The 114,257-nt window shown below is 42.2% G+C and overlaps 9 protein-coding genes across 13 annotated transcripts; 7 read left to right on the top strand and 2 right to left on the bottom strand.

Moving 5' to 3' along the window:
- Positions 1 to 2,088: 2,088 nt before the first annotated feature.
- On the top strand, positions 2,089 to 8,722 carry ckmt2a (creatine kinase, mitochondrial 2a (sarcomeric)). 2 transcript variants are annotated; one of them, XM_071899041.2, is made up of 9 exons: positions 2,089 to 2,237; positions 3,263 to 3,461; positions 3,637 to 3,732; positions 4,746 to 4,967; positions 6,492 to 6,577; positions 7,049 to 7,172; positions 7,723 to 7,857; positions 8,052 to 8,177; positions 8,406 to 8,722. In XM_071899041.2, exons 1-9 carry the CDS (start codon positions 2,089 to 2,091, stop codon positions 8,520 to 8,522), a joined length of 1,254 nt encoding a protein of 417 aa, XP_071755142.1. In that variant the 3' UTR covers positions 8,523 to 8,722. The 2 variants fall into 2 exon arrangements, with proteins under 2 accessions (XP_071755142.1, XP_071755146.1); XM_071899045.2 differs by lacking the exon at positions 6,492 to 6,577 and adding an exon at positions 6,082 to 6,167.
- Positions 8,723 to 10,477: 1,755 nt separating this feature from the next.
- ube2l3a (ubiquitin-conjugating enzyme E2L 3a) lies at positions 10,478 to 16,398 on the bottom strand. Its single transcript, XM_071898839.2, has 4 exons — positions 16,331 to 16,398; positions 12,656 to 12,751; positions 12,347 to 12,533; positions 10,478 to 11,784 (listed from the first exon to the last, which is right to left on the bottom strand). Exons 1-4 carry the CDS (start codon positions 16,355 to 16,357, stop codon positions 11,630 to 11,632), a joined length of 465 nt encoding a protein of 154 aa, XP_071754940.1. The 5' UTR covers positions 16,358 to 16,398; the 3' UTR covers positions 10,478 to 11,629.
- Positions 16,399 to 18,012: 1,614 nt separating this feature from the next.
- ccdc62 (coiled-coil domain containing 62) lies at positions 18,013 to 24,985 on the top strand. The gene is made up of 13 exons (XM_071899131.2): positions 18,013 to 18,550; positions 18,766 to 18,806; positions 18,902 to 19,045; positions 19,462 to 19,654; positions 19,796 to 19,962; positions 20,784 to 20,885; positions 21,062 to 21,233; positions 21,430 to 21,531; positions 21,919 to 22,007; positions 22,474 to 22,574; positions 24,185 to 24,344; positions 24,479 to 24,703; positions 24,857 to 24,985. Exons 1-13 carry the CDS (start codon positions 18,463 to 18,465, stop codon positions 24,932 to 24,934), a joined length of 1,662 nt encoding a protein of 553 aa, XP_071755232.2. The 5' UTR covers positions 18,013 to 18,462; the 3' UTR covers positions 24,935 to 24,985.
- On the top strand, positions 24,960 to 35,259 carry hip1ra (huntingtin interacting protein 1 related a). The gene is made up of 33 exons (XM_071898359.2): positions 24,960 to 25,906; positions 26,377 to 26,440; positions 26,754 to 26,896; positions 27,559 to 27,615; positions 27,750 to 27,830; positions 27,937 to 28,013; positions 28,125 to 28,186; positions 28,340 to 28,480; positions 28,568 to 28,625; positions 28,707 to 28,782; positions 28,893 to 29,030; positions 29,136 to 29,258; positions 29,339 to 29,522; positions 29,621 to 29,709; positions 29,854 to 29,970; positions 30,117 to 30,218; positions 30,330 to 30,524; positions 30,717 to 30,827; positions 30,925 to 31,119; positions 31,206 to 31,353; positions 31,463 to 31,549; positions 31,659 to 31,766; positions 31,898 to 32,034; positions 32,147 to 32,257; positions 32,403 to 32,461; positions 32,551 to 32,581; positions 32,674 to 32,736; positions 33,124 to 33,224; positions 33,390 to 33,495; positions 33,602 to 33,725; positions 33,829 to 33,890; positions 34,024 to 34,818; positions 34,938 to 35,259. Exons 1-33 carry the CDS (start codon positions 25,826 to 25,828, stop codon positions 34,971 to 34,973), a joined length of 4,062 nt encoding a protein of 1,353 aa, XP_071754460.2. The 5' UTR covers positions 24,960 to 25,825; the 3' UTR covers positions 34,974 to 35,259.
- Positions 35,260 to 37,240: 1,981 nt separating this feature from the next.
- On the top strand, positions 37,241 to 49,047 carry rilpl1 (Rab interacting lysosomal protein-like 1). Of its 2 annotated transcripts, none has more exons than XM_071898496.2 (7): positions 37,241 to 37,783; positions 39,516 to 39,663; positions 41,378 to 41,496; positions 41,658 to 41,903; positions 43,234 to 43,388; positions 43,477 to 43,581; positions 46,417 to 49,047. In XM_071898496.2, the coding sequence occupies exons 1-7, from the start codon at positions 37,496 to 37,498 to the stop codon at positions 46,547 to 46,549; spliced, it is 1,194 nt and encodes a 397-aa protein (XP_071754597.1). In that variant the 5' UTR covers positions 37,241 to 37,495; the 3' UTR covers positions 46,550 to 49,047. The 2 variants fall into 2 exon arrangements, with proteins under 2 accessions (XP_071754597.1, XP_071754633.1); XM_071898532.2 differs by lacking the exon at positions 46,417 to 49,047 and adding an exon at positions 45,176 to 45,269 and having other exon boundaries at positions 41,658 to 41,897.
- A 1,379-nt stretch (positions 49,048 to 50,426) lies between these two features.
- kmt5aa (lysine methyltransferase 5Aa) lies at positions 50,427 to 59,575 on the bottom strand. Its single transcript, XM_071899142.2, has 7 exons — positions 59,346 to 59,575; positions 56,743 to 56,893; positions 54,609 to 54,891; positions 54,418 to 54,505; positions 54,165 to 54,224; positions 53,868 to 54,058; positions 50,427 to 53,115 (listed from the first exon to the last, which is right to left on the bottom strand). Exons 1-7 carry the CDS (start codon positions 59,352 to 59,354, stop codon positions 52,905 to 52,907), a joined length of 993 nt encoding a protein of 330 aa, XP_071755243.1. The 5' UTR covers positions 59,355 to 59,575; the 3' UTR covers positions 50,427 to 52,904.
- Positions 59,576 to 61,800: 2,225 nt separating this feature from the next.
- sbno1 (strawberry notch homolog 1 (Drosophila)) lies at positions 61,801 to 81,267 on the top strand. 2 transcript variants are annotated; one of them, XM_071898073.2, is made up of 33 exons: positions 61,801 to 61,906; positions 64,040 to 64,153; positions 64,295 to 64,393; positions 64,528 to 64,755; positions 64,865 to 65,003; positions 67,335 to 67,435; positions 67,666 to 67,762; positions 68,414 to 68,574; positions 71,499 to 71,632; positions 71,774 to 71,864; positions 71,976 to 72,137; positions 72,352 to 72,487; positions 72,642 to 72,747; positions 72,897 to 73,050; positions 73,171 to 73,353; positions 73,519 to 73,616; positions 73,725 to 73,879; positions 74,148 to 74,357; positions 74,468 to 74,641; positions 74,735 to 74,904; positions 75,041 to 75,172; positions 75,331 to 75,466; positions 75,569 to 75,681; positions 75,823 to 75,894; positions 75,986 to 76,085; positions 76,188 to 76,262; positions 76,419 to 76,565; positions 76,859 to 76,953; positions 77,108 to 77,194; positions 77,485 to 77,622; positions 77,719 to 77,795; positions 77,948 to 78,141; positions 78,258 to 81,267. In XM_071898073.2, the coding sequence occupies exons 2-33, from the start codon at positions 64,040 to 64,042 to the stop codon at positions 78,398 to 78,400; spliced, it is 4,221 nt and encodes a 1,406-aa protein (XP_071754174.2). In that variant the 5' UTR covers positions 61,801 to 61,906; the 3' UTR covers positions 78,401 to 81,267. The 2 variants fall into 2 exon arrangements, with proteins under 2 accessions (XP_071754174.2, XP_071754180.2); XM_071898079.2 differs by lacking the exon at positions 61,801 to 61,906 and adding an exon at positions 62,894 to 63,022.
- A 5,355-nt stretch (positions 81,268 to 86,622) lies between these two features.
- cdk2ap1 (cyclin dependent kinase 2 associated protein 1) lies at positions 86,623 to 89,531 on the top strand. 2 transcript variants are annotated; one of them, XM_071898808.2, is made up of 4 exons: positions 86,623 to 86,752; positions 88,089 to 88,189; positions 88,546 to 88,672; positions 88,880 to 89,531. In XM_071898808.2, exons 1-4 carry the CDS (start codon positions 86,686 to 86,688, stop codon positions 88,945 to 88,947), a joined length of 363 nt encoding a protein of 120 aa, XP_071754909.1. In that variant the 5' UTR covers positions 86,623 to 86,685; the 3' UTR covers positions 88,948 to 89,531. The 2 variants fall into 2 exon arrangements, with proteins under 2 accessions (XP_071754909.1, XP_071754901.1); XM_071898800.2 differs by having other exon boundaries at positions 88,086 to 88,189.
- Positions 89,532 to 90,568: 1,037 nt separating this feature from the next.
- On the top strand, positions 90,569 to 108,580 carry mphosph9 (M-phase phosphoprotein 9). The gene is made up of 24 exons (XM_078289464.1): positions 90,569 to 90,645; positions 91,542 to 91,816; positions 92,487 to 92,634; positions 93,858 to 93,947; positions 94,036 to 94,517; positions 94,641 to 94,806; positions 95,033 to 95,105; positions 96,065 to 96,168; positions 96,507 to 96,623; positions 96,707 to 97,185; positions 97,360 to 97,509; positions 97,628 to 97,715; positions 98,680 to 98,895; positions 99,335 to 99,382; positions 99,552 to 99,616; positions 102,298 to 102,399; positions 102,499 to 102,732; positions 102,823 to 103,004; positions 103,876 to 104,136; positions 104,423 to 104,543; positions 106,073 to 106,164; positions 106,583 to 106,797; positions 107,365 to 107,433; positions 107,552 to 108,580. Exons 2-24 carry the CDS (start codon positions 91,578 to 91,580, stop codon positions 107,651 to 107,653), a joined length of 3,843 nt encoding a protein of 1,280 aa, XP_078145590.1. The 5' UTR covers positions 90,569 to 90,645; positions 91,542 to 91,577; the 3' UTR covers positions 107,654 to 108,580.
- The last annotated feature ends 5,677 nt before the right edge of the window (positions 108,581 to 114,257 follow it).

Below are 114,257 nucleotides of genomic sequence, written 5' to 3'. Positions count from 1 at the left end.
TGTACCTTCTCCTTCTCTTCTTTCTGTGTGGCTTTCATTTAATGCATATGCAGAGCACGTGCATACAGTTGCTATATCACGTTGATTATTACCATATTCCTTTTTTTGTCCCACATTGATCAGTTTATTTGAGTTTATTTACTCTAAAAATCTAAATGTCTTGCACAGGAAAGCTGGATGCAGGATGTGATGATTTCAAACAAGCAATTCAATTTTAGATCATCTTCCTCATTAAACAGGCTTGCTTACTTTTATTCACATTCACTTTTATTTCATAGGTAATGAGTTTTAATTAATGGAGTTGGTTGGGACTGAAGCCTTACTGTGGTAGCTGTAGCTCAATGACATGATGTAGTGGAATAAATACAGCAGCAAGGCCTAAGCTACAGTTTGGAGAAACTGTTTTTTTAGTTAAAAGGTTGGTGAAAAATATTATGGCTTTTTTACGAATTTGAATGAAAAGAAAGCATTTCAGTCAAATAAGACAAGCTTGCATGTTTTATCCAACAGAACATGTTTGCTTTTTCGTCTGAAATGCTGTGATGATGTTTACAAGAGGATGATTGTCAACTGAGCAAAAAAACTGTAAAAGTGCTGTAATTATTATGAGTGTTTTGAGGCTTGAGGTGTTAACCCTCGGCGCTGCCCCTGTGCCCTCTGCTGAGAAGGACGAAGCCGCTCATACGCACCGCCCTGCTGTCAGTTTGCACGTACACCCTCGGTGGGAAAGGTCACTGGTCAGGGGAGGGGAGGCTCATCCCAGCTCTTTGGTCGTCTTGGTGTAATCCCAACCATAAAACCATATAATCCACAGTGGCATTTACCGGCGGAAGCCTCAGGAGGCCAGAGCTCAGCCGTACCATTTGGCCAGGGACGGCGGACTATTGTCATTTTCTTTACCTGCCTCTGTCTGTCTTGCTGTCTTCCCTCTTTCCGTCTCTCTATCCGGCTGGCTTGGCCCGAGAGAGGCTCTAGTCTTGTGACCGGTTCAGAATGTCACTGGGTTGTAAGCCAGAGAAAGTTTGGCACCGGATCCTGGCAGCACAGCGTCCCTCCAGTGACCTATAAATAATATCGCCTTTGACCGAAACGACTAAAGACACAGTCCCAACCTCCCTAGATTGAAGAAAAGAAAGCCGGTCTGTTGATTAATTAAGTTAAAAAGCTCCTCAGAGTTTTTATGAGTGTAATAGATTTTTTTTTCAGTTATCACTTTCTAAACACACTGAGCTGACACTGAACTAGACCAAAATCCAAACCTGAAATGACTGACACACTTGGACATGCAGTGTAGGGGATTGATCGGCACCGTTTCAGCTCTGACCAGGATTAAGGAGAGTGATGAAGTCCTAACAGCTTCCCTCTATATTAGGACACAGTCCCACGGAGACTACCCACCCTCTATATGCTCTATAAGACACAGTCAAGGACGAGCCACAGAGTACGACCTGTCTCCTTCACACAGTACAGAGAAGGACATTAGGCCGCAGGTATTGAATTTCAAATCCGAAGTTCAATCTTGAAATAATGTTTTTTTTTTCTTAACTAGTAACTATACACTGGGATTTAGCCTGAGCATATGCATTTTCTCAAGTCCCACCTCCTTCTGCATGGAAAGAGTCAGTTTAAGCCAAGGCAGGTGTCTTTGGGCAACTGCTCTCTCATGCATGAAGCCTGCCATTCTCTGGGAGACAGTGTGATAATGCTAAGAGGCTATTCTCTCAGAATAGCCAAGTCAAGACAACTAGCATCTGCCACTGCCCGTCCTACTATAAGCTTGTTACTGTACATGACCTGTGTGGGTGGGTGGGTGTGGAGAGGGGTCAAAGTGGATGGGTGTGAGGTATAGATGAAGGACCCGACTACATGTGCTTCATCAATGGAAAGCAGAGGAAGTGTTTGCACAAATGTAGTATATTACTATGCAAATATGTACTGTATATTTTATGTGTCTATCCTAAGTGTAAGTGTATTGTACTGATATGTAACGATATTTGATGCAAGATACACTCGGCAACACGGACAAAACCTACGTCGTTCTTTGCCGTTCTCTTTCTCTCCAGTTCGAGAACTACCCAACCGGTGAAGATGGCGAACTCTTTCACACGTCTGATTTCTGGCCGCAACACGGCTGTGCTATTGGCCAGCTTGGGTGCGGGTACGATGGCAACCGGCTTCTTGTTGAGTGAGAACGGCACTCTGGCCGCCGAGGCAAAGAAGAAGCTCTATCCTCCCAGGTAAACTCAGATATCATAAACTCCACAGATACAAGTCAGTGAACCACAAATACACTGAATGGACAAAATATTAGGGACTCTTTAGGTTCCTGTTTTCAGGAGGTACACTGATGAGGTGGATCCAGTTATTATCCCTTATTGATTTCCCTTGTTAAATCTAATAAGGCTGCAACTCAGTATCAGGAAGATGAGGCAGGCTGCTCATGAACGCTTAGTTAATGTGCTTTAAAGTGAAAATGTCCTACAAGAAGGGTATAGCATCAATAAACACGTTGTAAAGCATTATCTGAATATGAGATTCATGTTACCCTGGGAAAATTGTGAACCCGATCGCCTCAGCAGGATGTGTGTAAAGTACAGAGAGTGTGAAAGGGCATACGAGGTCACTGGCAAGAGCGGTGACATCCGACAATATCACTAACCCTCTCAGGTTTCATCAGCGCTACCTTTGACTCAGTCTCTCTCTCTCTCTCTCTCTCTCTCTCTCTCTCTCTCTCTCTCACACACACACTTTCTGTGCCCAACAGCCCCCCCCCACACACACACACACACATACACACACTCTATCTCTATCTCTCTTAAAGATAAAGCCTTTCTCCCTCTCATTCTCTCTCACACACACACATACAGACAGACACACACACGCACACACAACACATTTCTCTGACAAATTTTTGAGTCTTTGATCCGTTTTGAGTCTGTCCAGAACGGATGCCAAAAATGTGTATAGCAGCAATGTTTCTTAATGAATCAACAGCACATCCAGAGGTTTAAGTTTCAAAATATTTACAAAAGCGGTTGTAACAGCTGTGGAGTAACAGTTTACATGCAATAGGATTCCAGAAAACTGAAAAAAATGGCAGCAAAATCAAGTTATAGATACTTGTGGAGAAACATATCAGTTGTAATAAAACTTGTTTTGAGGAAAATAAGACTGTACAGACAAAGTTTATTTTACACTGTTAAATAACGGTCAAGTACGGTTTTAGATAACAAAAATCTTGCCATCTTTTCCCTCCCTGCAGCTCTGACTTCCCCGACCTGAGGAAACACAACAACTGCATGGCGACTGCTCTGACTCCAGCCATTTATGCCAAACTGAGGGACAAGGTAACTCCCAACAACTGGACCCTGGACCAGTGCATCCAGACCGGGGTGGACAACCCCGGGCACCCCTTCATCAAGACGGTGGGCTGCGTGGCCGGCGATGAGGAGAGTTACGAGGTAAACAAGCCCATAGGTCATAGCTTCCAAAATATCCATCTGTAATCCATTCATGTTTAAACATCCAGTCATGTCCATAATGATGTTATATGATGATATTGCGATGTTTGTGTTTTCACAGTGGACATAAAGTTAAATGAAATGTTTGATTCCCCCTCTGTGCTGCTCCCTCCAGGTATTCGCTGACCTCCTTGACCCAATCATCAAAGACAGGCACAACGGCTACGACCCCAGAGTCATGAAACACCCCACTGACCTGGACGCCTCCAAGGTGCCTCGTTTACACCACAACACCCCATCCATCCATCTGTCCATCCATCCATTCATCCATCTGTCCTCCATCCATCCATCCATCCATCCATCCATCTGTCCATCCATCCATCCATCTGTCCATCCATCCGTCCATCCATCTGTCCTCTATCCATCCATCCATCCATCCATCTGTCCATCCATTCATCCATCTGTCCTCCATCCATCCATCCATCCATCCATCTGTCCTCCATCCATCCATCCATCCATCCATCTGTCCATCCATCCGTCCATCCATCTGTCCTCCATCCATCCATCCATCCATCTGTCCATCCATCCATCCATCTGTCCTCCATCCATCCATTCATCCATCCATCCATCCATTCATCCATCCATCAATCCATCCATTCATCCATCCATCTGTCCTCCATCCATCCATTCATCCATCCATCTGTCCCCCATCCATCCATCCATTCATCCATCCATCAATCCATCCATTCATCCATCCATCCATCCATCCATCCACCCACCCACCCACCCATCCATCTGTCCTCCACCCATCCATTCATCCATCCATCTGTCCTCCATTCATCCATCCATCCATTCATCCATCCATCCATCCACCCACCCATCCATCTGTCCTCCATCCATCCATCCATCTGTCCCCCATCCATCCATCCATCCATCCATCCACCCACCCATCCATCTGTCCTCCACCCATCCATTCATCCATCCATTCATCCATCCATCCATCACTGCAAAACAGACATACAGTATATAGAGAGACATTGGACTTTGTTACAAACATTAATTCACACAGAATGACACTGCAAGGAATGTGGCATGTTGCATTAACAACTCACAAATGAATACTTAATGAAACACGGGGATGGCAGAGAAATCATGTGTGTTACACTGAAACATGGACATGGACTAGACAGACAAGCACGTCCATCCATACACATTTACCCATTCCTGCATCTAAGACTATATTCTCTTTCCTTCTCGCCCATCTTCTCCCTCCTCAACCTCTAGATCACACATGGCGTGTTTGATGAGAATTACGTTTTGTCGTCCCGTGTCCGGACCGGCCGCAGTATCCGGGGGCTGAGTCTGCCCCCGGCCTGCTCGCGGGCCGAGCGTCGGGAGGTGGAGCGGGTGGCGGTGACGGCCCTGGCCGGCCTGAAGGGAGACCTGGCCGGACGCTACTACAGCCTGGGAGAGATGACCGAGCAGGAGCAGCAGCAGCTCATTGACGTGAGTTACTGACGAGGCATTCTCACCATTTATTTCTGTCACATTTAAGTTTCAGTTCAGCCTTACACATAGACCTTGAAAAGAATTTGCTTGTCATGTTCCAATGATCTTTGGTAGATCAATTATTATTTGTGAAAATGAATAGCTTCCTCTCAAAGCTAGAATTTAGACACCCAAACCCACTTTTTGTGTTGTTTGTTTTTGTAATCATGAGACATAACGAGGACCTGATCCATTGCCCTGGAGACAGAGTTTGGTGGAATTATTAAATATTTCTTTGAGCTGTGACATCCCATGAGCTTTATTTCACTGGAGTACTAACAGCATTAACAGAAACCATCCTGGGTACTGTCTCTGTGTCCACAAAGTTCATCCCCCATTATCAGTCAGCTCCAGGGTTTATGTCTTGATTTTTAGCTTTAGGAGAAATTTGTTAATGTTCAAAAATCTAAACTGAACTGTCCTACATTATTGGTAGAGTAGGTTTTCCATGCAAGTTTAATCAAATTTATGAAAACTACGCTTTCAATTACTCCTTCTAAAATGCAGAAAATTTGTGAACATACAAGTGAAAGACCAATGAGAATCCATATCTATATTGGCAATTAGAACAATTCAAGGATTTTGTGATTCGCAGCATTCATTTCCCCATCAATAATTTCGGAAAACCTTGAAGATACAATCAGCAATTTAGTTGACCTTGTAAATGTTGGGTTTATTTACATGTATCATTATGTAAAAATGAGTTAAAGAGTGTTTTTTGGAGTATCTCAAAATATATGCATATTTGTAAATGTTACAAATGTACAACCTCAAAGTACATGTAACTCATTTACAGCTGTCACATACTGTCAGTACTTCTAACATTAAATTGGCACAGACAGTAAATTTCATAGTGAATAAATATCTTAATAAATAAATCAATAAAGGGGCTCAAAGTGGTAATCAGTAAATCACTATGAAAGTTAGGCCATATTTTGAAATAGGCAAACTGTTTGACACTGGACCATCAGAGTTCTGTGTGTCTGTATTGTCTCATCAGTCACATGCAGTGTAGTTTCACTCTCACTGACCTTTCCCCTCTGACCCATTCATTCATGCTGCCCCACCTAAGGAGCACTTCCTGTTTGACAAGCCTGTGTCTCCTTTACTCACTGCGGCCTTCATGGCCCGTGACTGGCCCGATGCCAGGGGGATCTGGTAAGGCCGATGCAGTTAGATGAAATCCCACCCCGCATCCCAAACCGTGTTTTTCTTCTTTGAGAGAACAAAATATGTGACCTTTACCCTACCCCACCACAGCATATAATTTCCCTATTCTATAAACTATCACTGTAAAGTCCTTTCTGACCCTTGCCCTATTCTTCTTATCCTTGAATCTTCTCCACCAATAGAATAGTGTCTTTACCAAATGATTGACTTATAGATAACTCATCCTTCTTCTTCCCTTTTGACATTTCATCTTCCTCCTTCTGTTTTCTTCCTCAACCTTTCTTCACCTCCCTTTAACCCACCCACCAATAGGACCACTTCTTGTTTGACAAGCCTGTCTCTCCATTGTTGACATGTGCCTTTATGGCCAGAGACTGGCCAGACGCCAGGGGCATCTGGTACGGTCTGTTCTGTCCGGCTCTGCCTGCACGTCGTCTGTGTGACCGTTAACACTCTGGTGTCTCTAACTGCCACATCCTAATGCTTTTCTGTGATGCTTGTGATGAAATGCAGGGGAATATTCAACATGGTTAATCCTATATTAGATTCTGAAAATGCTTATTAGAGCCAGTCACTTATTGCATGTTGTTTTGTGACTTTTGATGCATGTAGGTGAAAAAAATGCTTTCCAGTGGGTAAACCAACAAGAAATGTTTTCCCTGTTTTTCTGTTGGTCAATGTTATCTTTTAAAAAGTGTATGCACCCATCCCCATAATGTTGTCCACATTAATTGCACAGACAGCATGAATAGAAATTTGTCTTGTATATGGGTGTGTCCTGGTCCTTTATTGTCCCCCACAGTGAGTGATGAGAGCAATGTTTTACCTTGAGAAGTCTATATTTAGTTCATATAGTCGGTTCTCCTCAGGCACAACAATGAGAAGACCTTCCTGATCTGGGTTAATGAGGAGGACCACACCAGAGTCATCTCTATGGAGAAGGGAGGCAACATGAAGAGAGTGTTTGAGAGATTCTGCAGAGGACTCAAACAGGTACAGAGGAGAAAATGGCATTGTAGACACAAAAGCAGGATATATTTTGTACTTAAGAAACAGGAGCTGTATAAATATTTGTTTAGATGTGCACATCTGGAAAACCTGCAGTGACATTTTATTCATTAACTTAAATTCCACTTATGTTTTTTTAAATGAAGTGAATACTTCATTTAAAGGTTGTAATGTATCCCAGAGTTCCCCCACCACTAAACAGGTGAGGTAGGTCACTCGGCCTTAAAGAGCTGCTAACACTAAAAGAATTTCATCAGTCAATCAATGGAGAGTTTTAGTGTCTAAATGCTGTTTCAGAGGCTTTTCCACTCTGACAAGATCAAAATTCTGGGGCCAACAATGAATACTTAACATTTTCTTGATATTGTTTTCTTTTACATGAAAATAGTCAAATTTAAACATACTGAATATCCGCATAAAATGTTATCTATTGGTACTTTCAATCCAAAATATTGGTCGTCAAAACCTCATATCTGTCGAGCCCTAGCACACATCTGAGATAATGAATCTTGTCATGTGACGTCTCGTACTCCAGGTGGAGAAACTGATCCAGGAGAGAGGCTGGGAATTCATGTGGAACGAGCGCCTGGGCTACATCCTCACCTGCCCCTCGAACCTGGGCACTGGGCTCAGGGCGGGGGTGCATGTGCGCCTGCCCAAACTCAGCAAGGTGACACTCACGCACAGATGGACACGGACACAGACACATCCACTCACCAAACCAAAACCATTCAATAGTTACAACTCGTACAAATCAACTTCCAACTCATTCCTCTGGCCTTTTAAAGGAATTCCCCACGAAATGTGTAACTATAATAACATAAGCTACATTTTCTGTTGTATAAATCCCTGAATTCGCTCTAGGACTCGCGTTTCCCCCAAATCCTTGAAAACCTACGGCTGCAAAAAAGAGGCACAGGAGGAGTTGACACAGCTGCTACCGGAGACACTTTTGACATTTCCAACAATGACCGTCTGGGCAAATCTGAGGTATGGATCAATCATTCATTCATTGCCTGTAAGAATTTTTCCTTGTTTTGTAAATGTTGACAATTTCTTTGTTCATGAGGACAATGAAACATGCGGTTTGTACTTTGGTGGCTGTTAATGAGGAACCATTTCTAACCCACAATCCCTTTGATCGTCAACCTTTCTGGTCAGGTGTTTCTAGCCCATGATTTTGGTGTGTGACTTTGGTGTGTGTGTGTGTGTGTGTAGGTGGAGCTGGTTCAGATGGTGGTTGATGGAGTCAACTACCTGATTGAGTGTGAGAAGAAGCTGGAGAAGGGCCAGGACATCAAAGTGCCGGCCCCCGTTCTTCAGTTCAAGAAGTGAGAGCTGCACTCCTCATGCCAACATTAGAGAGAGGGCAGCTCTCTCCTCCCTGCTCCAGTCGCTCCACCCGTCCCAAACTGGGTCTGTTTGGGGTACACGAGCAGAAAAATGTCTATCCGTTGGTGCTGAGGCGGATGTTTCTTTATCCTTCCAACAAAAAGTGCAAATCTTTAGCGTAGTCTAAGTCATGATCTGTGGTTAGGGGCAAATTCTACCTCAAGCTAAGGTCTTAACTGTATCCCTAACTTCAATAAAACCAACATTATTAAACATTTTGATTTCCGTTTTGATGCTTTTTGTGTCTGTATTTTCTTTCTCTTTAATTTCACATGAATCTGTTATTTTCACAAAAGCCACTTTGCTCACACTGTCTGTAATTAACAGACTTGGTTGAGATTATTTTTCTGTAAGCCTATCACAGACCTCTGGATATCTGTCATATATTCAATCAATATCTGTGTTGTTTCACAATCTCATGTGTCCAGCTAAATGTTTACAGCCTGTTGGCCTTTGTTCAGTTGACCAGCATGTGATGATGATTTTTTATTTGACAATGGTGGTGGCGGTTCATATACTGAGCCTAGCACTGAATAGACCAAAGGGAACAAGGTTTTTAAAGCTATCACAGAATACTTCATAAGGTAACGTCCAGTCACTAGTGCAGTGAAATGTTGTATTATTGACTGGCTCTTGCCAAAATCTCATTTAGAAAGTTTATTTGGTCACTATTCTCGCCCTTGCCAAATAAGAGCCAGTCTTAATATCTGTATTCTTAAGACCATAATCATTTAAAATAGAGGTATCATTGTTATTGAATTATTGACAGAAACAAATGCCAGATGAATGAGTCCACAGAAACCATTTGCCCAGGTGTTAAAAGCTCTGTGACTTGTGCTGGAGCTTCTTAATCCATCTCTGTCCCTGAGTCACAGTTTATTTAGTATAGCGGTGGGTCACACTGCCCACTAGCAGAGCAAGGATGAAACTGCAGGCAGGTGTTTATATGCCAGTCAGATTGCTAGTTAAAGTTATGTGATATGTGGGAATAATTATATAAAGCTGCACTCCTCAGAAAGTGACTCCAAATAAATGCTACAGACTACAACTTCAGTGTTTCTCAGTTCACACATCTCAAAACATGTCACCTAAATTAATTCTCTCCAAAGTGATTTATTTTCCACCAACAAAGAAGTGCATTGTCCTGAAACTTCCTGAGTCTACTAATGGCACTTGAAGGAAGTCTGTCTAGGGAAGAAGCCTCACTCCCTCTTAAAACTACATTAAATGGACGATACATTTAAACATTTATGTCAGTATTGTGATGAGTAAAATCAATAAATCAGACCGGGTCCATGCAGAGGAAGAGGAAGAGAAACAACAGACTCCCCTCCATATAATCATTTACAGCCACGGTTGCCATTTGCCTTTTGAGTTCTGCAAAATAGGACTGAACAGCTTTGTGATATAACTTACACACACCATTTATTGGGTTAAGAGAGTAACTATATGCAATTCAAGAGTAGGGATAAAATAATAGAAATTGCTATGGTTAAAATATTGTGCAGCTCTCTGTAATGAATGCAGTGGCATAATTTACCACAGATATGCATAGCCTGATGAACTATTATGTCTGATATCTTGGGGCTCATCATCTCATGGTTTTTTCAAAGTATAAATAGGACAAAACATGACGATCATTTGGCATAAAGTTCATAGCTTTTGCAAGAACTGCAAGGATTACTGCAGATGAAATGCTGCAGCTGTCTCTATAAACACAGCAAAACATCAAAGTGCCATTTCCCTTGGTCAAAAGAATAAACTCAAAAATATAAACACTTTAAAAAGTGGCAACTACAACCGTTTCAGAGGTTATTTCAACTAAATAATAAAAAAAGTGAGAAAAAGAGTGAGAAAAATGTCTTATCTAATATTACACCTGTCCACACAAGATAAACTCTATTGACCAATTGATATTTATTATTTATTTATAAAGATATCTAGGAGAACAGAGTTTTATAAAAAGAACAAAACAATCCTTGGCTCAGGTCTACTCTGATTGATGGTCCTGTGAATGAAAACCTGCTCACATAACAGAGTTTTGTGTCAAACATCTTAATAATGAAAAGGGTTGGGAATTTGTTTCTGCAGTTCACCTTGGGCAATGAGTTGTCTCCAGCAGATAACCAATACCTACCCATAACAGTGCATTAAAGAAGATATCTTTGTCAAAGAATAACTCACTGAAACTAGAGAAAGAAGACAGATTTAGGCTGCAAGTTCACCATTCAAACCTATGTGACTCAAACGGCATAACAAATAATGACCATGATCATTGAAGGTATGAATTTTAGTATGCGGCCAACGGCTTTCCTGGGAAGCTAAGAGAGGTGGATAGATTTTAATCATAAAGACCTTATTTCCAACATCTCAGAATACAAAAACCATTTAAAAAGGACACATGAATGTTGCATTTTCAGAAATTTCTTTGTTTGCAGTTTCTTTTACATCTGAAACTTTGCGTTGGTAACAAACTTTAGATGTCAGGACTGGAAAGGCTACTTCCACAGAGTAAAGTGCAACTTAAAGGAAAAAGAAAACAATGGAATATAAAGGAGTGGGACAATAGATATAAACAATAGTATTATATACTGTGCATTTCAATAACTTTCAAAAACGTCTGGAAATCTGTAAACAGACCTGCATAAGCAAATGATTCCTTTGTGAAAACATTCAGCACTCAACTAAGCAGAAGAGTATTTTTTTTTACTTATTTCTGTTTCATTTACAAGAAGCCACCCCTGACCGTTTTCTCAAATTTTCTAATAAAGAAATCAGTAGAAAGATAGTAACAACCAAAAAGCTGACACCTAGAGGCAAGAGCCTGCCTATTCACCAAAAAGTCCCGCTTTTATGGCAAAGTGAAACAGAAACACACCGCTCTGTTGCGGAGCGGGTGGGACTGTGCAGTGCTAGAACGAATCACGTATGCATGAGCGGGGCGTCTCCGGTGGTTTGGAGTAAGAGCAGAGAGAGAGAGAGAGAGTCAGGGACGGGCCTTACAGGAGACAGAGGGGAGGCCAGAAGCGACAAGTCTCAGTGTTGTGCTCTCACTCCACGGGTCGCTTCTCGCCGTGTTTCTTTGTAAACTCCTCCGCGTTCTTCAGGAATTTTTTACGGTCCTTGGAGTATTCCTCGGCGAGGTCGGCCCTCAGCGGATGCTCGGGCTGAGGACTGTTCACCAGAGCGATGAGAGACTGAATCACTAGAGGGGGGAGGCAGCAAAAAAGATAGGCGGTTTATTTATCTTCTTTTAAGTTACGTTCACGATCACGGCTGTGTCAAACGAGCCCGTGCGAGTCATTACCGTCTACAGCTTTAAGGCAACTTAAGAGTGGTCAGTAGTGGGAAAAACAAGATTTCTTGCACTTTGTTATCAAGAAAGGCGAGTTTCATGAGCTTTCTTGAAACTTTGATGTGCATCATATCACATAAATTCACTGCAGAGGCATCACAGCACAGGAAGATCCACAACAAGAAATGAAATGCTGACATTCATACATAAGCCTACAAGCAGTGCCAGACAGCCAGTGATGTAGTGCATAAATAAAAAAAAGAAAAATTATATTTTCATAAAAGTATTGATTTATGCTTTTCCCTTAAAAGACCTAATCCTCATACAACTTACACAAGTTTGATGGCACTTTAATGATGCGGGCCTATACTATAAGTTTAGATATAGACTTGTGTCAGCCTAAAAAGGAGTGTAAACTGATTCTAGGTGGGTTTATCCTCCACTGCGTCCCTGCACTCGGCCTCGCTCGTACCTTGGTTAGTTTTCGTGGCAGGTTTCCAGTTCTCCGCGCTGATCACAGGCAGGCACACCTGGCCCTTCTCGTCAATGTTGGGGTGGTAGATTTTTGTCTTGAAAGCGATCTTGGGCGGCTTGAAGGGATACTCGGGAGGGAATATGATCTCAATCCGAAACGCGCCTTTGTCATATGGAGGATTGTCCTTGTAGAAAAGAAACAGGGTGGAATGTGCAGTGGCATAATCTGATTTAACATATTGCATTTAGATAAAAATTCAAACAAAAGGATTATGAATGAGTCATCTTAACAGCGTTCATTACTTACAGGAACAATGAGCCCTTGCCAGTTCAAAATATTTGAGTCATCCACTTGAATGTTGCGGAAAAATTTCATCCCAGATTTGCGGATTTCCTCCAGTTCCTGCAACAACAAAAAAATTTGATATAAAAAGTTCCTATGTGGTAATGTGATACTGTAGTGATCCCTGTAGGCAGCCCCCCCCCCACACACACACACACCCACACACACTCTGGATAAGGGCATCAGTTAAATGCCTAAAATGTGATGAAAAAACAATGGTTAATATCATATTTCATTTTACTGTGACATGTATTTAAAACACAGCACCTTTAAATGCATTGTTTAAACAGAATAGCCCACATTCATCAAATAGCCAGGGCCACAGGACAGGAACAGCCTGATGTCAATACAATTTCAATGAGCATCATTATTATTCAAATTTATTTTCCCTGACAAAAGCTACTTTAAACTCAGTAAATACAACAAATTCATTATAAAGCCTGTCAGACCAATCAATTTGATTTTTTTTAATTTTTCCAAAGAGAGTAGTCTCACCTGTAAAAACAACAAGTCTAAAGATTACACAGGTCTACACACTTATTAATAATAGGTGTGGACACAGTTAAACTGGCCAATCATTTGCCATCATTTTACAGTACTGGTTTCATAAATTACAGAGTAGGCAACAGTTATATCTGTGCTGTTTGCTAATAACAGGATAAGCCTTAGCACTGTTCTACTTCCCGTCTACTGACATTTACCTGACTTGGAAAACGTGTCAGAGGAAATAAGGATGTGGGGACACGTGACAGCAGGTATGTCACTGGGGTTATCAGGTGGGAGCTTCCCATCACAGATTTTTCATTGACTCAGACCCACAGCAATGTGATGCGTAGGACTCTCTCCTCATGGTTTCGGTTCTTTCACTCTCAACTGTGCTGCCAGGAACGTCAACACTTTGTTATGCCGCCATGTGTATCACCTTCGGGCAAGATTAGCATTGCATCCTGACAGGATGCGTCTGGGTATTTGTTTCTTTCTTCACCTAGACACTGGCTGAGGTTTTGGGCTGATGGCAGCACATTTTAAGTTGTTCCAATAACAAAGCTAATCCTGAGCCCTATGGAGCTAGTAGCAAAATGTATAGCTCATTCTGATCTTAAAATAAAAAGGATTCTTTTGCACCAAGTCTGTTGTCCTGGGTCTTGAGTGTGCGGCTATAGCCATAAATGTGTGGCATTTTTTAACACATGAGCTAATCATGCTCTCTAACTTCTGTATTCATTAGAGGTACCGTTTCTTGTACACTCTCTGCAGTGTTTCCCACACATAGACTTTACTTGGGCGGCCCAGGTATATTCACGGCCGCCAAAGTATATTTGGTGACCCATTTTAGCATTTTTTATTTTTATATTTTTATCCGTCCGAGAGAACGACGCCATCCGCGATCAATTAACTAGTGGACAATCTCCCCTCGCTCTAAGTTACCCCTCCAGGGTTTCCCACACATAGAAAACTTTGTGGCGGGCCGCCACAATATCAGCACTGACCGACACAAATTTTCTTTTTTTCCACTATTTAATCATAGAACTGTGTGTAGCGCTTTGATTCGCTCAGCCCCTAATTGCTCCACGCGACCTCTCTCTCTCTCTCTCTCTCTCTTTCTCTTTCTCTGTCTCTCGCTCTCTCTCGCTTGCTCTCTCTGTTGCTCCCCCTCTCTCTCTCTGTTGCTCGGTCTCTGTCTCTCTCTCTCGCTCGCTCTCTCACCGGACCCGTCTGTTCGCCTCCCACTGCACACGCGTGAGGGAGATTTTTTTTCCATGCCAAGAAGACGGCCGACTGAATTCCCGAAAAGAAGAACTAACAGTTAACTTTACTCGGAATACAGCTGAGTTTCCGAGATTAGCACGCTGTATAGCCTAGCTGCTAGTCAGTATCCACTGAGGGGACTGATAACGTTAATATTAACTTTTTAACTCTGACTCTGAATGTTTGCTCCCTCAATCCAGATTAATATTGAAAAATAATTTCAAAGAGGGAAAAGGACTGGTCCTGAGGAGGAGCAGGACAGTCTGGACCAGAGGAGCTGCTGAGCAGTAAAACAGAGTAGATAATAATGTCAAAGGCTGTAATGTAACGATGTAAAGATACAGGTGAGACTGACAGCACAGAGAGATGCAGCAGGGCAGAGGGACAGAAAAGCAGATTTCTCCCCCCCCCGCCAACCCACCTACCACCACCACAAATACATTTGAATTCTGTGGGAAACACTGGTCTGATATCAGGAAGTTATTTGTTAATGTGCTACTTGACTGTTATGTAAAACATGCCACTACTGTCCATCCACTGCTAATGTGAAGAAAATGATTCAGCCTATCCTGTACTCGGCATGGGCAGTGCTCTAAAAATGTTTTTTTTTTTGAGTAGAACTTAAATAAAAAAAAGTTACAAGCATAAAAACAAATTTAGGACCAGCCATTAACACTTAGGGAGCAGCAACTTTTTTCTGAAAACTCTTACTAATGGAATTTGTCGCTGTCCCCACACATTTATCATGGCATTTCTTGTGTTTATTATTGTGTCCTTACTTCAGTAGACTCTCGCATCTGACAAACTGACAAGCAATCATCCACACAAGACAATCCAACAACCTAGATAGCTCCAAACATTATACAAAGGTACAGACAGAAACAATCAAAATACAAAATATAGGCTATAGGCTGGTTAAGAGTGCAAGCACAACTTAAAGGCCCTATTTAAAAGATAATTAGGCTATGATCATACACATTCACACTCATTATCTTACGCTAAATACACTCACAATTTAGCAAAGCTTGTGTACAAGTCCATAAAATAAAATAATGTCAGAGTGTGTGTTTTTGAATGAATGAATGAATGAATGAATAATGAATAATCCACTAAACCAGACTGGGCAGCCATACTGTAAAGTGCTTTGTGCGATTCTGCTGAAAAATAGTATTATGATCCAATGAATCCAAACAACCTTGTCAAGAAGTTAGGATCTGATACATATCTAACACTTTAGAGCTCTGGGTTTTGGCTGAAGATAGCTGAAGATCTGAATTGAAGTCTGTCAGAATATTACATTTTGGTAGAAAGGCACCACAGCTGTTGATGCAGTTTACAAAAAAAAAGCCTCCAAACAAAGTTAAATCTGTCTTTGGTGTATTTTGAAGTCAGTCGTGCCACATCTACAGCTCCTAATGTTATCAGTGATGTTCTGAGTTTGCAGGTTTCCACTGCAACGAAATACTACAGCAGCTGATTTCACTGATTACTTCCTCGTCTCTCTTCCTTGTCCTTAAGGTGATTTAAATCAAAAATGAAATCAGCTGGCGACCTTTACGCTAGCTTGGTTCACGACGGGACCTGTTTGAGAACTAACGTTACTGCCTTCAAAGAAAAATGGGCTGTCCGGTTTATTTCTAATAGTTTGCTACGACTGCCGAATGACGTCTGAGTCCGTGTCCAGGCTGTTGTCGGTAACCAGTTGGCTAACACGAACCACTCGGCCAACCGCCCGACGGACTTTAAATAACATTTTACTTCATTGGATAACTGAAAACCGCCCACTCGTGTCAACAAAAGTTTGACTGAGTCGATATGTCGTTATAGATATACGACACACCTTCTTTAACACCGGGTAAATGTCGTTATTTCAATGATCAGGAAATTTACCTTCTGCAGCCTCCGGTTCGCCGCCATTCTGAAAACAGTCTTCTTCTTCTTCGTCTTGTTCTTCTTCTTCTTTCTTTCCGGCAGGATAGGCGACGTCAGCGCATTGCTGCCCCCCTCCGGATAGGAGACTGCAATACTACTCTTCTTCTTCAACTGTGGTCTTATGGGTGGTTGGCAGCCAACGTACATGCGCATTACCGCCACCTACTGGAATGCACCAGAGACATACATATCCAACCTAGACATAATTATGTACTTCGGAATTTTCAAGAGGCGGAATTTTGGGGAATAGATTTATTAAAGCTACCCTATATATACAATTTTATTTTCTTTATATTGTCATGCTTTTACCTTGGAATAGTATTGAACCGTGCCTTGTGCCCAAGGATAACATATTGCATTGTGTTGATTACATGTCTAATTGTTGTTCTGTCTCTGTGGGTGGGGCTACAGCTATATAAGGCTGCCATTGAAGCTCCTCTTGGCAGAAAGCTGCTAGAACCTAGGTGGCTGCAGAGCTACAGCCCCAGCTAAATGGGCGTAGTGTAGTTTTGTGCCAAGCTTGTTTTTACGTGCCTAACATGTTAATGGAGAGCACTACAATGTTCTATAACTTTATAGTTACTGACTCTTCATCTATAGTGATTAGCACTGTCAGTAGGCTGCAGTGTTGCACTACTTCTCCCTTTAGTTAGTTTCTCCTCAGTAAACCCATGACAGGAGTTTGGCTCAGTAGGTAAAGCATCAGCCTCTCATGGATTGTGGGTTCAAATCCAAGTTTAAGCTTAAATCAAGTCATAAATTGCCAAAAACAAGGGGCAGATTCTGCAATGGAGATCTTGGACATTGCAAAAATCTTCACCAATGTGATTACAATGACAAACTTGACAGAGGTCACTGGCCAACACAAAATAAGCCATAATAGACTGTGTCTATTATTAAAAACTGTCATGCGTCTCTCCTAGGATCCTGCAGGACACAATAGGGCCTACAGGACTTTTTTGTAAGAGAGGTGAGTCAGGCTCAATCCCTCCTCCTTTTGTCTAGCTTCTTTAGTCATTCAGAACTGGATGTAATGACACTGGTGTTGATCAAAATGTTCCCAAGAATGTGGACATATTTTAAACTAACTTTGGCAAGCAGCAGCATGGGTTGAGTGTTTGACAAGGAGGCAGGAGACAATTCAGCAATATGAAAGGCAATTGTTCATAGCACTGTAATGTAAAAACATCATAAGTGCAGTGAATAAAAGGGTGACAATCATCATATGTATGAATGAAAACATTTTTATTTGCTCAATTGCTGGAAGGATGTCAGTAAAATGTGTATGTACTCATATATTATATTATATTATATTATATTATATTATATTATATTATATTATAGTTTTCTTTAAGTGACTACAGAGGTGCCGCTTTTTGGAATTCATTTTAATATATATTTCAGATGTATGTCCTACTCTTATTTCTGCTGACTTGGACTACCCCCGGTCCTACAATCTGGGCTGAGTATTTCAAGGTTGAGCCAAAATGTACGGAAGTGAGAACATGTGGAATTCTTGAACACAGTGGTTACCATGGATTGTTTTGGGACGAGGAGTTCTAGTTACGCTCGTTATTTCTCTTTTTGCTCTGTTTCTTTGAGATTTCAATAAGAATATTTTGAAAAAGCATTGTGCGACCCCAAAGCTGGTCCTCAAATCTCCAATACTATCCTGGTGACGTAATCGACTTGTCCCTATCCATAATATTTTCCCTGCTTCACTAATTTGAACGTTAAAAAGTCAAACTATCCAGTTACTGGCTGTTTGAAACTTCGAGAGAACTTAGTTAACGATATTCAATGTTTATGCACTGTTATGCCATGGTTTGTTAGTTCGGCTATTTACTGCTAAATTACGTTAGCAAACACTAGTCTAACTATTAGTTGGAAAGATAGGCTACTTAACGTTAGCTTTGTTTGCTAACTGACTGGCATGCCCACTTGTTAAACGTTAGTCAAAGATGCCCACTAGCCCAACAGTGATGAAAGTAACTTAACCCAGAAGTTTATTATCAAGCCGGAGCTTGCTAGCGACATACCAACGTAAATTGTAGGAGTTGGAGTTATATAATCGATATGAGTGACTTCTGATGGACGAAGGGAGAAGAGCATGCCGTTCAAATGGAAGAAAGTCATCCGCCTGTTCAACATGGTCATCTGGTAAACACATAACACTAGGTTAGCAAAGTGTGGAGATGATTAACTTAGGTCTGTAGCAACTGTCCTTTTTGATATACCTAGGTAGATAATCAATAAATTATATGATAAAATAAATTCTCTAGCAGGTAGTAACTAAAATTTAGACCTGGCAATAGGCCTAAAGTTTCATGTTTTTTGGTACACCTACCAGACACAGAGCTTAATGGTAAACAAATCCTCTGATATTGTTTTAGGTACTTCAGCTGAACCCAGGCACAGTACTCCAGTGAAAAAGGTTAGTGACTGTAGCACTGTAAATGCCTAATACTATAAACGCTTCATAGTCATGCATTCATAATGTCTTATGATATGAATAATGCAACTTTTCAGGAAAATGGTGGAGCTCCTCTGGATGCCAACCAAGTTTTCTTCCCATCTAACAGTGAAATGGACAGGATGGCAAGACAGTTGGCCAGAAGTACCCAACCCATCCCCACAGACTCCCCCTGCTCCCCTCTCTTACAGGACAGTCAGGTGAGATATATACTCTCTTTGGTTCTCTCATTACACAGCACATAACCTTAATTACATACAGTAGCTTTATTTAAGGAGGGCAGCTTTAGTACTCATCCCTTAAGTGCCAAATTGTCCTCAGTAGTTAGAACATGAACATGGTCTCCAAGATTAAAAAAAATAAATAAATAAAAATCAGTCCATCTCTGTATTAATTACTGGAAAAAAAAAATACAATGATGTCACGCAGCAAAATCAAATTGTTATACAGAAATTGCGTTTTGGCTAGGTAATATGAAATATCATTAAATCCATATAAATTGCTACCACCATAAATGGGTTATATTCTTTTCTCTTTTAGTTGATCTTTGTGAATTTGTGTGTGCGCTTTTCTTTGTGGCCAAATTGTCTTTTTCACCTTGGGTGTGTTTGAAAAGCTTTCAGTGAGTGATATGGAGGGTGCCACCATCCAGAGGCAGAGGAGGGAGCTGCAGCTGCTGATTGCTGAGTTGAAGGACAGGGACAGAGAGCTCAACACCATGGCTGCTTTCCACCACAGGCAGCTCCGGGCCTGGGAGCAAGACCGCCAGAAAGTGCTTACCTTGGAGCAGAGGTGTGCCCGTTTGGATGGTGAGGAGGCAGAGGCCACTAGGCTATTGATACTACAGTGAAGGCTTTGTTAAAAAAAAAATGCAGGCAATCATGTAATTTCCTGTCAAATCATACAATCGTACAGAACATCTTTTTTTTATGTTTTTGTTATTTGCATAGACGAGCTGCAGAAGCGTAATGAGGTGATCAGAGTCTTGACTAAACGTGTCTGGATGGTGGAAACCAGGGAGAAGGAGGTCCAAAAGGAGCTTGGTGTAACCCAGCAGCAGCTTCATAAGCTTGGTCAGAAACAGCAGCACATCAGCCAAAAATGTCAAGACTTTGAGGTACTGGTGCAACATTAACACACATTTACACTTTATTAACCAAATACCTTGTTTACCTCATGTGCAGTAGTAAGATGAATACAGAAGAACCAGGACAACTCACCAAGGATAATCCCAGTGTTTTTGATATATGGCTTTTGCCTTGATAGCAGTTAGTCTTTTTCCATTATTGAGATATTTGGTAGAAATTTTGCATTGGATCATCACCTCCACAGGCTCCTAGTGTATCTGAAAATGTACCTTAAACATCTCAATAACTGTCTGGGTTCCCACACATCTTGGAAAATTTGAAGAATAGTTTGCAGCCATGAGAAAGATGTAGACAATGAGAAAATTATTTTCATGTAATTTTTGTGATGGTCCTCAAAAGTCAGGGAGCTATAGAGTCGTCTCTCAGAAGTCACCAGAAATAATTTCCCCAGACCTCCTTCGTACGAATGGCATCACCAAATTTTGGCACTGTCATTTTGAATTAATTTAAGATGTAAAACTATATTAAGTGCTGCTACATTGCACAATGACAGTTTGATCAACAACACCCTGAAAATGTCATTGAACATTACATCCTAAAAAGTGTAGTAATCCTTACTGTAATTTTAGCAAAGGAATCAGCTCTTCATCAGAGGCTTCATTTTTCTACCTTTAATTTCTTTAATACTTGGTTATAATGAAAGGCTCACTGCTGTGGTTTTTGGCACACAAAAATATGTTTAATTTTACGCTAAATTTGTTAGCCTTATTACATAGAAAATACAAAAAAAAAATCTGGTAAAGCAGGAATTTTTAAGTCAAGCATCTTGGTTACTGTTGCTGTCCCTTAGGAGAAGAATCAGAGCCTCAACTCGACAGTCACGGCTCTGTCCTCTCAAGTCGGCTCTCTGCAGGTCAGGGAGGAGGAACTGAGTGCCATGCTCAAACTCAAGGTACACTTTTACAAGTTCAAGTTATTTCTTGGTAATAACCGTAATATATTTTGTAAAATATGTTTATATGATAGCCTTATATCTATGTCGGTTACTGGTAGGAACGGCATTGCGCGCTGTATATCTGTGTACAGTTGTGTGACATAATGGGCCAATGTGATTGTTTTCCCCATCAGGACAAAGATGTGACTGAGGCCAACGCTCATATTGTCGACCTCACAGGACGCCAACGAGACCTGGAGACGTCACTGAAGGAGAGTAGCTCACGGGAAAGCAGGCTCCTGAGAGAGCTGGAGGAAAATAAACGCCGTTACAGGGAGGCCAGGCACGAGAACACGCATCTTAAAGGTACATGCCAGGGTTAAGTGTTAAGTTTCATTAACGACTCCAGAGGACCTGTTTTATTCAATCATGTTATAGTCCCCTCGCTGATTTATTTTTCAGTAGTTCTCAATTTGAATATGGAATAAATAGACCCACAACATGCAGAGTTAACTAAAGAAGCAGGATGTAGGAGATTTACTATATCCTGTCCTGGTTATAGAGGAGCTGCAGCAGCAGGTAACACAAAGCAGCGCCCAGAGAGAGGAGATCATCCGTCTCAAACAGGAGCACCAGCTGCTGTGCAGGGATCTGGTCTTGTCAGGTACACCACACACTGCTGCAAGTCAACACAACCTATTATTTTAAGCATTTACCAGTGATTGCAAACATAAAATGTAATTTACCCAGATAAAGCAGTCCAGCATTACCATTGTTTATGGACGCAACTAAAGTGAAATTGAGACAACATTCAGTTCAGCAGGAGTATGTGGAGATAATGACCGTGGTGTTCTGGGTATTCTGGGTATACAGTATATTCCCATTTCATTTCTTTAGGCTCCTTCTCTGGAGTTTGATCTATGCAATAACAGCTGGTTTAAGATACTGTTTCAACCAGCCTGTTAGGGCATTGCTCCTGTTAACAAGAAAAGCCAGTCCTACCTCACTTTGACACTGGGGAGTAATCATAACATTTGATTTTTCCTACCAGGGGAGGGAGACAGCTGGAAAGATGAGCTGCTGGCACTGGCTGGCTCCAAACAGGAACGCACGCAGTCTGAGCTCCACTGTCTGCGTCAGGTATATTTATATATATTGGGTAAAAACCAACTCTTATCCAATAGTCGGTTTTCCCCGGTTTTACTACTGTGACATTGCTGCAAAACAAAGAACAACCAAGAACAATGACACATCAGCATAATTTAATAATAAAACGCCTCTCCAGATGTTATATCACAGGCTAGGGTTTACTTCTTTCCTCATTCCTCCTCCTCACAGTGTTACTGACGTCAGAGGTGCCATTCTGGTTTCACAGCATACCTTAGGGTGTTCTTGCAGTTTGTTCACCTTGGCTGTGTCGCTCTGGGTCACTAATGTCCAATACTTGTTTAGACTGCACAGTAATGACAAGAAATAATATTGCCCAGCACCAAATTTTTGGAACATTTTGGAAAATTCTGTGTTTATTTATTTAAAGTTAATGGTTTTGGATAGTTTGATGTGTCTCAGATATTCTGAAATGTAAAATAATGCTGTATGTGTGCAGGTGTGCGAGAATCAGCAGAATGACCTTCAGCTGTTGCAGCTGAACCTAGAGAGCGCCCGCGAATCCCTGAGGGAGAAGACCAGTCCGGGATCACATGGCAGGTGAATAGTGAACAAGGAAGACGTGGCTGTAAAGAGTGAATGCACAGTGAAGAGCATGCGTTTTTTTTAACTTGATTATTCTGTTCTTGTGGCTGCAGAGAAGCCACTATGTTGGAGTCAGTGAGCAGTCTGGGGACAGATAGAGAGGACCAGTGTCAGTGCAGCCAGGTTATGAGGTCAGAGCCCCAACTAAATGCCCCAAATCCCCTGGTTGCCATGCCAATAACGGAGAAACATGAACCAGATGAGAGAGAGGAGTATATATCTGGACTATCTGACTACACCATGGCACCTTCTGAACTCACCTTGGACCCCACTACAACATAGACTCACTCCCTTGGTCAGACTAGTGAAGGCCTACATGCACTGCCAGCATCAAGAGAAAACCACAGCACATCAAGCTTTTATGCACCCACTCCCCATATAATAGGGTTGTTCAATTGGCAGGCCAAATTAAGTAATTTCAAAGCAACTAATAAAAAAAAAAAAAGGATTTATCCCATAAAAATGTGTGTGCTTTGTGTAATTTTCAACAACAGAATAAGTTGTTCCTGTTTGTCCCAGCCTTTCGGTGCAAACAGCTGATGGGAGGAAGTATTCACAACCTACAGTCAACACAGACAAACTGTGGCAAGCTCTGTGTTCGCCCACTTTCTCTTGTCGCTGGGTAGCTAGCTTTCAGACCAAACCAGACTGGTCACCAAAATGTTGCTCTCTGCTCAAACAAATAAATCGACTATGAAAACAGGCAATTTAACAGTGAGTGGACAGAGAAGTATTTGTGCTTGTTGGCACAAAGCCAGCGTGTTTACTGTGCAGTGAGAGCATCTCTGTGACAAAAGAGTATAACTTGAGTCACTTTTCAGGGTCTCAGGGTCAGGCAGAGAGACGAGAACTGCAGGAGACAGAGACTGTCGAAGAGGACTCCTCGAGTTACAAAATGTTGATAATGGCCATCCCTCCATTCATCAGGAAACATCAGGGCAAGCAGTGAAGTCACAGGATACAGAAACTGTGTTAGTGGCTAGCTATGAGAAAGATAGTGTAAGCACAGAAAAGACAAGGCCATCCGCTTTTGAGACGGCTTGAGCAGAAGTAAACAGATGGGTAATATTTGTGGGCAGAACAGTGTCACTGACACAACTAGTTGTGCACAGAATGATGTGTGGAACAGACAGGACCCAGCTCTTTTACACTTAGCTGTGACTCGCTGTCTTACTGACACAACCAGTTATAATAGCAGCAGTGCAGTGCAGGGCAGACGTGACCCAGTGTGCTGGTGGGGCTGAAAACCAGAGAGAGGCTGAGCGCAGGAGCATGGATGGCTGTGTTTAATGGAAGTCTAGAGGCCAAAGCCTCCGCCATACTGTTACTAGATATAAATCACAGAGCTCAGCAGGATCCCAGCTACACCTGATAGGAAAAGACATACTGTAGCTAAGACCACTAACAATGCCATACTAACACTTGAATGTATAACTTAGTACACCTTCATACTACACATATTAAATGGACTGAGTGTCAATAGAATGAAACGCCAAGATTTTAATCTAGTTGCATCTACAAGTGCATAAAATATATGTGAGATATTTTCTCTGTTTGTCTCCTAGCCAGGATGATTTAAAATGTGGGTGCCTGGACAGCCTGTCGCCTTTCTCACTCAGGGTGAGGAATTGTGGGACTGTAAGCGACATTGCCTCTCTGCCAGCGGCCAGTCTGCAAGGCACAACCAGTGGCGACCTGGGACTCTTCTCAGCTGCCTTCAAGGATGTAAGAGACTCTTAAAGAATAGATTACTGACAAGTTATAGATTGTCAAATGCTTCTTTTCTGATTACATCCAGAATTCATATTTTTTACAGTTCACAAACTGTTGCTGAGAGCCTTCTTCCCCTCTCTTGTCAGGGTGACCGTCCCGTCTCCGCTTGTTCTCTGCAGCGGCTGTTGGATGAGTCCAGGCAGGTGGTGGCCAGTTTGGAGCACGCCACGCTGAGACCCTTCAGCTGCTTGCAGGACAGCGACACTGCCGTCCGCCTCAACAGAAGCCAGGACAGCGGGGCCGCTGAGCCCCTTCACTGCCACACCTGCCAGGCCTCGCCCCACCACCACCACACTCCCTCGACACACAAGGTAGACTCTCATCATGCTCTGTCTCTCAACCCTTTTCCTTTTCTTTCACCATTTGCATTCAAGGGGTGTGGCGACAAGGGTGTGAAATGTTATGTTTAAAGTGTCCCTCCCTTCACAGACACAGATGTAACTGCTTTATTTTTTTCCCACCAGGTCAGTGAAACTCCACCCAAAGCCCAATGCCCCGACACAGCACCAGTGAGCCATGCAGACAGCTTCACATTGACTTGAAGACACATTTTTGAAGAGAGAATTCCTGACTTCAGTATTTACCAATGTGACTGTTTAGCATTGGAGTCTGTGTTCATGTTGGTATTACTACAGTATAACACAAAAAATGAACTTCTAGTTTCAGTCAGACACTGAATCCTTCATAGCCAATGGTTGAATTCTACCGTCTTCTCAGGAAAAGGACTTTTAATATGTAATATCACTCAGACTGTCATGAGGTGTTGAATATTTTTTTACTCAGAAGATCATTTAACTTGGTGCCAGTTGCTTACTATATGGACTGTATGTTGTTTGTCAGTGCACCAGAGATGGACTTTTTTTTTTTAATCCTGCCCAAGAGCTTTAAAGGACACTTTGTCAAGAGTGGCTGAGATGTGAAACCAGTCCTACCGGGCTGTTGAGTGGCGTGTCCTATTGTCATTCCAGTTTCACTGCCTTGCCTGATGACTCAGAAAATCGTGATTGATGTTGAAGTTTGTACTGCTTGTAACCTGGTAATCATCTAAATACTTTTTTTTTTATATATATAAAATATTTATGTACAAAACCACAGATCAAGTGTATTTTATCGTCAGACCATCGCAGACATTTGCGGAGTTATTTCCCAGTAGTTGGCAAGAGGTTGGTGCGCTTTTACTTACAGGAGAAACTGCGCTGTCCCAGTTATTTTGCTACTGTTAGATGTAACAGTTCGATTTATTAACGGCATACGACGAGGGAAAAGTGAATTAAAGAGGAAACCAGTTTGGAGACATGCGCACGGCGCGCCTGATGCACCTATCTTTTTAAAGAGGCGACGGCGCAGACAGGTAAACTCGGCCGGAGAACCGGACTGGGAGCGCTCTGGATCCACACATCGGACGTTCAATTTGAGTGGATTATAACTGCAACATGAGTAAAGCGAAGACCAAAAGTGATAATAAGACTGAAAAGGCTTTGGCTGCGGAGAAAGAGCAGTTTGGCAAACAGCAGGTAAGACATTTAGTCTGTTTTGGGAAAAGGTTGAGGGATGATGCCATGGCAAAAGTTTTTTTTTTTTTTTTTTTTGTTTACTGGTAGGTTACTCTAGAAAAAAAAATCGGCTCACTGATGCCTCGTTTGAAGGCAAATTTGATATAGGATTAGAATTGATGTACAGGCGTTACCAAAATGTCTCTTGTGAAGTGATAACCAGTAAAAGAAGAGCAAGAGAAATGTGTGTTAATTTTGAGCATGTTGTAAATGAGTTCTGTGTGACTTATATGAGTTTAAACTTTAAAAAATGAAGTTCCAACATTTTTGCTTCCTTTTAAATATGTCCTCCTGGCTGAGTTTCAACCTTTTTTTTTAAATCTAGTATGTGTCTCTATGGCCAAGCAGCAGAATAATATCGACTTCCTCATTCAGCTGTTTTAAGATGTACCTCAAGATAAATGTGATGGCTGTCCTCTCATTTCTTTCAGCTCCATAGCATCAGCAAAACCGTCACCTCCAGTGAAACTCCGCTGAAAGAGAAATATGTACGCAGTATCCTTTTTACCTATTGATTACCCCGTGGCTTGGGATAATGCAGCTTGGAGTATGACTTAGTAACAGATGAGTTTAAAAACCCAAAACATCTGATTTAAAAAAAAATGATCACATGGGTTATTTCACCGCTCTTAACAGATGGTTGCATACTATTTGATTATTTTTTTTCCCCACAAAGTATTTATGCAAACTTTACAGTGATCCCCATTTGTGGCCTACTGTGCCCTGCCATGGGTCTGTTGGGTGTGTCTGCGTCTGCATGTGGTGTTTTAGTATTTTGGTCTCTTGAGTTTCCTTCACCACTGTGACGATATCATCATGGGGACACATAAGGAGGGTGGAGCCACCACCTTCTGGTCCTACATCCTGAACCTGCCTCTGTCCAGCAACTCCATGGTCAGCTGGAAGTTCTGCAACCTGCTGCACAAATTGCTAAGGGACGGACACCCGAATGTAAGTTCAACTTCTACACTGATGTGAAGTGAATATTGGTATCCCCTCCATCTTCTCCATCTTCTTCTTTGTCTCTTCTGTTTTTCCTTTTCATTGCGCTCTCCCACCCCCTTCCACTCGTGGTGTTGATGTCCCTGTGTTGAGGAAGAAATGGAAAAGTACCTTTAAGCAACAAATCTACATGCTCACTTAATGTAACCTTTGACCCATATTTACAGCTGAAGTGCCTGAATCTGCTTCACCATTATAAGATGAAACTCTAAAGTAACATCTGGTGTGTTTCTCACAGAACTGTGAGCCTGGAGTGTGCAAATGCCGAAATCTCAGATAAGTTATTTTGTGAAGGCCACAAAATAACTTGTTGTCTTCTAGAAGAAGGGGGTCACCTTATTACTCATTAAAGTGCTAGAACTATAATTATCATTGGCTGTTCAGTCTTGTTCATATGACCTTATACTTTTTGACCAATAGCTTTATTATATTCTATCTGTATTAACATAATCATGAATATTCAACACTATAAAACTCTGTGTAATCATCCAGATTTTGAGTTCCTTGGCTCCCTACCTACAGATTGAATAAACTTGTCAAACTGCCACTCTCGCGTCTTCTTCCACACCTGCATCATCTAAAGCTCCTTGTCCCGTGTGTCTGATCTGCAGGCTGTTAGAGATTCCAACAGATACTGCCGCAATGTCAAAGATATGGGCATTCTCTGGGTGAGTAATATGATGAGAAATGCACTCAAAATACTCAATACTTGAGACAAAAGTACAATAATTTCCCACCAATCTTCCTACATTTATGTGACATCTAAGTGTGAGTGAATGACCGCTAGTATGTGTCTTCCCAGGGAAACCTGCATGATCGATACGGTCACATCGTCGCCTTGTCTGCTAAATTCCTCTGCCTCAAAATGGAATTTCACGCTAAGGTGAGATTGTTTAAATTGTTCTTTACTGTGATATAGGACGACCTCTACAATGTTAGTGATGTTAGGACATTATTAGGCAATGATAAATAAACGTTCTCTTCCACAGCACAAGACAATCCCAGGTAACCTGGAGGCCAGCGATGAGACTGTGGAGAGAGAGGCCGGAAGTGACATGAACAAAGTGTAAGTTTCTACTTCTTACCCACAATCATGCACTCTTGCTGTTGAGCAACTACTACTGTTAAACATTACATTTGTGGATTAATGCATGAACCTCGTTTCAACATATTGCAGGTTAGATATGACGCAGGAACTGTTGGATTACATGGACGCCGGCCTGAAGATGGCTGAGACAGGTTAGTCCATCAGCTGGTGTCTCTCTTTGCACTGTTCAGGTTTCATTGTTGTTAATCCTTACCATAGACATCTCCTAATTATTGGTAATAATCTGTATGTGAGTAATGTTGATCTACCGCTTTTAATTTGTCTTTGTTTGTTCTTGCTTAAAGTGCTGCGTCAGCTGGACACCAACGGCGCCAAATCTACTACTCCAGCTGGACAGTGCCGCCTGGCGCCTCTGATACCCCTCATACTGGACTGCAGCTTTCTCTATCACTTCTCTGTCAAATTGATGTTCAAACTTCACAGCCGTGAGTCATACACACACACACACACATACACACATGCAAGTTTGTCTTAAATCAAACCCTATATCAATCATATCCTTTGTTTTGTAGGTATTTCAGCAGATGCTCTTCTTGGACATCGGGAGCGGTTCCGTGATCTGTTCACCAGGTACGTTATCATTTATCAAACACAGACTCTTATGTCCCTCATGGATCAGAGAGCTATTAGTGACAACTGTCTGTTCTTCAGTCTCACACAGTTCTTTGACCGAGCCAGAGAAACGGAGTTCTTTAAAACTGTCATCCTGATCCCGGACCTACCAGATGTAAGTAATCGGTTGTGTGTTTCCACAAGTACATACACGTCTGTGTTGTATGCGCGTGCGTGTGTATTCCCATTGTGCATAACTGCATTTTGTTTGTCGAATACCCTCAGTCTCCTCCAAACTTCCTCCGTGCCGCTGCCCTGGCCGAGTATAAGAAGCCGGTGGTAGTTATGCCCAACGAGGAGCATTATGAGGAAGAGGAGGTGGAGCCACAGCCAGAGCACAGGGAAGCCCCACAGATGCCACAGGTACTGTAAGACCTAAATCAATAGACAAATCACTTTTCATATGTGCTGTTAGTGTTTTCCACTTCTTTGTCTGGCATCATGGAAAATGTTTTTGTGTTGTGGCAGTACTACCTGCTCAGCCAAATGGGAGTACCAGATGTTGGGGTGGAGCAGAGGGAGACGGAGACCGACAGTCTGAGGAGGGAGCTGGAGGTGCTCAAACCAGAGCTGCACCTCATCAAGACTGAGGTAAGTCTGGGTTTGTGTGTGTGTGTATTATATACCATCGTGTGAAACATTGATAACTCCCCTGTTCCACCTAATCGCAGGCTCAGAGGTGTGTGACCGAGTTGAAGTCTCAAGTGAACCGTCTCGATGCGGAGCTGGAGGAGCAGCGCACTCACAAGCAGATGGCTTTGGTGGACAATGAACACCTGCGGATGGAAGTACAGGCTTTACGGTGTGCCACTGTTGCCAATGCAGGGGCGCAGGTTGGATACAAGGAGGCAGATAGTGAGTGCACACTTTTGCTTGTGTATGAAATAGGGATCCCAAGGTAGTCGAGCTATATTATTTCAGTGTTTCTTATTTATCTTCTCTTCTCAACACAGGTAGAGCTCAGGCAGCAGAGCTTCGTTTTTCTCAACTCAAAGAGAGACACGCGGAGCTGGTTACCAGTCATGCTGACCTAATGAAGAAGGTGCAGTTCGCCCGTATCGTAAATATGTGTCTGGCTGTCCATACATGTGCCTGTTCATCTGTTGCTTCTTGCTCACTGTCTGATAAGGCGTTTGTTACTTACTCTGAATTGTGGATTTGTTGTTGTTTGTGTTTACGTGTGCAGAATGCAGACACGGTGAAGATTCTCACCAATTCAAAACAAGACCAAGATGATCTGCTGAGGGCCAGACAGCAGCTAGCTAACGAGCTGGACCATCTCAGACAGGAGAACAGAATCAAGGTGGGGACTCCTTAATACTTATCCTCCTCCTTAATCCTTAGTACAACTAATAAAGAACAACTCCTTTCAACCTTACATCAACCTTTTAACCATAATCTGATGAAAACTATCCTGAATATTGACTAGATGTCTCCTCTCCTGATTAGATGGATCAGCGGCAGCAGGAGGTGGACCAGCTAAACAGACAGTTACTGGAGCAAAGAGCAGAACTGGCTCACATTCACAATGCTCTGGGAAATAAAGAGATGGTAAGACTGATGGAAATAGGGATGTAAAACTTAAAATACACACACACTTTTTTTAACGAGTAAATCTGTCTCATTCAATTGCCACGTTTACCTTTCTTTCGTCGTCTTCAGGAGGGATCCCATCTGAGCAGCACCCTGGCAGGGCTGCAGGCAGAGAGGGACGTCCTGCTGCGCTCTGCCATGGAGAAGGAAGCAGAGCTTTCCTCCCTGAGACAACAGGCACAACACCAGCAGGGCTCCCTGGACCTGGAGAGGGACAGGAACAACAGAGAGCTGGAGGCCTTGAGGGCTCAGCTCCAGCAACAGGTATGAACCGACGACAGAGAATCAAACCGCTCGTAGGAAATATGCACATAAAGCCACTCTGAAGGCTCTCCTGATGGTCTGAAGGCACCCAGAACTCTTCATCTTCCAAATTCATTTAGAAAAATTCCCTCCTGCACAATAAAACTTCCACCGGACTCACATTTACTTGCATATGATGTCTGTGTTTTACAGCTTGCCATCAACGCAGAGCAGAAGTTAGAGATCGACAGACTGAGACGAGAGCTGGACCTGGCTCGAGCGGAAGTGACACGTGCAAACAGCGCCCTGCAAAGCAAAGAAATGGTAGGTTTCATTTACGTTAATTTCTGACCTTTTTTCCTTACATAGTCCACGATGCCTCTTGAGATAAACGACTGGTTATAATGCTCTATATGTCTAGGCGGGGTCCCAGCTGAGCGGTACGCTGACAGGGCTGCAGGCAGAGCGGGACGTGTTGCTGCGCTCTGTGAGGGAGCAGGAGGCGGAGCTAAACTCCCTCAGACAGCAAGCACAACACCAGCAGAGCTCCCTGGACCAGGAGAGGCAGAGGAGCAGCAGAGAACTGGGAAGCTTGCAGGCCCAACTGCAGCAACAGGTATGCATGGCTGTGTGGTGAAGCTGTTATGAATTTCATGAACATCTTCAGGTGCCGAGCTGACGAGTTTGCGCGTGTCATCGCAGGCCTGTCGTGAAGGCGAGCTGACCCAGAAGCTGCAGGAGGAGCAGTTCTGTCTGCTGCAGTGTGCAGTGGTGGAGGCTGAGGGCATCATACTGGATGCTGTGGCCAAACTGGATGACCCCATACATGTCCGCTGCACCAGCTCACCTGGTAAATCTCTCTTTTATTCATTCATTCATTCATTCATTCATTCAAGTAGGTTGTTCAGTTGTCTCACCAGCTGCTTTTCCATTCCACTTTTTCTCCCACTATCATTCAGATTACTTGGTGAACCGAGCTGAGGTCACTCTGGGCTCCATAGACAAAATGCAGCAGAGCCATTTGGTCTACCTGGGAAACATGAATGGTGTGTAATCAGTTGTGTGTTTTCAGATGAGTGTGTGTGTTTGAGCTCCAAAGAAAGCTTTTAACTGAAAGTGATTTGAGCGTATATGATCCTCTTCTATTCTTTCTAGATGCCAGTGGTTTGTTGAGAGCAGTAACGCAGTTCTCCCATCTTGCTGCTGACACTATTGTCAATGGAGCAGCAACCTCACACTCTGCTCCCACTGACCAGGCTGACCGTAAGACACACACACGCACACACACACAGACACACACACACACACACATTGATTGTCATTATGAAACACATACACTATATGCATAATACACAAACAATGAGCAGTCCATCCTGTCTCTTGGTGTGCTCTAGGTTTGAGTGACAGCTGTCGGGATTGTGCAACCCACTGTCTGCAGTTCCTGAAGGAGCTGAAGCTCCAAGCCACCCTACCGAGAGCCGACCCCTCTGCAACACGCTACACTGTTCAACGCATCCTCGCCTTGGGACAGGTTTGGGGGAAACCAGATTTTTATGTCCAGATCAAAAAGACTTCCCCAATACTTGCTCCACTACCTGTTTGACAGAACAAACTATGATGTATTCATCTTGTTTCTTGTTAAGGAGCTGCGTCCAAAAGGACAGGATGTGCCAAAGGAGGTGCTGGGACACATGGTGGATAACGAGATGATCGCTACATCTACTGCTATTGAGGAGGCTGTGCTGCGCATGGATGTAAGGACACATGCTCACACATAATGACAGATAAACCCACACACACTGCATGCACATGCACACACACACACACACACACACACACACACACAATATGGTGAAACCACCATTTCTCACCTCTGTTTCAATCTCTTCTTTTTCTCAGGAGATACTGAATCAGGCAAGGAGAGACACATCTGGCATTAAGCTGGAGGTCAACCAGAGGTAAGTAAACAATATTGTCTGAAATGTATGCTTTTTAGCTTCTTTCCTCCATTCTTTCTTCTTCTTCACTTTGTTCTTTTTCATCACAGCATCCTCGGATCCTGTTCAGACCTGATGAAGGTAAGAAGTCTCCCTGTTTTCAAATAATTTTCTGTGAGCTCAGGTTGAGATTCAGATTCACCCATAAGCTGTTCTGTATTTCTCCTCTCCAGGCCATTCACATGCTGGTGACAGCTTCTACTGACTTGCAGAAAGACATCGTGGAAGGAGGCAGGGTGAGTTGGTGTGACACAACGTCACTTAAAGTTCACAATCAAAGTTCAGGAGAGATTTGAATTTTCTACTGGTCTACTTTCCCAACAGAAGTGTACACTTTTATGCACAGCTCTCAAAAACCAATTTCCCCCCATTCTCTTCTCTTAGTTATACTAAATATGGTGCAGTGGGGATGTTTCAGCACAAACTTGATCCGTGAATGAGGGATCACCTCACTTTGCATCACAGCTGAAGATGTCACACAAGCATTGTCTTTTCTATTACGAACTCATCTCACACTTGTTCCAGTCTGCATTTATAGAATGTCAATCTAGTGAACCCGCGCTTGAACAAGGATCAGCTGTCGCAGGAAGATGCATTAAAGGATGCTCTTTTTCTCTCCCTAGGGGGCAGCATCTGTACAAGAATTTTATGCCAAAAACTCCCGCTGGACAGAGGGATTAATCTCTGCCTCTAAGGCTGTAGGATGGGGGGCCACGCAGATGCTGTAAGTAACACAAACCATCGACTCAAAATGAAAACACTGACAATTCAGAGTAAGACATTATTAGTCGTGTATTACATATTATACCTGTATTATTATTACAATGTAATGCAAAAGCACCAAAAATCAGCCTGTAATCAGACTGTATGTATATCTCTGTGCTGTCAGAGATTCGGCTGACCGGGTCGTGACTGACAGCGGTAAATACGAGGAGCTCATCGCCTGTTCGCATGAGATCGCTGCTAGCACTGCCCAGCTCGTCGCCGCCTCCAAGGTACGGACTCAAGTAAAAACGTGCTCATGTCACTTTAACTATGGTCTGATCACCCACTCATCTGGCGGCCCATTAATATTCTGCATATGTCTTATCGTGTTTCCAGGTGAAGGCTGACCGTAATAACAAGAAGCTGCACACGCTGCAGCAGGCCTCGCGGCACGTGAACGACATGGCTGCTGTAGTCGTCACCTCCACCAAACATGGCCAGCAGCAGATCACTGACCAAGGTGAGAGAGCGAGTTAAGAGGTACGCCGATGCATATCAAGGGCCTTGTAATTCGACTAAGTGCTGATTCCATGTGGTTGTTTGCTTTTGCGCTGTCTCCACAGGCGCAATGGACTTCTCTGGTATGTCTCTGATCAAGCTGAAGAAAGAGGAGATGGAGGCTCAGGTAAAGCTTTTTATGTCCCACCGTTTATCTCAGACGTCCTGTTTTGTGTATTATGTATTGCTAGCAAGTAGGTAATTGACAAAAGCAGAGGTCATGTATGTAGCAAGTGTGTTTTGCGTTCTCAAAATCCCAGGTGAAGGTGCTGGAACTGGAGAACCAGCTGGACCAGGAGCGAGTCCGCCTGGGGGAGCTCAGGAAGAGGCACTATGATCTCGGAGGCTCCGGGACCCCCGCCGAGGAGGACGAGAAGGACGGAGCCGATAGCTTCCCGCCGCCGCCGCCGCCCACTTTGCTCGACTCCACCCCAGTACCCCAGTCCTATTCACAAACACAGCCGTACCTGAACACTCAGAGCTTCACATCGAGCAATCCTTTCTTACCACCTCAAACTCAGTATTTCTCGCTGCCCCAATCTTCTACACCAACACAGACCTACTCACAGGCCCAGTCCTACACCCCTTCTCAGTCCTACACACCTTCTCAATCCAACACAACATCCCAGTCCTACACACCATCCCAGTCCTACACACCTTCTCAGTCCTACACACCTTCTCAATCCAAAACAACATCCCAGTCCTACACACCATCCCAGTCCTACACCCCTTCTCAGTCCTACACCCCTTCTCAATCCTACACCCCTTCTCAATCCTACACCCCTTCTCAGTCCTACACCCCTTCTCAGTCCTACACACCATCCCAGTCCTACGCCCCAACTCAGCCTTATACAGTGAACCAAACCCAAAATTACCTAAAACCTCAGTCCTATTCACAGTCACAACCCTCGTCACAAACATCTCCCAACCTCTCCCGATCCCACCCCGCCTCTCAGCCCCAGACAGTCCCACAGGACAATCCGGAGCTCAACAAACCAGCCACTGCAAGGAGAAACAATATCTTTGCCAAATCTGGAAACCTGCTGAAGAATGCGGTAAGTGCTGAACCCCATCTGCTAAATTAGGATATTCAGCACATATGCTTAATAGTAACAGGTTCACAGGAGTGGGTGGTATATATGTGATGTATGTCTTTTCTTTTGTTCAATTGTAGTTCAAACGAAGTGAAGCTGGAACAGGAGAATCGTGAATCCTGACTGGAAGAGAAGAATCTGACAAAATACCTTCTATTTTACTGTTGCAATCAATGAAAATATAAATATCCTTACATGTGTTTTAAAAATTGCTGATTTAATTACATTTTTATCTCTTCTGCTGTGTAATAGCCATGGGAGTTTAAAAGCAGAATATGTAATAAAATTGGTTCAATGTATTTTTGTAATCACACTTTGCCAACCTTTATTCTGTTACTAATGATTGCTGTTGTCTATGAGAACTGATTTATTAAAAATCATTATGAAATGTGTTAATCCTCATCTGAGTCAGATGATTCCAGTACTTTTTACTGATTGATCTTATTTATTCTCTGCAAGTCCTACTTTATTGTCCTTAGCATAGAGGCTCTACAATGTGTACCAAAACTGTAAAAAGTCACAATGGAATCTCCACTATCACATTATATACAGGTAATTCACATTTTAGACGGCAAGCATTAAACAGCAGTGTAGTTTTATTTATTTGGAACAAGAATACAAATCTACAGAAAAAACATATATAAAACAGCACAGGAAAATAAACAAAAAATAACCAGGGGAGGGATCCTGGCTCATTTCTGTATCGCATTTATTTTGTTATGTGATTGATTGCTGATTAGTTAGATCTAGCTAGGGTCATTCTTAAAGTCTTTTGAGACATGCTTGTGATGAAGGGCTAGGTAAATGAGCTTAGATAAAAAGTGCAGTGCTTCCAGCATATGTGCATATATGCACACAAACACTTTTAAAGATTACAAATGTTTACACAGCTTTCACAGCTTTCTTTGAGGCATCAATAGTAAGAATGTACTGCTCACATTATTTGACAAAAAACAAGAGGTTTAGTATTGGAATATATAATTCAGTTATCAATTTATAATTATATGTATGAAATCTGGCCAAAAGAATTATCAAATGTATTAAGTGGAATATGATTGAAGTTATTCAATCAGTAAAGTTTAATACCATAAGGAGAAATAATTATACACAATAGATATAAAACAGTTTCAGCTACTGAATCACAGCATGAGCATTTAGCATTAATTCCGTCCTTTAGTTTTATTAAACAGTAATTAGCAGGGTAGCACTTGTAGCTAGTGAGAAACTGGGTGTCTAACCTCATCAGTGTAGCTCTTTTTCAGCCAATGTACATGATGTACATCCTCACAGCGACCTCATCTGTCTGTTATTCCTGTCATGCGCAATACAAACTGCAATCTCACCACAGCCTGCCGTCGGGACGGAGAAGAGCTGCGTCAAGCGAGATAGACAGATAGAAAAACACCGGAAATTGGGTGGCATTGCCTTCAAAATAAAAGCGTAAAACAGGCTCAGTTATGTGAGCAATTCTTCAAGTCTTGAGCAACTCAGTCAGTGGCCTCCCATGTACCACGGAGGGTCAAGAGTCTGCAGGGTTTCATTCCTACCAAACACCACAGCAGCTGATTTCACTGATTACCACCTGCAACCAGAGAGGAGGAGCTAATCGGTGAAATCAGCTGCTGTAATTTTGGGTGGAAAGAAAACCTGCAGACTCTTCCATGGCTGGAGACCGCTGCCCTGAGCTATGGCAAAGCCCCTGCATCTAATGACATTTGCCAAAACTTCCAAAGCCACGTGTATTGACAGCTTTGTGGGGGCAAGTGGAGCTGACAATATCTTATTATTATTTGGTCGATGTGATTAATTATTAGTGATCTTTGCTTGGTTTTTGCCTTCCATAAAATCTGTAAGATCAAATCTGGTCTCCCGTAGGCAAACGTATGGCAAGTTTCCCATACCTTTGATATAGACTGTAGTATGCGCACATCCACAAAAAAATATTTGCCAGGTGCTTGACTGACATACAGCAACTTAAGCAAAAGATGAACCTGCACACTGGAGTGATGCTCCCCAATAGTGAATTTATTGACTTCAGATCAACGTTTTGACCCCACTGGGTCCCAATGGGACTTACAGTAAATGGGGATGTTTCATCCACAATGGAGTCGAAATGAAGATGTGAAGTTGATAAATTCACTACTGGGGAGCATTATTCAGTGTGCAGATTCATGTCCTTCGTTCAAAGCGCCCATACTGTGCCTTGCCATACCTAATCGACTGATTTTTCCTTAGATACATTCTTGATTGTCACTTTCGTAACTTGTATTATTCCAGAAAATGTTGCAACACGTGGGCTTCAACAAGGCTTTTATTTTGAACGGCGTGTCCGGAAGTTGTTTTTTATTTGTATTCTGGCCAACTTGACACTGGGACAGAAGGGACAGAGCGCTGGGCAGGACAGCGATGGGACACCGCCGATATTTATCCCAAATAAATCAAAATATAGCCCGGAGACAAGCGGCAGAAATGGACATGCGATAGTTACGAGCGTTTCTGCCGCCGTACAGTTTACTTGTGGATATAAAAGTGAAGCCAAACGACTGCGACTCCGTAGTTTTTTTCCAAGGGAAGGAAGTTTGCTGTGGCGAAGGAAATATAATAGGAAACCGGGGAGGGACAAAATATCCCAGCAGACATGGAGGACTTCGGGTCGGCCCTGGAGAAAAATGTGGCTGACCTGACCGTGATGGACGTGTACGACATCGCGGCCGTGGTGGGCCAGGAGTTTGAGAGGATCATAGACCAGTATGGCTGCGAGGCTCTGTCCAGACTGATGCCCAAAGTGGTGCGGGTGTTGGAGATCCTGGAGGTGATGGTGAGCCGCAACAGCATCAGCCCCGAGACCGAGGAGCTGCGGCTGGAGCTGGACAAACTGCGCCTGGAGAGGATGGACCGCCTGGAGAAGGAGAAGAAGCACAAAAAGGTCTCGAACCGGACGAGTCCATAATGATACCAAGCATTTAGTGTAGCCTAGTGGCAAGTGTAGTTTAAAGTTTTGGGCCTTGTTAGCGTACTAATAAACAGGCCTAATATACTGTATGTAGTTGTGACAGTAAATGGTCACAAAGTTGCCTCTCAAACAATGTGGTCACACTGAGGCGTCACTTGTCCACCCGGTGGGATTGTTCCTATTTGTTTGGCTACAAATGATGACGGCTGGTGGAAACATTGTCCCCCTGAGTCCATGGGAAAGTCCTGCTCTCTCTCTCTCTCTCTGTCCAGTTATGTTGGTCAGACTGTTCCCAATTAATTATCCAATTATTACATGGATTCGAGATTCAAGATTACACAATCTAATCTGTGTGCTCTACTCTGGGTGAAATGTATTAAAAACAACTGTAGTAGTCCTATAATAAGTTTTAGAGGGCTACTATAAAATATCACAGCAAAACTATAAGTCCCCATAGGAATATTGTCTGGGCCATTACAGAAAGATCACAGGAGACTAAAACACATTAACAATAAGGTTAACATAACACTAGAAACTCAGTATGGGGTACCACAGACACACTGTAAGTCACTATGGGAATATTACAGATGTATTGTTTTTTTTTTTGTTTAGTTTTAGTTTAGTTTAGACCCAGTCTGCTAGATGCTTTAAAAAGTCTGAGTGTCAGTTTCTCGTGACAGTGACTGGGCTGCAGCTCAGTCACTGGCTGACTGATTAAGTTTGTCCCATGACTCTGATAAAGTGCAGCTTTCTGGAGGTGGTGCTTATTTTTTTACCGTGAGCAACACTGAAGACTGACACTGTCAGTGAAACTATGAGCCTGCGTGGTTTCCACGTTGATCAATGAAAATGCTGTATTGGGACATGGGGGGGGGGGGATATCAATCACAGTGACAATAGCTTAAGCTGTGTAACTGTATACAGACAAGTAAGCCTGTGTGTGTGTGTTGGAGAGTTGTGGACTGTATTCTCTTCAGTGGTCTTGACTGGCTCGCATAAATGAGTCATAATTCAGACTTCCTGTTGGTTTAAAGACAGAAATGATAACAGCCTGTAAAATGTTATGTATGTAGCCTATAAGTCCATGGTAAAAATCAACTTGGTAAGTCAGTAGGACACCAGACTGGCCCTTCTGTGTTTCTGTTGCATTTTGCACAGAAGGTTCAGACAAAATGACTTTTGTAATTCCTCTATATCCCCAAGTAGGAAGACATTGCATTAGAAGCTGTTTTTTCCCCAGTTTCTTTTGCCACACAGTATGTTGTCAAGACTTCATCCAAGATGTTACATTGTTTGCGCTCTGGCTCAAGATGCAAGTAATTACAAATTAATAACAGCAATGTCTTGAGGCCCTTCAGGCTACAAGCCGAAATGTTACAGTGTCATCTCACGCATGCAAAAACAAACAAGCTGCAACCCACAAACTATCACAATTTTCTATCAAACATTTTGAACACAATCCCAAATAGTTAGAATAACCATATGAAAGCACAGTTTAATAGAGCAGAGGGCAGCTTTGGTACGGATGAACTTGGCCTTGAGAATTAGGTTGGCATCTTTGTCCTGCACATGCACCCAGGCTGCCTGCTTTGCACATCCCAAACCAATGAAAGTTCAAAACTAAACTAAAGGGAAATCATAACCAATCTGTGTATATGTGTGTGTGTGTGTGTGTGTGTGTGTGTGTGGCGCCCTGTGAGTGTAGGAGCTGGAGCTGGTGGAGGATGTATGGAGAGGAGAAGCTCAGGATCTGCTCTCCCAGATCGCTCAGCTGCAGGAGGAGAACAAGACCCTCCTCACCAACCTTTCAATTAAAGACCCAATGAGTGAGGAGGACCTACAGAGGCACGAGGGTGAGGACACCTGCACAAAGCACACACACACACACAAGTCAGGGAATTTGATAAATTGTTTGGGGAAGTCAGGGAATATTAGAGAATTGGACAAATGGGTCACTTTACAGGAATATAGCAGAATGTATTTTACAGCTTGTTTCACACATTCATTGCAATTGATGGTGGTTTCCAGCTGGTTTTGTTCAAATCAAGCTCAGGGGTTGTGGAAACCAGATCGATCAGCCCTTCAGAAAAACAACCCTAACAAACCAGGAAGGAAGAACATTTTTAGCTCAAGGACGCAGCCCAACATAGTTATGGAAAGTCGTGGAAAAGCCATGGAACGTTGAGGAAGGTGACTTTTGAGGGAATCATGTTTTACATGAATTATAGAGTGGAGCTTGTGTTCTTTGAAGTTAAAGTGATGGTGAACTTTGGTAGTACCTTGGGTTGTGTAGCTTCCTGGACATGATAAAACCCCCAAATCGGTGATTCTCTGTTATCTGTTGCTCCAGTAGAGGCGATTGGAGAATTGTTTTTTTTTTTCTCTCTCCATTCACTGCCATTATATGGTGAGGCAAGTCTCAAAATGACACTTATAGCGCATAAACGAACGTGAACAAAGCAGATTCTGACAATATATACAAAAAATAGTCCTGTCACTGAATTGTGGTTAAGTGAATCCCTTTCTTTATGTTTATTAAACCTTTTAGTTTGAACAAGTGCAACACCGAAATCCGGTCGGAGGAAACTTATGCCGATGGAACAAAGAAAATAATACATTTACCAATAATTGTAAATAGATGAAAAAAAGACAAGACAAGACTTTGACAAAGCAGATTCTGTCAATATGTAAAAAAAAAGAATCTCTCACTGTTTTTCGCCTATTTACAATCATTGGTAAACGTATTATTTTCTTTGTTATTATTATTCGTTTCTGATAACTTTGAGAATCACTCTCTCTGGTTATGTCTCTCTTTCTCTCTCTCACTGTCTCTCTCTCTCTCACACACACACATACACACACACACACACACACACACACAAAGGAAGCCTTCTCTGTGTCTGACGACGAGCCAGTCTTGTCCCTGCATCAGAGGCTCTGTCATGATTTCACAGAGAGGCTACAGTCACCCCGACACACTGTGGACAGACCAGCCTCAGTATACAAGCACACCTGCTGGACACACACACACACACACACACACACACACACACATGTTTGTATTACTATACTTGTGAGGACCTTCATTGACTACCTTCATTTCCTAACCCCTAAACCTTACCTAACCTAAACCTAATCCTAATTCTAACTGTAAACCCAAGCCCTAACCCTACTAATATTTTGCCCTCATAAGTACAAAAATACAAGAACACGCATGCACACACACACACACACACACACACACAGAAAGCAGGGTTCTCACTGAACAACATGGACTGAGTTTCAAATGACTGAACTGTGACACTGCTGTTATTCAGGGAGTGTATCACAGGTTATTTTTGTCAGGTATATCTGTATGACAGCTTGTCCGTGCGTGTGTGTATGTGTGTGTGTGCTTAATAAGACATTAAAACGAATGCAATTCGCCTAAATCTATTCCTGGTGGTCAAATAAAATCCCTGAGTAGACCTGGGTGGTATAATAACGGAAATCTACTCTCAGCTTGTTTTTGCTCATACCTCTTGCTGTTGTTGTTGTTGTTGTTGTCGTCTCTCTGGGGGTCACCAGGTATGTCAGAGAGAGAGAGGCAGGTGATGAAGAAGCTTAAAGAAGTGGTGGACAAGCAGAGAGATGAGATTCGGGCCAAGGACCGTGAGCTCGGACTGAAAAACGAGGACATAGAGGCAGTAAGTTTTAAGAGTATTAGTCACATAGTTCAATATAAAGGAGTTTTTACATTCCTTTCACTCTTACTATTTACCCCATTCCCTCTGTCTATCTCCTGTTCCTCTGTCTTGTCCTCTTCTGTTTCTGTCTCTCTCTCCCTCCCTCCCTCCTCCCTCCGTAGCTCCAACAGCAGCAGACTCGTCTTATGAAGATCAACCACGACCTGCGCCACAAAATCTCGGTGGTGGAGGCCCAGGGGAAAGCCCTCATCGAGCAGAAGGTGGAGCTGGAGGCCGGCGCTCAGGCACGGGGACAGGAGGTCGGCGCCATGCGGCAGGAGATCTCACGCCTGAGGGAACGCCTGCAAGGAGACGCGCCCACCCAGGGGCCCGAGGAGCCCCCGCCTCAGCCCCCCTCACCTGCACAGGTAAAAAACCCTGAAAGAGTTCCATGTGAGATTGTAGTCAGTGGATAAAATTGGAGTTATCAGTGCATTTCGATTTGATCTTGAGAACTGAAGATGAGTTTTGCAGTCCCGCTTTTAGAACCATTGGAACTGGACTACGGGGAGTGTCCTTATGTGTCCAAATCCTTAACATTGTACTCATTTTCTCACCAGAGCAGGGAAGCAGAGAGGGCATAAATGTTAACGTCAAATCAGTCCTACCTGTCTCAGTTATTCGGACACAATAGAGATTAAAAACTAACATGGATTAGTAAACGGATAACAAACTGTCTTTTACTCCACCAGCTTGGTAGAGCTGCAGCGACGGCGGGGGCCGCGGGCTCAGCCTGGTCAGACACGCGCTCCCCCCCCGAGCTGGTGCCGGGGGGGTACGACCCCGCCCCGCGCCCCCTGTCCGTGTCCCTCAGCCCCGAGGGACACGAGGATGGGGACGAGGAGGTTGAGGAAGAGGCAGTGTTGCTTTGGGTAATGCAGAAGCGCTCAGCTAGCTAGCGAACCGGAGTGGTGTGTTTGTCCCGCCTCTAACTCTGCACCTGCACCCCTCCGGGAAAAACAAGCTCATCGGTAGCGACACAAATGTGAAGTTGTGTCTCTGTAACATGTCATTTTTTTCAGACGTGTAGTTGAAAAAAATAGCGACCCCTCCCCCCCCCCCCCCGACTCTCTTACTAAACTTGCCTGTGTGTTTATTGCCCATGAGAAGTGCTGAAACGGCTTGGCATGGGTGTGTTGAGAACTAACAGACAGTGCCAGTGGGATTGTTCGCCGCTCAGCCAACTGGGTGAGACTTTCCGGGCCACTGCAGTGGTGACCCTTCTAAATATAGATGACTCAGACAACTCCACCTCTAACAGCACACGAAATACTCCCTACGATCACTGTGATCCCCAAACACTGACTAATAAAAGTGTAGTTTCGTGTGGTGTGTAGAATATGTAGCAGTAACAAGTGTGGTCCCAGCAAGCAGTCAAGTGTTGTATTTGCTGCTCAGTGCATGAGTGCGGTTTCTCAGGTGTTTGTTTAACAGACAGTGGTTGTCTTCGGTTTGTACAGTGCTAAGTACAGGCAGAGCTTCAGTTTGAAGGGAGGAGGGAAGGGGGAACAGAGGTATTGGAACAAGGCCCAGTGTCTGACTCATAGTTCACCCTTTGCCACCAGGAGGCGATGTGCGATGAGGACATGCCTGCTGTGTTCCAATATTTTACAAAGGTATCCTTACTTCCTTCCCTCCCGCCGTCCTTCCTTTTCCCTGTTCTCGCTTCCTCGGTGTGATGTGCTTCTTTCCCACCAGGAGGCGCTGTGCGAGGAGGAGATGGGAGGCCTGGACCCGAAGGACCCCAACCGGCCCCGCTTCACTCTGCAGGAGCTGAGGGACGTTCTTCACGAGAGGAACGAGCTCAAGGCCAAAGTCTTCCTGCTGCAGGAGGAGCTCGCCTACTACAAAAGGTACTCACGGGCACATGTGGTTTAGCCTGGGGAAATGAATGCTCGTGGTAACGTGATGATGAGGATGATGATGGTCTTTCTTTTGCAGTGAGGAGGCAGAAGATGAGATTGCTCCCCCGACTCCTTCGCCCTCCCCTGAACTGAGGGCTCGTCCCCGTTCTTCTGCTCAGCCAGAGTCAGGAATCAAACGCCTGTATGTTGTACTCAAATGCATGCAAATACACACAAACACACACACACACACACACACACACTTACTCACTCACTCAAATGCATCTGCTCATGAACACACTTGCCCACTTGCTCACAGACTCACTTAACTTTGAGTTTAGTCAAAGTTTGGTTTTTCCAGTACAACCTAGGACACTCACTCAGATAGCACTGCATGGGCAAATTGCACAATTTTTTGGTCCCCACATGCACAAGTATTTACATGTCGTTCACTAAGAAATATATGCAAATAAAATTTTGGTGCAGACATGCTCTGCACACCCAAGTAGCCCCACTTCATCACCAGTAGCAAGCACACTGCGCACTACAGCTTTAAGACCACAGGCTGGCAACATTAGCTCAGTGTTGGGTGTAATGTCATCTGGCCGTGTTTATATAAGATTGCATAAATATTTTGTGCATTGAATATTACCGAAGATGACTCTCTATTACACTCAATAAGCAGCTGGACATAATGTCATCACACACAGAGGCAACACATAATCGAGAATGTAAAATAGGACTACTGTGGTTCAGCTGTGTGCATGATAAAATAATGGGTGTTATTCTGGAAACAGCCCATACTTCCCCTTTTTGTTTGGCCCGGCCTTCAAAAGCATTGTAGATAATACAACAGTTGGCCAACATGTGTCAGATTCTGATGCTTCCTCTGTGCAACACGTTGCTCCGGTCCGTGCCAGAGATCGGAGATGTCAGTGTGAAGATCAGACTTTACCACAACACACAGCTAGAGGCGGTTGTGTCTTGGTCCCACTTGGCTTAACCACTTTCGAATGGCTATAGCGACATTCGAAGAGTGTGTGTGCCTGAGCGTTTTGGGCTGATTTTGTCAGACTCCATGCATCTGTTCCCACCAGAAAGTGCATTTCCAAGTTAGCCACATGTGCCGAAAGCCTGTAGGAAAACTATGTAGACTGGAAAAATGTACTTTGCTGTCTGTAGTAACAGAGCAGCAGAATAGGACGCCGAGGCCTTTTATAAAGGTGCTGGTAATAGAAGAGGCCTAAGACATTGCATTGCAGAATAATTTGGCACATGGTTTAACCAAAGTGTATGGCACACGGGTGCAGGACAGATAGAAAATATCCAAATATAATCGGGTACACTGATGCCGTGTTGCATTAGTGAATTGGGCACTATCTCTAATTTGGATAGCCTTCCGTACAAGTCATTAGTATTTGTGCAAAGGATTTGAGTATGCATGACCAGCACAGGTGCAATGTGGCTTTACTTTTTCTTCCAGCACTATCAGGCACGCTCTCCACTCTTTGTGCATGGTTAATGAATCGCATGGTATTCTCATTCGGTCATGGTGCGGGTATTTCACTTTCACTGTTTTATCTACACTAAAAGCAACTAAGGCATGACTTGGGTTCTTCTTCATTTGGTTCGAGCTTTATTTGAACTTAAAGAGAGCTTTGGGTGAAATAGAGGCCTAAAGGTTGATGTGGTCCCTGTCTCCCCCCTCCCCTCCCCTCCCCTCCCCTCCCCTCCCCCCTCTCTACGTTTCTCCCTGTTTGTGTGTGTGTGTTTGTGTCTTTACCTCTATGTAACAGGATCTTCACAGCCATTATGCCGATGGTGGCGGCTGGTTTGATCCCAGATGACCCCACTTTACAGCCAATCAGACGTCTCATATCACTTGTATGACCCTATCCATTGGTTGGCCTCAGTGTCCATCAGTTTCTCAGCTAACAACCTTCCATCCCTTGCATGCGTCGGGGGTTGCACGGACCCCTCTCATCCTTCTGTAGTATTCTGATTGGCTGATTGTGGGGCTCTCTGAATCATTTGTCCAGTGGGAACAATGTGGATCATTAGAATCAGCCAGTCAGAATCGACACGTGTAGTGCGTTATCGTCCCTAATCGACCAGAATAACCACATATTCACCTCTGCACCTGTGCTCCAAACTTACAAAAATAATTCTGTGGGATTTATGAACTAAAGTGCTTTTAGTTCCATTGCAGTGGTTAGTGATGAACGTGTTTCTAATGGTCAGTGAATTCCTCTCATCCTGTTTTTACCTGCACTGATCAGTTAACATAGGATAGAAGAGCTAATTCCGGAGTTAAAACCCTTTTTGTGTCACGCACTTTAATGACAATACAACAAGAAAGTACTGCAGCATATACACTCATTACATCATTACCACATTAATTTTGAGACATTACTATAATTACTGTAAACAAATGAGACCAATGCCGAGAAGATTGTCAGCCTCTACCGGCTTCTACACTGCATTTTACATTGGTGGGATTTGGTGGGAAATCTGCTGTATTGCTTTAAGGCACGAGGGGAGATTGTTTTACAGCACAAAACTGGAAGAGTGCGCTGTTCTTCTAGCGCAAGCAGAGCTAAAAATCACTTCCAACATGTTTATCCTCTTCAATATATGGGAAAAATATGTGAAATATGCCTTAACTTTGAGAAACACCAGCACTAACAATGCCACTGGAGTGAGATAGAGGCTACCAATCATCTTGACCATAGTCTCATTTGTTAATTTGTACCATGGTATCACAATTAATTTGACACTGACATATTGATGTTAACAATGCTACACATAGCTCCTTTAAAAACACTGACATGAGATAAAAGATTTGCCGATTTACTTCTGATAATTCTAACACCTTTCTAAATATGATGTTCATTGCAGACACTGCCACATAGGAAATATATCTAATTTGTAAATCATTGTTTTAGACACTTCATTAACAGGTACATCCATAAGCATGACATCGAATAACAATTTTATGACAATGGCCCTCTCTCCTCTTTCCAATGTCCCCTCTCAGGTTTAGCTTCTTCTCGCGGGACAAGCAGCGGGGCTCCCAGCGGAGCGCGCAGTTCGACGGCGGCCTGGGCTCGTGGGCGGGGAAAGAGGACGTGTACACAGAACAGGCCCAGGAGGCTTTGCAGCACATGTAGTCACTGGACGGCACTTGACGAGGTCTACTCGAACGGCAAAACTTTCAACACTTCATGTCCATCACTCGAGGCGTTCTCGCGGTCAGCTTGTGAGCGTCAACGCACACCGATCCACCCAGCGACTCGCAGCGCGACTGAAATATCATTTTTTGCTTGATGTGAAAAAGGATCGAACAGGATCGGCTCGAGTGAGGCTCCGGTTTAGGAAAAGAAACCTCCTGAGAGTTTATTTAGACGAACACACACACGAGAACCGTATAGATCAATGAGCGATAGCACATGCAAGACTATACATGTTATAGAAAAAAGCCGAAAAATAGCGGTGTATGTTGAACGGAATCAGGCTTGATTCATATAATCTGCAGAGGAGAGAAGGTGAGCTCAGGTTGCAGGATGGAAAGTGGAAAGTCGCTGCTTGTAGAACCCAAGTTGTCAATAAGATTTCCAGCATTAACAATGAGTGGCAGTAACTTGACACTGATCGAGGCCCGGGGCACAAAAGTGTGTTGTTAAATTTCTCCCCAAAAGCACATAATTCCAGATGCTAACTCGATTGCTTTGGTGAAAACTGAGTGGAATTTTTTGATGATTGTATTTTTGCTCTTTCAGTGAAGGAAACAAGAGGCAAACCAGCACAGAAATCATACAATTTATGTCTAACGCTATATCCTCTCTCACACAGCCAAACATAACCCTCGAAAACCATGAAGGAATAATTCCATTCTTTTTCATGAAATGACAGCAACACTTTTGTGCCCTATTATATTTTTTTCATCTGCCCCCCCCTGATGTAGGCAGCTAGTAGGGGGCAGCCCCCCCCCCGTCACCAGCATTGTGCACATTCAAACTATGCAGCTCTACAAATCTATAGAGTACAGGAGCTCGTGTATAAAATTTTGCGTAGAACCACGATTAAAAAGCTGTGTACACACAAAGACAGAAAAATGCTTACACACACTTTTTCTCAGAATTATAAAATGCTTCATACAGCATAAGTACACGTTTCTTTCTATAAATCGCAATCATCGTGAAATTGTGTGCACGTGAATGAGGTTAGTGTCCACACTGTGTAACACAAATTCTGAATTCTATTCATATTTAGAATCAAGAGCCAGAAAATTGCCATGTTTCACACTATGTACACCCACTCATAAAAGTCTGCCATTTTCTTCCACCAGTGCCAAAACAGGCAGTGCACATCATGCGTACTTGCGAACCTACCATACCAGGATTATTCAGTTTCAGGATGAAATTCCTATGATCATGATACAGATATATGGAAAGAAAAGTCTCTCAGCAGCTTGATTTCATTCTCAAAATGACTTTTTCTTTTTACATAATATGTGTTTTCAATATCCCTAAGAAGGAAGACATTGATTGTAGTCAAACCCATTTTTTGACCAGCTGCTGTTTGCCAGTGATTGCTGGCAAAATTTCCCACCAGATTTGACATTATCTGCAATTGCACTCAAGATGCAAATAAATACAAATGAATAACAGCGTGATCCTGGGGCCATTTGGGACCTGACCTAGATAGTAGATACCCACTGTTCTCTGTCTGTATGGGGGAGAAGGTCACATCAAAGCCCATGCAGCATACGGCAGTTCAGTGTGTCTCACTATTGGTAAATATACAGTAAATACCTCACAGAACACGGCTTCAAACCTCTTCCTGTCCACTGGTAGATTCAGCATGCATTCAATCCACCAACCAGTACTTATTTCAATAAAGTGTCAACTTGCACTGCTTGCCGCTGCACCCTGAAGTATATTTTGTTGGAAGAAGACAAAAGGAATAAAAGGCAAACCAGTTCTAAAAGTTGACGTTTTATAAACAAGTTCCGTTTGGTAGATCATGTCGATGCTGAACTCACCAGAGACCTGAACCATTTGGAAAAGGGGCTCAGTCATGTCCTGCGAGGTTTGTGTATTTGGCAATAGGCAACATTAAACTTCCTAAGTGTACAGTGGAGTGGAGAAAAGCATTTTATGACTTTTGATTTTTATTATTTTTTTGATTTGCGTGGAAAGATGTGTACGCATCCCTTTGTGCCTTTACGCATCATTTATACAAGGCCCCAGATATACACATGGCTCAAAAGCTACGTTAAAATTGCACAGCAGAAAAAAAAAACAGCATGTTATTTGCATATAATAGAAAACGATGTGGTTAAATCACACCGAAATATTCCCCAGATTGTGCTCAGATGACTTGAGAAGTGATTGTAACGGCATGGGAGTAAACGGAGGCTGGTTTCATGACTGGTAAATGAAACAGAGAGTTAATAAAACTGAAGTGGCGAGTGTGTTTTACGTTGATTGAAATGCTTCCGCTTTTAAAGCTTCTGTTGTGCCTTCACACTCACCACTGGCTTCATTTATACTGAGCGGGTGAGGTGGAATAGATGAATGTAAAAATGGCAACACCGCCATAATAAGGCAAAAAAAAAAAAAAGGGTGTCGATGAAGTAACAGTGTCAAAGCATTTTGCATAAGAACACAGTAGATATGATGCAAGGATATTTATTTCCAGAGAGCGGCCCCCACCGTTGCTTTGGCAAAACTTGAAGAGATTTGAAGTGCTTACGGTGACATTTGCGGGTAAAAAGGGATCTGGAGACCTGACGTATTGAGATTTGAAACATATAAAGGGAAATATACTCTAGCATTGCATAGCCTGTCCCGGTGCAGAGGCAGTGTGGTAGCTCACTCCAGTCCCTCAGCCCATTAACTCAGTGAATGTTGATCACCATTTCTCATGTATTTCCCTAAGAGTCCTCTATGAACCTAATTAAAGTGGATATTAAAAAAAGATACAAGAAATGCATCGTTGTTTCATTAAATAACTTGCCTTCTATTCAAACGTGTTTCCTTAATAATAAAATCTCGATAATGTGTGAGGTGTTTGTCAGTTTTGTGTGCAATATATCTGCTAGTTATCATGCCTTACCCAACATATTATAATAAGGGAACAAATGGTTTCATTGCCGCCTAAAATGTCCTGATGCTTTCTCTTTAAGCAGTGACAGAATGATGCACGACTTTAACCTTTTACTTGAACATATTTCTCTGTCACAATTTAACTGTTGTGTTTATCACAAGACAGTAAGCATTATCTTGTATTCACTCCTGACAGCATCTATTCACTCAGTTATGTTATATGTTGTGATGTGATATGAGTGACTCTGTGAATCCATCACAACAGTTTCTGTTATTGTATAAGGAGATAAAAAGATAATTAAAGGTCCAGTGCAATGAGAATCACATTTCTAAATCTCACTGTATTGTTAGCTTACCAAAGGACATTTTATTATAAAGTTACCCAAAATATTATAACTGGCAGTGTTGGGGAAATGAGACTGGCACCCTTAAAGAAACTATTCCCATAGTTGTTAGAAAACATGTTATAGCTGATCTACTTTGCAGGGATACTGAGTCACTGCCTTGGTTGTTGGTAAGAGTAATGAAAGCTGGTGAAAAATGACAATAATGCAGTTATTTGCAATTTCTGACTTCTCTCCTTATCTGAAACATAACTATTAGTTGGCTTGTACTTTCTATTTGGCGTGGAATTCGACGTGGCATTTAAAAATATTACTGATTTTCACAGTAGGTGTTTTATTATCACATGAATAAGTTGCTTTAGCGCTGACTGTACAGTGAACATTAGATGCTTCTGCTTCGGACACGAAGGCCAACAAAAAACAGGTGGCGTCTGAGCAAAGTTGTGATATTGATATGAGAAAAAAAAAACATTACATGGGGCTACAAGTCCATTTTGTTCAAATTCTTCAAAACATTTTATTTGTAATGGAGTTCCTTTGTCGTTATTTGTTTTCATATATAATCCAAAGTATGAAACGGTTGCACACTCCTGGTACTTGCATAATACATCTTTATTTAACAATGCCTCAACCCCAGCATAAAGATTTATTTAACGCTACAACAGCCAAGATCTGTCATCTCCTAAAACTGCCAACAGGTCAATTCTGCCCCTCAGATATTATTGCATTCATTTTACACAAAACTCTGAACAATCCCAACAGTGTTAAAGGAAGGCATGTATAAAAAAAATAACATGTAACATATTGCAACAGGTGAACAGACTGAGTAGTGGTGGAGGTGGGAGAGGGAAGGTTGAAATGTATATTAATGTATTACACATCTAGATTTCTTGCATCTTACTTTCTAAAATGACTTAAGCTCTTTGCATTAGAAATAACATTGATGAAATTATGGTGAAGTCTGAAAACCTTTTTCTTTGCATTTGAATGAAATTAAAACAATGGGAAATCAATATAACAACAACAACAATATATTGAATATATATTGAAGAACTGGACATTCAAAATCCACGCTACAACCTAATATCCATACAGATGTGTTGAGGGGGAATGACATCAGATACAATAGCTAAGAAGCTTGATTTAAAACAATTTTGAAAGGAGCCAGCTACTTGAAACTGTTCACCACACCCAAATAAGACATTCAGAGAACAACTTCATATAATAACATTTTTTTGCAAAATAAAACAATGGGGTATATTTCCCTCGATGAGATTTTTTTTCTGTTATTTGAGTTTTATACCATCAAATTCATTTCTAGAATTTCCTTTACTCTTTGAAATCCATAATAAAAGCATTTTACCATGTTTTTGTAGCCCAAGAACATGTGTGAAATGTAGAAGAAGAATACTTTTGAGAGGATTTGTTTATTAATGATCCTACACATAACATGCACGGACGATACCAGTGTGACCCGAGCTAAGCCCTCTTTAGCCTTGTCAAATGGTCTTGGCACCCACAGCACCAACAATGTCCAATTCCTCTGCTTATAAGAGTTTAGATAGTAATAAATAACAAATATAGCGCTTTTCAAAACAGATTAGAAAGCGCTGTACATGAAAATCATTGAAAAGAGCGAGGTACGTTATCCTACTGGAAACAGGAACGGTGCATCACAGGTGCATAGGAAGGCTAAAGGTTTTTTGCTTCACTGGGGCACTCGCATGGAAAAAGAGACTGTGTATGAATTGCATAAGTTTGAATTTGTCATGCTCATATTGAACCATTTCATTAAAAAAAATGAATTTGTTGAATAAATTAATTAAAACTGAATTTGTACTGTAACTGCTGCACCACTAGTGGCCATTTTTTCTGTGGCATTAAACATCAATTTGTAGCTCGCAACTGATGAAGTGATTAGACAAAAATAATGTAAATGTACAGCTAAAATATTGTCATTTCCAATAATTTAAGATTCTGCGTGAGAAATAAGACGCGTGGAGTGAGAGTGTGTGAGTGTGTTTAGGTAATTTGTGTGTGTGTGTGTGTGTGTCTCATGCATGAGTGTGTGAGATGTGGCATCTCTAGATCAACTTGAAAACCAAGTAACAATGCAGAGAAATGTCAATTTTCATTTGCCTAAAAAAAATGTACACTCTTATCTATAAGCTCAAAAATACACCGAATATTTATTAAATATATAAAATATTCTAATATATATTAGAATATATGATTTTCTATATGGAGACAAATCGAATAAGATGAAGTAAAAAGATAAGATAAAAAAAACATAAATTTTATCCATTTTTAAGCACATGATCGGAACAATGCCAGATATGGTCGGGGTAAATTTGACCATCTGGCTAAACACATTTGAAAAAAAATTTAAATAAAATAAAAAAGGAAAAATGACCTGTTGGCGGTTCTACTGTTAAATACTTTCACATGGAATATTTGGTTGTGAACATTTGACAGCTTTGTGGGTACGAGGTACAGATTTGTTCAAATTCTAAAAACAACTATACAGCTATACAAAACAATATTTCTTTGTGAGTTTCAATGGCTGGAATCACATTCCGCTTGAACAGAACCGTTTAAAAAGGGCTTGTAATTTGCATCTCATGGGTCTACTTAGAGACTGTATCATCCCGGAGGGCTCTGGGGCCATAAATATCATTATTGCTAAGTAACTAACTACCAATTAAGAAAAAAGCGGTATAAAAATGCAGAACATTAACTACCACCTGCATGCTGTGGAAGCATTGGTCTATTGGGAATACAAAATGTACAAAATAAATGTGCTGCAAAAAAACTAGCATGTTTTATATAGACGTATAAATAATAGTACGGATGTCGTCTGACAAAGCAGATGTACCTCGATCTAAATGTGTTTTAAGTCCCTGGTACCCCATCAGCTCCTCCCCCCCTGTACACACACCAGACCCCCATCCCACCTCCTGAATATTGGGGAAAAAAAGAGGGGTACACATTCTGTTGCTAAGGCCATTTTTACACTAGCTAATGAGAAACACAAGTGTTACGTTTCCCTTTTCTTTGAGAGGATCCCGCGATTAATACTTGAGCCAGGGGTGAGCGGCGATGGAGGCTTTGCTGCGGTCCCCGTAGTCGTAGAGCAGCTCCTCGCTCTCGTCGATGTCTCGGGACGCCACCAGGATGAGGTGCGGGACGCCGTTGATGTCGTGCAGTTTGGTTTGGCAGTTTCCGTTTTTACTGTGATTGATCAGCCTGCCCATTCGGCCAGTCTCTTTTGTGGCATCCACACTGTAAGAACAAAAGAAAAAAAACAAAAAACAGAAACACCATTAACATTAGGGGAAGAAAAACGTGAGCACTCTGCAGTATACATTAGAATAAGGTAATACACATGCACACACTGCTCTGGGGGGGTTTTCCAACAATTAAAGAGTGAATCAGCACTAAATCATATTTTTTGAGCTGTAACATGCTTATATGACTTCTATGTAGTGAACAGCATTAATCCTGTACTTAATTCAAGGCAGGTATTTCCGCTTTGGCAGAGTCAAATGCTTTGCGAAAATTGTTACCGCTCCCAAGTATAGATTAGGCTTGGGCGATATCCCAAATGTAATATCGCAATACTGTCCCGCCAAAATATCGCGATGTGCGATATTTTCAGGCTTTTTCCCCCATGTTTTTTGGGTGCTATTTTATTTTATTTCTTCCAAATGACATTGCGATATTCGATATTGCGGGAAATATTGCAATACTCACAAAATTGTGATCGGCCCAGGCCTAGTAGAGATGGGTGAACTCTTTGTTTTGATCTGTCAGTGTTTGGCAGTAATGGCTGAGTTTGGATTTTTTTTTAAGGTGCAAAACCTTTGTTTCCATTTACATTGTTTGTAAATACTAAAGATCTATGTGATGTGAACAGCCAGTCATCTGAGACAAAAATGTACAAACTTTCAAAGAATATGTTCTATGATTCTGCAGTCCGGTACCTGCAAAATGTAGTGAGAATAAAAAGGGGAAAGTGTAGTGGTTTGTCATACCAATATGTTTTGCAGAGGTACTGAAAGTAGTACATGTAGCAGCCGGTGGCGGGGTTCAGAGCGTACTCCGCCTCCCTCTGTTTGGCGTCGGTGATCTGTAGTAGATCCCCATGGTACTCCACCACGTACTCGCCTTTCTGGAAACACCGAGTGGCAAACACCGCTCGCCCTTTTCCTTCTATATGCTGCACCTGCAAGAGAGCAGGGGAGATATTCCATCATGAGATATTAGTACAGTGAGACGGGAGACAGACTACACATGCTGTAAGATATATAAACAGGCAAAATTCAATGTACCTCCATTCCTTCCTCTATCCCATTCGTAATGAGATCATCAATGTGCTTCTTTTCTTCACACTGGTGATAAAATGGAAAATGAGATGGCGTTATTGCAGAAGGGCAGAGGTCATTTCTCACATGCACATTCTCTCACGCACACACTAAAACATACAAAACAGAAGTGTGAAGAAATAAAAACAGCATTAACTCAGTGTAAACTTATTCAGTATATTAAAAAGTATATTACAGAAATAATTTCACTTCATCCTACCTTGAGCTCTGCTTTACTTTTTCTTGAGCTTCGTCTTATGGGAAAGTAGTCGGTAACTTTTCGGTTTTGGGAATTTTTACTGTCTGTGCTGTAATGGAAAAGAAAGAGAATGTTGTTTGCCAAGGTTTCTTTCTTCATAACATCGCAGCGATCCTTACTACAGAATGCATCCATCATCGGGACGCCCTTACATTCTCAGTGTGGGCTTCTTCCCTTTGACCTTGTGCCGGACGCCTCTCCTCTGGTGGCCGAGGTGAGCGGCGCTGTGGTTGCTGAGGAGGGGAGTGTGAGATAAGCTGCTACTGAGAGGGAGAGAGAGTTCGGCGGGGGAGCAGAGGCGGGTCTGAGCGTAGTGGAGCGGAGGCGGAGACGGCTGTTCGTCTGACCAACAGGGGGAACACTGGCTGTAGCTGCTCTCCCGCTCTGTGAACTCGGAGTCTTGTGTTTTCGCGCTGATGGTATTTGTTCTCCTGCCTGGGTGGAATGAGCAGAGAGTGGAAACTGAATGAAAGGCACTGTGTCAGAAATACCACTCAGCTCAGGACACCATGGGTCTGAATTGTGGTTCACGGTGATGATGTGCTATCACAACACTATACTGCATTTCTTGATTCTCTTCACTGCAACCGCTACAAAATCCATTAAAACACAAAAATACATAATGACAGTGATCTGCTTGCTGTCTTGCAGAGAGTGTTAATAGACTAAAGCCAATTCCCTCAGATGAAGATCAAATTATTTGGCTATTTTATTCAAATAAAATAATCACACATCAGTCCTATTATTGTTAACAATACTGTGCAAATAGGAATTTTTCATTGAAATATTAGTTTTTGCTCCCAGTGGTGACTCAGATATCTTGGAATCACACAGATACAATTCACAATACAAATTGTGAATTTTTGTTTTGTTTTTTGTTTCCAGATTACAACATGCGGTCTATGCTTTAGTATCTGCTGTCAAGCAGATATCTAACTTACATCTTACATCTTTTCATTTTAATCACGCAGTGTCCTATTTTCAACACTTTATATTGCAGTAAATATTCTGGATGTATTATGGCTGTACAATTATGGCAAAAATGATAATCCCGATTATTTTGCTAAATCCCAATTATTAGGCTAATTATGATTATTTGTCTCAGTTTCAGGAAACAAAATTATTTGTGCAAAGTGCAAATGATTTTTGCACCTTGACATACGGTATATTTTCACTTTTATTCTGTGCAGTATTTCTCAAAGTATCAACAGTTAGAAAATCTTATTTTCACTCTAGTTTATTTTTTCACTCTATTACTTTAGGGCGCAGCTACAAACCTGCAACAAATTCTGCACAAAATCTGCTCTTGTTTGTTGTTTATTTCCAAATGACAGATGATCCACTTTTAGGAACTAAAACATTTTCACATTCACACTCCGGAGAAGGATTTTCCTCTCTTGGGTTGATCCATTCTTTTCCACTTTACGCGTCGCTACGTTTTACCAAAGATAGTCTGTTAAGGTTTCTCTGCCTGCCTCTCCATCTGAACTTACGTTCTGGTCACATGGTGCACATTGTGCATTCAAGGGTTGTGATTGGTCATGCGTAAGAGATGCGCTTGATATACCACACAGGACTTGCAGGGTAAATCAAAAATAACAAACACTTCAATATTGTAGAATTGCATAATTATTAACCGTGGGAACAAAAAATTGCGATATCTATGATCAACTGCGAAGCCCAAGTATGACTTTTGTATTGCTAGAAAGTGTTCTGTGTCTGTGTAGGCTATATGTTTTTAAAAAAGACAAGCAAAACATGCACTTGAACACTTCCCCTCCACCCTGATTCTCTTCACTGATTTTTAAATATAACCATGAAAAGTACTGTGAGAGTAGCGGAAGGGAGGATAGCCCATTTTTTTTATATATCGACTGTATACAGGGAAGACAAGACAAGAAACAGCCAAGTATAACAACAGCCATTCAATCCCATTCAGTTTGGTACGCTCATAAAGGCATAGAAGCGCACTCCAACTATTGGCCCTACGAGATTACATTTATTTGTGGTGTCCAAACAGCAACATGGCGCAGTCACAATTTAGAATTTAACAATATAAATATATCAAGGACAAAAATGCTTTTTATTAAGAATATGGCAGACAAGTAGAGAAGGGTAGGCTACACTTCTGTTATGAAGTAAAACAGCTCCAGTTTATTTAGAAGTGGAAGGGACTGTAAGCAGGCACTGAACGAGCTGTTTTGTACACACTGACAAGCTAAATCACGAGCACCAAAGGAAATGGAGAGCACGGTCCCTCTGTGGAGCTGTGGCAAAAACACCTACCATCATCTTGCCTCTGAGCTTCACTTTGCAGGGAGCATCTGGGAGAGCACCTTCCCTCCTGCGTCAGTTGGATCATCATCTCATCATGGACAGATGATTTGGACTTGTTGCAGCTTAAGAGGGTGATGGAATGGCTGTTGCATACGATTTCCTGTCAATACAGAGGTGAAAACTGATTTAGTCCAGGTCATGTTTGGTATAATCATTAGGGATGCAGCGATATGGTTTTTTGAGGCCTATACTGACATCTGATATTTTCCCACCCATGTCGGCTGATATCGATGTTGTAAGAGTCTTAGTACAAATGCACAATAATGAGGTGGTTTTTAAACAAAAGACCATATTAGTTTCATCCATTTGCTAATCTGACAGCTGCGGTGATACACTCCTAGAAAAAGAAGGTCACAAAAATGCCAATTCCACAATCGGCCAAATGAATCAGCAGTAAAAATAACCCAGGACCGATACCAATATTGCTTTTTAAAACTGATATCAGCTGAAACTGATAGTCTGCCAATAAATCAGTGCATCTCTAATAATCATAACCCCATAAATACACCTAGACTTCATTTTTTTTTTTTTTTAAATGCACACGTCAAAAAGGTCATAGCTGAAGTTGACCCCGATGCAGCAGGTGTGTTTGTTCCTTTTTTTTTTTTTTTTACAGCCTATGGTTTGTTCACACAACTGACAACACAGCAGGTGTTGGCAGCAACAACACATTCCCTCCAGTCCTTACTGTGTGTCCATGATGTGTGCTACACAAGGACATTCTGACATCTCCTGCTTTCAGCTGTTACAATGCTGCTTGTATCGAGGTGTTTTTATAATCACATCGATATGAACAATGAAGAATAACAACAACAAAAAATCTGAGAAATTGTTCAAATATTTTCCATCTGATATGGAGACAGACACAGGCTGAATTTCATTCTGCATCACTACATGCATCTCTGAGTAACCTAACCCAACTATCAAATAGCCTACATCCATGTAATCCTGGGTTAGTGGGGCACATCACCTTACTTAGAACCAGAAATGCTTTGTCCAACTATCACCTTTATCTGATTATTCACAGTGACCAGAGTATTGTGTACATGTGCATGTAATGTACTTTTTGATTGTACTTTGATTTATTAAAACATCTGATGCTGAAATGTTAGAAAGCTATCATTGGCTGCAATGTTATGTGCTTTTGCATTTAACCCACAGTTAGTATAAGGTAACGCATATAAAACATGAAGTTGTATTACTAAAAGAGTTCAGAATCATTTTCATGATGTTAAAGATCAACTGAAGTTGACCTTTGACCACTAAGACTGCAATGGGACAAATTTGGCTAATTATGCTCCTGCAAATAACACATAATTAACTCCATTCACTCTGCAATGCTGTGTGATAGTCAAAGAACACCAAAAGAGCTTAAAAAAAACATATGTATAATGAATGCAACATTTATGATCAGAATAAAATTAAATGTCTGACATTTGTTTCTGATAAAAACTTCCAATTAGATTCTGTTATCCAGGCAGCTTTAAGTAGTTTCTTAAAACTCAAATAAGGCCTAAAGAAATGAATTACAAAAAAAAGATCAACCATAATTTTATATTGTCCCAGTCTTACATTATGGGCAAAGATAGAATTTAATAAAATAAAAATCTACAACAGGTCATAAAGTGCACTAGAGGCCAACATTTCCATGCACCACATTTTGTTTTTTCTGTAAGTCACTGATAAAAGAGTTCAGGACTACCTCAGGTCTTGAATCAGATGTTAAACCAGAACCAGGCGAAAACCAGAGCTGCATTATTTAACAGGACTGAAACCTATTTCTCTCATGTACACTCTAACAACATAATTAACGCAATTACTGTTCCTTCCCAATCACACATTTTCCCAAACTAGGAACAGACGTTAAAAAATAAACACATTCATCATTCCTCCAAATGGGCACGAGCGACCCCCTGGCTCAACTGTCTTGCATCTGCCGTGTGAACAGATACAGTAGTATGAAGAGCTTTTAGTCGAATAAAAAGGAGTCAAAGACTAAACCTCAAGTCAACGTTGACTAAACTTCTCCAACACCGACCCCCAGTCAGCTCCTATTGGTATGGGTGGGGCCCGGGGGACCCTGCTGTAACACACCCACAACAACTCTCATTGCCTTCCAAATTTGAATCAGATAACGGCACATGCCCCTCTGCTCGTCATTGTTTGCGAGTTAAATCCCCTCGGTATCAAACTAACTGCACTACAACGACAAGTCTTGCCGACGATAAACATTCGGCTAATATTGGCTGCATTTAAATGAATTAAATTGGCTGCAAACGAACCCGTATCGAGCCTGTTGGTCCCGTCTAACATAACAAAATACTGTTGTGTTGGCCCTTCGGTGACGCAGGCAGGCACATGAACCGCCGTTACCATTCAATATTACCAGCTAACGTTAGCGAGCACACACAACTGATGTACAGCACTAAAGACCAGTGAACCGTACCGTTAATTTGTCAAACACCCTTACACATATTGGTCTCCGTCTCAAAGCAATGGGTCATCTTCTTACCTATATTTGGCATGGTGATGCCACTAACAAGCAAACTTACCCCGTTCATGTCCGACTTGTTTTTGTGGTTCCTGGCTGCTCTCTAGTCCCTCGCTTTGAGGAAAAAAAAAATCGCATCCGCCGCCGGTTCAGAGATTTGTCCTGTCCGTTGCATACGATAGTCCTTTCCGACACTCTTGCCCCGGGGACACTTTCTCTAAATGAACGTGTCCTTCGGTATCTGTTGTGTTTTAAAAGTCCTCAGCCGATGCAGCTACCACAGCTCTTCTCCGCCATATTTCAACATGGCATGGGGAGGAAGAGTCGTCGCCGCTTGTCGCCCTCTGCAGGTTGTGTACGGCACTCACATGGGGGCGGGGCCTAGCAACGGAGAGGAGCTCCAACCAGGAAGCGAGGGGAAAGGACGGGATTCTCACCATTGACAATAATGTTAAAAAGACAACTTTCTGTCACATCTGAGTCTGTCTGTCATTATTCATCTTGAGTTTCAATGAAACGTATAACACAATGGAAGTGTTGTCATTGACATATTTTTCTGTTTCTGTTTTCTGTTTCAGTAAAAGACCATAAAAAGGTCACTTGATTCAGGGTCACAAAATGCCAACAGGCTAGTGTGTCAATACTTGTGATGTGAAAAAGACAAAACAAATGTTCTTATTTATTTTAAGATTTCATTTTGGTTATTTACACTTCTTTACGATTGATTGATTTTCTCCACTACAATGGATTTGATATATTGCTTTTTATTATTGCTATATGGGTTCTTTGAAAAATCTATACTTGAAGAATGCCATTATTTAGCCTATTTATTGTTATGCCTTGCTGAATCATATATATAGTTTAAGATAAAGTTACCAGTAACATTCTGTAAGTTGATGTCTCCTAAAATAAAACATATGAGTATGTTACAGTATGCAACCAGCTTTTGTTAGCTGTGGGTATTATTTTTATGATCTGTGGGTTAGCCAGTTAACTTTTTAGTGGTTTGAGACGTGAACTTGCAATTATTTCTCAAAAAATAACAACAAACTGTGACAGAGGACAAGAGGTTGTATTTATCATCAGAATACAGAAAAAATATGATAGCTACAATAGAAAGGGAAGGGCCAGAAACATGAATTTTAAAATGAAATGGGGAGCCTTGTCAGTAGGCTACGTACACTGAATTAAGAATAACAGATAGATAAGAATGAGTTTTATGATGGTTAATTTTGCTTTCGACCATGCCCCTAAAAGAGTCTGTGCACATCTAGAGAGTAGAGAGGCTGGAGAGTAGCCTACTATAAACAAATGAAGAAGATGTGGGGAAAAGCGGATATAAATGTAATGTAGGCCTATATGACTGCATTTTGAAAAAGGAACACGAAAATTGATTGTACTGTGATGTAAATCATGAAGTAGGGTAAGCACAGTGTTTGCAAAGGATCGAGGAAAGAATAGTTCAAATATGAAGGCAGTGAAGGGAGTGTCATATGCTGAATATTCTTTGCATATATTGCATTTGTCACTAACTATGCCATTAGATGAAAAGTCACAGAAAATAAAGTAACAGATGCTGTCAGAAGATTTCTGGACATTTCTGATGTTGAAGGAGTCAGGAGAAGATCTCATGGGTGTCACTTGGGTATGCCAATATAGCATATTTGAGTCCAAATTTGATCTTCTTATTTTCATCATAACAAGCAAATAGCAATCTAAAAAAAAGAAAGAGGTAAGAGATGATTGAATGATTGTCTAAGACAGTGGTTCTCAACATGAGGTCCGGGTACCACCAGGGGTCCTTGAGGGGGTTCCAGGGGGTCCCCAGCAAATTGATGAATTGTTAAACTTCACCATTATTTAATTTACAAGAAGTTAACACAATGAGATAATGTAGAATAATGACTGTTTTGATCATAGTTTCACTGTTATCTACAGATAGTCATGGAATTCTGGACAAAATCATTATCTAACAAAAAAATATTTTCAGATTTGGGTCTGAGACAAAATCTCATCAATTGTGGGTCCGTGGCCCTAATGTGGACTAAATTAAGGGTCCGACTCCGTGATATGAAAAAGGTTGAGAATCACTGGTCTAAGACATTTCAAAGGGTGGCACTCTGAATCAATGGGTGGCAGCAATGAACCTCATAAGTTGTTTTCCAATCGCTCCGAAAATGAAGAAGACGAAGAAGAAAAGCTGAAGAAGAAACAGTAGTGGAAGAAGAAGAAGAAGAAGAAGAAGAAGTTTCATGTCGTCACTTCCTATTGAGACCTCACGGGGTCACGTGACACTGAATTAGCTCGCTGTCTCTGCTATCTTTGCCGTTTGTATTAACATCGTAGAAATGATAACTTTCTCGTCGTTATCAGTTTATTTTCGTCAAAGGGCGTCCGACGGGTGTTCGAAGACCCATTTCCATCGACGCGAGGTGAGAAATTTGACTGTGAAAATCGCAGCTGTCGGACTGCATGTCACGTGACCAGCATGCGGCTGAGCGTTTGATAAAAGATGGCGTAAGGCGGTTGAAGAGCAGCGGAGCGAAGAGGACAACAAACCTCCAACTGCTGCGTTAACTGGAGCGCCGCCGACCGCGACTTACAGCGGCAGTTAATTGTCAAGTAAGTTGATATCAACGACGGAATTGTTCTTTTAAGACTTATTTAACGTATCAGATCATAAAAAACATTCAGTTGCCGTTGTGCGGTGATACCTAAAGGAAATTTTAAGTTCGTTATTCGATTGTGGCTGCGAGTCTGCGACAGCAACTCATCTTCGTTAACGTTACTCGCTAACGTTAGCTAGCCACACAGTGACAGTGAATGTGACTGAGCATCGTCAACAACATCAAAACAATGCGAGTGGGTAATTAGCTAGCTAGCGTAACGGTACCCAGCAACTGTGACCAGGTTGGAAGGACACAACGTGAGATATAGCCCCAAAGTTAGTGGTTAATTTGATAGATGTTTGTACAGTTTTAGCTCGCTACCGATAACTTGATACTATTACGTTAAGTTAGTCGGCATTAGTATAACGTAACTACCAATGCATTAAACATTAACATAACATTAGCTAACGCCCAGCGTTACTCAAGTTAAGTTATGACAGCAAGCAAACCCCAGGAAATAGATAGCGTTACTATGTGCGTGATACAAAAGGAAGAAAGGTGACTGACATTTGTTACTCAAGTTAACGCAACTAAGTCGTCTTGGTTAATATTATGTAACGTTATGTGAAGATTTAACCACATGTGTAGCTAGCTACATGGTGCTTGGCCACATTACTGCCAAATAGCTTAGCTAATGTTAGCTAGACATTTGACTTCACTGCCGTGTCACTGTCATTAGTGTGAATGTGTTTGAGTTCAGTCAGCTTTCTGTGACTTAGCAAAGCTAACGCAGCTAAGCTACGTACCAGGCCAAGTTAACTGGCATAATAGTGCAGTGACTTTATTCGATGAATGGTTAGTGTTGTTAGCCGAAATGTCTCAATAGGTTAGGTAATATGTTTTATCATACGTTGTTACAGTATGATTGCACTCATTAGCTGGCTATGCTAACGAAGATTGGGGGAAACTACGTGAGTCAGAGGGACCAGGAAGTTGAACAGTGCATTGGAAACACGTGTCTTGGTTTGGGTCACTTTGGAACAAGTCTCAGGCTCTCGGTGACAATCCTGGTTTATAAACGTTACTGAGACGAATGGACGGCATATACCTTACTTTGATGTGAATAAAGGTAACTTGATCCTTGATCCAAGTGTTTTACTAGCGTGCGCTGCGAGACGAGAGCCGGTGCGGCATTACATTTATAACGGCATGAACATTTTACAGTCTTTTAGCTTGAATCACTGTAGCGCAGTACACTTGAACAGTGGACGACTGGACTTTTATACTGGCTAAATGTGTAAATTGCATTACATCTTGGATTGATTTTATTCTTTGACAAATGGACTTCAAATTGACGTCGCGCCGCTTATTTGTTGATTCTTCTGCACGTGTGCTACACATGCTGCATTAGGTGATTTTGGTTTGATGTACTACTTGACCACATCATTACTGTGTTTATTTTCCTTTTTAAGATTGTGTTACTTCATTTGCCTTATTATGTGTCAACTGTAATAATGACACCATAGTTATCATAGGTAGGGTTTATTATTATTTCATTCAATAGCTCAAGCAGAGATTGGTATCTTTTTGTACGTTTTGGCACACAGACACTCAAGGGCAAACAACCTGGACAAAAGACATCCAAGTTAAACCTCCAACTCTGAGCCTTACATTAGTTTGTGAAAAGCTTAGAGATTGGTCAAAATATTACTACCTCTTTATGTAAATGTCAATTTACAGTTCACAGTTGAGTGCCATGTCTTTGTGAAATATTTAACCCATTACTTTTAAATTTTTACTTTTACATTTGTTGAACACTGAATGTCTTGTCCTATTTTCTCCCAAATCGGATACATGAGTTCATCATGACACCCTTAAATTATTTCACACCTTTTCTATAATAAAACATTTGTAGAGGTGGAGGTTGTTTGGTATGCATGCCCTTCTGCACTTGCATACTCTTCCCTATAGTGTATGACAGTGACAACCATGCAGTGAAACCTGCTCATTGCGGCCATGCAACAATATTTTGTTTTCATTTTATCACTGAACTGTTGGTATGGTAGTTCATTATTTATACACATGAATGTTGTCATCACTCTCTGTTGAAGATATTAATGTAGGGTTATATGTATTTTTCTTGCAGATGGATCCTGGACAGGATTTACTTCTAACAGCCCTAAGTGAGAGTGGCATTTGCCCAAATGATGTGTTTGATGTTGATTCTCAGGATGTTGCACAGCCCTCTACAACCCAGCAAGTAAGATAATCTTAACATGGCTCACCTCAGTGACATCAGAAATGACTTGCATGACTGCCTTCATTTTTTCTTATGGAAGCAGCTCAAGTGATTTATTTTCATTACTTTATGTTAATGATCTTATTCATGGCCCTCTTCCAGTCTATCTCCATCAGTGCCCTGGATGTTGGTTTGGGGGCTGAGGCAGTGGGAGCTGTTCGAACTGAGACCGCAGCTCCACTCCCCATAGTTACTATCAGGGTAAGATTACAAAACATTTATTTCCACTAAGTATAAAAAACAATGCTCTATTGCAACTTATGTTTTTTTTCTCTGTTATGTATAAAAAACATTCTTTCTCTCTAACCCATGTATCTCCATAATATTTCCAACAGCACAAACCTCAGCCATCAACCACCACGTTTGTCTTAAATCAACTGAATCAGTTGCCATCGCTAGGAACTGTTGTGACCAAACAATCAGCTACAAACCCTATCAAACACACCATAACTGTAACCAAGGTGGTACATGTCACTACTGCAGCCCTGCGGGGTTCATCATCGTCCTCTTCCACAAGTGTTCCTCCTTCAGTGTCCACAGTGGTGCCTTCTAACAGAGAGCAGGTATGTGTGTGACAATCTTTTGTCCTAGAAAATAAAAAATCCTGAAAATACTGGACGCCACAGAGAATAGCAGTTCCTTTGGTTATGCTGCATTTGATTTCTTTCTCAGATTCAGCTGAAGGACCTCCTTAGGACCGGCAGTGTGAAGGGCACTGGTCTAAAGAGCAACAGTCTGATGGAGCTCATGAAGCTGAAGCCTCCACCTGACATTGCCCAACCAGTAGCTACGGCGACAGCTACAGGCCTGAGTAAGTGATAGAAACATGCTATGAGATTGTTCACATGTATGTACATGCTGTACCCATTGAACTATACAGTATGACCCATTGAACAAGCATGATTTCACAGCCAATTGTAAAGGACTGAATTTGGTAACATCACGTGTTCTAAATGACTCAATAGAATTTAGTCAGTTTGCCTAATTTGCCCACTTCAAAGTCAGTTTATAAACCTTTTACAGCCTTGAAATACATGTCAATACACGTCAAGTAGAGTGGGCAGTGACCACTCAATAGACCAGCGAAAATATGAATTATTTAATGGTAGGGTACTATGTAATGCCGCTTTTCCACCGCATGGTACCGGCTCGACTCGACTCAACTCTACTCGCCTTTTTTGGTTTTCCATTGGTCAAGTACCAGGTACCGTATTACCTGGTACCTGGTACTTTTTTTGGTAGCACCTCCGTCGAGGTTCCAAGCGAGCTGAGGCGATACCAAAAGGTGACATTTAGGGGGTACTATCTGCAGTGGAAAACCAAGTGGTACTACCAAAAGCGAGTCGAGGCGAGTTGAGCCGGTACCATGCGATGGAAAAGCGGCATTAGATGTGTCAGCAGTGTGCAGCCAGCTCGGAAACTAATAATGGTAGCCTAGCTAAGATACCTACCAGTAGTCTTCTTTGCTAGCTGGTTTACTAATTCAGAATGACATCGTAAACTAAACCTAAGATGAAAACTAGGTGTTAAAAAACATTGTTGTAAACTGAAATTAAAAAATGTGGAAGGAGACTATAGGCCTGGGTGGACAATCATGGTCTATGGAGGGTGGAGAGTCTGCAGATTTCCATTCCAACCAAACACTACACCAGGTGATTTGATTGATTAACATCGCTTTAACCAACAAGGAGGAACTAATCAGTGAAATCAGCTGCTGTAGTGTTTGGTTGGAATGAAAACCTGCAGACTCTTGGCAGACTCATGGCACATGATTGTCCACACCTGCTATAGGCCCACGTCATGAAAATGAAAGTAAAACTTTCACGCCAGATGGCTTCTGACACGTCACCTTTTGGCAATGAGAATCCAAAGACCGTACCAAGTTTTTTTTATAACTTTAACTTAACTTTAACTGTCCTACTAGTATTGAAAATATTAGAGGGCTTCATCTAGAGAAAGCTGTTATGAGACCAGCATAATATTACTGATATTAATATTACTGTTTTGATGTTTCCAACCACCTAAAATGGTTCTGCTGTTCCAAGACAATTGTATTGATTAATCCTCCTTCAAATTTCAAGAATGGAGCCCTTAAAATGCGTAAGAGAGCATTCAAATTGAGGTTGTGGTGCATGGCCCCCGCACCTCCATAGCTGCAGGCTTTTCCCACCCAGCTGACTACTTTGTACCCTTGTGGCACACCCTGCATGTAAAATTACAAGTGGATTGATTACTATATCATGCTTTTACATTCAGTTGACCTTTTTTTTCTTTTTTAATTGATAGGTTAATAACTTGGCCATTTTTGGACCAATCCCATAGCTTTTCACAAACTAAATAAAGGCATACCTAGTTAATGTACCTGCCAAATTTATGTGTTATTCTGACCTGTGGATCATGAGAAGTGTTGTTTTTTTGTTGTTTTTTTGTCCAAAATGGCAGCCAAAAATTTGAAGGACGTTATGACACAGTGGTACCCTAATAAAAATGAGACTTTGCTGAAAAAACTAATACTGAACTAAAACTCTTATCTACTTGTAAAACTAACTAAAACAAAAATATACTGTAGGTGATATATTTGTAGTTTTTGTCTTTTTCGTTATGCAGGGTAAAAGAGAATGAATTTTGATGGATAATGTTTGGCTGTTTTTGCTGAACTTTAATGCCACCAGATAGCCCCGTCCTGTAGACCTACTTGTTCGACCCCCATGAGCACCTCCTGCCCTCGGAGGAAGTGCCAGCGTTGCCAATACTATCACTGTTTCCACAACTCATGTCGAAATACTTGAGGGAAAAGTCCTGTTTGGGATTATTTTGAGCTAAATTTTCTGAATGCAGATTCAGATCGCTGTTGAGTATGCAAGAACATTTCATTTGAGCAGCATGAAACCAAATGGTCCAAACTTTGAGTTAGTTGAGGATGTATTAAAACAGAATTATTATTATTGTTATTATGTATTGTTTGGATTACACAATACCTGTTGGAAAGATACAAAATACATTTGTTGAAGAAAAATAACCGAGGTTGGGCAGTCCCCCAAGTTTGTGTAATATCAATGTAATTTTGTAATGCATTAATATTGCTCTTGTGCTATTTTGACCATGCCATCAGTAACACCTGTGGTCTTGCTTGGCCTTTCAGTGGAAATGAACAATGGAATAAAGAAGGAAGGGCTGGGTAAAGACGCTACCCGGATCTGGGTAAACGATGACATGAAAGTACAGAACTTTTCACATTCTCTGGTGAGTATTAAGTAGTGATTTACAAACATGCACAATGTCGAATGCTGCCAAATAATGTGTTGGTACGACAATTAAATTGTTAAAAGTACCAGTGGAAAGTTAGTTTGCAACCTTGTTCATAAATTTGTGAACCATTTTCTAGTGGATTTAGGAGACGCTTCAAAGGAGAAGACTTTTGTGTGAAACAGCTGTTGCTCACATTCTTTCTCTTCATCTCTGTCTATGTACAGAAACTCCCAGGGATGAAGGAGGAGGACGAGCCTGAGGAGGAAGACGAAGAAGAGTTGGGTCATGCAGAGACTTATGCAGAGTACATGCCTATGAAATGTAAGTATTACTATCAGTGCATTGGTGGAACACATTTTATTCGTTCACAGTGATAGTGTTACAGTACACAGGCCTTTATGAGGCAAATTCCTGTCAGTCAAACAGGGTTCAGACACTTCAGTCCTCTTTACCTGGGTGCTATCAAACTTCACCACAGTGGACAGAAAATCATGCCTGTTCTTTATTGATCAGTATCTAGTTAAATAAATCATGTAATTATACTCCCATAATGCCCTTCTTGTGTGAAAATGGATTTACGTGACATCACATGATGGGAAGACTTACTTCTGGGTTCTTCATGGATTTGCTTGCATGGACTCTGGTATATGGCGAAATAATTTTATGATGGCAAGAAAACCTAGTACAATAAATAAATTATAATAAAGCACATTGTTGTACAAGCAGTGCTTCTGTGTGTTTATGCTATAAGTATTCTCCATAGAAGAGATGATCAACTAGGGAACCAGAGAGCTGAGATCATGTTCAAATAAACTGATAATTAATTGGGTGTCATTGACACAAATGCAGCATGGGATTGTACAGAATCTGTACTCATTTAGTTTATTGATAGCAAGCAAACTCATATTTTGTTCAGAAAATGCAACTATAGTTTGTGGATTGATACATTGACTGGTCGGTTTGTCCATCCAGTAAAGATCGGCCTGCGGCACCCTGATCCTGTGGTGGAGACCAGTTCCCTGTCCAGTGTCAACCCTCCAAATGTGTGGTACAGACTGTCCATCCCAGAGGAAACCATTGACCGTGGCTGGCTGTCTGCTCTGCAGCTGGAAGCTATCACATATGCAGCTCAGGTAAACACTTCTATTTCTCTACCAGGCTTGGGAAGGGTTCCTGCTCTCAGTACATGATTTGACTGCCTGTGAGAGTACACTGATCTTGTGTATGGATTACGTCACAGTATACGCTCTCTGTTTATAGCTAAACAGTCTGGTTACAAGTAGTGACAATTCAATATGTCTTCGGCCACAGCAGGAAAAACGGCAGTGGAAAAATCACAAAAGCAAATCTTTGAGCAAAGTAACTTTCACTTTCAAATTGAAAGTGACATTTGAAACTGAGTTTCAAAATGTAGCTAGCCAGCTGGAGTAGGCTACACAGTCATGTGATATCTGGGAACTTGTCTTTAGTTACCTCCATGATTAATGTTAAACATGGTGGCAGTATGGCTATGGTTCAGGGGTGATTTATTAGACCAGGACCTTGACATTGAATAAATGATTGTGGACATTTTTTACATGTTGTCAGAGTACAGTGAAGTTATATTCAGGCCACTGGTAATAGCTCATTCTTTAAATGTAGAAATGCTAATTGAGATGTGCATGAATTAAAGTTTTAAGTAAAGCCCAGTTGAAGCACAGCCGGTGCAGATTCTCAAAACTGGAGACTTTGGCCCTCCCGACAACTCCAGACCAGGATCTCTAACTTAATCTCATGTGTGACATTGAGCAAGATTCGACTCCTCTCATATTCCAAGAGAGAAGTTCCCTCCTGCCTCCATATTGTTTTACTGTTTGAGCTATAATTGCCTCCTAGCTACCGCAATGCCTGCCCTTGACCTCATTCACACGGCGGCCATTTTGAACACTCAGGGTGGGAAACAACAGGACAGCCCACCTCTGGCCTACTGTTGTGTACCAAGATGCACATCATGCAAACTTTATCATTTCACAGTCCCCACTACGGTTGTCAAAAGTATCGATACTAAAAATCTGAAACAGATACAATACTCATTTGCAACAGTATCGATACCAGTAGTGATTTCTCTTAATGAGAAATCAAACATTATTTCTCCGCCTCCACTAGCCACACACACACACACACACACCCTGCACCGCTGCCCACAGCCCCTCCTCTCACTAGTAGCAGTCAGCTGGGTTGTTGCCTCAGTCAGCAAACAATGCTACATAGTGGTGCCGATGAAGGGGGGTAACACGTCAAACTTGGCGAAGTACCTTAAGGACCGACACGCCAGTCCATATAAAGAATTTCGAGAGGTTAGCGAAAGCTCCCGTTTCAACATCACTGAAGCATTATACATTTATCATAAACATTAACGTTAGTTTAGCTAGCCAACCAAACGTTAGCTACAGAGCTAGTTAACGTTATCAAGTAGGTTTGCCAGATGCCCGGTTTTTGACCGGACTGTCCGGTTTTCAGATGCATTGTCCGGGCCTGGTCAGAAGGCTCGACCGGATGTTGAAATGTCCAATTAAAATCATTCTCTCAATAATAATCCACTAACTCTAGCCCTGCTGATTTTTCCCTATCATTGGTGGGTATCTGTTGCTTCAACAAGCTAAAAGTGTTCTGATAGGCTGATGACTAGAGCAGGGGTAATCTGCTGGAGCAGGGGTAATCTGCTGTGTAAGTGCAAAGTTTTGAATGAGTTTTATCGGGCCTACGTTATGGAGAAGCGTCTGTCTGTCTGTCCGTCCATCTGTCTCGTTTGCACCAGGATTTCTCCCTGCGTTGTTGGATATTAAGGGACTAGTTTGGGTCTCTGTCTGTGTTTTTTGCTTAGTTGCTTACAGTCTATGCTGCAGAGGCCAGGAGGCAATATGATGTTTCACATGCTTGTGCAGTATAAGCTCACTCCCCTCAATAAAAAAAGAGCAAATCAGGACGGCAATCGACACCTGTCAATCAAAAATGTATTGTTTGATCTCAGACAACTTTAAAATATTGTTTTCATGTTAAAATTATATGACATATAACATGAAAACAATATTTAAAAAAAAAAAGATTGAAAATTCTTTTTTTTGCCCCCGTGGTATCGAAAATGGTATCGCATATCGATATTTTCCTGGGTATTGTATCGAAGTTAGAAATTCTAGTATCGTGACAACCCTAGTCCCTACTGAAGAACATTAGAAGCAAATGGATCTCCAGAATCCGGAGGTATAGGGTCACACTGTAATATATTTGGCCCATTATCGCTAGCTACCAGAGTCTAGCCTAGGTAGACTTCCCTGCTATATCCAAGCGATCGTTGTGGTTGTTGTTCCTGAAGTTGCTAAGTAATTTGATAACTGTTAGGTCTATCTGAAGTCCACATTTGTGTGTTTAGGTAACGCTATTTTATATATATGCCAATGTTCCAGGTAGAGTTTACCACTCAGAGTGTTCAAAATGGCTGCCGTGTGAATAAGGTCAATGGGTGCAGCAATACCATGAACTAGAATATGCTGTGATTGTCTTTTCATTCAAAATTGTTCAAAACTGTATTAACTGTTAACGTAAATATTTGAGCAGCAACTGAAAGTCACCACTTATACGGTACTTATGCGTTGATTGGCAAACAATATAGTTCTTGAATAGCAGCTAAACAAATTGTGTAGCAGAAGAATGTAATTAATATTTAATTATTAAGATTTCTTCATTTGCATTATACGTGTGTTACTGCTGTTTTATAAAATCAATAAACCACGAGAGTCCGTGCTTTGTAGTGATTTTAGAGCAGCTAAGAGGCGTTGCTGGGCACGAAGCGTAGCACCTACAACCATTATAGCCCTCTGAATAGTGACAGCATATTGTGACTTATGCAGTGTAATTAGTCCAATCTTGTATGCAGTGACAACACTTGACTCCAAATTAAAAACTTTACTGAAAGGCAAAATGATGCATTTTAATTTGTAATTTGCACTGAATCTTGGTTCCCTTTGTCATTTTATTACAATGCTAAAATGTTATACCTTCCTCTGTCTTTCTACCACAGCAACATGAGACATTCCTCCCTAATGAAGATCGAGCTGCCTATTTGATAGGTGATGGAGCTGGTGTGGGAAAAGGCAGGACCATTGCTGGGATAATCTATGAGAATTACCTTTTAGGCAGGAAGAGATCACTTTGGTAAATATCACGAATTCCTCATGATTTTGGACATTGGGGGAAACTAACAAGGCAATGTTTGATAAGAAGTCCTGAAAACTTCACACAGCATGACTGACGCCACTTTTGTTCCCTCATTGTACATTCTCCTCTGTTGTTTAGGTTTAGTGTCTCAAATGACTTGAAGTATGATGCTGAAAGGGATCTAAGGGATATAGGAGCGAAGAACATTCAGGTTCATTCACTAAACAAGGTAAGATACTTGTATGACACATAGCTCAATAAACAATGAGAGGTGTGTTACTGCCTCGCTAATGTCAAAGTGTCAAATGTTAGTCACTGATTTCCAGTTTTTAATTTTCAGTTCAAATATGGCAAAATCTCCTCTAAACACAATGGGAGTGTGAAGAAAGGTGTGATCTTCGCCACGTACTCTTCCTTGATAGGAGAGAGCCAGTCTGGAGGAAAGTACAAGACCAGATTTCAACAGCTTCTCCACTGGTGCGGGGAGGACTTTGATGGAGTTGTATCCTTTCATGGAAGCTATATGAAGAACCTAACAGCTAGTTTAATAGATGTGCTCAGAAAATAATGATAATTTTGTTCTATTTTTCCTACATATGCAAAATTTACAGATTTATATCTGTTGCTCTTAACAGCACTGAGGTGATCGCAAGAATATCCTTTTAGCTTTTCCTCTCCAGAAATGTTAATGGCTTTCTTTAACATAATGTCTTAAGATCGTGTATGATGAGTGTCACAAAGCCAAAAATGTGTGTCCAATTGGATCGTCCAAACCTACTAAGACTGGGCTTGCAGTGTTGGAGCTGCAGAACAAACTTCCCAAAGCGCGGGTGGTGTACGCTAGTGCCACAGGTGAGTGGACATGTAATCAACTGAAATCCACAAAAGCCTAGTGGATAAAAGATGGTCCTACTCGTTGAATCGGTTGGCACCCTAAATTCAGGTGGAGATGGTGAATCTGTATGAACATGTGAATTGTTAAATTTTTGTATTTTTTTCCATCTAGGTGCCTCTGAACCCCGGAACATGGCCTACATGAACCGGCTGGGCATCTGGGGGGATGGAACCCCCTTCAGAGAGTTTGGCAATTTCATCCAAGCTGTTGAGCGCAGGTAAGTTTTTGTATTTGTACATGATGGAAAGATTTCCAAAGAAAGGAGCAAAACGATGTCCATGGAATGATGATGGGTGGTGTTGAATTGACAATCTCAATTATTCAGTACTTCTTCTTTTTTTTAACATATTTCCCCCTGCATTTTAGAGGTGTCGGTGCCATGGAGATAGTTGCTATGGATATGAAACTGAGGGGGATGTACATTGCGAGGCAGTTGAGTTTTACAGGTGTGACTTTCAAGATTGAGGAGGTTCCTCTGACTCAACAATACATCAAGATGTACAACAAATCTGTGCGGCTGGTAAGGACCTGAAAATAAGCTTGTGGAATTACATTGTAAGCATATTGTGTTCATTCTCCTTTTTATTTGTACTTGCAGCTAATGAATTGATTTATTGTGCTGTCCTCCTGCCTGTTTCAGTGGGTGAGTGCACGCGAGAAGTTCCAGCAGGCTGCTAACCTGATGGATGCAGAGCAACGCATGAAGAAGTCCATGTGGGGCCAGTTCTGGTCTGCTCACCAGAGGTTCTTCAAATACCTCTGCATTGCTTCCAAGGTCCGCAGAGTGGTCCAGCTGGCCAGAGAGGAGGTCCAAAATGGAAAGGTGAGATTTGTCTTGTAAAACTTGAGTATTTCATATTTGCACATCCACTCGTGATGGTTAAACCCTCAATCACAATAATCTGGGATTTCTCTGTATAGCAGTTATGCTCACTGCTGTCCTCAGTGTTTGTGTATGAATCATGCTGACAGCCTGTTTCTTCTACAGTGTGTGGTGATTGGTCTTCAGTCAACAGGAGAGGCACGAACACTTGAGGCCTTGGAGGAAGGAGGAGGAGAGCTCAATGACTTTGTGTCAACTGCAAAGTAAGGATTCACTTTAACCCCAACTCAAAACTGAAGATTCATCTTTGCACACAATTTGACAAAGAATACTGCATGCTGTCAACACAACAATATGTTTTTTTTTTTTAGAGGTGTGCTGCAGTCCCTGATTGAGAAGCACTTCCCAGCTCCTGACAGACAGAAGCTCTATAGCCTGCTAGGCATCGACCTCTCAGCCAAGAAGACCCCCTCTCCCAGTGACACTGCAGCTGAACTTTCTCAACAGAAGGGCAAGAAGAGGAAAGGTAGGGAAAATGTCAGCTAAAGTTGACTGATTAAAACTCTACCCGTCATCATAGTTTATTTTTCAGAATATTCCACAATTAGTTCCATATTCCATATTGACTAATGATGAGGACACAACACATTTATACCCTGTTTTGAGACATAATTTGATTAAAGATTATTGAACCTGACCTGGTGTTAGAAGTTGGGAAACTAAGTGGGGAAATTATTATGGCTTTAAAAAAAATGTTTTTAATTTTCTCTCATTCTATATGATCGCCCCTCCAGGTTCAGAAGTGAAAAAGCAGCCAAAAAAGAAGCCTCGCAAGCATGGCGGTCTGTCTGGGAGCAGCTCAGAGGAGAGCCAGTCAGAGGAGTCAGACAAAGAGTCTGATAAAGACTGTGAGAGTGATGACAGCTTCAAATCTGTCAGCTCAGCGGATGATGACGATGACTTCAACCCATTCAGAGATGAGTCTGATGACGATGAGGAAGATGGTGAGGATTCAGGGGGCTGCGATTAATGAATTAAGACCTTCGTATAGAGGGGTCATATATTATAGTCTATTCAGTGCTCCCAACAAACCTTTATGCCCTCCTTTGCATAGATCCATGGCTGATCAGAAAAGAACCAAAGAAAGGGAAAGAGAAGAAGAAGAAAAAGAAGAGAAGGAAGAGTATTGACCCAGACTCTATTCAAAGTGCCTTGCTAGCCTCTGGACTGGGCTCCACCAGACCTGCTTTCACTGCCTCCATTATCCCCCCTAGCACACCTGCCATAGGTAAGCATGTTGCCAGATTTAATAACAGAAGTACATGCACCCTTGTTTGGCCTTTGGTGTGTAATGGATCCCTTGTTTGTGCTTGTCCATAAGTCAAGGCAGAGAGTCACGATAGCTGCCTGACAAGTCAGGACGCAGTGGAAGATGCCCAGCAAATGAAGAGAGATCTGCTGGAAAAGCTTGAGAAGCTAGCTGAGGATCTACCTCCCAACACTCTGGACGAGCTAATAGACGAGCTGGGAGGACCAGACAACGTGGCAGAGGTATTAACATTTGTGGTCACCACTCTGTGGCATTAAATCCCATTCATATTTTGGATAGAGCTACATCAGTATTTGGTTGTACCTTGAACACCAACATTGGTCTAATCACTTTACTGACTCTTCAACTTTGCTTCAGATGACTGGCCGTAAAGGTCGTGTGGTCAGTAATGATGATGGCAGCATCTCCTATGAATCTCGTTCTGAGCTGGATGTCCCAGTGGAAATCCTCAATCTCACAGAGAAGCAGAGGTTTATGGATGGAGAGAAGGTAAAACCAATGTTATGGAACAAGGGGGGATCTGTAGGCTTTCAGGCACATGACAGTAGATTTTATGGCTAGTGAATGATTTCATAAAAGCAAGAGTAATATGTATATATGTATAAATAATGTGAAAAGTGATCATTGCTGTCTTTCGTTCCAACCAGAACATAGCCATCATCTCGGAAGCTGCCAGCTCAGGTATATCCTTGCAGGCTGATCGGCGAGTGAAGAACCAGCGGCGGAGAGTCCACATGACTCTAGAGCTGCCTTGGAGTGCAGACAGAGCTATACAACAGTTCGGTCAGTAGACACTCAGCCTTGGGTTCTTTGTGTGACAGCACAACTCGACAAAATGCATGGTTCTCAATGTACCAAACTTGTTTTTCTCTGTTTATTTCTCAGGGAGAACACACAGGTCAAACCAGGTCACAGCTCCAGAATATGTCTTCCTCATATCGGAGCTTGCAGGAGAGCAGAGATTTGCATCCATTGTTGCCAAAAGACTTGAAAGCTTGGTAATGGCCCATTGCATTTATGATTTAAAAATAACCTTTTTTTTTCATTCTGACGAAGAGGGATGAAAGTGAATATCTGGAAGTGTAACATTTTAACTAAATATAAATTCCCAACTATATTTGTGTTACTCTTTGTAACAGGGTGCTCTCACTCATGGAGACAGAAGAGCAACAGAAACAAGAGATCTCAGCAGATTTAATTTTGACAACAAAGTAAGCAAATTGAGCATGTGTCTATGAATAGATTTTATTGTTGCCGTTTTTATTTGCCAGTGACTATAACCTTCTTTTACCTTTGCCACAGTATGGCAGAAATGCTCTGGAAATTGTGATGAAGTCCATCGTAAAACTTGATTCTCCGTTGGTGTCTCCACCCTCAGACTTTGAAGGGGATTTCTTCAAAGGTATGAGTCATAGGGCTTTTCCAAACAAGGCAAGGAATCTGTATCTATGGTTATAATAATTATTCATGCCTCTGGGTAATAACCTGTCTGTTTCCTCTCTAGAAATCCAAAGTGGATTAATAGGTGTGGGTCTCATAAATGTGGAGGACAGAACTAGCACACTGTCACTGGACAAAGGTGATTGCTCTTTTTTTTTTTTTTTTTGTAGAAAGATGAGAAGAATTAAGTTGTAACACAATTCTGGCTGTGAATGTTTCATAGCAAAATTTGTACAATGTGCAATTGTCTAAATTCTCAAATTAAGCTAATGCGTGTATTTCCTCACTATTACAGACTACAACAACATTGGAAAGTTCCTGAACCGTATTTTGGGCATGGAGGTCCAGCAGCAGAATGCCTTGTTCCAGTACTTCGCTGATACTCTGGGTGCTGTTATTCAGGAAGCCAAGAGGAATGGCAGATATGACATGGGCATTCTGGGTAAGATAAAACTGTTGTTGCTCATGATCTCATTGAACCATTTTCACAGATGCACAAGCAAGGTGATGAGGGGGTAAAAGTGGGGCGAAAGGCCTTCTTTGAGCTATGGTAGATTTGTAGATAAAGGGTACCTACATTAAAAGCAATTTGCTCCTATTTTCTAAAATCAGTTGTCAGTCAAAATCATGTCTCTCTGTCCTGACATGTACGTTTGGTTCCCAGTCTTAAATTGGAGGCAAAACACTGGGTGTCTAATGTATCTGATGACCTTGCTCTCCCCTGTCTTCTACCAGATTTGGGCTCCGGTGATGAGAAGGTGAAGAAGGTAGACTGCAAGAAATTCCTAACACCAGGCTACACCACATCAGGACATGTTGAGCTCTACACAGTATGTCAAATTGTCATATACATGCCTAAACTACTAATCTGTCATTTTGACTATATTGTTGCCTTTGGGTACATGTCTTGAATTAATAACTCAGGTCAGGTACTGCATCACAGTATCAGTACTCAACTTTGTACCTGTATACCTCTTTTCCCAGGTAAGTGTGGAGAGGGGAATGTCATGGGAAGAAGCCACCCATGCCTGGGCAGAACAGAGTGGACCAGACGATGGCTTCTATGTACAGGTACAGGGGGATTTTTCTCACTTAAAATTATCCTTGCAAACTTTGCGCTGGCTACAGTAACAATCAGTGGAAGTTAGTGTTGAGTGACATTGCTGAACAGTATCAACAAACATGATTACTTGATTCAAAAAGGAGTTGGTCCGATTGGAACGAAACAAACCTCCTCATTTTTGACTCGATAGGTGTCTTTATTTGTCAGATTTAATGTATTTTGAGTGGAGTATAATATTCTGCGCAATCTTGCAAATGTGATTTATACTCCTGAAGTACAACCTGTATTTCATTTTCAGGTGAGGAACAACAAGAAAACAGCCATATTGGTGAAAGAGTTGAATACCAAGAAGAGGCTGTTTCTGGTGTACAGGCCCAACACAGGCAAACAGCTCAAACTGGAGACGTACACAGACATCAAGAAGAAGTGTAAAAAGGTTAGACAACATCGTTGACTAATATTGCTATAAGAGAAAAGTGCCAAATGTAAGGCTGGCTTGATTTATTTAATCATGATGTTTTTGCTCTGACAGGTCTTGTCAGAAGATGCCAAGCAACACTGGATTGACCAGTACAAGTCTTCTGCAAAAATCTGTTCTCATGCATATTGGTATGTGCACTAGAGATTGATACATTTTAGTCCTGGTTTTCACAGACATTTAAACAAAACTGTCATGTCAGTCAGTCAACCTAAATCAGTGTCTGCTTTTATCTTCTGTCATCATAATGTCTGTGTGTTCTTGTGTGTTACTCTTCCCCCAGGCGTGGTAACTGTAAGAAAGCGTCCGTGGGTCTACAGTGTGAGATTGGTCTTCGGTGTAGGACGTACTACGTTCTGTGTGGCTCCGTGCTCAGTGTGTGGACGAAGGTGGAGAACGTGCTTGCCTCAGTCAGTGGAACCAATGTAAAGATGCAGATTGTTCGCCTTAGAACAGAAGATGGACAGAGGATAGTTGGTAGGTTGAAGGACTGATGGTTTGACATTTAATATGTATTAGAATATTTCAAAGACATTGGTCTTACAGGCTGTAGGCTTAGAGATTAATTCTGAAGCTTTTATTGTATTTCACAGGACTGATCATTCCAGCGAACTGTGTGTCACCCTTAATCAACATCCTTTCAACATCGGACCAGAGCCAGCAGCTTGCTGTGCAGGAGCAGCAGAAGTGGCAGCAGCTTCACCCCCAAAGTCTCAGTCATGCACCCAACACATAGTATGGCTGGACCACTCAGCTCCATGGGGTTCAGCCCCATCTCCACACCCTGAGTTCACGTCCCAACCTGAAGGGATTCGACTCCACCAGTCTCCATCTCTGCACTGCAAGCTCCAGTGCCACTATCCCTCATCCTGCACCCTCTCGCCCCTCATAGTTTCTGAGGGTTAGAGGTATCCCACCGAGCTGCGTATTCTCAGATGTAAAGCAGTGGCAGTACAGAGAAAAGATTTCAGGGTTTTTTAATCTCCAGAGACTCTGTTTTCACCTAGAGAAGTTTGATGGTGACTTATAGTCCTCTGACATTCAGAGTGAAAGATTTGAGATGCATTGATCAAGACAGAGTGGACACAAGTTGAAACTAAGAAGGCATGATGGCCTGCGGCTGTTCTGTTAACCTGCTTCCTCACCCCCGCTCTAAGCTGTTTAATATATCCTTTGCCAGTGTTTTAGTCAAGACCGCCCCAAGTGAGACCAAGACCTATTGTACTTAGTCGAGACCAAAGGTGGTTTAGACAAAGACTAGTACAAGTCTTTCCCAGGACTGAGAAATACTTTGCAGTTCTTTTAGAAATTGTTTAATGCTAAACTACAATGGCATATTTAGACATGATATAGACTATACTCATATACCCAGGCACAAGAAAAATGTTTTTATCTTCATAGAAAATAAATTAATCATTCCATAACCTTTTTCTTCAGTACTACTCTAGTGAAAGAATAACTTACTTGATTTAGTACAAAAGTGATGCAGACTATTAGTCTAACAGCTGATGTAAGGTTATGTACGAATACATTTTTTTGCTGTTCTGAATCCAGCGTTTTTAGTTCTTAAGACCAAGACCAAAATGTGATTGCTTATTCACCAGCCACTTTGGTATTCATCTCATTTTATTTAGATTTTTGTCTTCATCTTGCACATGGGTCTCAAATTTGTCAATGTTCCTAAGTTTGTTTTTTTTTGTGTTTTTTTTAAAATGCATAATCCTTCTGTCAAAGACTGTTTTCATATTTCAAGACGGCCTGGTTGTCCATGTTGTTCAAAATCATTAACGGGCATGAGTTGGCCAAATTTCCCTTTTGTAGGATTAGGTAATTGTGCACCTTTTACATTGCACAAACTGTGTTGGATTCAGATGATTTGGTGGAAGATGAAAGATTTACCCCCAGAGTTATAGCATCAGCTGTCTAGTTGCACTAGATCAATGGGTTGTATCTCTTACAAAAATCTAGTACAAAGGAAGTCATTCTTTCACTGAAGTAATATTGAATCAGTAAAAAGTTTGAGGAATGATGAATTGAGTTCATCAGTATCAACAAACTTTTTTTTTTTTCTGAAAATGGGTATTAAGCTTATGGAGTAAATGGACAACACTATGAATACATTACAAATACAAAATAAGTTTGGCTTTGTAGTTGAACATTAATGTACCCAATTTAAAAGCTTTGTGCTGTATTGCCCAGTCTTTGAAAAGACTGTACTTGTTCTTGACTTGGTCTTAGAGGTTGACATTGCCACCTTTGGTCTTCATCTTGACTTGGTCTCAGTCAAGACATGTCTTGGTGTGGTGTTGTCTTTGTTTTAACTGGTTGGTCTTGACTACAAAACTGCAATTAGAAGGAGAGGAAATATGTTAATGGAAATAAAAAAACAAAGAAAAAGAGTTGAGGAATTTTGAGAAATTTGAAACGCATGTCCAAGACCAGACTAGCTTTTTAGTCTTTAAACAGGTCTTGAGACCAAGACCACTCTCAAGCACTGTGCTGGACTTTGTCTAGTGACCTCCAAGACTGAATTTTCCACAGCAGGCTCGAACAGCTTTGTTTTTTTGTTGTTGTTTTTTTTGGTAATGGACACAGGATTGTGCTCAGGGGTTAAACTATTCAAAGACCCTCTTTGAAAAACATAGAAAAGCGAAAGGCATTTACGAAATATCTGAAATGCATGACCATAATTCAAATGCTTCCTTTCCACCTCTACTCTGACAGACGTGTCACTCTTTTTCACTGTACTTTGGCTGTATTTACAGCCTGTAACCTCAGTACATGTTATGAACACATCTCTCTGTAATTCCTCTGCTTTGTTGAGCCGAGTTTAAATTAAGACAGACATAATCGGAGTGGATAGCTTCTATTGCATACAGTACCTCTTCTGTGGAGCAAATATTGTTGAACGCCATTGCCTCTACAGTTCTATATTGCATTATAGATCTGCACTGGAAGGGACAGACCAAAGTCTGGCAATATGAGCTGTCCTAATAGTTGATGATAAAAGATAGGAAGTATTTTATATCACAGAAATATGCTCAGACACATCCTTAACCTGTGGATTCATTACTGTTATTTAAGTGTGCGTATCCTCTCCTGTTCTTGATTGATATGCATTTAAAAACATTAATAATTGAAATGGGAAGCAGGATTTTGTCTTTGTATCATACCAGACAATGTGTATTTTGTACGCTTTGTAAGGGGATAAAAGAATTGAAATTCTGCAATGCAGCACATCCCAATTGTTGGACAGTAATGGGAGAAACCAAGCGTGTTTCTGGAAAATAAATCCATTTCCTTTCACTGAAGCGCAAGGTGCTCTCTCATAGGAAAGCAAATCTTTTAACTGGAATGTCCAACATATACATAAGCCAATGTCTGATGTTTTTATTTTGACATTCAATATGTTATGTACATGGGCTGCTGACTTTGTAACAGGCTTTTTGAGTGCTGTAAATGTGATGAGAGGTGGGCTGTTTTGAAGTTGAAACACTTGAAGGACTTTCCTTTTATCATTGCACGAGTTGCACTACTGACCGAGTTGTACAAAAAAACTGCATTACATGAGTGCAATGACCAATAAAGCTTGGTATACTTCTATCTCTGATTACTATGATTATTGTAATACAGAACTACACCCTGCCACTAGACAAATCTACATTTATAAGTAATATGACCAATAACCCTACTCCTGTAATCTGCTTGCCAGCTGTAATGAAGTCTATCCGACTCCTCTTCCTACCATTGATTGCTGAAATTGAAACATTTTTTGCATAATCCCAATTAAATCTAGATGAGGTAAGATAAACATCATTACCCACATGTGGACTAATGATCTAAAACAAGCCAGTTTTCATCACAACTTACTGGCAGTCATATTTTGGCTTGTTCCTGCCACTTTTGGTATTTTTGGTATGAGAGTCAAGAGTCTAGTGAGTTCTGCAAGTCAGGTAATGTATGGTCAGATCAATAAAAATTATAGGAAGTACAACCAAGGTAATAAACTCACTAAGTTGCAGTTCTGACATTAGATTTCCATTAGTGTTATGTCTGACCTCTATTGTCATACTCGCCCACTCCACTGAGACTTTATTTCCAAGCACAGGGCTTAGAGTTGCCAAACAACCGGGGCGTTGAGGTCAAGAAGACTTTCTCAAAGAGAGTAGCAGATTTCTCTGTTTCCTCCTCTTCTTCCCCTTGGAGAGGCCAGATTCCTCCAGATTTCCCACATTCCTTTACCCATTTTCCAGGGTTGCCAGGTCCCTCCTCCACCGCATTTCCAAAAATGACAAACCTGCCAGAAACATCAGGTCACTCCCTCACTCCACCTTTTGAATTTTTAGGGTCCTCCAGTCCAAATCCAGAGTGGCCAGGTCACTGCACCTAACTTTCAGTGAGGTGCTGTGTCCCTTGTATGAATCCTATCTCAAGTCAGCCAGGACGCCCTTTACAGAGAGGACAGCTTCTAACACCTATCCCCCCTTTCCCTCCATTTCCATCTGCGCTTCTGCATCTCTCTTTGCTACATTGCAGACATGGAATCAACAATAGTTCATCACACTCAATGTTTTCCAACCCATCCCTTTCTTCTGAGGTCACTTTGACTCCTTGCAGTGAGATTTATGCTCAAATTGATCCAATCAGAACACCAAATCTCTCTGGTGAATTGCACCTTAGCCCAAGTTACCTATGCTCTGACTTTTTAACTAATATCACTTCACCTACACAAATACTGTTCATTAATTAAACACAGTTAATGCAGGAAGGAAAAAAGGAAAAAAACATGAGATTTGAGTATTGTGGGGCTCTGCTGGTGAACCCCATTACAGATGACTTGTTGACAAAGGAGCCCTGTCCGTAGCCCATATTCAATTTCGTGTCCCCGAATGACACGGTACTAGAAATGTGCTCATGTCTGCCGTTTATTATGAAATGCTTTCCATTTCCACACTTTGGACTTTAAGCTGCATAGTCTGTAGGGAGTTCCAACAGGACACCCTGCAGCAAGTCAGTTAACCTACCCACAGTGATATTGAATGAGGGCTCTGCAAGGTGCCTCAGAGTTGTGACCATTTGCTCACACCTTCATCAATGTCATTGTTCACCCAGTTACCCGAGACTGCCCTCCAGGACATTAGTTTTGCTACAGGCTTTAAGAGGAACCACAAGGGTGAGATTTCCTTCCCTCACTCAGAACCCCCAAATCCTCCACATAAGTACAAGCATGGCTTAAGCTTCCAGGAGTATTATCACCATTCTTCCCCTACACAGCACACAAACTCTGTAGACTGCTGCCTTTTACAGTAACATGTGTCACCCCTTTGCCAACACCATGGCCACACATAACCAGCAGTTTGCTCTGTCCCTGCAACATGCATGCCAACAAAAAGGCTGAGCTGGATATTGCCAGTGAAAAAAAACTTCCAGCTTTAGCACTAAGGGTGAAATTCATTGGCATTTTAGAGTGTCTGGGAAGGAAAGGCAACATTGTGTTGCAGGATGGGTCACGTGTGTCACAGTTAAACTTCCTCATGATCTGAGGTCAGAGCTTCCAATTTATCCAGGTGTCCATGGCAACTCTAGTTGACCTTTCAGCCGGGCTTGAGAATGAAACCCAAAAGCAAGAAGATACCTCTCATTTTTCAAGCAGCTCATGTAAAGAGATGGGCAGAATTCAAGAGCCCCACAAGGAGCCACAGCAGGACGGGGACAGTTCAGCTCAACACTGACAGGCACAGCTCACAGGTCAACTATAAAACCATACTGCTCCTGTTGTGACCATGGTAAACACTCCATGAACACCTTCACCAACTTCAAACATTACACCAACTTCACACACTTGAGTGTAACCTGAAGAAGAAGTGATGCAAGACTTGCAACAGTATAAGGCTTGCAAGTTACACACTCGCATCTACACACTAAGAGATCATGATGTGCAGCATTTATTGGGGTCTTGCAAGTCAGTATGACCGCTTACGCTATATTCTTTATTCATGACATGGTAAATGCTCTATTTTAGTTCTCCTTAACCATAGCACAGCCTTTGACACTGTTGATCACAACATTTTAAGTGACTGATTTAAAGATTTAGTGGGAATTACAGACACTGCTCTTAATTTGGTCATATTCTATCTCTCATATAAGCAGTTCTCTGTGGCCTTGGCCGGTTCTATATCCAGCTCTGTCCCGTTTTGTTCTCTATTTGTAAGTTCTTTGTAAGTTATGTAAGTTATACGAGGCTGGAGAAGCGACTCACAGCACCAGTTGGAATGGATGAGCAAAGGAAGACCACTGTGTCCTTGCTATTTCTCTTCCAAATTCATCTTTCCCACATGACAGCCAATTTAAGACCTCTGCCAAGTGGTTGGAAGCGACTGCCTGACAAGGGCTAGTTGGTAAATCCTGTCAGGCAGTGACTTCAAGGAAGCAGAGATCCTCGGCCTTCACAGCAGAAGTGCTTTCCCCTCGACATTCACAGTCTCAAAGCTGGCAAGCTATAGTACCCACCAACACTTCTCCTGTCCCTCCCATCCAAATGTGATAGGACAAGCTAGTTGATTTGAGTGGGAGGTTGCCTTGGACACAGCACAGGCCTTAACCAAACAAGTTCTGTTTGTGAGAATGTAGTGAAACAATACTTGCAGAAATGCTATTGTTAATATGCACATACTGGTGACTAATACACAACTTCATACCAGAGATAGTGAATTATCTCCCATCTTGTCTAACTGGAAATGCTGCAGCAAGTCAGTCACCTGACTGGCAGTAATAGCCTAGTGAATGAGTAAGGGTTACCAATAGCCAACAATTAGTCTTTTAGCTGTAATGATTTTATTTAGTGCTCTTAATTTCATTGTATTGACAGAAACATGACCAAAACAGAGACCAGAACAGAAGTGAAATCTGGTAGATGCTCTATTTTAGTTCTCCTTAACCTTGGGATCACCTTTGACACTGGTTTCAGACAGCAGTAAGTCTTCTCTTTATTATTGCTGATCAATTGTCCTGTTCCTTTTATTAAGTGCCTATACTTGTAGGCACCCATATCTTTCTTTTAGAACATTTTACTCATCATTAATTAGTATTGCTCTGGATCATTCTTATTTTTTTCCATAAGCATGCAAACCTGTACCAAAATTAACAGTCAGTAAGTATTCACTTTCATTATCAAACAGGAAAAATCACTTTACCCACCATTTTTATTTGCAGTCAGAATCAGTTTTATTGGCCAAGGTCACATTAAACATGAAACAGCACAAAACTGTAGAAGAGGTATATAAAAAAATTAAAGGTAAAAATGAGGGAATAGGTCTCTTTATGAGGTAGTAAATAAATAATTATAATAACAGTAATAACCACAAAAATAATAATAATCTATATGGCACTTTTCAAAACAGAGGTTACAAAGTGCTTAACAGACAGCAATAACAAGAAACACAACAGAAAAACAGCAATAGGTTGAAAAGTATTAAATTGCTATGTATTATATAAAGATGTTGTCTTTTAAGGAAAAAGCATAAATCAATGTTTCTCTGAAAATATAATATACATTCACACACACACACACACACACACACACACACCCACACACATCTCTCTCTCTCTCTATGTATATATATACATATATATATATATGTGTATATATATATCTATATATATAGATATACTGTATATATATATCTATATATATATATAGATATATATATGTATATCTATATATACATACAGTATATATATATATATATATATATATATAGAGAGAGAGAGAGAGAGAGAGATAGATGTGTGTGTGTCAGTGGCGTAATAGTTGTGATTGGCCCCGGTGCAAATATTTTTTTCTTGCCTTCCTACATGGGCCCCGCACTGTCGATATGTACGCCAGTGGTGTGTTTGTGTGTGTGTGTGTATATATATATATATTTATGTGTATATATATATATATATATATATATATATATATATATGTATATATATATATATATATATAAATATATATACATACATACATATTACTCCATATATACTGTATATATATCACTCAATCACTGGGGTGCATGGTATATACATATATATATATATCCATCACTGGGGTACATGGAACACTGGGGTACATGGAACAAGCCAGGACCCCCATCGAGACAGCAGGTCATGACGCTTAAAGCCAGGATTGGGCCAGATCCCTAATCCTGTGTGTCCACCATGTGGTCAAGGGAGTGATGGGACATGAGGGGCGTCCAACCGGACTCCTGATCCCATTTGAATGGAAGAAGAGCGGATCCCTCGCCACATGCCTACAAATTCAGAGTGGATCCTTTTTTACTAATTTATAATTTTTTTTTTTTTATTGTAAAAAGTATAGACTCATATCAAGGAAGCAATGGATGCGCCCCCCCAGACAAAGCCAGGTATCTAAAGTGCTACTGTTCTTGTTTTCCCCCCACTCCGTCATGGTGGAAAGCAGTGTGCATACTTCATTGATAAACAAAGGCAGTTCGCTACTAGGCTACTACAACTGGGTGATTGTTAAATGTAATGCCACATTTCATCACGAAGTGGGCAGTCCTACTTCCTACCTGCAGTTTGTGCTTTTAACGTGATGCAAAAATGTGAGAGGGAAGACTTAAAAGTCTGAGGGGAAGTCTACAACATTCACAGTTCACATGTTCAAATACTTTTGTGTAGACTATCAAACTTAGTGCTCAGTCGATTCTGGTTGTAAAGTATAGCTTTCCGTAGACTTCCTAATAAATGTTTCAAAAGTAGGTAAATTGGTCAAAATATACGTTAAGTCCTGTTAAATTGAGTGAAACCGTGTTCGAATTCTGTCGATTTATTATGGAAATCACGTTTTAACCATTTTCTGGTAGAAAATCCCCAATGGATAGTTGCAGTGTTAGAAAGCATAGTGGGTGTCAATATAAAGTGACGGCCATATTTGCCGGTGCCGCTGTTGTAAACAAAAAGTGAGAGACAGACGCTTCACTGAATTTCGGGTCATTTTTATTTCTTTAATTTACAATGTCTTTGGGAATGTCTTATAAACCCAATGTCCATCAGCACATTCCAGGAACTTCTGGGAACCAGGGTAAGGAAAAAATATGGGGAAAAATCAAAGTATGCATCCGTTAAATCGAGTGTTAAATTCGGGGTCTCGGAGAATACCTGGAGAAAGACCGTGTCTGTAGTTTTTGTCCAGTTATATATATAGGGTCAGATCCTGGGAGCTAGGCTAATTCATATCCGCCATTATTACTAATGTAAAAGAGCGCCATCCGCGTTATCAGTCGGCGAGGAAAAAGGTAGGAATGAGAAATTAGTACGTTTCCTAATCTGTGCATTGTCCGTCGTCCGGTGTCCTAATCCAACCGGGTGGGAGCCGTTACATGGTGACAAAAATGTATCACTTTGTCTTCTTGAGTCAGCCTTGTTCCGTTTCCTCCATGATGCTCCTCGTACGGAGCTGCTGATTGATCTGCCACTGAATTTTTTTATGACTCTTCGAGGACATCTCGCGTTAGACGACGCTTATTGCAATTGCAAAAAGCCTCCCTGCAACCTACTGCCGGGCGGGTTAGCAGCAGGGGTGTAGTGCAGGGCGAGCCCACCTACACTCCGCTTACACACCTTTTTACTTACAGAATAGAGTTTACACACTTTTTTATGATTTAAAGTGAATAGTGCGCATCATATGGAGTAGTATCTGATGTAAGTTAAATGAGGATATAGGGTCTTTAAAGAGAACAAAAGCATAGATTCATGTTTTTTTTTCTGAAACTATAAGTGATTATTATTAATTGTGTATATTGGTGGTTGTTGGCCTTATAATGATCACCAACTGGAGGTCAGAGTTTACCCTCCTTTTTATTCATCACTTCATTACTGGTGCACAGTATGAAGCGAGCAGACTTCCGCTGGATATTACTGGTGGAGTCCACCTTTTTATTTGCGGAAGAGAGTTTACTCACCTTTTCAAGCTGACATAAATCTTTATGATGTAAATTTCATAGCATACATCCAGGTAGGTAGTATCAAACAGATATAACTTATATAAGGATGGATGAATAAGAATCTTTATCAAGTACTTATCAAAACATTTTTGTTCATGGGAAACCGTCAACAAAAATGTAAACAATTTAAAAGAAATAAAAAAGAGCAAGACTACCCAGGGGTTGACCCGGGTTAGGGTAAGAGATAAAGGGTGGATAGGGTCTTTTTAAGGGGGGAAAAAAAAGGAAAAATAAATAGATTTTTGTTGCTATTGGTGGTTGTTTGCCTTATGATGATCAGTGACTGTGGTTATAGTTTGCCCACTTTTCTATTTAGTTTCATATAATACTTTGGCTTCAACATTGACAGGACATGGCTTCTCAGTTTTTTCAGTTTATTGATTTCATGTTGTATTTTGTGTTCTGTCTCAGCAGTTGGAAGTCTCCAGTCTCCCTCAGCAGCTAACTTGGCCACGTTACAGTCCTACAGGCCCCTTGTGAGCGACTATGGACCGCCATCTTTGGGATTCTCACAGGTAACTACCATGAGGACGCCAGCGCCTAGCGGTCACACACTTTTTTGTCCAGCCTCTTCCTAATGAAAGAAATGTTTGGTAGTAATTCTTAGCAAATTGGTTACTGTATTTGTTAAAAAATAATCTCCCTCTTTAGCTCTTATTGTGTTTTTTTCCCTCACTCTCACTCTTACATAGTTATTCTATAGTCGCTGACTTTTGCTCTCCATATTTAGGCTTGTTTGTCATTTTTGTTGAGGAATTGAAGCATATTCTGCTGTTGTCCTCATTGCAAGATGCTCTGGATAAGAGCGCCATCTAAATGCCAAAGAAGTGAATGTCAAGTGTTTTGAAGTTGTCTGTTGCTGTAACTCCAGGGCTCCACTGGCAGCCAAGTGCCTCAGAGCAAATATGCAGAGCTGCTGGCCATCATCGAGGAGCTAGGGAAGGAGATCAGGCCCACATATGCTGGAAGTAAGAGTGCCATGGAGAGACTGAAACGAGGTACTTCCAACCTTCACTTCATTACATGCACAACAACTCACATGCAGTACACAAGCTAGTGGTACATAGTGCATTTTTAAGTTTTTATTTACACTGTCATTGTGTAAGCATTTTACATTGCCTATAGTTGCTTAAGTGGCCACATTAATCATGATGCAATTGAAGTTTGTTGAATGAAAAATGTGAATTTTTACTCTCTCTTTACAGGAATAATTCATGCCAGGGGGTTGGTGCGTGAATGCTTGGCTGAGACGGAGCGGAACGCAAGGTCCTAGCTACGAAGACATATTCCTCTCTGCAAGAAGAACTAACAGTGTACGTCTCATTAGTGGAAAAAAAAAAAAAAAAAATTAACTGTTGCATGGTATTTCCTTGGAGAGGAGGAAGTAAATGAACAAGGGATGGCAAAAAAAAAAACCTAGAAAAAATGACAATAACATAATTGTATCATGACTCCTGAGGGTTCTGGAGGATCATTTTAATCATGTGTGGATTATTGGAATACAAATGAGAGGATATCGTATGTTTTTTTATGCTCCACTTTGGGGTCTTAGTTTTGACTTCATATTTAAAACATTGATTTATGCATGCGAATGGGCCCATGATAGCCCATGGGTTAACTGTAGACACTGCATGGCTTGTACAGGGCTAGACTAGAAGGAAAAGAACTCTTTTTGATAGAATTTGGTCTGTTTTTCAGACCCTTATAACACACATGGGGTGAGTGAGTAAAGGACAGAGATGTGCCAAATGCATTGGTTCGTTCTTGTTGAGGTTGGTTTTGGTATAAAAAAGGAAAATGCTGTTACTTGCATCTTTGTATGTATTTATTACTCAGTGTAATAAATTGTATTTTCAATATAGTTGTCATCGTGTGATTAATGTGATTCTATACCCATATAAAACATTCTGTTATTCAAGCGGTAGCATCATAAGCACTACCTGTAAGTCAAAATAGGATGTGGGGAAGACTGCAGGGACTTTGCCTCTTGCTCAGCAGGGCGTGGATGATGTGACCGCTAATGTCTACAACAGCACCCTCTACAAAAGATGCTTGCAGAGGTCAATGATAACTTAAAATGGGCTGGAATGAAGGTAAAGCCAGTATTTGTCAACTGATCTATTAACTCGTATAGCAAGAATTGTACATCACCACTTTAATCATGAAGTTAAGGATTCATAGTCAGGGCTTAAATCAGGCCATAACAGGCTCAAAATATGAAAATCCATTTACATACTTTAGTCCATGAATGTTGGTACAATGCAGTCTCTGAACTGCTCAGCAGTCTATTTCCAACTAGCAGGGTCAATTGTCCTGTTAGTCTGATTCTGAACTGCTGCATGGTTCATCTGTATCAAAAGATGATATGTGGGATATAATGTAAGCTGCACTGTAGGTGCAGCATCACTGTAGTGTATCAGATGACTGTAGGTCTGCTGGGTGCTGAGTATAGAGAATGGTTATGGTTTATGGTTAATGGTTTTTGGGACTTCTGGCGGTGTCATGGACTTAAACATTTCAAACGAAAATGTGAGATGTCCACTTTATAATTCCAATGACAATACCTACTCTCACCCACCGCCCATAACCCCAAATATTCAAGCCAAGTTACTATGTAAGCACCAACCGTAGTTCAGTAGCACATGGGAAAGTTGCATCTGACCGTACGTATTAGTAAGTACTAGTTCAGTATGAATGGATTGTACTGTAACACAAGTTGTGTTTGTCAGCTCGTCCTGTCTCCAAAGAGAGGTGTACGCCTCTTTTCCCGAGCAGCCAGTTGAAATACAGAGCGAGAGTGAAGTCCAATCAGAGGTCTGTGTTTTGTTTTCGCATTTGGACCAATAGAGATACTAGCTATGAACGTTACAGCAGCCAGCGATCACTGCAGTGCAGTAGCCAACCAGCAACCAGCTAGCCAGCTTGTCTGCTCATAGGGAAATATGGATGAGGTGATGTTACAAGTTAACGGGTAGGTTAAGTATTATTCTGTCTGTCAGATGTATCTGCGCCACTGTGCCTTCAGCGAAAGACAGTGTTTGGTCGTTGGTTATGCATTTTATCACTGCACCCGCGCTGGCCAGCCTGCCTACGTTGTGCTTACAAACCTGTAATAAGCCAACTTAGCCAACTTAGCTAGCTAGCTAAATGAATTGCTTGTCAGTGGTAGATGTAGCTATGCTCGTTAGCTAGATAACTTAGTGCAACTGACCAAAGCACCCGCGGAGTTGACAGGGAACTTTGACAGGCTGCCTGCAGCAGCAGTGACGTTGGCTAACACTGTAACTGAAGCAGCTAATGTAGCTAGCGTTAACTTGTCAAAACCGTTGCATGGCTAATGCTATCTGTCTGTGTTGTGCTGATATATTGCTTGCTGAGTGTCAAAGTTGATTAGCTATTCAATCAAATCTAGCTAGTTCAGACAGGCTCACACACTTAGGTTAGCAGGAAAGACGGGTGCACTGTCATTGCTATAGTATGACGGGCAAGGTTGGTAGATAAGTTTGCTTGATGCGTAACACTACATTATTAGTTTAAACATGTTTCATTCATGATTGATTTTGTTGTTGGAAATAGATGCTAGATGCTAAAATATTGCGCGGATTGATAGTGTTGACTCTTGGCTAGCTATGTAGTAAACACCAGGGTCCCATATTAGCTGGCTCATTATAATGTTTTTTTCCCTCATTGTTGTGACGGTTGATCAACACTTGATTATCATGTTAGCCTGGAGTCCATATTTCCACACCTGACAGGACAACCTACAGCAGCAACATAGAGAGTTATGTCAGTGGACAAGAAGTGTAATAAAAAGCTTTAACAGTCCCCTGCCTGTTTGCTTCTTGTTTCCCATCTCTTGGTCTACAGTTGTCAGACTGACCCCCTCTGCATGGGCCCATAACCATGTCCACAGATGACAGTATCTCTGAGGATGTGTCCAGCTCGGGGGCTTTGAGCCACTGCCATGTCAGTGCTGATGGGGATGGGGGCAAGGAGAGTGAGACCTCATTGGTGTCCTCTGAGGGGACATCAGCCTCGGGGCTGGCTGTGCCAGACGACAGACACATCCGAACCTCCCAGACAACAGGAGGCACTGTGGAGAGCAGGCCAATGGACATCACACCAGCATGCAACAAGATCAGGTGCAGTATATAAAATTTAGAGAGAGTCGTCCCCATCTGCATGATAGACCCATTTGTTCTTACAAGGTAATTCAGTGGAAATTCAGAAGAAAATCTAGAAATCTACAACAAAGGGAAGAGATCCAGTTAAGTCCAGTTAGAGTTAACTTTAATACCATTGGAATATATTGTATGATTTTGTATTAATTGCTAATACACAACACTAATGAATCATGGGAGATACACTATGAAGGGGTAGAAAATGTATTTTCTTCCCATAAGGCCCAGAGATGCTACTTGATCCTTGCAAAGAAAAAAAATCTAAATTTCATTCATATTTCTATGCCATGAATTTTGAGCATAGGCTTTTAATAGTTTTGAAGAATAGTCATGATTATGGTGATATCCAGACTTATGTCTGGATATCACCTGGAATATGTCTTCAAGGACTGTTATGTGTGTCTGCATCATAATCTGCCATCTTTGGCCGCCCTAACTCTGTGCCATTCTGATGTCTCCCATTGTATTTTTTTTTTCCAATTACAGTTCTCCTTGTGTTAAAATATTTCTGGCACCAGTTTTAACCCAGAATACTGTGCTGCTATTTCTTCATCTGATGTTTAATCATGGCTGGAGAACCATGTATACTGTATATTATCATACTTAGGTACAGTATATGACTATGTTGTAGGAGTCTGTGTCTGAGCACAGATGAAGCATTTGAGCAAGGGAAGAACCTCCCCTTCATCAACCCCAGCTCCCTGGAGACCCTTAGGGCCCTGGTGCAGGAAATCCAGAGCAGTGGCGAGACAGACCCTGAGATCTGGAAGGACTGTGAGGTGAGAAAGTGTCAGAGCACCAGAAATACAGCGATTATTGTAGATTGCGCATGTGAGATTGTATGTGCATGCTTGTGACATTGAAGGTTATGTTGGGGTTAGCTGCTGTGGCAATTGTTCTTTTGCATTGTATTTGGCAGCTGGCAGCCTCACTTCTGAGCTGTCACTTTTGGTTTTTATGTGGATCACAGCTGACAACAGGACTTACACGCACGTGCACACACACACACACACACACACACAGAAGCGCGCGCACACAACCCCCACACCCCAACACCCCACACAGCACACATAACACCACACTCCAGCTGATCTTTTCAGACACAGGACGTGATTTGCAGGGAAGGGACAACTGTGATGTGCTACATCACCTCGTTCAGAAAGGCACCACACTGCATAGTTCGCAAGCCTTGAGGCCTTGTTTACATACTTAGAGAAAAACACACTCCTCTCTGGCTATTAACATGACTTAATTTGGGAAATTAATATATGGAACTACCAATAGGGAAGTATTGTTTCTCTGTATATCACCTCTCTCTCTCTCTTCAGGGAGTGTTTATCACTTCACAGTGGTGCACAGCTGCCCCCCCCCCCCCCCCCCCCCAACACACACACGCACACATACACATACACAAACACACTACATACACACACCAGGGTTCCCACAGGCCTTGAAGTTTGTGGATTTGAGAATAATAAAAGACGGCCTTCAGTTGTTTGAAAATGAATTTATGGCCTTGAAAGTACTTGATTCTTTTTTTTTTTTTTTTTAATTAAAATATTGCACCCAAATTCATCAGTGTGCCTCAGCTCTAGCACTAGGATCAACATTTCACATCCCGAGGACATTTGTGATATTTGTGTTGATATAGTATCAGTTTTAAATGAATGATTTCATCAGGATTTATTGAGTATAAAACGAGGCCTCTGTGTCACCAATGTCATGCCTTACCAGACATGCCAATTTTGAGTCCTTGAATTTCACCAAACAAGACTTGAAAGTGATTGATGTCCAAGTGATTGTGGGAACCCTGACACACACAAACACACATACATACACACACACACACACACACACACACACACACACACACACAAACACATATGCTAGAAAATGCAGGGAAAGAATAAACCTTTATGCTTAATTAAGTATTATGTAGCTGCATGTATATTGCAGTGGAGATCAGTTGAAATGTTGGCCAAAACTTTTTTTTCTCCAACAGGGGCGATGGTTGCATCTGTTTCAGCTGGTTGAGAAGCAATACCAAGAGCAAATACTTGCTCAACAAGAACAATACCAGTGCCAAATACAGGTGAGGCGGGATTTAGGCAAGTCTTATCATGTGAGTTGGTTTACAATATTCATGTGTACAATGAGACAATGACACGCTTGTTTTTCAGTTGATTCAGGATGAAATTAAAGCCCTGGTCCAACTCCAGAACCGCCAGAGCAGTGGCCAGCCACACACAGAGTTCTCCCCAACCCCTGTCACCACCACCACTACCACAAAGGACTATATTTTGCCCTTCATCTCCAATGAATGCACAAGCCCCAAAAACGTGCCCAGTGAGACTGACAGCCTGGCAGCTCCTGCCCATACCCCTTTTAGCTCCCCTTCACCTCCGTTCCATAGATCAGACATCGTCAACCCGGGGGAGACCATTGAGGAGCGGGCGACCACAGGGCTGAGCAGCGGCTATGGGACTCTGTCTGCCTGGGAAACAGGCGTGGGACCTCATGGGTCTCCAGGGGAAGTGGAGGAGGCTAGCCAAGGGAAGGAGAAGCATCAGTGGTCCTCTAACCTCCAGGAAGACACAGAGACAACTGTGACTGGGTGCCAACAGGCACCCTGCCCATTGCCCTGCCAGCACAGAACCTCTGGGTAAGTACTGGAGGTGTTCATAGGACCGTTGTCATAACCACAACTGAATGTTCTTTTATGATTCAGTCTACATTTTGACTGGGGGATGATAGTCCTTCTTATGTTGACCTGTCCTGTTGGCAGCACCAACCAGCCTTTGACCTCCTGGGCCCAGAGGCAGAAACTTAGACCCAAGAAGAGCAAGGCAGGACAAACTTCGTCCCAGGTCCTGGAGTACCAGGAGCTACCACTCAGCCCCAGGGAAACCCCCAGACACAGCCCCCTGGAGTGCACAGACTCCCAGGACCAGGTATAACTCACAACTGGCAATGGCTGTGGTTCCCCACAGCACAGCTGCTCCTTTCAGAGAGATACGATTTTGCATTGGTAATAATAAAAAAAAAAATCACTCTTTATCTTATCACTGCCCTGCATCTGTAGTGTTTCCGTTTAGATCCCCTGCATATGTATGTTGTGGTTGTCGTGATTACATTCCTGCTGTTGAGTCTCATCCACTCATCTGTATTGGGTTTCAGCATCGACCGGCTGGGCCCTCCTCCAACTCATTTTCCCTGAGGAGGAGTGACAGCTTGGTGTCTGAGGCATCAGGTAACAACACACTGACTCAAACACAAACACAGACTGACAAGGCTTGGGCGATATGAACCACTGACAATAAAGCTTTGGTAAAATAAACTATATAGGATATTACTGTTCCTATATGACTTGAAAAGATGAACACGGACTATTGCCATTACCGCTGGTGACCATAAGATGGCGTTGTTGCACAGTTGTTCCGCTGTTGTACCACAGTGGAACACTATTGTGAGAAAACCGAATGGTTTGCATGTGAATTCTTTGTAAGTGTTGTGAGACTTTATTTTCTCAAAGTTTGCACATTACTTTCTCCATGTTTGCTGGTTATACTTTATTATTAGGTTTGAGCCCAGAAATGCCAAATAGGCACAAGTGCATTTTTGTTTTGAACAATATTACTCCGCCATATGGCACATGAGTGTAAGTACACTAGAACTTACAACAGGGGTTCTCACTAACTTTTGGACGGGAGCCACTTTGGTTATAGTAAGTAATTGTTCAAGCAGCACACAATTGTCCGGTCCAGTCTACGGGAGGAATAATTTCCCATATCCCATCATTTATTTCATACCGTATTTCTTCCCTCTCATTGCTTATTCCTGTCAGTTTCAATCAGACACGCACCAGAGTGAGAATTAATACATTGGCAGCCCTATGGATTTTGTTGCTATGCTAGACGTATTTTCAACGCATCATTAACTGACACCGATACAGACTTCTAGAGAGTGTTGCCAACTGCACTTGGTAATCTGTTCATTTGGGTAGTCGCATGCAGCTCTGTGAGATGCTCAATGAGGACCAGAGATTTCTGTGGTGGGCTCTCTCACGCACACATACAACACACACAGGCAGTCATCCGACCTAACATATGAAGAGTATGGTTCTTGAATAGGGTTTTTTTCAAATGGTTATAGAAAAGTGTCAAGTAGAAGAATAAATATGTGAGATTTCCACTCTTCTCCCTGTCTTAGGCCTGACGTATTGGCGTCTGAATGAGACTGATCTGTATCGTCCCCTGCCGGACAGCTTTGACAGTGGCGCCTACCTCCTCCTGCAAGAGGCCTCCATGAGTCTTGTAGGTTAAAACAGTTCAGTACGAGTGGGACACCTACAAATTGTCTGATGAAAGGGATATTTTATGGGTATTTTGACCATCACGTCTGCCTCATTAGTAGTGAATGTTTCTGACCATGTCATGCAGGGCGGGAAACTAACTGTTACGTACACCTGCCACAGTGGCTGCTGGATTCCAAAATTCACCACCCACTTTAACTATTTTACCAGTGAGATATGTTTTTTTTAGAATAGGAAAGGATATATAAACCGTGGTTTGTTTGTAGAGTAGACTAACTTTGATTTGGCGGTGATCAATGTTAATTTCCCAAGAAAATGTCCTGTCTCTGTCCCCCGTAGACTCCGCCTCCGGAGCCCCGGCTGTCTCTGAGAGAGATCTATCAGAACAAGCAGAAAACGGACACTAAACGCACAGACTGGGAAGGCTCCCTCACATCCAGTCCTTTGTCACCACAGGTACGGCGCGTGACGCACACAGTGATGGTCTCTTTGATCCTTGGCTGAGCGTCTGACCCATACTCTCCCTTTCTGTGCTTCAGGTGTTGACCTTGGACCCAACAGTTCACGTGCGCCAGTCGGACCATACCTCCGGCTTCACGTCGCCCTCCCACTTCAGCAGCCCGTCATTCCCCACCCAGCCCCACCTGTACCCCAGAGTAGGGACCCCCGTCACCCCTGACAGCATGGTCGAGTGCAGCGGCAACCCTGGAGATACGGACTGTACCTCCAACACCTCCAGTGTTTCGGCCGCCGCGCCGTCCCCGACTAAGGTGCCAAGCTCCTGGGGAAACCCGTCCCAGGCCGTCCTCTCTACCTCCCACTATACGGCCCAGCCCGGCCCCCTCACGACCAGCCAGCAACGCAGAGCCAGTGCCCCTTTAGCCAGTGAGGAGGAGGGCAGTCACACCCACACCAGCACCCTGAAGCTGTGCTCAGCCTCTGGTGCCTCGCAGGCGCCTGCGGTCAGTCCACGCATAGAGAGAGCTTCATCATTAGAGGATCCTGTTGTCCTGTCTCTGTGAGTGTAACATAGTTAGCCTCTCACTTATTCGCATAAGTATAGCTCTACGATAGCTACGATTTGCATGTCTACTCTGGAGTTTTGGGGAATTCTCTTTTCACAAGGTTTCTCATCCTCTCTAATCAGTTCCATCCATCTCTCCTTTTTCTTTTTTTCCCCTGTTCTCCTCAGACTAAGGCAGAACCTGAGAGAGAAGCACTCCAGACACGTGGCTGATCTGAAAGCTTATTATGAGTCTGAGATCCAAGTCCTGCGGGACAAGCTCAACCTCAGAGATCTGCCCCAGGATTTGGAGAAGAGCAACCAGGCCCTCAGAGAGAGGTGTGTGTGTGTGCATTTACATTATAGTGCAGCTTTTGAAGCATTTGTGTTTCTTTACACAAGTCAGTTTATTTTGTCTATCACCCTATGCTACAGTGTGTTTTTTGCTCATCTACAGGTGCAGGCATTTAGAGAGAGCTCTGGCTGAAGCTACCAGTCGTGTCCAAGAGCTGGAGGCCAAAAACAGCTCACTGGAGAAAAAACTGGTATCATTCCTCCCATTCCTTTCACACTATATGCTCATACACTCCAATAGTACGCAGAGATGGAATTGCAGTACTGTGTCTACTAAATTCAAGGGTGATCAGTGCTTTGCTGTTCTAATGAAATCTCTGTCCTACAGTACTGTTGTTTCAGGGTGGAGTACATTAATGACTCTGTACTCAATGTCCATGCCCTGAGTCAGTGAACCAGCCAAAAATGACCAAAAAGCCATTTTAGTAGTGTCTTTTCTCCTGGCTAGTTTTCTAATTAGTCCAATGGGAATGCTTGCATGGAGGAGCTGCACTAATTAAGGGATCCCATATCGCACGAGGCATGGTGGCGATGGGGGAATGTGTTTGACTCGTACACTATGTCAGGACCGGGACACTGAGAACGTCATTTGTTGTGTCTGAAAAGTACACTCACAAAAATAGCAGTCTGCATCAAGGGTCATGTTGTTGAATTATAAATGAAAAAAAAAAGTCATGTCTCACAGCATTGTGGGCAGCTTTTTGCTGTACCACCTCATCACCTCATGGTATTTTCCAGTTTTCCACTCACTCTAATAAATTATTAGAAACATGATAAGGGACACTAATTATATTGGATACAGATTTGTCTAATACATTTTTGAAATTCAATATATTGTAGTGCTCCACACTCAAACACAATACTACACACTCCGCACAATAGTAATGTAGGAAGAAGAGTCCGTCCTACAACTGTAATCAATTGAAATGTAAAATTCTATTTCGGAATTCCTAAATAAAATTGGCAAAAGTTAATTTATTGCCATACATTTGCTATTCTGAAATTGGGGAGACTGACTGCAACAACAGCTATTGTTCTAACATGTTTTAACATCTAAGAAAATGAACACAATATCAACTGTCATCCCAATCCTGTTGGCGTTCCCTTTATAAACACATCTGTGAGAATAACCTTGATGTGACATTTCATTGTCAGGCGGAATGGCCCGAGCGCTACGCGGTAGCGGGCGCCACTGTGAAAACCTTGCAGCAGCGACTGGAGGAAAGCAAGCGTTCAGGCAAAGAGAAGGACGCCACGGCGGCGCGCTTGAAGACCCGCATACGGCAGCTAGAGGAGGCCGTGCAGAACGCCTGCAGGGACGCAGATGAGAAGGAGGCCAGGAGGGAGAGGGAGTACAAGATGCTCCAGGATGTGAGTCTCGGTGGCTGTGGGATGGGGAGCAGAGTCTTTTCTGAGAATATGATAGGATGTAGAGAGTAACACATAAAAATCATCTGATCATTAACTTTTAAACTTACCCTTTTCACTGGAACCCTGTTGATGCTAACATTAACTTGCATTTTGTATTAAATCCTTTTTCCAAGCACAACACTAAAAGTTGTTGATGTACTCTACAGATCAATTGGTCCATAGATCTAATATGTGGACATATTTGGTATATCTGAATTTTAGCTGTACCTTAAAATTGCTTTCCCTATCTGGGGGTTCCTTAGCTGGTGTATTTAGGGGACCATGAAATATTCTGTTTTTCTCTAACCTGGGGGTTTATTTTGCACTTGGGGAGCTGTGTGAGAGTTTTTTCCTCTTTCACATTCATGACTGAGATCTCTTCGTTGTTCTGCTCCCTCAGCTGCTTGGAGAGTATGACTCTCTGAGGAAAGAGCACGAGGGAGTGAAGGTAATTTTTGTCTTACTCTATTATATATTCAATTTTGCTCGGATGGTTGATTATTTGATTATCGTTGGGATGTATGGTTAGCTGTAAAAGACAAAATTAATTTTCCATGTGTCCATTTTGCGCTATCTGCCCCAGCCTCAGGAAATTAATAACAATTTTGTGTCAACAGGACAACCTGGTGTCAACAGAGAACAAGCTTGTCGATGCCAATGAGCAGATATCTGAACTAAAGAGGTGGGTGGATTGGTTGTCCTTAAAGCCAAATGAGAGTCTGCTTTCTCTGATGGATTTCACATATTTTTCAGATTTCAGACCATATAGGCTTTCCGACAAAGGACTCATTTTACACAAGAAATTCTTAAATGTAGCCTATGCCCTGTGTTTCTTCGACCAACCATAACAACCTTTACAAGGCTTAACTAAGAAGGGGCTCATCGTAGCTACATTGCAAATGTAGCCAAGCCAGTTTGAGGACATGAATACATTGTATAAGTGAGTGGTAAAATTCTTGCATCAAAATCTTAAATCAAAATCAGCTTCCTCCTGTCTCATTTGCAACGTTGTGTTAATTCGGCAGTATTCAATCATATGGGCGACTTTACAAACATGACGACAATGCAGCTATAGAACATTCAGTTAGCTATTTTTTGTTTTGTTTTTTAGGCAGTTGAAAAGTTGTACTAAATGCTATGATAGAGTTTTTCCGTGATGCGATCTTAAAACTCATGTAAACCTAATTCCATGACTGCCTTGTATGTAATGTGTGGTCTTATGTCCATATAAAAAGCATCTAAAAAGTATGAGAATTCAATTACATTCCGGTTTTGAAATATGGTGGCTGGTTCTCCCTTGTAAACATTGGTTTAAGAACCAAATCCGAGGTCATTGTTTTATGTACACCTTCATAGTGTTAGGGCAGGAACCAATAATCACGCTATCGCTGAGGGAATCGTTTGACTGTGTTCAATTGAATGTCTAGGCTCGAGCAGGTCTAGTGGTAATGCTTACAAATAATACTGAAAGCCAACAACGGCCTATAAACTATTTTGTCCCTCCAAGTTATGGTATTTGTAGCAAGAGCTTAGCAGAGACATGATGGCCATAGCCATAGCCTGGGTATTGGCTTCAGCCCTATCAAGCGGCATCAGATTGTCCCTGGCTGGCTCCAACAATTTGTTAAAGAGCTTCAGGGGAGAGAGGTAGACAGTCGGGAGATGGAGAACAAAGGATTACACCATAGAGCGTAATTGTGGTCTCTATGGTGTTGAAAACAGATACAGTCATAGCATTGGCTGACACTGTGCACGGCAATTGTGCCTTGCAGTTTCAGCTCTGTCTGCAAATTTAGACTGATGGAGGGAGTCAGTGCATGGACTGATTGATCAGTACTTCTAGGGAAGTCTGTCAAGTCAATTGAGCGAAATCCAGCAACAGATAGCCAACTAGAGCTTGCGATGCGTCAGTACCCGTGCCACTGTGGGGCCTTAGCACTGAAACAAAAGATCTGGAGGATAGGTAGATCAGGCAGCCGAGGAAAAGATCAGTGAGCAGAGACCGAGAGGTAAATGGCCTAGAACTATGGAAAAGAGGGAATGGGAATCCGTTAACAGTTGACATTAAACTCAATAAAATGGGGGAAATTATCTATGACTAAGGAGTAGAAAGGTTTGGCGTTCATGGAAAAAACAGAGAAGGAAGAACCAAAGAAGTCTAGACAAAATTGAAATTGAACAACTTGTGCAGTGGAGAGAGAAGGTCAAAAAGCAGTGGAGAAAGGCTCCAGATAATGAGATGATGATGATGAGAAATAAGGTACTACAACCTTCAAGTTAACTTGTAGAATTGCTAGCATTGAGGAGATCAGAGACTCTCAGAGAACAAAAAAAGAAAGGCTGAGCTAGGACAGCATTTCATAAGGATTTCTTTAAGTTTCCAAATTGCCAAATCCCTCTTGACCAAGGAGAAGAGCAGCAGTCTGAAAGTAACAGGAGCAAACAGGAGCTAGAAAATCACCCAGAACAGACACACACAGATTGGGAAAGGCATAGGAGATTAGGCTTCCTCCAGTTATCCCGGCGGTCGAAGGGCCAGAACACCAAACAGATGTTAAACCACTAAAATGGAAAGGGGTGTAAAATGCAGTAAGAAATGCAAAAACATCATCAGCTCCAGGGCCTAATTATTCCAAAATCTTGTGGAATTCAAATTCCACAAGAGAACGATTGTTGAGAAATGGGTCAATTCTGGCTTATGTTGCTCCTCTGTGTAGAGGGAAAGATTTTGTTTGAGCGCAGAGGTTGACATGTTACTTGGAAAGGAACCAGCTAAATGACAAATCAGTGCAAACAGCAAGAATACCAGGCTTCGCAGGGTATTTAGAACAACTCAGGCGTGATTTGGCATCAAGTTCAATTGGCAAAACATCTGAAGCTAGATCTCTTTGTTGTTGTATATCTAGATCTGGAAAATACATTTGATGCCACACAGCCCTTTGTGACTAATAGGCAAAATTGCCTAATTGAAACGTAACTTAACACATTACAGGAAGAAATGTAGCACCTACTGTAGCAACTGGGCAGAAATGGACCTCTAAAGAGGCTGTTCTGAAAGCACAATTGGCACTTAAACACAGGGATATTGTAAGGTGAGTGCAGTAGGGTCACGGAGGCCTTGGTCTTGGCACAGCAAACCTGCATGGAACAAAGCTATAGTCAGTAGTCGAGCAAATGCATTGAAAGGAGGAAGTGGCAGGTTGTGAGACACTCCAGTAGGACAAATTGGCTTCATACATGAAGGTAACACGTCAAGGAGAGAACTACTGTGTAAGTTTCAGCACATACACCATCCCACACACACAGCTCTGCTCCTTCTCAACGTGTCCATGTTGTCTAAATTCCACTTGTCCGTCCCCGCAGGGTGAGCTCCAAGCTGGAGTCTCAGGTGAAGCAGCTGGAGCATGAGAACCAGGCCAGGTCCCGTTATGCTTCCCACAGTAACACACAGCCTTCTGGGGCCGGGTAAGCAATAGGAACTTTAATGCAGTTCTGTTGTATCATTATAATGGTTGCTGTTGACATTTGTAACGGATCTTAAATTTCCTCCTGACATGTCCACAGTCTTTTCCACCATCCTGACCTGCTGCTGTCACCCAGCAAATGCAAGATGGAGCCGGACGTCACCCGTCGGAAGTCGCCTTGTCCGCTAACCGACCAGCTAAATGGCAGCAGGAAATCACCGTTCCCTCAAACTAGCCAATCAAGTCGTCACAGGAGGTCACCGTGTCCCCAAACTGATCAGTCAGCTGGGTCTGGAGGCTCTGTGGACAACTCTTCAGCGGGTGGCAGTTGGAGGTAGTGTTTTTTCTTTCCATTGTTGTGGATATAAGCAAAGATGCTGACTATTGGACATTTTGAGTGATTGACTGGCGTCCTGTCCTGTAGATATTCGCCCCCCCCAGAGCGCGAACAGTTCCAGCCCCAGTCCCAGCGTCAGTCCCAACCCCAAGAGCAGTGCGTCGGCCAGCGAGAGCCAGGTAGGAGGGAGGGACCGTGCCCGCTGACGCCCGTGATGAGGGCCTTGATAGAGCTGGAGGAGACCAGGGCTACAGAGAGCCGGGCCCCCTGTAAGAACAGCTCCACCACCCACAGTATGACTCACACTCACCCACACTCGCCAACTACCGCTCAGACTTAACCTCCATATTTATTTTCTTTCCTCTTAACTTTTCGCTGACGTGTGCCGGTGCAGGGAAGGGTGGGGGTCACATAACACTCCAAACACTACGCCGACATTTTGTCAAAGTTCTTTGGTCAACCTACTGTTAGTCATGTAAATCGGCACGATTTGTGCCGTTGTATTCCCAGTATGAAGTTCATTGCAGTTTATACACTAACACTTCAGTACTGTGTGTGATAAGTGTATGCCATAGCAGTATACCATAGCATCTTGTCATATGTGGGGACACTGACCTTGTTGCCACTTCAAAGGTTGGTATCATTCATTCATTCATTCATTCATTCATTCATTTCATCTGGAAGATATTAACTTTTGGTATTCGCAATTTATTTTGGAACCATTTGTGGCAAGCTTCTACTTCATCTGCATCCAAACCAGACTGCCAGTTTACCTTCATATCATGAAACAAACAACTAATCATTCAGCTTTTGTAGTTGGAAGAAGGCCTATTGCCTTTCTTTTAAGATGATGCTGACCGGTAAACAGGCAGTGTGGTAAAGCATTAGTGTAAGCACTGCAGCAAAATGGACTGGACATACAGAGATGAAAATAGTGTTCTTCTTGTTGCACAATTGCAAGTAGATCAAAGACCTTATTTGCTATGCTGTTAGTGCATTCCTTTAAGCGTTTGTCTTTGTCTTTTTGTGTGAATTTTAGTGTACAACACACACAACAGTATGGTCCTAATGGTATGAATGAAAATGTTATAGCGTCGGACTTGATATGACCATGTCTGTATGGGCGGTTCCTCTATGCAGGGGTCGGCAGTCAGAGGGCTACAGTGGGCTTTGTGGAGCGGAGACACAAAGAGCCTATTCAGGAGCGAGTCGGGCTTGACAGTGACGTGGCTCAACCTGGAAGGGGAGCGGCCGGCCCCGAGCGAGGAGGAGCGAGGTGCAGCGCGGCACCAGAGGGAGCTGCAGCTCTGCTGAGGGCCCAGAGGAGTCTCTCTCCAGAGGGCCACAGGTCCTCCTCCCTGCCCCCTCCAGCACATCGTAGCTTGCCTCCAGCTACACCCAGTATGTATCTCCATTCTTCTTCCCAATCACCTATAAGCCTCTATTTCTTTGTCAGTTCATATGTGTGTAGATAAAGATTAGAGGTTGACCAATTAAGGGTGTTTGAATACAAATACCAATTTTTAAACCTCTGACTAAAACAAGACAGGGGTGCAGTATCTTAACTTGGTTTCTAACTTTTTGGAATCAGTGAAATACCTCAAGCACAAAGCTTTCTGGAGACTGCAGTTTTTCGGAAGTGTTTTAATTTGTTTTAATTCATGATGAATTATTCTCTCCTTTCCAGCAAAGAGAGAAACGTTACTCATGCCTCTGTCTGCGAAGTCCAGCCCTAAACGCTGCCCTACTGAGAACTACTCCACTGCTTTTGGCCATATAATGCCAAGACAGCAACTCCTGCCCAAAAGGTGAGCAATGCACAGTATCTCCTCACAGCCACCACCTGCGTTCAGGGATGTAGGAGGTTGACATGGCATCTGCAAGATTTCATTATGTACATGATCAAAATCAGCTATTTTCTAGAGGCTCTCTGATTGGCTGCTGATCAAAAGAGGTTTCAGTTTTGTGATCTGTGGTCACAAAGTAAGAAAAACAAAGCAACCGATCCTCCACACAAAAAAACAAAACAAAACATAGGAGCAAAAAATGTGTCTTGATGAAAAAATAGAAAGTAGATTTGCTCTCAAATGTGCACACAATTGAAGCCTGTTATTTCATAGGGTCCCTTAGCAACACTGTATGCCAGCACCAGGCTTTTGATTGAATTTGATAAAAGCAGCTGCAGACAGTGGAGGAGTTAGAGGGGTTAGTCAATGGGAATGTAGAAGGATATAAAGTGATTGTCTGAGACAGGAAGAGGAGTAACAGGTGAGCAGCGGAGCAGGCTCCAGGGAGAACCAAGTCAAGTCTGTTGCCAGCTTTGGGAGAAGGTGGAAATGCTTTGGAGATATCAGCGGAGGGAACGAAAGAATAAGTAGAATTAAACTTCACCTAAGAGAGCAAGGGGGTGTCCTATCTTCAGGAAACATGTCTAACTCTTCTTAGGAAATTGCCTAGCATTATGCTGGGGGAAATGAAGGACAACATGAAGTGTGAGAGAAGAGAAACGATAATGTGCTTTCTGGACTACTGACTGATAGGTCTACAGCCCTCTCTCCACAAAGGCCTGAGTGCAAAGAGATCTAAAGTACTCCATTTGGTGGGAGCTTTTATCCAAAGCGCCTTGCATCTTTAGTTTGGGTGGCCCCAGTGGGAATCAAGTCTCTTATCTTGGGAGTGTTCATGCCTTGCTCTCCATTTACATATGCAGTACTATGGACATGTCGCCAGGTACGTCGAGAAGAGGAGAGAAGCAGGGATAGAAGTGAAGAACATGATATGCAAATAAACAGTAGATAAAATAGCCATAAAACAAACCTTGCAGCGCTGTGCCATTGCTCTGTTTTTTGTCAATGTGCTCCCTGGTCTTTGTGCAACAAGCTCTACAACTGCTGCCATAGAGAAGCTGAGGCCAAAAAGTACTAATGCTAACCATATCAGTCACTAACAGTGTTCAGCTGACTAGATGATGGCATCGCAGAGGAGGGATTCCCCTTAACTGTGTGACACAAGCCTTTCAACTGCCTACTGACATTTACCACAAGGTGTCAGCCTACTACCATTCCTCACACATCAAGACCCCTAGCCTACAGAAAACCATCTCAACTGGGTTTTCAACTTGAAAATTAAGTTAAAATTGAATATAGAACTAAGCAGGAACTCTACTTAAAGAGGTATTATCCCCAAAAAACACATTAAAGGACATTCTACAAAGGAAACTTAATGTGTCGCAGGGGCAAGAGGTTCAAACCAGAGGCAGTATTATATAAAGGGACTTTGGTTCAAACCCCCTACACTATACTGGCTCAGAAAATCACATCGTGTGTGCGGTCTACAGGTTTGATGGACTAGAAGACCAGAGGCGCCATTCATTCCACAGCGCCAGTCCCAGGAAGAGACTCCAGTTTACAGCACCGGACAGAGAGGACGGTAATATCTTCTAGTTCTTATAGTTAATGTAAAGAGATGAGGTGTTTGATTGCTCAAATCTGGATGCTGAAGTCTGGTCCTGGTCTTGAAGTGCATTTTAGCTCTGACTGAATTTGTCTTGTTTCAAGCACCTTTGTGTTCGGTCTTGTACTTACTGGTTTGTAAATAATCTTTAAAAAATATTTTGAAAATTACGTTACCTCTGCATTGTTTTCTGCGTAATGTGTTTTATTGTGCTGGGAAAAAAAACAGTTGAGTGTCATTATTGTAACAGCCTTCAGAAATTTTGCACACTATACACTCATGCAGAAAAATAATTACTTGTGTGATTGTTTGTCTGCTCATAAGAGACAAGATACTGACTAGTTAGTTAAACAATCTTAATGCTTAATGAAAGATTGTTGCCCCTCTTCCTCAGACTTCCAGCAGCCATGCAGCTCTGCAGCCGAGTCCTCCGGTGGCGTGAACCCGCCCGAGGGCAACTCCCGGCCGGGCTGGGAGGACCAGGGGGCCTGCAGTGGGCTGGACCCGCGGGACACTGGTGCGGACCCGGCCCCGTTTCTCCTGGACAGGCTCCAATCGCTGGCTGATGCTGAGAGGCTGTTTGACGAGCTGACGCAGGAGAAACTGCAGGTGGGCGTCATCTGAAAGACAAGTTTTTATTATCTCAGTCTTGGGAAATGAAGCTTGCCATAAATGTTACCAGGGCACTCCTCTATTTTATCAGCGGCACACTGCTTCATGTGAAAACCCCATATCTCTGACAGACAGCCCTAAACAGTACAACTCTAATCCCCACCTGACCTCTTATGTAACCTGGGCTTTATTGTTTTTTATACCACTCCTAAATGACTTCTATTTTTAGGGAGTTCACATCCACCACCTCCCACCTCCACCCCTCCCTCTGTCCTGACTGTCTCCCCACTTGCACAGTGCACACACACACACACACCGTACACACGCGCACACAGTGCATTTCCTAGCTGACTAATGAGTTCTGTGAAAGTACTTCAGCCGGTCATGTGTTGTTTTTTTCATTTATTTAATTATTTGTGTTAATAAATGATTAACCTGTGTGTGTCTCTCTCTCTCTTTCTCTCTCTCTGTCTCTCTCTGTCTCTCTCTGTCTCTTTGTGTGTGTGTGTGTGTGTGTGTGTGTGTGTGTGTGTGTGTGTGTGTGTGTGTGTGTGTGTGGGGCAGATCGAAGCAGCTCTGAGCCGGATGCCAGGAGCGGGCGGCAGAGTGAGCTTGCAGACCAGGTTAGATGAGGTAAGGTCCTTTTTGGAAGCGGCTAACCTCGCAGAGACCGATCGCGTTCATCTAAATTTCCCCTATTTCGCACATTTTATTCGGATGAGAAAAAGTGACGACAAATTGAATTCCTCAGGTGGCCTTAGAGAATCGTCTAGAGAGATTGAACCGTGACCTGGGATCCATCCGCATGACTCTGAAGAGATTCCACGTCCTCCGCTCCTCTGCCAATATATAGCAATGTCTGTCTTTTTTAGATTATGTTGTACAGTAGATACGGCAGTTTAGTGTCTCGGTTTTATACACAGCACTGATTGTCTTTCAGTCTTTTTCTGTACCATACGCCCATCTGTACAAGAAGCCCATGGCATCTTTTTTATACATATTACTTATTACTCGGGGATATTTTTGATATGTTGGACAGATATCACAATTTTTGGAGTATATTTTTAGAAATGCACAGATTTGTAAAGTCATTTACTTTTTTAGTCACAAAATATGAATATCGTATGTTTTACTCGCCATATTCAGGTAAAATTCTGTAGGTTTTTAATCGGCTATGTTTCAGTGTCAATGTGAACGATCAAAAAGACTATCCAGCAGAGACATCCATCCACCTGGAGAATATAGCACTGCCATTTTGTTCTTGTGTTTATGGATATTTTAAGTATTTTTTCATTTTACATGACATAAAATTGTATTTATTTAATGTTTTTATACTTCAGCCTGTTGATTTTGGTGCATTTTTACATGTTTTTCCTTTATATGTCGGTTTTTACCGTTTGCGTTGGCCAAATTACACAACTTGAAGGAAATATTGTGGTTTACTTGAATTGAATTGCCTTTTTCTTTTTTAATTTACCTATTTTTCTGTGTATGTCTACTTTTACTTTTACTTTTTTTGCTTTATATTTCAAATTGAAGGGATTTTGCCACAGTACTGGACCCTCCGGATAAGCACCACTTGTAAAATCTAAACCAGCAGCACACATTTTCAATAGACACACACAGTGTACACTTCTCAAACAGTTGTTTCTCCTTGGGCAATGCTTATGCATGGAATTTCTTGCACTGTTTCCTTTTGCCATGCAATTTTCCGAGCTGTTTGCAGTGACCTACCTGAACTTCACTGGAACTATAATATTGTTGTTGTTGCACAATAAACAAAGCTTTTTGATAACTGAAAGTATTGCTTTTTCTTTTTGCCTTATGACAGACTAGCTCACTAACAAAAACAGCTGTAGTATGAAGTATGAAGTTCAAATTCATCAGAACTCTTTCCTTTTTACAAACGGAACACACAGGACCAAGAATGAAGCTCTACACACAGAAAGCCTCACACAGGACATTCAAGTTCAAAACACATGGAAGGCTGTTTCAATTCACCCCTTAATTCATGCAAAATCCCTTTAAAATTAATTAAGGGAGTTATTAATGGAGGAGACCCCATCAAAAAAACACCTTAAACGCCCCTTAATTTTTGACTCCATACTTTCTAATTGTAAAATTCAGTGAGACTTTACTTTCCATTAATAACTCATTAATAACCATGTAAACTATGCACAAAAGGCGTAAAAAAAAATCTCTTAATTACTAGTTCTCCACGAATCAACCCACGAATAATCCCATGATAGCCTACTAACCTTACTTTTTTTAAAGCTATGTTATTATTAATGGATAATAAATGGAGAAATTAAGGACATTTCAGGGATAAAACTAAGAGGTTTGGTTTCGTAGTGTATAGTGATACCACAGAAGATAAATAAAATACCATAAAGTACAATAAGGTCGCTATAAACCCACTATTGATCACCAGAGATAGGAATATTCTAGTGACTTTCCATAAAGGGCGTCATCATCACAATAACGCCCCGCATGTACGGGCGCGCGCCGCTGGGAGGCGCTTCTCGCCAGAGCATGTCCTGTCTTCTGATGCAACTGTCAACCTGGCCGGCAGGGTGTATTAGGCTATCTGGTAAACCTACTGTAGATGAAACACTCAACAGCCGTCCGTGTTTGCGATGTCAGTGCAGCGATGACATCCGTCCGTAGCGGCGGGACCCACCGGAGGACAGAGCCTGACATGCACGAGGACGGACGGCGACGGCGCTCACCCTGCACTGTAGCAGAAGTACAGTAAACATGCTTCGCTTCGTCCTGCCGGGCTCACGTTCATCCGTGTCCCCCCCCCCGCGCTTTGTAATGTGAATGTACAGTAGATCCGCGTCAGGTTGTCCGCTCGGCGTCCGCTCCGGGCCAGGCTGTCAAATTGCACCTTTCACAGGAATGTTGCATTGTGGAAACCCAGCTGAATAACCAGAGGACTGCAGATCACTCCGCGGTCTTTCAGTTCTGCAGGTGAGTAGGGGATGGGGATGGAGTCGGTGCGCCCTGATAGCACGGTAATCCACTTGTCACTATGTAGTCTATCTCTTAAATATCTCATTCATTTTATCAGGCTAATTGACAGAATTTTGTTATGGGCTGATTTTAATGGGCTGTGTGGTTTTATCCGTACCTTTCTATTTAACAGTAAGACATTTTTCAGATCAGATATTATTGTGTGTGTGTGTGTGTGTGTGATGGGGTTGGTGACCTCAAACATGAGAAAACAGCATGTATGTGATGTGTGTGACCTTTTCCTGAAGTGAACAATTCCTCCGCAGCAGTTCTTCTCCATATCTAAGTCCACCACCAGATACTAGATCCATCCCATTTTTATACATTTTAAGCTGTCTTCCTTTCTTTCCATTTCTGGTGTGAACTGCCGTGTTTACAAAACTCTTCCTGTACTTCACACGAGTCGTGTTCTCTGGAAACACCCCGCCACCAGCGCTGACACCTACTACATCTGAGATATTCTTACACGCTGAATATGAAAACAGCGCTAGTGTCAAATGTGTGAACATCACACCCAGCCTTTACCTCAACTTTCTCAGACAGAAGCTGCAGTGGAGCTGAAACACTTGGTTTAATGCAGCTATCAGCTTGTCTGTCACCCTAATGGTTTAAACATAAGGCCCAGTGGTTCCTGTAGAATAAAGTAAGGAAAACTAACCAGTTAACTGATTAGCGGCAATGCACGAAAAATGTGTAAATCATCTATAAATTGTGGGCAATTTTAATAATTTCTTTGATTTGGTGATCACTGAAGTTAAAAGACTTTCCACTGCAAATCAGACAGCACAGTGTTTTTTAGTGTACATGCACATTTGATATCTTGGTGATTGATTATTAAGATTTCACTATAGTTCATACTGATTCTGCGTGATTCTGATGTCTACGGCTGGGCGTGAAAGAAGATGGAGCCCCGCTGGATCTGATTATCGGGGCCAAAATGATTAGGTTTGCCTTTAATGAATGCTGTTAGGAAGCAGCCAGCGCAGAAAGAATGAGTCATAGTATTGATTGCCACCCCCTCCTTCACTTGCTCTTTCTCACTCGCTCACTTCCCCCATACACTCTCTGTACCCTCCCCCTCCCCCCCTCCGCTCTCTAGCTGTCTTGTCCATCCATCCTCCCTTCCCTTTCTTCCCCCTCTGTCTTCCCTCTGTCTGCCTTTGCTCTCATCCATTTCTCTTGTCTCCCTCTTCCCTTATCCCTGTTCTCACTGGACAGCCTCCAAACTGCCAAATCCCCCCCACCCCACCCCTCCCCGGTTCCTCCTTCTCTCTAAAGATAAGGCAGAGAGAGAGAGAGGTGAGAGGATTGGAAGGGAGGAGGCGGCGCGCACACACACAGCCGGGCCCGGCCGCTGCATACCAATAACAGCGTGACTCGCTCGGCGCTACGGTCTGGGCGGGTGGAGGTGGTGGTGGGGTGGGGGGTGAGCTTGGGGAGGGGGAGGGGGGTTGTCACGAGATGCCACGTCATCGCAGTGTGTGTGGAATCTATTTTTAGCAGGGTAAACAGAGGGATTCCAGCCCACTGATCAGGGCTACGCAGTCGGGACTGAGCTGGTGGGTGGCTGGAGACGCTCTGTGTTGGATGTGAATGAACAACACTTCTATTGAGCCCTGTCTGCCTGCCTCTGCTGCCTCTGCAACTGTCACTCTCCTCTCCTCCCTCTGCCTCCGTCTCTCATAGTGAAATACTGTTCCGCAAATAGACCGGCATGCTCTGTCTCCCTCTCTTTCTCTCTCTCACATATACACTCTCTCTTATGGAACAGCACGCATACGGAAGAATCTTTTTATAGATTCAGGTTGTGCCCTCGTAAGAATGCTTACATATATAGATCCATACCTGCACGAGTTGTCCCCGGTTGCTCTGGGTTCACGTGAGACCAAGGTCAGGGAAATGGTTGGGAGAATCTAAAGCTGGATGGAGCTCGTCGGCGGAGCTTGGTTTTGAGCACTCACTCTAATTAACAATCCCAGGGCTTTGTTTGAATCCAGTGAGGCATCGCATCCTCGTTAAATATTCAGACACACACACACACACACACACACACACACGCATGCACGCGCATATTTAGTGGTATGGATGTGGTACAGCATCCCGTTTACTTGATACTTAGAGCATGCCTCTGTTAGTTAAGAGTAATCTGTCCGCATCTCTTTTGGACATCAGAGACTGTTGATTGACATAATGTATTCTGTTGTGTTTTCCTGACAAACACTGTTCCAGTACAATGTATAGATAGTTGTTGTATGTACACACTTAGTGCATTGTGGCATTTGAAACGGTGTCGTGTGATGTGTGTGTGGGCAGAAACTCACTGTTACTGGCGGCCCGTTATAAATGGGAGTAATCAGGAGATGGGCCTTCGGTCTTAATAGACGCTTAATCTTAGTGACAAATGAAAGTGGGTGAAAGGACCTGGTGTCACCGCAGACTGGCTCCTGGAAGTGCGCCCTGTGTCACCCGCGCCAGACCGGGCCTGGCTGGGGCTGGCTGTATATTAGCCGGCCTCAGAGGCCTGGAGCGGGGCCAGACAGTAATGGTATTGGGCCCGGGGAGTGGGGCTCCCTTTTTTTCTCAGGCCCTCCCCGCGTCTTGGCTTGATTAACGACAGTGTCTTCCTCTACTGTTCTCTCCTTGTCTCTCTCTCATTGGCTTTAAAAACTGTTTTGACGCGCAAGAATGTTGCATTGCAAGGTGCGTTTTTCAGCGCCAGATAGCTTGAAAGGACGCTCTTTGATGGTGGGATGTTCTTTAATGGAGGAGTTCTGATTCTGGTTTGCATCCCAATACTTGAATGCTATCCTCTCCATGGCTCCTTTTCTCCTAGCCTATCATCATTCCTTTTCCTTCAGGTCTTCTGTATTTCCTCGTCGAGCCTCCTTTCCTGCCAGAGAACGCGAAGACGGGACGACAAACTGAGGGAATGATATGCTGATAGGGACTGTCGACTTGTCCAAAGCGTCTGCAGTGTGTTTGTGGCTCCCCGTGGCGATGTAAAGACCAGAGGCTTGCCCACTGAGCAGCCGGTGGGTGTAGAGTCGGCCTGTCTGATCTGTGGCAGCCTGCTGACTTCCTCTCTGTGGGGCTCGCAGGAAAGACAGCAGCAGCGACCTGCCGCAGTACTGTGAGAACTCAGAGTGGGTTTTGGAGACCGAATGCCATAAATGAATATGTTTTAGATCACATTTCTTTCATTCTGATGATGATAATACCTACTTAGAGACTGCTTGATACCACAAAACCTGACCTGATTGATTTTAGCCGTGCATTTCCACTCCTCCAGATGCTCCTCTATTATCACCATGTTGTCCAAACATTCATATATGTTTGCATATGCATTTTCATAAACAAAAGAAAGCAAAACCAGTGGTCAGTTTGATCAAATGAGTAATTATATTAGTTCCTAATGTAGCATAAGATGCATTAAATGTGATCACAACAAGGCGTATGCTACCATCTAAAGCTATTGATGCAGGATGAGAAGTTTTCAGCTTTAGACCCTAGATAAAAAAAACCCAGAAAGTCTGCTGAATGATATTGCATTTTTGCTATTACTTAAAGGAAAAAATCCCCTAACAGTTTAACACTGTTGGTGATGTACCTTCAATTTCTGGGCCCAGTTTGTTGTTTGGTGGTGTATTTTTGTTATTCCTGTGGATAACTGGCCAATCAGACGACATGACATCACATCAAGATATTTCCAGCACAGCTACAATGGAGCTTAATAGCAGATAATGATTCAGTGACCTGAAACATCAACAGTAAACGTAAAGGTTTTGGTGTCAGTCCTTCAGAATCAAAGAACAAGAGTTTCTTTCTAGACTCTCCATTTTGCACTGACATTCAACAGCCATACAGGGAGAAATCCATCCTAGAAGAGGCAGAGAGACCAGTTTCTCCACTGACAGTAGCCTCAATAGACCAGAATGCAATGCAGCAACAAGACATGCTGTGTTTGGAGTAAGGGGCGTGACTCTCACTTTTTAGCCCTTAATAGCTATCACTATTATTATTGCCCTTTCTACCTACACATAAATACAATAGCTGGATGCAACAAGTCCAGGAACCTTCTCTGGGGTCTCTAGGCATTCTGGGAAATGTAGGAAATCACTGACTGAAGCAGAAGTAGATGAGACAGGTTGAAGGAAAGTGGATGCAACAAAAAAAGTTAAAGTTAAATTACTGGAATGCATTGAGCATCACAGATTGATGAGATGTAACAGTGAGAGAGCGTCTGAAGGTGGATTCTTCCTTTAAGAGTTTTGATTGCTGTTGCTGCTGGTTGCCTTTAGCTCACTGTATCCTCCATCATTGTAGCTTCATATATTTCTCATATAAAGCTGCAAAAGAAAAGCCAATACTTTTTGTATCTAATCCCAGCAGCAGGCTTGATATGAACCGAACTGTATCAGGGTAAAATAAATCATCGTCTCCTT

This window comes from Centroberyx gerrardi, chromosome 2, assembly GCF_048128805.1.
Source record: "Centroberyx gerrardi isolate f3 chromosome 2, fCenGer3.hap1.cur.20231027, whole genome shotgun sequence".
In the NCBI taxonomy this organism is placed as follows: Eukaryota; Metazoa; Chordata; class Actinopteri; order Beryciformes; family Berycidae; genus Centroberyx; species Centroberyx gerrardi.
The sequence above is the reverse complement of the archived record's forward strand: the minus strand, read 5'-3'. Positions and strand labels throughout refer to the sequence as shown.

Coding starts and splice junctions, on each gene's coding strand:
- cdk2ap1 (XM_071898800.2), top strand. CDS start 86,686: ATGTCTTTGGGAATGTCTTATAAACCCAATGTCCATCAGCACATTCCA. Junction 86,753..88,085: donor AGGAACTTCTGGGAACCAGG/GTAAGGAAAAAA, acceptor GTTCTGTCTCAG/CAGTTGGAAGTCTCCAGTCT. Junction 88,673..88,879: donor CATGGAGAGACTGAAACGAG/GTACTTCCAACC, acceptor CTCTCTTTACAG/GAATAATTCATGCCAGGGGG.
- ckmt2a (XM_071899041.2), top strand. CDS start 2,089: ATGGCGAACTCTTTCACACGTCTGATTTCTGGCCGCAACACGGCTGTG. Junction 2,238..3,262: donor AAGAAGCTCTATCCTCCCAG/GTAAACTCAGAT, acceptor CCCTCCCTGCAG/CTCTGACTTCCCCGACCTGA. Junction 7,173..7,722: donor TCTGCAGAGGACTCAAACAG/GTACAGAGGAGA, acceptor CTCGTACTCCAG/GTGGAGAAACTGATCCAGGA.
- kmt5aa (XM_071899142.2), bottom strand. Junction 54,506..54,608: donor AAGAAGCCCACACTGAGAAT/GTAAGGGCGTCC, acceptor TTTCCATTACAG/CACAGACAGTAAAAATTCCC. Junction 54,225..54,417: donor AAAGTAAAGCAGAGCTCAAG/GTAGGATGAAGT, acceptor TTTTATCACCAG/TGTGAAGAAAAGAAGCACAT.
- ccdc62 (XM_071899131.2), top strand. CDS start 18,463: ATGGACGAAGGGAGAAGAGCATGCCGTTCAAATGGAAGAAAGTCATCC. Junction 19,655..19,795: donor GAGGTGTGCCCGTTTGGATG/GTGAGGAGGCAG, acceptor TTATTTGCATAG/ACGAGCTGCAGAAGCGTAAT. Junction 24,345..24,478: donor TCTCAGCTGCCTTCAAGGAT/GTAAGAGACTCT, acceptor CTCTCTTGTCAG/GGTGACCGTCCCGTCTCCGC.
- rilpl1 (XM_071898496.2), top strand. CDS start 37,496: ATGGAGGACTTCGGGTCGGCCCTGGAGAAAAATGTGGCTGACCTGACC. Junction 41,497..41,657: donor AAAACGAGGACATAGAGGCA/GTAAGTTTTAAG, acceptor CTCCCTCCGTAG/CTCCAACAGCAGCAGACTCG. Junction 43,582..46,416: donor GAGTCAGGAATCAAACGCCT/GTATGTTGTACT, acceptor GTCCCCTCTCAG/GTTTAGCTTCTTCTCGCGGG.
- ube2l3a (XM_071898839.2), bottom strand. CDS start 16,357: ATGGCGGCGAACCGGAGGCTGCAGAAG. Junction 12,752..16,330: donor CGAACCGGAGGCTGCAGAAG/GTAAATTTCCTG, acceptor TTGTTGTTGCAG/GAACTGGAGGAAATCCGCAA. Junction 12,534..12,655: donor GGCAAGGGCTCATTGTTCCT/GTAAGTAATGAA, acceptor CTTTTCTACAAG/GACAATCCTCCATATGACAA.
- sbno1 (XM_071898073.2), top strand. CDS start 64,040: ATGGATCCTGGACAGGATTTACTTCTAACAGCCCTAAGTGAGAGTGGC. Junction 73,880..74,147: donor GAAGGGCAAGAAGAGGAAAG/GTAGGGAAAATG, acceptor TCGCCCCTCCAG/GTTCAGAAGTGAAAAAGCAG. Junction 76,954..77,107: donor GACATGTTGAGCTCTACACA/GTATGTCAAATT, acceptor CTCTTTTCCCAG/GTAAGTGTGGAGAGGGGAAT.
- mphosph9 (XM_078289464.1), top strand. CDS start 91,578: ATGTCCACAGATGACAGTATCTCTGAGGATGTGTCCAGCTCGGGGGCT. Junction 97,716..98,679: donor GCTCACTGGAGAAAAAACTG/GTATCATTCCTC, acceptor TTTCATTGTCAG/GCGGAATGGCCCGAGCGCTA. Junction 104,544..106,072: donor CAGCAACTCCTGCCCAAAAG/GTGAGCAATGCA, acceptor TGCGGTCTACAG/GTTTGATGGACTAGAAGACC.
- hip1ra (XM_071898359.2), top strand. CDS start 25,826: ATGAGTAAAGCGAAGACCAAAAGTGATAATAAGACTGAAAAGGCTTTG. Junction 26,897..27,558: donor TAAGGGACGGACACCCGAAT/GTAAGTTCAACT, acceptor TCTGATCTGCAG/GCTGTTAGAGATTCCAACAG. Junction 32,582..32,673: donor CCTGTTCAGACCTGATGAAG/GTAAGAAGTCTC, acceptor TCTCCTCTCCAG/GCCATTCACATGCTGGTGAC.